The following is a 144179-nucleotide window of genomic DNA, read 5'->3' as shown; positions in this document are numbered from 1 at the left end:
TCAGAGGGGCATTATATGAACACATATGAGTATAGTATTTCGAATTATAACATATATTTTAACAATTCAATTCACAAGTTAGCTTGTTCTAACACTTAGATGGCGTTCAACACAGAAATAAAACTTTTATCATAAAATAGAGACAGCTTGTTATAATTTGAAAAGAAAGTGAATCATGTCTATTTAAATCAGGCTTGTTAACTCTGGTCACTGTTGAATTTTTATTAAAAAATAATGTTCTATGGCTGGTTAAAAATTAATTTTGTGGAGTGATTTAGTTGCTAATATGTGTGTGTGTGTGTATTATTGCTCATCTGGAAACCTAAAACTCTACCATATTTACTCATTAGCTAGTTGTTTAGTTACTGAATTTCGTAAAAATTTCTCTAGGATTGGTTGCCCCAACCATCTCTAACTTGATAGAATAGAAGGAAGACATCACTTACAGCAAGCTCTTGAGCTACTCTAATCGAATAATGGGTTGACCGTCACATTATAACGCCCCTACGACATAAAGCGCGAGAGTGTTAAGTGATAGGATTCGAATATCACTAAATATCAGAGTTAAAACTCAAACCTGAAACCGAAAAGGTCTAGTGGGTTTATTCATCAGAGTTAAAAATTCTAACCTGGAAAAAATGAATAGCTCTGATGGATTTACTCAGTAAATTAAAACTCCTACCTGGAACCGTAAATTTCTTACGGATTTACTTACTGCAGTGAACATGTGATTATTTTAATTACAGTTGTTTGATACCAGATGATCCACAAATGTGGTAGAATGAAATCTGATTTCATTCCTATGGTAAAATATTTTGGATTTTCTTTGCTTAACTGTTTTTTTTTTTTTACCATCATGTTAGCCAATAAACGTTAACAACTAACTACTTATCAACACATAACTCAATAAACAGATGATTTTTGCTGTAGTTAGAAATACATGATTGAAATTCCAAATTTAAAACTGGTAGGTGTGAAACACTCGTATACATCTTAGTATATTATTTTGTATTTTCTCAGTGATACACGTGAGAAGTTATCAAATGTTGTTTATACTAATGGTTTCTACTGATTCTCATATAAAACTGAACTAATTTTCTTATTGCAACAGAAACACGATTATACAGTGTAAGTACCTTATAAAGTGCTAGAAATGCATAGTAACTTGTAACTTCCGTCAGGTTAATAAGTGCCTGATAAAAAAGTAGTTTATATAATTTATGTCAGTTTTAATAAATATCCTGTAAAGCGCTTGGTAACACACGTGTTTGATATCAAATTTAATTTAATGTATTTTTTATGAACTTCACAGTAAATGTGATTCTCTTTCATTTCCAGGAGACCAGGTAGCCAAGTATTGGTACCAGGAAATTAAGATGTACGATTTTTATCAAAAACCATCATTGCTACATGTTAAATCCAGTACGTTTCTTTTCGTATTTTGATGAACTGTTATTGATAAAATAACCTCAATTTTAATCTTATGTCATTACTGTTGTACTTACGTATTTGTATGAAGTGGGTAAAAATTAAACATTTGTATTCTGTTATGCATGATTTAATTTTGGCTCTCGGACAGTTTGATGAAGCAATATTATATAAGGCTGCTATTTAGTGCAATTACAACTTTTATTTTACTTATGCAGGTCACTTCACACAAATGGTTTGGAGAAATACGCAGGAATTCGGAATTGGAAAGACAAGAACACGATTTGGAAAGATTGTAGTGGTCGCAAACTACAGACCCGCCGGCAATGTCATTGGTTATTTTCACCAAAATGTCTTTCCTCCGGTTAAAAACATGGAGGAAAGCTGAAATATAGTAATATTCCTAAAGTTCTGCAAAACAATATTTAAGACAAATCAGGTCACATTGAGTTCAAAAACCTTTTTTTTTTCCTGTATAGTGGAAATAGTAAATTTCTCAAGATGTCTTAAGATATTCTCTAAATGACAAATGTTTTGAGGAAGTAAAGAATGACTTCCTAGTAATCAAAATCCAGTTTATGAAGAAGTGAAAATGCTGTCTTTTTAAAGAACAGTTGTTCAACAGTGATTAAACGTGTTCTGGAATTCTGAGAAATCACAGGTTGCTCTGTACACTAAAAAAGAACTGGGGTTTCATGTAAACCCGATTTTCATTCAGAGCATATTCTGAAAAATTAAATATAGGGTTAAGCATAAGAAATTAATTAATAGCAAATAATTCCATTTTTTCAACATATTAAGGTTTTCTTCTACATTTAAAATTCCTAGAGTTTATAAAGACATATTTAGGAATATAATTTGCACAATACAACACTAGCACTGTAATTTAACTTTTCTCTTGGACCTTTATAGGTAAAGAGTTTCTTAAGATTTTGAATACATTTTCATATTTTCAAAGTACGCCACAGTTATAATATTAATAATATTCAAAAGATTGTACTCCTTTACTTGGCATATACAGGATGTCCGGAAATTATGTTTACAAAATTGTTTGCCTGTGTTTCAGAGGTATTAAACCTTGAACTTCGGCTAACAAAAGGCCCGGCATGGCCTAGCGCGTTAAGGCGTGCGCTTCGTAATCTGAGGGTCGCGGGTTCGCGCCCGAGTCGCGCCAAACATGCTCGCCCTTTCAGCCGTGGAGGCATTATAATGTGACGGTCAATCGCACTATTCGTTGGTAAAAGAGTAGCCCAAGAGATGGCGGTGAGTGGTGATGACTAGCTGCCTTCCCTCTAGTCTTACATTGCTAAATTAGGGACGGCTAACACAGATAGCACTCGAGTAGCTTTGTGCAAAAAACAAACGGCTAACAAAAAAGTTTTGCCGCTTCTAGGATTGCAAATTATGCAAAGTGTGCAATAACATTTTATGTGTTCAAAAATAAAATAAACTGTTGTAACTCTGTTAATATATTTTCCGGGCATCCTTTTTATTTCAGTAAGTCTGAGTGCGTAGTAGATAATTTTTACAGCACATATAATGACTAGCAAATAGATGTTTTTCACATTTTAAGATTAATGTAGAACAACAACCATTTTATTAAAGTGTGGTTAGTGATTTAACGACAAGATCTTTTTCTGTGAAGAATTTAACAATCATTTTTCTTAACTCAGTAACTTGGTAAAGGTGAGTCTATGTTTTTGTGTTGTTGTTGTTTAGGTTTATGAAATGAGGTTTTGACGAACGGAACGAATCCGTAAATCGTGCGACTTACAACGAAGTTAGTCTTAGTATGTAGGTATTCATTTGATGACCTTTCTTTTCGGGTGATATCTCTGTGATATAATTGATTACTTTAAACAACGTTTTGTTTACCTTGCTCACAAGAGTCTGTGATTTGTTTATACAACAGTTATACGTGAAACGAAAATATTATCTTAATAGGCATAATATTATACAATGTTTAGCGTTGAACATAAAATAGTATTATAAGATTCCACGTGCTCTTCATTTTTGTCATTACATAAAAGAAAACGTTGCCTCAACGTGAGTTAGCTTGACGTCAATATGATTTTATACTTACGATAATTTTTATCTGCTTTATGTGAATTAATTATCATCATAATGTATTTAAGAAAACGTAATTATTCATGTAACGTGTTTACGTTTTTGTCCAAAATTATTTGTTTAATCAATTACGGTGTTCGATAAAACTATTATGGGTACTTGTTGTTAAGCCTATATTTTGTAAGAAACTGGATTTCTAATTTCTCATTCTTTATCTAAGTCTCTCATTGGAGAACAAACACACTTGCTCCCCGCTAGTACAGCGGTATGTCTCCGGATTTATAACGCTAAAATCAGGGGTTCGATTCCTCTCGGTGGGCTCAGCAGATAGTCCCATGAGGCTTTGCTATAAGAAAACCCACACAAACACACTTTTAGTACGTCGTGCTCTTTTGTCCAGATTATCTTGTTAATACATGCTACTAAGTCGATACTTTAGTTTATCTTGTTTGTTATTCAAACTTACTGCGATTAAAAATTAAGAATATACAGAATTTTCCCAATATTTGATCCTATATTCGTTATAACTAAACTTTATGGACATTTATTTGAGTTATATTAGTGTAGATGACAACGAATAGCTGTTTCAGTGATATAGCGTTACAATTTACAAACGTGTGTTCTATCTTTCTCTAGATATGAAAAGACCGTTTGTTACATGAGTAATTTCCAAAGGGTTGAATTTCTTTGTTAAATATATATCAGTCGCGCTGAGGATGATTTATTAACCAAATGTCAGCATTTGCAATTATATTTAATAAACATCGTTATCACTTGTGTATGTCAACAGGTTTTGTTCTTACACACAGTATCTTGGGTAATTCGTTTTTTACACGCAAGAATCAGAAAATGTTGAACTGGCTTATTACAGGCTGTAGTGATGTACTGCTGGGATAAATCTAGTTTTACCAACATTGCTTGTTATTAATCTGTTAGAGAAATAATGTAAACTGGCTGTTTATAGCCTGCAGTGATATACTACTGGTATAAACATACTTTTACCAATATTGCTTGTTATTAATCTGTTAGAGAAATGATGTAAACTGGCTTATTACACGCTGTAGTGATTTACTGCTGGGATAAACCTTGTTTTATCAATATTGCTTGTTATTAATTTGTTAGATACATAACATAAACTGACTGATTATAGTTTGTAGTGATGTACTGCTGGGATAAACATACTTTTACCAACATTGTTATTAGTCTGTTAGAGAAATGTAAACTGGCTTATTATAGGCTGTAGTGATGTACTGCTGGGATAAACCTAGTTTTACCAACATTGCTTGTTATTGATCTGTTAGATACATAACATAAACTGACTGATCACGGGCCGTATTAATGGACTACTACGCTTTGAAAGCTAGTTTTCAACATTTCTTGTTATTAGTCGTTGATATGTATATTTCGTCAACGCATGTAATAGAAAGTTTTATGAAAATGTGTTAGTTTTAAAATATGTCTCTGTAAACTTTTCACTGTAAATTAATTGTTTATTCATCAGTGAGCCTCTAATGTAGTATATAGCTGTATCTGTATAAACTGTATGTACCTATAGTACTTAACATTTTCTAGTGAATAATGTATTTTATAAGTATAAAATATTCAGTACTACTGATAAACAGATGACTTTGGTCAGAGAAGTTTCAAATGGTAGAAAAAATAGCAGTGTAAACAGAAAATATATGTGTTAATTTAACCTGTCCAGCTGGACGTAAAGAAAATTATTAGCTATACAACAAACTCAGCTGGAACAAATCTGTTCTATTTAAATTTAATTTTTCACATTTCAAGACGTTTTCAATGCTGTCTTAGCTCTCAGTTTTCTAGTTTGATTACTCCATTCAACTTTATTCATGGTTATTCTAAACAGAAGCAATCATTCGTAGATGGAAGATTATGTTTTCCCATCTGTATCGTATTAAGTTATAGTTTTTACTTGTATTTTTATGATAAATTTATACCTTGTTTGTAAGCTAATGGTTCATTTTCCATTTTTCTTTGATTTTCACAGTTTGACAAAAATCTGAATCTTTGTGTGTGTAAATAATAATAATGAAAAACGAAAGTGAAGTATACAGATACACAAGAATGCTTTTATCGGTTTTATTAAATTATTTTGTTACTGATTCTCTTCTCTTTGAACTGGCAGTGCCTAACGAAAGTCGTCTTAGAAAAGAAAACATTTAATCAAGAGATGTGAATTGTCTGTTGTGAACAAAGTGCTAACTTTCAAGCTGCGGGCTGGTGTTTGCTCAACTTGAAAAACGACAAGTGAAACATTGCTCCGTTTTAATCAGGAAAACCATACAGTTTTAAGTAATAATTAATTAAATTAACTTCTTGATACGCACTTAGCTTGATGCGTGGCTTACCGAACTTCGTTTCAGTTTGACAATGATACGGACTTGGGAGGCAGTTTTAAAACGTGTTATTACAAATAAAACTGAATGTTATAAGGTATTATATTTCAATTAAATAAATCGTGAGAAATATTTTTCTTTACGATATCAAATTACATAAGTCTGCGATGGTTTTACTGTTTTGAAATGTTTACTTGCTCTACAATAATTCCTGTACACTGATTCCAAAAATGATATCCATATTTCTCGACCATGTACAAATAGTTTACAAAACGTCATATGTAATTTTACATAGGGGAGTCATTTAATTTTAAACGGATCACATTTTATTATTCTTAAAATGTTGACAACCACTGGTTATAGATTTCTTTAGACCAATCGCGACATGAAAGTCTTATCGATCGTTCTTGTATCCAAACGCCCCCCAGTGGCTCAGCGGTATGTTTGCGGACTTACAGCGCTAAAAACCGGGTTTCGATATCCATTGCGTACCTTTGTGCTTATTTCAAAAACAACAACAACTTGTATCCAAACATAAAACACAAAATAATAACAAAAATTCGTCGTGGTAAACGAAATAATAATATGTGTTCACGTAAGAATTGTTTCTTCTTCTTGCTTGCTTGTAAAAACATCATTAAATAATAGAATAAAGTGAGTTTTATTTTCCAAATCTGCGTAGGTGAATTATGGAAAATGTGTTATTAAAACCATAACAACTTTTATGAACTTTAGAATCGCAGGCCTGTGTTATGATTGTTATTCGCTGAAAACTCGTCACGTGACCTTGTTTTGATACGTTCCGTCCATATTGTTTTTTTCTCACCATCCTCATTTGTTTAAAACATTATCATTAAAAGCATAATCGAAGTCGTCATAAAGCATATAATTTACTTACGTAAGTTATCCTACAACGAAGTATTTGTGTATGATATGATAACAATAGTTTTCTTTTGACGTCATCAAGAATTAATATGCAGTTGTTCACAGTTTGTTTCGTTTTAATCAGATAAAAATCCTCGTCTCTGACTTCTATAAAGTATGAAATATCTTTATTATTATATCCTCCCTTAAACCTTATATTATTAACTATTGTTTCTTCTTGACCTTAATTCACTTTTTTAATAGTAATTTTCTATTATTATTATTTTTCAGACTACTTACTCAATGGTTATCGGTCATGGCCAACAACAGCGTTTAATGTATTAATTAAGTGGCCATCTTAAGTTTCCAAAGAAATATATTTTTCACTGATTTATTTTGTGCTGCTGAAAATGAACTCTTATTTAATAGTAATTTGCTGAGCTTATATAATATATACTTATTCAGTAGTACCCTTAGGTTGTATACATATTTAGTGATCACTTTGTGTTTTTAGAGCATATTTAACCACTTTTGTCTAACAGTTATACAAGTTATACTTATTCAGTAGTTATGTTACATTTTTAAGATGAATATCTATTTCCTATTTTTACATTAGTATTACCAAGAGAGGGCCTGGCTTGGCCAGGTGGTTAAAGCGCTTGACTCGTAGTTTGAGGGTCGCGAGTTCGAATCCTCATTGCACCACACATGCTCAACTTTTCAGCTGTGGGCGCGTCATAACTTGACGTTCAATCCCACTATTCGTTGGTAAAAGAGTAGCCCAAGAGTTGGCGGTGGGTGGTGATGACTATCTGCTTTCTTTCTAGTCTTACACTGATAAATTAGTGACGGCTAGCGCAGATAGACCTCGTGTAGTTTTGCGCGAAATTAAAAAGAAAACAAACGAATTATCAAAAATTAAGACTTGGTCAGTCATAAATGTGATTAGACTGTCGGAGGTTCTATCGTGTATAGAGAATATACTTCCTCAATATTTAATTTGTCGTAGAACTTTCTGAGAACGTAATTATCCACTGACGTTCCAATTTTCTTATTGGCGATAATATTAGCTGTTAATGCATATGGGGTTACTTTCTTGTTTTAGCTTAACTTATTTGTGTAACGTTATGGCTCATCATAACTCAGTTATTTTGAGGTAGCTCAGCGGCAAGGTTAGGTGTTTATAACGTTGGTCGGGGCTCAATCCCTGCGGCGAGTACAGTCCAGACTGCTCATTGTACAGCTTTGTAGTTAATAATAAACATACATTGATACTTTTCCTATTACACTGTCCAGGATTTATACCGCTAAGGGATCGCTACTGTTTGTGAGTAAACAAAGTATACACCCTAAAAATTCTTTAGTTTGTTTGCTTGATTTGCAGTTTATACTGTCAGTTGACAATCGGCTGTCTCAAGTCTGATCTATCTAATCTCAATTTCTCATGAATGTAGCTGGGGATAAATATGTTGTAGCTGCTGGTATGAGACTAGGGTTAAATGTCTATATTCATCTTACCCATTTCACTTAAAATTGTAAACTTATTTGTTCTTAATTTCACAATAAACTTTTCAGTTAAGTATTATCCACTTACCACAATATAATTAATGGTTACCGAAACATGAGCAACTTTGTATATCATTACGTTAGGTCTTGAAGATCTAACTTGTTACAAACATAACTACATTGTGACAGGTTCCTTGCCTCTAAAATAATTGTTATAAAAATAAGTGGAAGTGAAACTGCATTTTTTATAGAATATATTTATTTTATCTTAGGGTAAGAACGTAACCAAGAAAGGAGCTTTAATGGCTTGATAATTTGATGTTGTTTGTTGTTGTTACTATTATTTTGAATTAATCACAAAGCTACAAAATGGGCTACCTGTGCTCTACCCACCACGGGTATTGAAACCCGGTTTTTTAGCGTTGTAAGTCCGCAGATATACTGCAGATCCACTGGGAGGCCGATAATTTGAATAACTCATATATATATGGTAAAAAACCAACAAAATGTACATTATATTCTGAGAAATCAAATAAAGATATAACACCCAAAAAAACGCAGTATATTGATAGTAATGTGTGCAAAGTGATTACTTGTTTTAAGAGTGTAAGTTAGAAACATTCTCAATTGATTTCTTATTTTTATTGAAAATTAAAAAGTATTTCGAAACTGCGCATGCACATAATCAGCCTGTTAGTCATGAGCGGAAACAACTGGTACGAAGTAACGGCTAATGAAATAATTAAGCACTTGTTTAAAAACAAAATTTTTGAATTCATTAATATGTTGATAGCTATTTCAGAATAAAATATTTTTGTTGTTAAAAGTGCATGTATATATGTTATTAAATGTAATTAACAAACACAATTTACATATAGTAATCCATGATGAAGATCACTTACGAACCCTATATCGTAAACTTGTACTTTTTATATATTATAAGCCTTGAAGACTTAGGCTTAGAGTTTTCTGTCATTTGTTAAGGTAATAAGTAAAGTAAAATGATTAAGCAGTTCTTATTAACATGGTAATATTGCTGTTAATTAATATGCAAATGATACGATCATTGAACTCTTATATGACTTGGTAATGTATCTTGTAAATTAGTAGAACTTCTTTTAAAGTTTTAAATGACGTTTAGAAATGTTGTTTATAAACTGCCCCAGTAAGTAATTGGTAAGTTTAAAGACTTGCAGTACTGGGGTTCGATTCCTTAGGGTGGATGTTGCAGATGACCTGCAGCTGCTTTACTCTTACAAAACACCACAAGAAGGTTAAAGTCTGAGAGCAAGGTTTTTTTCTTCATATATGGAAATTGTGGTTGATGCTGAAAGGTTTACTCCTTAGTTGCGTGAGATGACAGTTAGACCTTATCCGATATATTGCTGGAACTTCATGATTTTGCCTACCATCACCAGATGGAGACATTCTCAATATTTTGTACTATTTACAAGTAAATTTTAATTCTCTTATTTATTATCTTACACGTTATTACACTTATGATAGCTATTGATTACTAATATGTTGGCCCGGCGTGGCCAGATGGTAAAGGCACTCAACTCGTAATCTGAGGATCGCGGGTTCCCATCCCTATCACATCAAACATGCTCGCCCTTTCAGCTGTGGGGGTATTATAATGTTACAGTCAACCCCAGTATTCGTTGGTAAAAGAGTAGCCCAAGAGTTGGCAGTGGGTGGTGATGACTAGCTCCCTTCCCTCTAGTCTTACACTGCTAAATTAGAGACAGCTAGCGTAGAAAGCCCTCCTGTAGCTTTGCGCAAAATTCAAAAAGAAAGAAACAAACTAATATGTTTAAAATATTTAATACCTTTGTATGTTGTGAATTATTCTGTAAATATATATTTAGTTATCAATTACTTGACTCATGTGATATGTCAATAATTTGTTTCTTTTCCACATTCTGAAACTACATTACACGACTCCACTCTTACACAGTTAGGGTTGAATAATTTGTGATTGTCATTAATTTTTTATAGTATTTCTGACCCAATATAAAGAAACATACTGAGAATGGAATTTGAAAACTACCTTTCACTTCTATGATTAAAACGACAAAACGAAACATTGTTTCCTATGTGAAACCATTTACAGATGTACATACAGATAGATTTTTATATGTTAACTGCAAGACATCTTGGAACAATGGCAAAAGATGGCTGTTAAAAATAGATATGTTTACAGCAGAATAGACTCGTCCTTCGGCGAACAGCAGTTCGAACTTCACAGCATCCAAAATCTTTTCACACACCATTAGAGCAAAATCATCACGTCGAACTCTGAGCTGTAAGCAACCAAGTGACTTTTCTCCACCGCCATTAGTGTTCATTTTGGTTGAATTAATATAAATGCGACTCGTCAAAGAAAACACAGGCCTACAAAACTCCTTAGGTGTGTATTTGTGTTGGATAGCACATTATGCCAGTACAGTAATAAATTAACAAAAACGATTTGTAAGTGTAGTGTTATTTTTGTAGAAAACATATGACTAATTTTCACCGCAACTTGGTCTGCTTTCTTCTAGTATGAACAAAATTAATAATACAAGATTCATTTACAAAGGCAACGACGTGTGGGAATAAAATTAATATATCAAAGGAATGTTGTCGCGTGAAAACGTTGAAATTTGAAAAGCGAGGATTTATGACCTAATAAAATAGTCAGAGCTGATCAAACATGAAACAGTTAGTAAGAGAATAAACTTCGTTTAAGCTTCTTAGTGTTATGAAACCATTGTCACTAATTAGGGCTGAGTAGCCTAGTTTTCTAGTTTTAATAATTTATATACAATCGCAGCATTCCTCTTAGGGGAAAAGGAGAAAAATTTCATCCCAAAGCATCCTATGACCAGATATGAATTAATGGCATGTTAAGCAGGTATCTCAGAACGTCTAATATGGGTATTAACACTTTTATTGATAAGGAAAGAACAGCGTTTCGAGCTTCCTAGGCCATCTTCTTAACCTGAAGATTATCGAGGGGGTTCGAAACGTTTTTCTCTCCTTATCAATAAAAGTGTTCATATTCATATCAGCCGTTCTAAGATACATTTTTATTTCAATGGGTTTCTCTTCATTAAGAATGTAAGCAGGTATTTTCGCTTCTCTTTTAGGCGTGTGACCCTAGTATTTTTCACATCTGATTGCTAGAGAACGAAAAGTTTCTCTAATATACTTCTTACCACACTTGCATGGGTTACCGCATATACTGTTTTTTGTTCTATCTGTCGTATTTGTTTTATGTTATGTAATAACTGTACAGTTTTAAGCATCATTCTTATATCAACTTTAAGTTATCAAGTCAATGGATTTTAAATATTCTAAATCTATATGTAAATAGTTTTTACGCATATATTCTCTTTTTGATTACAAAAATATTTAGCTTGTTTTGGAATTTCGCACAAAGCTACTCGAGGGCTATCTGTGCTAGCCGTCCCTAATTTAGTAGTGTAAGACTAGAGAGAGGGAAGGCAGCTAGTCATCACCACTCACCGCCAACTCTTGGGCTACTCTTTTACCAACGCATAGTGGGATTGACCGTCACACTATAACGCCCCCACGGCTGGGAGGGCGAGCATGTTTGGCGCGACTCGGGCGCGAACCCCAGATTACGAAGCGCACGCCTTAACGCGCTAGGCCATGCGAGGCCGAATATTTAGCTCAAGTTTTTGGTTTATTAAGGTAAACAAGGGAGAAGTTTTTCGTGACATCGTGATCTGATGTCCTGTGAAGTGGGAAGGAACAGCATAGAGCTTTTTGTGTCCTCTTTTTATGTCTTTTGTAAAACGGAAAAACAGTTTTAAAATGTTTACTTTATAACAGTTTAATAAATTTTCGTAAACTATTACTTTTATTTCGCCACGTGCTAAAATTATCATCAACGTGTTCTAACATTTCGTTTTTATTACACATTACTTTTGCTTTATAAAAGTTTTTTCTTCAAAATGAGGAGATCACTAAATAGAGGGAAGAGGGGGATCCTATAGTTAAGCCACTGTTTTATATATAATACTGACCATCATAGATAAAATAGGTAAGACTAATTGGTATTAATACTGGTTTGCTCTAATTTAGTTTTAAACAGACTAGAGCTTGTTCAGTGGGTATTGAAGTAAATAGATTCTATATAGAAATATGCTAAAATATCTCCTTGTCTTAAGTGTCTTATAATTGTTGTTTTCACAAAATCCAGAGAGTTTTAAGAGAAAGTGGGTTATCCTTTAATAATGAATTTAATCTCTTAACTAAGAATTAAGCAGCAGATTATATGACAGTAGGTAGCGGATATGTCAGGGACAAAAACTTAAAGGACACTAGGTGCAGCAGTGCAGGAATGAGAACCAGTCTAGTATCTGACGATCATATAACGGACAATGTGCATCTGTATGTGTCCTGATTGATGGCACATTGCGAAAGTTTCTCATAGCAAGAATTAAAGTGGACACTCCATACTACGTGCGAGACTCTGAAATAATATGTATGAAGGCACCTATTTACGACTTGATTATTGGCATTTTACCAGGAGGTAGAAGTTTGGTTGAACCAGAGAGTGAAAACTGATTAGATATACGCAGTTACCATAAGACCTCAAAAGAAGAAAAACAAACAAAAAATCAAGCCCCTGTCTTGAAAGGTGACATCCCGAATGTAGGTCTATGGGAACTGAAGAAAAAAAGGAAGAAAGACCTTCCAATACAGTTACTTTTGGTCAGTACCCGTGAAAAAGTCAAGTACAAGACAAAAGGAAATGGGATTTACAGAGAAGAGGATTGGCAGGGAATGCTGTATCGGATCTATTAAGACAGTTCTAGGACTAACAGAATATACCAGACTCAAGTGGTGAAGTTGTTTCATGAGTTGATTGTGAAGGACATCTAGTAGTGAATAAGACAGCGGATAGGATCACCAACAACTTCCATGTTGTGGATCCTCGGATATGTGATCAGATTCTGCAAGTAATGCAGCATCTGCCAAAGGGCAGTACCTAAAGAGAATTAGTCAAATTGCCGCTGGGTGAGATGCCTCTCATTTAGTAGAGTTGATGTGGACTTGATTTGATTAGACCACTAGCATCTGTATCTAACAAGGGCAATTGATATGTGCTGACAGTAGACTATGTGACATGTTATCCAGAAACCATAGAATTAATGAAGATGTAGACAGAATGAGCAGCAGAAGCCCTCTTAGAAGTATTATGCAGAGTAGAAGCTTTCCAAAAAAGTGTTGATTTACAGAAGGACTCAGTTTACCTCAGAGCTAATACAAGAGGTGTGCAGACTCTTTAGCACTAGGCAGCTGTTTACCGACCTGTACAGCCCCAGATGTAATGAACTTTGTAAGAGAATCAATAGAGTATTATAGAGCATACTGAAGAGAATGTACCACAAGAAACCATATGATTAGAACAGGTACCTGCAGAGTGTATTACTTACAAGTGATTACAAAATGTTCACCTTTTGATTTAATGTACAGAAGAACACTACTAGACCTGACGCAAAAATTGAAAGAACTGTGGACAGTAGAATAAAAGTCAGAAGTGAGGAATACGAACAGTATGTGTCAGATCTCACAAACTAACTGGAAGAAACCTGTCAACACGCTCAAAATGTTTGTATGCAGCTCAAGAGAATTAGAAACAGTTTTATGACAAGAAGCCCAAAGATCGACGTTTCATGATCGAACTAAAACTTTCTCTGAAGTGAAAAGGACCTTTTGAAGTACAAGAGGTCAACAAAATAGACTTTAAGGTGAAAGTAAACAGAAGGACTAAGATCTACCACGCTAATCTGTTTAAGAGAATGAGATGGACGAAGATATAAATGGTGCAGCTATTGAGACACAGATGGATATTTTAGGTGTAGCTGCCATAGACAAAGAACCAGAAGATGGTGACTTTCTCATATAAAATGAAGACCTGTTAGACCTAAGATCACTTGTAAAAAGACGTACAAAGAACTGGTTGGGAAACAAATGAAAGAGCTGTAAAATCTACTGGGCTAGCATGCAAGTGTTTTCACAGGTAGACCATGTAAGACAGACCTTGTGCAACACAAGATTAAGAATATAACCAGAGATCCAGTCGATGTGAAGATCTACAAGATGTTCTTTGTTATGGAAGCAAAAAATCGAGCCAATGTTAAAAGCCGGAATCGTTTAGCCTTCGAATTCGACCTATGTTTACCAGTGGCAATCGTGAAGAAGAACGATGGCGCAAACATTAACTGCTTCTGTAGAGATTCCTGGAAGATGAACCCATGATGAAGTTTGACTCTGAGTCTATGGAAAACCCAAAGACTATCAAGGCGAAACTAGACCAAGATCAACTTTAGTAAAGGTTATTGTTAAATCTCAATGGAGAAAGAATCTAAACAGAAGACTGTACTTGTGACATCAGACGGATGCTACGAGTTCTAGAGAATGTCGTTTGAGTTAGTCATTTGAGCAGTGACATTAAACTACATAACGAGAAAGAGGTTTGAGAAAAACACCAGCATGGCCAAGCGCGTTAAGGCGTGCGACTCGTAATCTGAGGGTCGCGGGTTCGCATCTCCGTCGCGCCAAACATGCTTGCCCTTTCAGCCGTGGGGGCGTTATAACGTGACGGTCAATCCCACTATTCGTTGGTAAAAGAGTAGCCCAAGAGTTGGCGGTTGGTGGTGATGACTAGCTGCCTTCCCTCTAGTCTTACATTGCTAAATTAAGGGACTGCTAGCACAGATAGCCCTCGAGTAGCTTTGTGCGAAATTCGAAAACAAACAAACAAACAAAACCACCAACATCAAGCATTATTTGGAATTGAAAAACATTCTGACCAACACAGTCAGATTAAGAGAGATGTTTGGGCGAGTGAAGACAGGTCTGACTATCAGATAATCTAAGTGCTATATCAGTTATTCCATGCTGGACTTTGTTGAACACAAAGGTGAGCGAGCAACAGGGAGCCATGGAAGAGGAGAATTTATGCCACATATAACATGTAACAGCTCTGATGACCTATCCATGGTTAGTAGGATATTATAATAAGTTCATCCCAAACTACGCTGTTTCTACATCACTGAATGACCTGAACAAAGAAAGGCCAAACTAACAAAATGAAGTAAGAACAGCCGCAGAAAATGGAATTCCGCAAGTTTAAGAACATATTAGGAAATTCGCCAGTCCTTAGAATGCCAGATTTCAACAAATCATTCACCATACAGAACATTAGACATTGGAATTGGAGTAGTACTTCTGTAAGAACATGAAGATAGAGTGTTTGTATTTATGTACATCAGTAAAAGGTTATTCGTTTGTTAGATTAGACATTGGAATTGGAGTAGTACTTCTGCAAGAACATGAAGATAGAGTGTTTGTATTGATGTACATCAGTAAAAGGTTATTCGTTTGTGAGAAGAATTACTTTGCAATTAGGAAAGACTGTCTAGCCATCATATTTTATATTCAGAAGTTCCAGAGCTGCTTCTACATGAAAGAATTCATCATACAGACTGACCATCAGTCCCTGCATACATCCAGAGGTACAAAATCAACAAAATCAATATTTTTCTTGAAGAAGGGCTTATTGTTAGATATACACGACTGTTTTAGTCTAAGTATAACGTGAGTGTTAAATTTAGTTACTTTTAGAAGCGATAATGTATTGTAGATTTGTTTACGTAACCTTGTACGAATCATATGTTGTGCAGTTCAGTTGTGAATTGGATCTTGTTATATTATTGCGTCATGTTACTAGAACCTCCTAAGTTTTCTAGTTGTTTTGGTTGTGTCATTATATCATAATATTCTATATCGTGCAGAACATTCTAGGCCTTGATCGGAATGCAGTTTGACTTAAATAGATATATAGGTAGACTTAGATTGCATGATTGTGAGTATAACCATAAATAGCATATAGAGATTTCTAAAATGAAATTATCACAGATTATATTGTAATAACAGAGATGAGAAGGATGAGTTATCTTGTCAATTATCTTCAAATGTAATAGAACCAGACTGTGTGGACTATGATGAAAAAAAAAAGAGACTTTTTATTTAAAACTCTGGATACAACTGTGAAAACCAACAGTGTAACAAACATTTGTATATACGTTTTACTTGTTTTAATATACTTGAAAGAAGTAGTCTGTGTGCTATTCGTTTATTGCTGAAATGTATCGTCAACAAGTCACAGACATCTACCGTAAAGATTCCTGCCTGTATATTACGAGTCTTACATGGGTGCACCACACGGCTTGCACACCATAGCTTTAATCAATTGCTTTAAAATTAGGGACAGCTAATTTAAGCAATAGTTGTGTTGCTACAGCCCACCGACCTTCTAAAGCTTCAATAAAATCTACTATAAATTGCTCGAGGGATAGAACTTTAGGATAAAATATCTAAATTTGTAGAATATATAAAGAAAGTTCTCTTAATTTTTATACCATTAACATGCTAAAGTTAATATTCTGTAGAACACCGTGTAATACATAATAAAGGGCATTTTCATCCATATCTTATAAACCATTTATGATATAATATATATATATACATACATATACTTACAACAGGAATATTCTCTAATTTTGTTATGTATTCTTAAACGTTTACCAATACTAAAGATGTATATTTTAAACGTGTAAAAATCTAAAACAAATCAATATACATGTGTATAATTCGTGACTGCTGCAAACAGAAGTTTTTCAACAGCTTAACGACTCGAAATTCAAAACACAAATTAAGTTTACATGATAACCATCATGCAAGGAGCTGAGCTGCATGACTCTGATCACTCAATACTCGAAAGTTGCGAGCTTAAAACCAGAAGTCGATGTAAGTTTATACGATTTATCTAAAGGTGTGGAAGCTATTTCATACTAGATAGAAAAGTTGAGTAACACTTCAGCCACTCTGTTCTTGTTTGTTGTTGTTTTTTGAATTTCGCACAAAGCTACTCGAGGGCTATCTGTGCTAGCCGTCCCTAATTTAGCAGTGTATGACTAGAGGGAAGGCAGCTAGTCATCACCACCCACAGCCAACTCTTGGGCTACTCTTTTACCAACGAATAGTGGGATTGACCGTCACATTATATCGACCCACGGCTGAAAGGGCGAGCATGTTTGGCGCGACAGGGATGCGAACCCGCAACCCTCAGATTACGAGTCGAACACCTTAATGCGCTTGGCTATGTCGGGCCTCAGCCACTCTGTACACAGAACCAAACTTTTAAACAAAGATGACTTGGATTTCGCGCATAGCCACACGAGGGCTAACTGCGCTAGCCGTGCCTAATTTAGCAGTTTCAGAAAGGCGAGCATGTTTAGTGTGACGGAGATTCAAACCACTAACCCTTGGATTACGAGTCGGGTGCCTTAACCACATGGCTATGCTTGGGCAAACAAAGCTGGAATGCTAAATTTATTTATGTTTCTGAATAGAATTTAATAATTTTACATAATAATAAAACATATCTATTTTGAATTAATAGAAATGAGCAACCAAAAATGGAAATCGAGATAGTGGTATTATGGTCTAAGACTTTACACCTGTATTGCTAGATTCCATTAAAACCGAGGTTCGAATAAATCTTCTAGTGGGATATCAATTTCACAGTAGTATTACGATGATACAATGTTTATGTCGTAAACAGATTAGGAGTGGGCAAATGACATCTTCCGGTTTCACACTCAAAATACTTAATTGGACTAACTTTACGACTTTAAATTTTTAATAGAGGCAAAAATGAAACTAAGTTAGTTTAGAAAATAATTTTAACACATATTTGGCACAACAATTTCTATGAAACTTATTTAATATTTTAACGTAGAAAACAATTTTGCTAATATGGCCCTGATGTGGACAAACGCCATTAGTTTCCATGCACAAATTATTTATATGTATACAGTAATAACTTCAGACAAGTTACTAGATGAAAGGTTGGGGTAACACTACTGTTGCTCCACACCCGTAAACAGACTTCATCACTAGGAGCACTGATCTCACTCTAAACAATATGTCTGTAAGAGCAGAATAGTCAGTTTAATAGCTACTTTAAAGTAGAAAAACTTCCTCGTCTAAAGAAAACTCCAGCGACTAATCGAGTTTATATAGAAACTATAAAACAGTGTAATGATAGAGTATATTGTCTCTTCTGTTTGTTTTTATAGATATACATAATAATTTTAGTAATATAAAACATAAAGTTTAGGAGGCACAAAGGCCTAAAAAAGCGAGGTGCGTTGAACCTTGTAGTAACTAAAACTTTAGAATATTTGTTTTTAACGTTGAAGTTCATAAATCTAGATTAAGCCAGCTTATAAGCTTATAAAGTAACAAAAAAGGTCCAAAAATAATACATCTAATTTGCTTTAGACGTGAACCTCTCACGTCAGTTTCCTAGTGATTATGGCCTGTAGATGGCCCCACTGGAGAACGGGTTGTACGTTTGTTAATTCTCAGTTAAAAATCAAGTTACTAAATGTTAACAAGAATAAAGCAATCAGTCCTTTTTATTAAAGGAAATGGAATAAGAAACAACATTAATATAATTTTTTTTCCAATCTTTCTTTTTAATTTACAGAGCGCGGAGAGTTTGGGAGAGAAAACCAAACTTCAAACTTATTTAATTCTTAACAGTAAGCTACTGAATCGTTATATTTGAAGGTAAAATTTAAAACGAGTAACAAATATAATTACTTTAAAAAAACTAGTAGTAATAAAACAATATAAAATGCTTATGAAATGTTTCGATATATATCGAGTACAAGACTAAAACAAAAATACTAAAATCAGGGGTTCGACTCCCCTCGATGGACTCAGTAGATAGCTTGATGTGGCTTTGCTATAAGAAAAACACACACAAAACAAAAATAACGTGTTTTTTTATAAAGACATTACAATGTTAGCTGACGGTAAAGAATGTCTTGTAACATATTTCATGTGATTGTTCATATTTTTATGGTGTAAGTGTTATTGTTCATATTTATATGGTGTAAGTGTTATCATTGTTCATATTTATATGGTGTAAGTGTTATCATTGTTCATATTTATATGGTGTAAGTGTTATCATTGTTCATATTTTTATGGTGTAAGTGTTATCATTGTTGTGAATTAAAGTAAACAAATTTATTGCATGGAAATACTGACACAGAAACTTCTAAACCCAAGGGCCTGAATCTTCTGCTTCATAAAAACTTTCTGTACACAAAATATCAATTCTATTTTCATATTGCGTTTTATAAATTTGACGTGTCTCTGGTGACGCATTATAGTGTTTCAAGATTAAGTGTCATGATTGTACTCAACTGATGTTCAGCATTGCATAAAACTTTTTATGAAGACGGGATGTGTGTTTATTTACACCCTAACTCCTCTGACCCTATTGATATGTAAACACTATTAACTACGAGAATGTCTTAAGGGGTTCAAAATTCAGTATAATCCCATTTCTCTTTTGTAAAGTGTGTTGGTTAATTACTCCAAATCTATTGAGCAGATTGATGCTTTAAACAATGTTAAATATTTTAAAAGGACTCCAGGTCAAAGTATGAAAGTTGCTGGATTATTCCTTAAACAGCCATGGTTTTATCATGGTCGATGAGATGTAGGATGTTCAACGGAAGGATCACAAAAAATCTTTATTTCTTGGTAGATGGAAAGCCAACTACAAAAGTTTCTTGTGAAAATGCTTTGTTATAGTTATAAGAATGCTCTAAACCTACATTGTCTTAATTGCGTTTAAACATTCCACATCAGTTGACAGGTATTTCAGCTTGTAACTGATAAATACACTTCCATCAACAAAATCCAATCAAAGTCATTAATCACATAAATATCCTCCATACACACACACACATATTTCTATACAAGCAAAAGTACTTGATTTCATTTAATGGGAATATTTTGAGTTAATCTATCAGTTTCTGGACTTTTAAAATGATTCACCAAGATCCTTTACTTACACGGCACTGTTAACGTTACTCCCATCCAAATTATACTTATAATTCAAATTATTACAACCCATATGCAATATCTTGCAGTTGTCATAATTAAAACCCATTTGCCATTTGCCTAAGTCACTAAATGATTTAAACCCTTTTCTAAAGCAGCAGCATTCTCTTCACAGCCAGTAACACCCACGATCTTGATGTCATCAGCAAATGTAAGTAACTTATTGGTCATTCCTTTATCTACGTCATTAATGTAAATCAAAAAACCAATGATCCTCAGACTGAGTCTTGAGGTACACCACTTACAACATTAATCCAGTTTGACTGAACTCCATTTATAATACTTCTTATGTTTTCTTCCATCAAACTACTTTTCTATCCAATTAGTTAACTTATTCCCCACACCTATAGCGATAAGTTTCTTTTCAAGCATTTTATGAGCGTTTTATCAAATGCTTTCTGAAAATCCAGACACACCAAATCCACCCCTTCACTCTCATCTACATATGCAGTACAATATTCAAAGAATGTCAAAAGATTTGTAAGGCAAGACTTTCCCTTAGTGAAACCAAGTTGACTATCTGATAAAATTTTAAACTTTGTTAAATGGCTTTTCAAAGTATCTTTTATCAACTTTCTAAAACTTTTCTTACAACCGATGTAAGACTGATAGGCCTATAATTACTCGGACAGCTTCTATTATCTCCCTATAAGACAGAAGGGACATTAGCTAATTTAAATTTGTTTGTTTGTTTTGGAATTTTGCGCAAAGCTACACGAGGGCTATCTGCGCTGGCCATCCCTAATTCAGCAGTGTAAAACTAGAGGGAAGACAGTTAGTCATCATCACCCTCCGCCAACTCTTGGGCTACTCTTTCACTAACGAATAGTGGGATTGACAGTCACATTATAACGCCCCCGCGACCCTCAGATCATGCCTGGTCGTAGCGAATTTACAATGTGCTGGTATTTGTCCATTGTTCAAAGACTTACATATAATTGTGCTTCACACATCCAATCCTTAACCTCCTTTAAAATTATCGGGGAAATACTATCTAGTTCAGGAGCCTTATCATTCTTTAGATTTTCTAATTTTATTTTAAGAAGATCAGAATATATACAATTGTCTTGTTCAACTTTGTTTTTGTCTATCACTTGCTCAAGATCGAGTATACTGTTGAAGTCGTCATTAGATAACCCTGAAAAAAAAAAACAGAATCTAATAATCTAATCAGTTTATAATTATCAGATAGGATTAAATCAGTTAGGCTTAAACATTAACACTAATGCTGATTTTATTTTTATATAATAAGTTCAAGACTTTAAAAAAAAAACATTTTATTAGCAGCATTTACGCTTCAATTTATATCACACGTTACCACTAGAATTAGTATTACATAAATCACAAGTAAAAGTAACCGCCCCCAGTGACGGGAAAAGTTTACGTTAATCTATCAAATTATATCATTTCATGGACTTTAAAAAAGTTAATTGTGTTACACTCTTGGTTTCACTCAAAGCCAAATCTCTGAAATACTTATACCACCCATCACAAAAGTAATTGTTGAACACTTCAGTCATGCTAAGAGCCGTTTTCAACAATAACAAAGGTAAATTCTTTAAGTTATGTAACAATGTGAATTGTGAAGGATAGTGTGGCTAATTCCTAATAACCTAAGGTAGAATATTATTCTTGCGATATAAAATGAATGTTGAGATTAGCCTGAGTGTGCGGTTTTCAAACGCAGCGCGGGAAGCTGCCGTCGTAGACGAGAGACAGAAGAACGTATGGACAGACACCATGGTTCACAGAAAATGATATAAATACGATTGTATTACAGTTAAAGGCCTGGCATGGCCAAGCGCGTAAGGCGTGCGACTCGTAATCCGAGGGTCGCGGGTTCGCGCCCGCGTCGCGCTAAACATGCTCGCCCTCCCAGCCGTGGGGGTGTATAATGTGACGGTCAATCCCACTATTCGTTGGTAAAAGAGTAGCCCAAGAGTTGGCGGTGGGTGGTGATGACTAGCTGCCTTCCTTCCAGTCTTACACTACTAAATTAGGGACGGCTAGCACAGATAGCCCTCGAGTAGCTTTGTGCGAAATTCCAAAACAAACAGTATTACAGTTAAATATATGTACAGTTCGGCTTGCTTCTTGGTCGTTGTATTTCGAGCAAAGCTACACGAGGGTTATCTCTGCTAGTCGTCCATAATTTTGAAATGTTTGTCTGCTTTCGGACTACTATAACACCAAATAATAGTTTAACTAATCCCAGTATCATAAAGTCCTTATGTCGAGAAGAGTGACCATGCTCAGTGGCGCGATTCAAATCCATGACCAGCAGTTTGCGAGTCGAGTGATGTATTTGGGTTGAATTAATTTATTTGTAAAATCACCACTAAATGCTCAAAATGCATAATGAAATATTTAATATTGTGATTCGTTTAATGACATTTGAAATAATGCATACGAAATAATTTTTGATGACGAAAAACTCACTTGAAATAAAATATATCTCCGAACAGCTGGTATGGGTATTAACACTTTTATAAAGCAGAGAACAACGTTTCGAACTGCCGTGGAAGGTCCAAACTTTTTCTCTGCTTTATAAGTAAATGTGTCAATACCCATACCAGTCGTTCTGGGATATGTCAATGCATACTAAAGTATTATATTTTAACATACTACTCTTTGCAATACAGGTGATAACTTTCAAATGTGGGGAAAGAAGTGGCTATAAACGTAAAATTAAAAAATAATGGAACATGCACTTTATACAGTACCAAACGGTCGACATTTCTTCACAAGTTTGCCTCGCTATCCATTTCAGCTAGCTGCAATTTCATAGTTAGAAAATATTTGTTTGTTTCTTTTTGGAATTTCGCCCAAAGCTACACGCAGGTTATCTGCGCTAGCTGTTTCTAATTTAGCAGTGCAAGACTAGAAGGAAAGCAGCTACTCATCACTATCCCCCAACAACTCTTGGGCTACTCTTTTCTGACGACTAGTGGGATTGACCGTATCATTACAACGCCTCTACAGCTTAAAGGGCGAGCATGTTTGGTGTAAGTGGGATTCGAACCCACGACTCTTAGATTACGAGTCGAGCTCCTTAACCCCCTGCCCATGCCGGGCCGCAGTCAGAAAATGAATTTTGAAATATTTTGTGTATAAAGAAGTAATTTGGTTGCCATATTTAATTAGAAAAGCTCAAATTCGGGTTCCAAACCCTTATTAAACAGTGTAGCCGTTATTACATATTAAGAGTACACTTTTACTTGTAGGCTTCCATGAAGCGGGAAGTATGGAATAAGAACATACTCTTGGGCCAGAAACAATGCAATAGAATACCAAATACGTATCGTATCGTTCAGAAAGATTAGTGAAAAATCTATGTATTAAAACCATTGTATCAGTTAATTCAAAATATGCACTTAAACCTAGATACATTTTACATAAAAACAATCTGCAAATGTCCATTACATTTATATGTTACCGAGTCTTTACGAATTCGGACCCGGCATGGCCAGGTAGATAAAGCACTTGAATCCCCTTCACACCAAACATGCTCGCCCTTTCAGCTATGGGGGTGTTATAATGTTACCGTTAATCCAACTATTCGTTGGTAAAAGAGTACCCCAAGAATTGGCGGTGGGTGGTGATCACTAGCTGCCTTTCCTCTAGTCTTACACTGCTAAATTAGTTATGGCTAGCGCAGATAGCCCTCGTGTGGCTTTGAGCGAAATTCAAAAGAAACAGACCAAACTTAATGAATTATTTTAATGGAACTTCTAGAGTATAATACAGTATGTTTAGCCTAATGGTGACAATTAATTAGATTATCACATATACTAGGATAGGCCCAAGTCCTGTTTTACTACCCAGGTCGATCTAATGCATCTAGGAGCGTTTGATAAGATTTTAAGTATTATAATTTGATAATTAATTATTCATTTTCATTATTTTTAACAATACCCATTTGCACTCCAGTAATAACTTATCGGCTGAATGACCTAATACAATATAAACTCGAAATTCTACAGAAAATTGGAACTCATGCGTGCCTCTATCTCTTTTGTAGGGTATTGTTCCTTCGCACGGATTTCACGATTCTCGATCGTTGCCATGGTAGCCGCCGTTCTGACAGACTATACTTAGATTTCTCAGTTTGCGTGCAACACAAATTGCGTTAGTGGCGATGCTGGATGCGTGGCTATGATTTCGTCAACCTGTACCTTTAGGTTTTGTTTTTGTTTTATGATTAATACTATTTTTTTTAAATCTGTGGACATTATTATAGTGTATATTCTAACAATTTCATTGTGTTAACCTGACAGAGTTATGGAAACTTTACTTTTATTATACACGTTAGCTCTTACTGTCGTGATATGTTCAGTTCTATTCTACAGTAGAAGAAAAAAAACAAAACATAAAACAAAGTTGGATGAAAATAGAATAATTTTAAGCAATTATGACATCTGAACAATGGTACATATAACCCTCAAAAGTCAAACGAAAAGAGAATATATATATGTTGCACAAAACATTGTTTCATCTCAAATGATCACACATGTACAAGGGACAGTTCATGTTCACCAGACATTTAGGGCAACTGTATAATTTAAGGTAATTGTAGTTAGATTAAGAAGTTTACGCCGAAAAAAAAGAAAAAGTTTAATAGCAAAATGCTTAATTAATATGTTTAAATCATCACTTATTCTTCAGAAGTCGTGTTGTTGTTAAGGGGCTCGGGTCGCTGTTGAATAGCTGTCTTTCTTATGGGCAGTAGTTTGAAATTAGGGTTAGCGACAGATAGTTCTAATAACATCGCCAGGAATACACATTGGTTGGTTTGAACAGACATGGTGGGTGTTTAAGACTTAGTTAACTCATAGTGTTTGAAAATCAAACAATTTCTTCTTATTCTGTTCTCCGTGTGGGTACTAATAGTATTGCTAATGGAACATTTCATGAACATGGATGTTCCCTGGTAGATCAGCGATACGTATTCGGACTTACAGCGTTACAACTTAGCAACTACTTCTCCGCTGTGGATAAAGTGCAGATAAATAACTGTTTATCTTTCGCTGCAAAAGCAACAGTATCATAAACATAGGATAAGAACAAAATAAAAAACATTCCAGTTGGAAAAAAAAAACTTTAATAAATGTTAGTGCTTATGCGCAGCAATTCAAGGTTTATATAAGAGTCTAAAATATTTCAGAAAGGATCCACTTCCAGTTTATTTCAGCAGACCCCCTACAGATAGAGAATAATTTTGAAAGTTATTGTTTTTTTGTTTTTTGTTTTTGAATTTTGTGCAAAGCTGCATAAGGGCTATCTGCGCTAGCCGTCCATAATTTAGCATTGTAAGACTAGAGGGAAGGCAGCTAGTCAACATCACCCACCGCCAACTCTTGGGCAACTCTTTAACCAACAAATAGTGGGATTGACCGTCATATTATAACGCCCCCCACGGAAACGTTTGGATAAAGCCAATAGTGGCTTAATGCTCAGCGTACCGTGCTACACACCGTAGGGTCCTTGGCTCGAGACGCATGGTGTTGCTGTTCACACTTCTCATAAACTTTCGGTTGTAGATGGATTGTAATAGTTGTCATATAAACAACGTTATTCGGTTCTTTGCTCAGTTTCATGTACTTGTGCCGTAAGCTGAGGAAACTGAAGTGAGCTTCCACATGGAGTCCTCCAGCCCCGAGGACTGATTTTTCCTCTTTTTCTTTTTTTTTATGGCGTTGCTTTGTACTATTTTAAATAAGTGTTTTTACGTAATTACGAGAAACGTTATCATGTTTTTGTTTGTTTTGTTTTACTTTTAATTATTTCCTAAGTAGGCATGTTTTGTTGAGATGATATTGGATTTATATTTTTGTATCTTATGGTAAAACAACTTAAGCTATCCGCCGCTGTCCCTACGTTTTGAACTACTGATCAAGGAAAAGACAGCGTCCTACCATCTACTCTCCACATTAAGGAGTTGACTGTCACTCTTATAACACACCGACAACTTAAAATACGGAAATCTTTCGTGGACTCGTATATATAAGAATTCAGCTCGTTAGCTTCGAAAGACAAAGCCTTACCAGCCAGGCCTCGCCCTGCATGTTGTTGAAAGATGTAGCTTTTCAAATTAAGTTAATTATAATGACCATGGATATAAACTGAAACAAAGAGTAAAATCAACAGCTAATCGCATTCAAAATATTGATCATGATAGCGGTGGTTATATGTTAATTTTAAATGGTTGTCAATATTTTTTATTACTTTTCACAACAATTTTATTTGAAATTTAAAACATTGTAGAAAGTTGCACAAAAATATTTCAGTTAGCTAGAAAACGTGCAGGCTTAGTTCAAAGAATTTGTTTCTATCGTTCCGAACACGAAGGCTCAACAACAAAGATTGATATAATTAAAATATTACCTTAGGGAGTGTAATAAAGGTTTTAATTTAGCTACGCCTGGAAAGAAAATTAAAATTAATATCAAATACAAAAGAAGAACAAATTATTTCTTTCATGATAACCCGTTACCCTCGAGTTGAAATTAATATCCGTAATATTAAAAAGGAAATGGAAAGAATTTCAGATAAAATTCTAAAGAGCTAAATTTGAAAATAATCAAATCATATTATGACGAAGACAACCTAAAGATATATACTATTTTAAATCAGAGAAATAAAGTAAAAAAAAACAAAAACTGATGAGGGTATTTTTCCCTGCAATAAACCAAATTGTTATGTTTCTAGGAAAGTTTGTCTTCTAAACACTAAATACATTAGAGGCCCTGCAGGTGAGAAAATGTTTTTTATGAACTACAGATTTAGTTGTAATTCACATAATTAATTATTCATTTGTTGGAAACGAATATTTGTTAGAGAAACAGAAAACTTAGGTTTGAGAAGAAATTTACGTAAATCTCTGGTCCAAAATGCTAACTATGGCCAATTTTCGTGTTACAAAACACATTAATAAGACTATTATTATGGAAAACTATCACACTTTACAAGAATCTTTTTTCCAAACATTTCCATTTTGGTATTCTTGTGGAAATAATAAAAGAGTATTTTATGAAAATTATATTGTTCGTAGATTTAAAGCAACATTAAACTTTACACAATCCAATAAACAGTTTAAAACACATGTAAAGTTTTACCTTGTTAAGTAGATCTTACTAAGGCCCGGCATGGCCAAGCGTGTTTAGCCGTTCGACTCGTAATCCGAGGGGCGCGGGTTTGAATCTCGGTTGCACCAAACAGACTCGCCCTCCCAGCCGTGGGGGCGTTATAATGTGACGGTCAATCCCACTATTCGTTAGTAAAAGAGCGGCCCAAGAGTTGGCGGTGGGTGGTGATGACTAGTTGCCTTCCCTCTAGTCTTACACTGCTAAAGTAGGGACGGCTAGTGCAGATAGCCCTCGAGTAGCTTTGTGCGAAATTCAAAAACAAACAAACAAAGATGTTACTAGATAGAGCATTATTCTAGAAACTGAAGATACGAAACCGATACTTATGCTTTTATATATGTGTGTGTTTTTATTTATTTTAACTTAACAGTAATAAATAGTTTTTAAAAGATATTTTTGAAGTTTTATTGTTACTAATCACTTCCCCGAGAAAAATATATTTGAAACCTTGTATATATATTGTGTTGCTTAGAGGGACGTTTTGGTACATTCAGAGTTATAAACCATTGTAGAAATAAAATTTTACTGTTTTGTCTTCAGAAACTATTTAAAACTTACTATTTTTCGTAACACTCCACCGGGTAAGAGAATTGCATCAATTCAGTTCCATTTCAGTTTATTGTTATGGAGATGACAAACGTCTAAAGACAGCCTTATTTGGCTTATACTGGGATGAGTGAATTACCAACCTGACGTTTTTATTCTCGAGCCACGTGGAGGTTCAGTTTAAACCAGTTTGTTTCCATTTTCCATGTTGTGTGTTTGTGTTATTCAATGTGTTTTTAAATATGTTGGGTAGAAACATACATAGTATTATTTTAGAGCCTTGATTTAATAGCCACACCTTAAATAGAAATACAATTTATTTAAATTAATTTTATAATGGTAATTTTTTTAATTTTTTTAAGTTCGTGGTTTATGAAATCTTTAGATTATAAAGTTTATTTCTTGAATTGTTCGTATGACTGTTTATAATACAATAGTATACTATGTTTTAACAAAAACTTATTCTCACAATAGAAAGATTTCCATTCCAAAATTTCTCTTTGCGCCGGTTTTCAGATTTTTCTTAACTTCCATGTTAGCAGTTCTGTTTAAAGCTAACTGTTATACACCTCTTTGGAATAACTTCACCAAAGACGGTCCCAAGCCCATTTGAGTAAGGAGAAGACCTGGAAGTGGGGTCAGCACCTCATCCCGTAAAATCCTACATTGCTAGAGAAACGATTAGAGAATTTCATATTCAAATATTCAAACTAACGTTACCTGGTGGATAGAGGACAGCAAATAGCGTAGAGTCTCAACGACGGTGTCAGGTAAAAGCTGAAAAGACGTTGATAAGCACGATTCTCACCTTCCGAAACAATCGCTAAAGTCGACACTTGGAACCTCCAAACACTATTTCAGTGTGATAACTTGGAAAAGGCGATCAGAGAAGTAGCCACTTATCAGTTAGAAATATTAGAAGTCAGTTAGACGAGGTGGCTAGAAGAGGATAAGTTTTAGAAGTATACGCACCTAAACGAATGTATATTTACTAGAGTATAGACCACAAAATGACGGGTGGTATGGAAACTTCATAAAGGTTGTTATAAGTTAACTAACAATTTACCTTGTAACTGTGAATCAATAATTTTTACCTTCATTTGGACTTGTGTATGGAAAGGCCACGTAAAGTTGAATAAGCCGTCTTTTCTCTTGTCATGTTTCTTCTATTTGAATGTTCATTAATTAACATTTCTTCACAACTTAAATTTTTTAAACAAATTTTCGACCTTCAAAGGGGTGTATAGTTTAATGTTATTAATGCTTTGTATGCATAGAAATAAATAACTTTCTATTTAATTTGCGTGCTACAGTTAATCGTATTTTCGTTAATATAATCAGTTTTTTTTAAGTGTGTGTTTAAAATATAATTTAACTTACTTAGAGCATCTATTTCAAACATACATGTAACTTAATTATTTTACAATAATCAAAATTAATTTATAATTTACGAACTAATTTCAACAAAGCAATGAATTTTAAACTAACTTACTGATTACGGTTTTGAATGTTTAATGAAAATCACAGGAAGAAGGAACCGTACACTATAATTCAGAACTTAATAATAACGGATCGCTTTCAGTAAAGAGAAACGGAACGATTTCGTGATTTAACTAGAACGATAATATGAAACGAAAAATGTAAGTAACTTTACTTAATAAACTTTCCATTGTTAACAGTTTTAAATATATTTCAAAATAATAATTTGCTTTGAATTATGATAAATATTATTCTTATTACCTCTGATTAGTTAACTATTCCTTTTAGTTTTTGAGCTCGCCACAAAGGCATTGATGACAGCGTGACACGAAAACAGAAACAGCTTATTGTTTAGATAAATTACAAATACATAACATTGTCTTAAATATATTTATATAGAAGTAAACATTTCCTTTTCATCTTTGTCTGACAAGGCGTGATTATTAGGCCACTCTGCTCGCAAATTGCGTGTATTAGTTCAAACCTTGTTTCCAAACATGCTCTTTCTTTTCAGCCTTGGGGACGTTATAGCGTAACAATCACCCCCACTAGCCGTTGGTAACTAGTACCCCAAAAACTAGCGGTGGTAAGTGTTGACTGGCTTTAGTCTATAACACCAAAATTAGTGACTGTTAGTGCAATTAGCCCTCGAGTAGCTTTGTGCAAAATTCCATAACCAAACACACGTTTTTATCTTAGCAAGACTAGATATATAATTACTCTTCTTATAAGTCTGCTTAATATTTAAGATATTAGTTAGGTACAGACGCCAAATCAAGAAACTCATAATACTTATCGTGAGAAAATTCACAGATGTTCGTATAATGTGATCGTGCATCGTAATACAGAAATATTGGTAACAATAGGCTTAGTAATATAAAAGATGGAATTAAAAGCTCACTTCATAATGTATTATACTCGGATATTTAAAGGGCTGCAGTCAGAAAAAATATATCTACGTAACTAAAACCATTTGACTTCAAGAACTGTAGACGTTATGTTCCATAAAATATACAACTTCGTCATTTCACATATCATTTCAGTAGCCAAAAAGCGACCAATAAAATATGGTTATAGCTTTGTAGAAGAACATAAAAAAGTGGAAAGGGAAGTTTCATTTCTCCACCACTCTTATCTTTGCCAACATATTCCTATTTTAATTTATTAATCTTTGGTTTATGATCTAACAAAAAAAGCACTAGAAAGATGAATCCTGTTATATCATTTTTCAATTCGTTGTCTATTACAAAAATTAATTGCAACCAATCAGTAACATAGTTATATCCCCTTCGCACCAAACATGCTCGCCCTTTCAATCGTGGGGGCATTATAATGTTACGGTCAATTCCATTATTAATAGGTAAAATAGTAGCCAAAGAGTTGGCGGTGAGTGATGATTACTAGCTGCCTTCTCTCTAGTTTTACACTGCTAAATTAGGGACGGCTAGCGCAGATAGCCCTCGTGTAGCTTTGCGCGAAATTCAAAATAAACCAAAACATAGTTATAAAATTACCGTATTCTGAACACTGTTTGACTTGTGTTGCTTTGCGTGAAAGAACCTGAATGGTGCTTTGTTTGAGTCCCCCGCTGGAACAGCGGTAAGTCTACGAATTTACAACGTTAAAGTCAGGAGCTCAATTCCCCTTGGGGGACACAGCAAAGATTCCGGTGTAATTTGCTATGAGAAAAATATACAGACGCTTTCCTTGAAAAGATGTTTTCTTTGGAAACTTTGCAAAAGGAATGTTTTTCCTCAGAAAGGGTTAGGAAAACATTTTTTGATCCTACGTATAGCATGGTGGTATTTCAGTCTAATGGTCGAGAATTTATTGTGAAACAAATAAATACATGCTAAACACATCGTCCGTGTTGTCACAGTTCGCATTCATAGCGACACCTCACAGAATTTTGAACTTGTTATTATAAAAATAATTCCTACATATTACTGTACTGGTTTTAATGAAAATAAAAACATACTACGTTAAGATTAGTGAGAAAGCCATCAACCCAAATGCTTTATTTTTAATAGCATAACACTAATAAAAAAAAACGTATTTACGGTTTTGTTTGGTTTAATTTGTTTTGAATTTCGAGCAAAACTACACAAGGGCTATCTGCGCTAGCTGACCCTAATTTAGCAGTGTAAGACTAGAGGGAAGGCAGTTAGTCATCACCACTCACCGCCAACTCTTGGGCTAATTTTTTACCAACAAATAGTAGGATTGACCAACACATTATAACGCTCCCACAGCTGAAATTATGAGCATGCTTGGTGTGACGGAAATTTGAATCCACGACTCTCGGATTACGAGTCGAGTGCCTTAACCACCTAGCCATGCCGGGCCCGTATTTATAGTAATTGTGCTTTGTTACCTTGATACTTCTACAGTGAGGCCCGCCAAGCGTGTTAAGGCATGCGATTCGTAATCTGTGTGTCGCGGGTTCGCATCCCCGTCGCGCCAAACATGCTCGCCCTTTCAGCCGTGGGGGCGTTATAACGTTACGGTCAATTCCACTATTCGTTGGTAAAAGAGTAGTCCAAGAGTTGGCGGTGGGTGGTTATGATTAGCTGCCTTTCCTCTAGTCTTACACTGCTAAATTAGGGACGGCTAGTTTCACGTTGTTACCAACGAGTTTAATGAATAGAGAAAAAATGGGGAAAATAGATTTACGATTAATTTAATGCATAGAGTAGTAGATCAATGAAATTTTTTTAAAATTTTGAACAGTAAAATGAAACAGTTTTTAGTCTTATATGTCATTATTCTTCAAGTGACCAGAAAAACGGCGTTTAAAGTTCTAATCAGTTTTATAGTTGAAAACGATTGATAAACTTGAATTAATGGTCTCGGCCATATACTACGTCCTTCTATTTGGTTGGCCCTGCGGGTCGCGGGTTCCAATCCTCGTCACACCAAACATGTTTGCCCTTTCAGTCGTGTGGGCGTTGTAATATGACGGTCAATCCCACTATTCGTAGGTGATGACTAGTTGCCTTCCCTTTATTCTTTCAATGCTAAATTACGAACAGCTAGCGCAGATAGCTCTCGTGTAGATTTGCGCGAAACCCAAACTTAAACAAACAGCTTTATTTGGTTAGAAATAAATCTAACAACATATCTAAATGTTGCTCTTACAGTCTGTCAACAGAAATATAGAAACACTTAACAGGGGAGTAGCTAGCATTATAGGATAGAAGGTGGTCTTTTTAAGACAAAATCTAAACTGTTTTCTTTCATACAAAGATTATTTGTTTTGTTTTTAATTTCGTGTAAAACTACACGAGGGCTATCTGCGCTAGCCTACCCTAATTTAGTAGTGTAAGACAAAAGGAAAGTTAGCTAGTCATCACCACCCACCGAAAACTCTTGGACTACTCTTTTACCAACGAATAGTGGGATTGGCCATAACATTATAACGCCCGCACGGCTGAAAGGGCGAGTATGTTTGGTGCGACGGGGATTCGAACTTGTGAGGGGTCGCAGCTTAGAAGTCGAACGCCTTAACCACTTAGCCATGGCGGACTTTATATAAAGAACTGAAGTGACTTACATTAAAGTCAAATATTTGTTTTAAAAATTCCTAATTTAATTGACCTTTCAGATCTTGTGGTATAACGTAGTGGTAGCTTGCCCATCTCGGTCCCCCCCACCCCTTAGCTATTCCTCTGCGTTACGAATTGTAAAATTAAGCACATGCGAGGGAAAGATTACTGTTAAGTCAATATTTTTATGAAAATTATGAAAAAGTAAAATTTTATTCAAAAACCTTTTTTTTCCACACCTTGTAAATGTAATATATTAAAGACAGAACCTTGAGACCTGGATAACAGCGAGAACTTAGTTTGATTAAAGAATGTAATGTTATTCTAATATACATTAGGTTTGTTTATTTTGTTTCAGAGCGAACCTCTCAGTTAGCTGTTGCCGAACTGTACATAACAGAAACAAGTAAGCACAACATAAAACGTCAATACTGATTTATTTTTGTGCTATATGCGTGACTTCTATTCCAAAGAGATTCACCAGCAACAAAACAATACTGACAGCTGCGTATAGAAGAGCTTTATCACGACTTGAAGAGAATACAGAAGAATTGAAATAACTTTAAAAAGTTAAAGCAGATAATTCGAGTCATTTTAGTGACGGTGTAAGTTTTTCTTTTCATAACTGAAAAAAAAAAAGAACAAAGAGACAAAACTGGTAATAATATTCAATTAATTGTTTGATCACGTAAAAGCGACGTTAAATAATGTGTTTATCTTACTTAGAAATGATAAGGCATTACGAACCAATTAGATTTTAGCTCGTCTTTTAAGAATTTCACGATGTTTGTTACCCTTTAGGGAAAAATAACATTTAACTAATAAACATTAGGGATATTAATTGTTTCCATGTATGCTTTCAGCAGTTATTTCTGGTTTTCAGGAATAAAACATCTTCTCTCAAACATATTAATTTAACTTTTAATAATACATTGTTTTATATAAATATTAAACAGTCATAATATACACATCATGGGCTTCATTTATCATAACTTAAGTTGGGTAAAAGTAGTTAGTTGGGTGTTCTAGGTTTGAGAAGTGTATTAGTTGATACTTATATATTTAATATATCTATTTTCATTGATTATTAACACTGAGTTTTACTTACGGATAAATATTTACGTCCGAATTCCTTTTTACACAAAAGTTATTTGGCGTTATACCTCATATTTTATCCACATTGCTGTTAAAATCATTTTTCCATCAGGGACTTTCTAAGCCTCCATATCACTAATTTTATCTTTACTATCGTTTAAGTTCTTTTACTCAGAATTCTTCTGTGCCTTTATAACAACCCACTTTCTTTACAGATACTCCCAAGTCTAATTTGAAAAGTTTTATAGGTTATATTTCTGCATTTGGAACTTTTAGTATTTCTATGTCCGCTTATTAGAGCAGTAGTATTGCTAGTGATTCAGTAACTGGAACTTTCGTCCATTTCTTTAAAACTACAGTATCATGTAAAACAAGACAACAACTAGTCGCTGTTGAGTTTTATACACATAAAAAGTTGGAATTTGTAATATTTCAGTAACTACAAGAGAAAAATAGGATTGTAAAATAGTGTTAGTCTCTCTCTACATACAGTCAAACATCTGATGACCGATCTGAAATGCAAATGATTAGACATTCTTACAATCAAACATCTGATTACGAATCTGAAATGCAAATTATTGGACATTCTGTTTGTGCTACGTAATTCTAAAATAACCATTGGACATGACTAGCTACCATCAAAAGATCAGTTTAAAGTATATCATCACATGCACTCAACCAACTAACTGAAAATGTCTAGATTTCATCCTATAATTCTTAGCCAATGAAATGAAAAAATCCAAGTACCATGATAACTCGCGACCGACAAAAAAAAACAAAAAAACATAAAAATATCTTGATTAATTTAATTTTCGATATAAAGTCTTAACGTAACACCTACTGATCTATAAAACAAATATATATATAAACTACTATATACTATGTAAACATTGAATTTAGTTTAGAATATGTCGTGTTGGGGGCTTTCCTACTCATTGTGTTGTATTGTCTTGCTGATTTAAACTTCTAATGGTTACGTGTTGTGCTGTGGACGATGGATCCAGTATTGACACTGTTGGTCACGTTTCGTACTAATTAGGCTGTTGCGGTGTTTATACTCATAATTAAGCACGTTATTCCATTCAAAGCCCTTGTATCAACGGGTGCTGCTGAGTGGCTGCTTTTCCTGACGTCAGCACCACCAAAGAGCTGTTATACCTGAGTGTCAAAAGTCTCTGTATTATTACCTAGTGAGAACTGATCTATAAGAGATAAAACGGATTACTATATAAATATCCCCTATATTACTCTGTGTTATTACTTCGTAAGGGCTTATCTATTAAAGATGAAATAAATTACTATATAATAAAATCCTAGATGTAGTGTTTTAAGAGTGAATATGCACCTATGCTAAATGCATGCTGTTTCTTTTTTAGAGTAATACTTGAACAAGGAGTATTGCAGTACAATGATATTCAACGTAAGATTTTCTCTACCTTTATGTTGTGGAAAATGAAGATAAAAACAATTATTCTCGTATTATTTGAATACACTTATTGTAATGTACAACATAAATTGTGTATTATAATTTCATAGTTGCTCAATATTTATAATAGTCCACATTAGCCACGAACATTTTCTGATAATTAATCATTGTACTAGAACACATTGAATCTAAAATAGTAGTAATGTCCGTTGTTTAAATGGTTAATAATTTACAATCTGTACTGAAACTGTATATTTTCCCAAAACTTTATAGATGTCGCCCCATAAATAAAACCACTGACAGCGTTCTCAATTCGCTAACGACGCTAATAACTGGTGAAATAAATTTTGTTGTTTTTTTTAATTTCGCGCAAAGCTACTCGAGGGCTATCTGCGCTAGCCGTCCCTAATTTAGCAGTGTAAGACTAGAGGGAAGGTAACTAGTAATCACCACCCACCGCCAACTCTTGATCTACTCTTTTACCAACGAATAGTGGGATTGGCCGTAACATTATATCGATCCACGGCTGAAAGGGCGAGCATGTTTGGTATGACGGGGATTCTAACCCACGACTCTCGGATTACGAGCCGAGCGCCTTAACCACCTCGCCATGTCAGGCCTCTTTTGTTGTTTGCGTCCGACTACAAAGTTAGTCCATAGACAACGCAATGCGCTCTACCAACCACGTGTATCGATCAAACACTGATATTTATTGTTAGTAACCCTGAAGTTTGCTACTAAACAACAGCATGAGAATGCACATGTTCATCTAACAAACATTGTTTTGTTATTTGTTTTCGACAAACTTTCTTTGTTTTATTAGAAAGGAGAAATATTATTTCATTATAAGCGACTTTAGAAATCGTCAGGTAATTTGTTGCTTTTGTTTAGCACAAAGCTACACAAAGAGTTCTTTGTGCTCTGCCCACCATGGGCATCGAAGCCCAGTTTCTAACAGTATAAATCCGCAGACATACCGATGTGCCACTGGGGTGCCAGACGGTTTATACAAAATAATTTAGTACGTAGCTGCATACATAAACAATTGCATTTATCATTTCATTTGTGAAAAGATATCTACACAAAGGCCCGGCATGGCCAGATGGATAAGGTACTCGACTACTAATCTAAGGATCGCGGGTTCGAATCCTATTCACACCAAACATGCTCGCCCTTTCAGTTGTGGAAGCATTATAATGTGACGGTCAATCCCACTATTCATTGGCAAAAGAATGGCCCAAGAGTTGGCGGTGGGTGGTGGTGACTATTTGCTTTCCCTCTAGTCATACACTGCAAAATTGGGGACGGCTAGTGCAGATAGCCCTAGTGTAGCTTTGCGCGAAATTCAAAACAAACCAATCTACACGAAACGTTACTTAATTCAACGATAACTTAAAGCGACAATAATTTCAATTCTTAATTGGTTTATTTTTGCTATTAACCTCTGAGATAAACACAGTTGACTTTCATAAAATATTAACATTTGCAATATCATTTTACTTGTTACGTGCAGTGACAATATCGCTTGTGTTTACGAATATGGTATAAAAGAAAGGTTTTCATCTGTAGAAGTACTTTAAAACTTGCAAAACTATTTGTCAAAGAGCACTACGTAAATGTAATTAAATGTAAAGTCTGAATTGTTATTAGCGATTAGGAAGACGCTGGAGCTAATAAAATGTCACAAAAATGAACAGGTTGTGTGATGAAATTTAATTAGTCGTATTTACATACCAAATTTTCTACCAAATGACAGTTGACGCTGTTCCCCCAACTTACAAAATTATGAGCTGCGGAGAACACAGTGGATAGCCCTATGTGGCTTTGCTCTAAAAACAAAAAAAAATCTAAAACTAATTATCAGCCGACTGCTACACTGTTTAGAATATGCATAGAAATATACGAAATTAATAACACTTATTTTCATTTCGATTTTATTAGCCTACTATTTGCAAAATATTATACACCGTTTTGGCCCGGAATGGCCAGATGGTTAAGGTGCTCGACTCGCAATCTGAGGGTCACGGGTTCGAATTCCTGTCACACCAAACATGCTCGCCCTTTCAGCCGTGAGGGCGTTATAATGTGACGGTCAATCACACTATTCGTTTGTAAAAAGAGTAGCCCCAGAGTTGGCGGTGAATTGTGATGAATAGCTACCTTCCCTCCTGCCTTACATCGCTAAATTAGGGACGGCTAGCGCAGGTAGCCCTCGCGTAGCTTTGCGCGAAATTAAAAAAAACAACAAATAAACCGTTTTCGCGTTCATATACGGAAGCAAATCAGTTTACAACGCACAATGTGATATCCACTTGAACGACTGTATTTCCACTGTAAAGAATATTGTTTATCAGTTTCGTAGAAAATTAGCAATTTCATTTTTTTGTCAGTTTCTTACACTGAGTGTTATAGCAGGCAGAAACCTATATTTCATTATGATACAACACGTGGACCCAAACTCTAGAAACCAGTATTGAAACGTGTCGGTTGCAACGTACGCGGGAAAATGAAAAAAAAATGTAAGAATAAATTTGAAATTAAAATAAATAATTCTGTTGAGAAGGGATTTCTACTACTTTGTACAGTGTTTGGGATACATAAAAACATATTTTGTATGATTAACAAACTCTGATAAAGGTAAGTAACTCAAGTACAAAAAATAAAAACCAAACATTATTTTATGGGTTTGGTCAGGTCCTGTCAACATGAATGTAAATTATTTTGATTTGGGTTACTAATACAATGTCTCCGCCAGAGTATCATCAATGTTTGTTTGTTTGCTTTTTTGGTTTCGCGCAAAGCTACACGAGGGCTATCTGCGCTAGCTGTCCCTAATTTAGAAATGTAAGACTACAGGAAGGCAGTTAGTCATCACCAACCACGGTCAACTCTTTGGCGACTCTTTTACCAACAAATACTGGGATTGACCGTCACATTATAATGACTCCTCGGCTGAAAGGCATATTTGTTGTGACGGGGATTCTCACCCTCGACCTTAAGATTCCAAGCTGAACGCTCCTAACCAACTTACCATGGTATGTACTAACATGTGTCCACCACGTGTCTATTATTCCGAATGATAACAAGAGCGACGACGGTGCAGTTCGGTTCTGATAATGAATTGTTTGTTTGATTGTTCATGACAGAGCTACTGAAGCCACTTGCTGCTGTCACAGAGCTACTGAAGCTACTTGCTGCTGTCACAAAGCTACTTGCTGCTGTTACAGAGCTACTGAAGCTACTTTCTGCTGTCACTAATTATTTTAAGTTCCGTGCCGAATCACTTTTGAGCTACTGTTTTAACACATAGTGGAATTTACCATTACTTCAAAACATCCCCACAGCTGAAAGGGCGAGCATGTTTGTTTGTTTTTCTTATAGCAAAGCCACACCGGGCTATCTGCTTAGACCACTGAGAGGGAATCGAACCCCTGATTTTAGCGTTGTACATCCGAAGACATACCGCTATGCTAGCGGGGGACACGCGAGCATGTTTTTTTACCGATGTGTTTCGATTCCGCTGCCCTCAAATTGTCAATCTAACGTCCTAATTACCAAGTCATGATGAATTAACAAGGGGTATACATGTTGTTTTTTTTTTTGTTTTTTTGTTATAAAAACTAATTACACTTTATCACATGGTAATATTAATAATTAACTTTAAACCTAGAAAATTACTCGCCGAAGTCGTTTTGGTTTAAGAGAAACATTGTTGTCTAACTACTTATATGTGAAATTTCATGTGGGTTCATGACTTTGTTCGTTTCAAAAGAATAGTGCAAAAGCACTCTCAGTATTGCAATTTATTCCAATAAGTAGCCCCTCCCTCTTCAAGTAGATCAGCGGAAAGTCTTGGGACTTTTGATGCTAAAAATAGCAATGAGCAGAGCATTCGAACTATGTGTAACCTATCTTCTAGTAATCCGATGGTCGCGGGTTCGAATCCCCGTCATACCAAACATGCTCGCCCTTTCAGCCATGGGGGCGTTTTAATGTTACGACCAATCCCACTTTTCGTTGGTAAAATAGTAGCCCAAGAGTTGGCGATGGGTGGTGATGATTAGCTACTTTCCCTCTAGTCTTATACTGCTAAATTAGGAACGGCTAGCGCAGATAGCCCTCATGTAGCTTTGCGCGAAATACCAAATAAACCAAACCTATCTTCTCTCTCTTTGAATATCGTACGTTTTGTAACCTAGCAACACAGTAACAAAATTCCAAAACTAAAAGTTTTTGTATCAACCGTTAAACCAATCAACTTTATTACGACGTACAATAGAAAACATAAAATCAGAAACATTCTAAGTAAATAAATAAATAAAGCTTTCAAAGAATGTCGAGGAAGCAAACTTATCGGTTCAGATCTGAATAATTGAAACATTAAGGAAAAGCTACTAAGTCATAGATTAGACCGAATACTCAAAGATTAATACCGAGTAAGTAGCTTATACGACATTACAACTGAAATACTGCACTGTGTCGTGAAAGCAACTGCTGCGCTGTGCGATAACTCTTTTTACGTCTTATAGCTTTGTATGGAAACAGACCCTTTTATTCACCTTTAACCATAATGATAAGTAATATAACTGTGGTTTATTAATCTAAGATGAGACATATTACTTATTTATGGAAAGAATCGTCTTTTTTTTTTTTTCAAATTGGACACGGTCCGTCATATTTAGTTATCTTTTTACCACCCATAACTGTGGCAAACTGTATGCTGAAATTTAAGTGTGAAATTAAACAACATTAATGTTTGTAAATCCATAGTTATACACGTCACTCTTAAAAATGTAAAATAAAATGTAAAAAGTGTGTTGATAATTATTATAAATGTCCAACCCCAGTAGAAATTGTTTGGCTTTAAACAGCATTGATTTAAAAGGTCAGTGGATTTTAATGTCTAATTCCTTTGTGTATAGAAATTAATATCAGACGCATAAAATTACGAACTGGCATGGCCAGGTGGTTAAGGCACTCGACTCGTAATCTGAGGATCGCACGTTATAATATGACAGTCAATTCCACTATTCGTTGGTAAAAGAGTAGCCCAAAAATTGTCGATGAGTGGTGGTAACTAATTGCCTTTCCTCTAGTCCTACGCTACTAAATAAGGGCTCTAGTCCTACATTACTAAATAAGGGCTCTAGTCCTACACTACTAAATAAGGGACGGCTAGCGCAGATAATCCTCCTGTAGCTTTGCGCGAAATTTATAAAAGAAAATGGCCGTAGAAGAATATTCACACATCCAGTATCAAAGAGTAGATAAAACAAACTAGTAATAATGCAAGTCCTCATATGAATATATTAATACGAGTAACTGGTTTAGTTATAGCAAGTAGTCATTGAAATTCTACTCACTAAAGTAGTGTGTTAGTTGGATTATCAGCAAATGATGAGTTTGTTGAATAAAAATTGTTAGCTGGGTTAGTTAACTAGTATTAGGCCTACTTGTTAGCCTAATTTGTTTGTTGTGTTATTCTAAAGGAATAGTTTTACTCGCTTATCTAGCTGAGAAAATGGGTTATTTAAAACTAATTGTTTTATTTTCAAGCAACTTAGTTTGTTATTTGTTTTAGCTAGGGACGCGAGTTCGAATCCCCGTCACACCAAGCGTACTCGCCCTTTCAACCGTGGGGGCGTTATAATGTGACGGTCAATCCCACTAGTCGTTGGTAAAAAAGTAGTCCAAGAGTTTTCGGTGGGTGGTGATGACTAGCTAACTTTCCTTTTGTCTTACACTGCAAAATCAGGGATGGCTAATGGAGATAGCCCTGGGGTAGCTTTGCGCGAAATTAAAAACAAAACGAACAAACCTTAGTGGTTACTCTCTTGCTAGTCCCGTCACACCAAACATGCTCGTCCTTTCAGCCGTAGGGGCGTTATAATGTCACTATCAATCCCACTATTCTTTGGTAAAAAAAAGTAACACAAGAGTTGGCGATGGGTGGTGATGATTAGCTGCCTTCCTTCCACTCTTAAAACCTGTGTAACCGCAATTATGCCACCTAATTTAAAGCATTTAATTTGTCCATATTTTAATCAGGAACATCATATTCCAAAGTTCTTGGGAAAGGGTTAGAAAAGGTTATCCTCGCATTGTCCCTCCAATTCACTTGAGAAAATGATTTGTTTATATTTGTTAATCCGGCGTAAGTAGGAATTTCTCACAGACAGTCAGACAGTGCTCTATAGTTCCCACCTCTCTCCTCCCCGAAATTACGCTTGTGATTTAAATTGGACAAGTAAGTTTGGATAATACGTAATCCACTCACATTTGCTTGATAATAACCTTTACCAGTTTTATTATTAAATTTTATCGAACCATACCATTCTTATTTATTTGTTTTCTAGTACACTAGTCTGTGAAATTAAGTTTGGATGTGGTTCATAAGTGGTGTTAATATTTTTTTAATAATTAAAATTACTTATGTTTTTATTACTAAGTCTGTCGATAGATGGCACAAGGAGGTCGTGTAAATAGATATTTTCAGGAAATACCGGACGGACGTAAGAAATTATCATAGATTTTTCAAGTGTTCCATACAGGTGTCTAACATAAAATCTAATGTCAAACATAGCTAACTTCTGTTTATGCGATTTGTTTGACTCACATATCAGGCTCGTACACGTAATGTTTGAAAGGGAGTTTCCCATTTGCGAGATTAAGAGCCAACGCAAGTATTGTGCGAAGCACAGTCAGCATGTAAATCATATTAACGTTAGTAGAGTATGAAGATATGACCCCAAGAAATGTAAACAATAGGTGCAGTGAGGTTAAACTTGGAAATAATTTTACAACAGTTAAAGACAAAATGATTTATGTTCTAACTTTTAAATGCTGTTATTTCATAACCTTCTCTACTTTTTATTTGCCCACCCCCGCCGTATGGCGGCAAGTCTACGGATTTACAATGCTAAAATCAGGGGTTCGATTCTTCGCGATGAGTTCAGCAGATAGCCCGATGTAGCTTTGCTATAAGAAAAAACACATTGTTGCAACAAAGTATTTGAGCCTCTGAGTGTGGATTCCTGGTTTAGGACATGTATGATTGGAATACTTAGGCTCCTTAGTCCTTTCAGAAAGCAGAAGGAATCCCACAACTTACCTCAGTATCATTTCAGGTCAAGAGCATCCAATAGAGCTTCATGTACACCATGATAGAAATGGCTACTTCCAAGATGACAATGTTTTCATCCACCGTGCTTACATTTAGCGAGTACGGTTTGAAAAATATAATAGGTACTTCAGGCACTTCCCATGGCCAACAAAATTCCAAATTCTTAGTCCAATTCAGCATTTATGTGATAAATTTAAAAAACACATTTGAAATGTCTTCCCTCAACCTATCTCGTTTCTTGAATAATAGGGTACAATATTAGTGTCAGTATGGCATATGCCCCCAGGACACTTTCCAACACATTTTGGATACTATACACGTCGTGTCTTGCTGTTTCTTGAGCAAACCATGATTCAGTTCATTATTAGTAATATAAATTGGCCAGACACTGTATACATTATGCCTATAAATGTTACAAATACATCTGAAATGACATTCAATACTCCTCAATATTAGAGCAACATAATTCTTAAAACCCGAAAATCCGTGACATTTTGGAATTAATACACTGTAACTTAATATTAAACTCCATATTTATTCAACTGTGGATTTGTAAACACATGATGCTACTTTAAACAAATTTGAGGTACGTGGTTTTCTATGCTATCATTCAATTACATGAGCCGTTCTCGTACGTTCCCGTATTTAAAAACATATATAGTGAATTAATAAGCTTGAATTCACAGACAAAAAATGTATAGCCATAGAATCACCTGAATTCTTGCTTCTAACAATAATCAAATAGAATAAACCATCTTTGATGATCCATACATCCTTAAAGACCAACTTTGTCTTTGACGCTGCTACAGCGCTAGAGATAAATAGTGGTGATAATTTGAAATACTTTTTGTTTTTGGATAGTTATGTGTACACATTCCGTTTCATCGATTTTAAAAATCCTTCGAATCTAGAGAAAGTAGATTCAATTAACGAAAGTTTTACTGGTTTGGATCCACAAACGGATCGAGTTGAAGCAGTAAGAGTCATCACTTAGGACACGTTAGCTGTCACAATCTACAACAGTAAGTAGTGGTTTATTATATTTTCAATACAGAGAAAAAACACTATAATCCTTCAACATAGAGCACTGGGGATTGTTCTATTTCAGTACCTGTAAGAAAACCAGGTGCTAATAATAAATGTGCTAATGGTAACTACTACGTTTCTAAGATTGATACTCTCGGTATTGGTAATATTAGTCATACCGATTCGTATCAAAGATAACATTCAAACACGCTACAAAAATTAACTGTTGTTTTCTCAGATTAAAACACGTTTCATTATGGCATCTCTCACTGATGAAACACATGATGGTAAATCTGTTTGCGTCAACAGTCACATCACCTAATATCGGAAATACTGAAATGACACCAGCTCAAAAAGAAACAAAAGTCACTCATTTAAATTTCGCATATGTGAAATTGTAACATTTACACTTCAACATACTCTCAGTTAAATAGTTATGTTATCATTTAGCCATCTTTGGGTCAGAGGTAAGTTATTGTACTTACAACACTAAAATTCAATGTTCCATTCCCTACGGTATCTTTGCAGTGAAATGACAACAATACTTCAGTTAAAATGTTAAGATTTCTAAACGTTCACCTTGCGCCTGGCATGGCCATGTGGTTATGGTACTCTACTCGTAATCTGAGGTTTGAAGCTACATCACATCAAACATGTTCTCCCTTTCAGCCGTGGGAACATTGGGATGTCTATTCATTGGTAAAAGAGTAGCCCAAGAATTAACGATGGGTGTGTTGATTAGCTGTCTTCCTTCTTGTCTGTCACTGCTACGTTAGGAACGGTTAGCGAAGATACGAGTAGCTTTGCGCGAAATTCAAACGAAATCAAATATTCTTTGTTACTGTGTGTAAACGTTGCTCTAAACAACGCTCACTTGATCCCAGGTAATATCGTCCACATAAAGAATAAATATATATATATATTAACAACGTTAGAGCGTTGAACATTGTTTATTCTTGCCTTTGTCAAGTTTCGACAGTAAGTTTAAGAATATACAAACTGAAAATTGTAGATAGTTTGATTTCAAGATACATTTGATTTTCTCACCGCGTAACTGTCTTTACCCGTAAAAAAAGAGACAAAGATAAAACGGAAAATAGATCACATCGAAGCTCACTTTACGAAGAACGTACACTACACTCCAAAATGGTTTTCAAACGTAATAATGCAATGAAATTCGAAAACTATGTTTAGCAAGGCATTTTACACTCTATAGACATGTTACATTTTTTATTGTTTATAAATTGGCCGTCTCTAATTTGGCAGTGTAAGACTAGAGGGAAGGCAGCTAGCAGCTGGTCACTATCACCCACTGCCAACTCTTTGGCTACTATTTTACCAACGGATTGATCGACACATTATAACGCCTCCACTGCTGAAAGGGCGAGAATGTTTGGTGTGACAGGGATTCGAACCCGTGACCCTCAGATTACGAATCGAGTGCCTCAACCACTTGGCCATGCGGGGCCTCAAGCGAAAAGTGAAGTATTCATCAAATTTATCTTGCTTTTTCTTGGGCTTACTTTGGTAGGTGATTGGACCCATCGAATACATGCTGCATATATTTACCCACCTACTAAACACAATAACCCAATTGCCACATATTTTGAATATTTCTTAAAACATTTGATGGAAGTTATAATTTCTAAAACACGAGACTTTTTTTCACTTCTCTTTAGTAACAATCTAAATAAGGTGTATAATTTCTTATTCTTTTGTCCCGAAATCATTTACAACCATTAACTGATTGTTTGTTTGTACCCCTCAGTGGTATAGCGGTATGTCTAGGGAAACACAATACTAGAAACCGGGTTTCGATACTCGTGGTGGGCTTGTTGTTCAGCACAGAACTGCACTATAAGATATGTAATGCTTCCACCACTAGTATTGAAATTTCGCTTTTAGCGATATGCTTTCAGTCTTACCCCTGAACAAAGAAATATAAATAATTAAGTGGTCCGATACATGTTAACAACCTGCTGGTGGCTTAACGTTTAGTCTAAGGATTCACAACTTTAAAAATTGGGTTTTCAAAAGCCAGAGGTTTTCAGTGCACAGATAATCCATCTGTAAGACTAGAGTCATCACCACCCATCGCCAACTCTTGGGCTACTCTTTTACCAACGAATAGTGGGATTGATCGTAACATTATAATGTCCCCACGGCTTAAAGGCTGAACATCTTTGGTGTGACGGGGATTCGAACCCGCGACACCTATATTACGAGTTGAGCGTCCTAACCACTTGTTCATGCTAGACGTTCGAGAAAACAAAAGTATAAAAAACTACACTCAGGTGATGGTAGTACTTTTCAAGTTACGATTTCTTCAGATATTAATCAACAGCAGGAAAACAGTAAAAATTAAAACATATTACCATATTTTTTTTACAAATTGTTAATGGACCAACTATCTAATGTTACGCACGCAGTTATCCATTACAGTAGATTAAATCATTTAAATAGCACATCATATATAAACATAGTTCAATAACATTGTAACCTAGATCGCTCGATTTTTTTTAAATAGGAAGAGTCATAAAAGCCAAAATGCATTTATTCAGATGGAATAACTCGATTACTGTCTGCCCATTACGATTTTAGTGATGAGGTTGCAAGGAAACCGTGAAGGAATGTATGCCGTGAAACCTTATAAGTGCAGTGAGTGACGGAAAAATAAGTCTAAAGAGTCAAGTGCGTAAAATGTATTATGAAAATTAAAATATCGATTCATTTTTTAAATTTAAATTGTTTCTGAATTAAACTCATTTCTGTTATATCACCAACGTTTTTAATAACAAAATCAAACATCTTTAGTCTCAACAGAGACTAAATTAAAAAATCAACATTTTTTTTTCCAATCTTATTTTTGTCCATACGTTTCATTTTATACTTTCAGTACACAAACTAACAACAATATTAGGTTGCACTTTTGTTACTAAGCAACATGACATAAAAACTATTGCTGAAAGGTAGTGTTACCAAAATGCTTTGGCTTTCCAGTATATTAGAATTGTTAATTTAACTTATTTTTACCAATAATTATTCTACGAATGCGCCACGAATTCATTTCATGAAAGATCTTAATTGTGATTGGCTCACAAAGGAATTTATTGACGTATGACTGTCTCACTGCACTTTCTGCTCCTTTGTTGGTCAAGCTTCATTTGTAAAAAAAATTATTTATTTCAGTTAGCTATATAGAAATATGAGGGTAGAGCATACTATGGGGTGGGGTGGTAGTATGATTCACGTTAATTTTGACGGGCTGCATGCCGTCATTCAGTTTTTTTAAGAGCGGCGAGTGCATTCCAGCTTCAAAGTAATTATTAAAACTTCTCGCATGTTTGGTTCCCCAATTACCTGTCCACAACAGAAACGAGAACTGAGAAACACCATATTAACTAGTTTGTTCTGTGTTCAAAACGATTATTTCACATCTATGGAGTTATTTGTTTGTTTATTGAATTTCGCGCAAAGCTACACGAGGACTATCTGCGCTGGCCGTCCCTAATTTATTAGTGTAAGACTAGAGGGAAGGCAGCTAGTCAGTCATAACCACCCACCGCTAATTCTTGGGCTACTCTTTTTTCTTCACCAACGAATAGTGGGATTGGCCATCACTTATAACGCCCATACGGCTGAAAGGGCGAGCATGTTTGGTGCGACGGGGATTCGAACCCGTGTCCCTCAGATTACGAGTCAAACGCCTTAACCCACCTGGCCATGCCAGGCCTATGGAGTTATTATGGGAACATATACTGTGTGCATTTTATATATATATATATATATATATATATTTGGTTCACTAATAAGATGTTCCTTGGGTTGGTCATGGATAAGGTTTCGGACTTACAGTGCTGAAATTTAGGATTCGATCCCAACCGTATATAGTATGCATATAGCTACTGTGTATATTTATATTAAAACAAGCAAGAACGGGTGAGATAATCCTTAAATTACGTTTTCGTCTGCTGTCCGTAGATGGTGGATTAGTGTGATCTCAAACTGTTTTTCTAACCTTATTTCATTATTTTTACACATCCCCAGTGGTACAGTGGTATGTTTCGATACCTCTGATGAAAAAAGCAAAAATAGGCCTTTGTGCATCTTAATACAAACACACATAGATTTTATAAATAAAGCGACAAACATCACTAAATTTTATCTATATAATTTTACGTAAAATGAAGTAGTCCTGGAAAAATAATTATTTTTTAACTCCTTGTTATCCTTTTTTCGTGTAAATATAACATAGTTTTTCAGGATGTAGATACGTCTCTAACAAAAAATATTTGAAACTTGGATCCATTCAGACTAAACCAACTTGACAAATCGAAACTGTTTCACTTTCAGAACATTTACTTTTTTTCCAAGAGTCAAATTGTATAAACTATTATCTCTTCTGACTTTTTCTTTGCAAATGTATATAAAGTTTCATTATCGAATTATTAAAAAAAAATCTGTAATCTCATCATGCGACAGTTAGTTCGTTATATATTATCAAAGAATAGATTAAACACAACGCCGTAATATTATTCACAATGTACATAGTTATACGGTGAAGTAAAAAGGACTGAAAATACCTCATAAATATTGTATGAAGTTTTGTTTATAATTTGCATGCCACGAGAGAACATTTTAAATACGTCCCTTTTTACAAAAATCATACGCACGGCATTTTTATTACATTTCTTCTGAACAGTTAAATTACTAAACATGTGTAAGTAATGAAGACTACACGAACTATGTACTTATATATATATATTCAAAGATTCATATACCATTAAAATAATTATTTTAGAAATAAATGCCTGACGTTTTCAATGTCAATGGAAAACGATTTCATGTTTTTTTACTTGGTATTGTATAAAGCTTGAAAGCTTAAATTGTTACTATAATTTTCCATATATATATATATATATACATACGAGCAATTAACGTAACCATCTTGTAGGACATCGTAACAATAGTCTTTGATCTAGTTCTCATTAGTGGTATTACATTGACTGGAAAGCTTTAAAAAAAGGAAAGTATATAATAAAGCGTAGGGAAAGTAACAATGGCTTGGCAGTAATTCTATGCTTTTATAACACGATATTCTTGAGTTTCACTTTGTTATTAAGTCTATTCACGATACCTTGGTTGTCCTTTCTTGAATATAATACAACAATATCTTTCGTCGTTTTGTGTTCTGCATTTATTTTCGCTGCTAGCTTCAAATCCAATACTACGTTTGAATGAATAGGTATATTCAAAGATTTGTTATGTTTCTTTATAGTTGGTTTGAATACTGTCATAAGTACATCATGGATCAATAAACTTATTGGTCACTGGAGTTATACGTCATGTGTGCTTTGGCGTCGATAATTAAGACCAGGTAAATTTTCTCCAAAGTAGTAAGTGGTTCACATGTTTGTATGTACACAAATATAGGGAACAATTTGCTTTAGTAATACGCTTGTTTATATTTTATTGAAGCAAACATTTCTCTAATGTAGTGTAATTATCCATATTTGAATGAATATAATGCTTCGCTAAAGTAGAACATTCGTTTTTATGGCAAAGAATGAAAGATTTCTGTAGTAGTATGCTTGTTTATAAGTAAATGAGGGTAACATTTCTCTCAAGAAGTACGCTTTTTCCTGTGTGGAAAAAAAGAACATTTGTCTACAGAAGTATGCTTTTTCGTGTGTGGAAAAGGAGAACATTTGTCTAAAGTAGTACACTTGTTTTATGTGAATAAGGAGAACATTTCTCTAAAGTAGTACACTTGTTTTATGTGAATAAGGAGAACATTTCTCTAAAGTAGTGCACTTGTTTTATGTGAATAAGGAGAACATTTCTCTAAAGTAGTGCACTTTTTCAATGTGAATAAAGAGAACATTTCTCTAAAGTAGTGCACTTTTTCAATGTGAATAAAGAGAACATTTCTCTAAAGTAGTGCACTTGTTTTATGTGAATAAGGAGAACATTTGTCTAAAGTAGTGCACTTTTCAATGTGAATAAAGAGAACATTTCTCTAAAGTAGTGCACTTTTTCAGTGTGAATAAAGAGAACATTTCTCTAAAGTAGTGCACTTTTTCAATGTGAATAAAGAGAACATTTCTCTAAAGTAGTGCACTTGTTTCTGTATGTGAATAAGGAGAGCATTTGTTTAAAGTAATGTTTGCTTGTCTCTATGTGAAGAAGGAGAACATTTGTCTAAATTAGTGTACTTGTCTCTATGTGAAGAAGGAGAACATTTGTCTAAATTAGTGTACTTGTCTCTATGTGAAGAAGGAGAACGTTTGTCTAAATTAGTGTACTTGTCTCTATGTGAAGAAGGAGAACATTTGTCTAAATTAGTGTACTTGTCTCTATGTGAAGAAGGAGAACATTTGTCTAAATTAGTGTACTTGTCTCTATGTGAAGAAGGAGAACATTTGTCTAAATTAGTGTACTTGTCTCTATGTGAAGAAGGAGAACATTTGTCTAAATTAGTGTACTTGTCTCTATGTGAAGAAGGAGAACATTTGTCTAAATTAGTGTACTTGTCTCTATGTGAAGAAGGAGAACATTTGTTTAAATTGGTGTACTTGTCTCTATGTGAATAAGGAGAACATTTGTCTAAATTAGTGTACTTGTCTCTATGTGAAGAAGGAGAACATTTGTCTAAATTAGTGTACTTGTCTCTATGTGAAGAAGGAGAACATTTGTCTAAATTAGTGTACTTGTCTCTATGTGAAGAAGGAGAACATTTGTCTAAATTAGTGTACTTGTCTCTATGTGAATAAGGAGAATATTTGTCTAAAGTAGTGCACTAGTTTTTATAATAACTATGCTTGTTCCTGTGTAAATCAAGGGAAGACTTGGAAGACGTGGTAATAATTTTTACTGTTTTTCCACATATAAAGCAAAATGTTTTACTTAAAGCACTTCAGGTGGTCTAGTAAAAACTAGTTCATTATAAATTATTTCAGGAAGAGCACTCATGTTTCAAAAATACATGATTTAAAAACATGAAACATTACAAACATTGTATAAAATAGTGTATACAATAAAATACTTCTGAGAGATAATATTCTATCTATACATATATACACAAACTGACTGGTGTTTGCACACGTTTTTATGTATTTACTTTTGTTTTTGTGATGTTTTAATCGTCTTTCTGTACAGTGAACGACTAGCCGAGAGCTAACCGAAACGTTTCCAGAATACGAATGTTGAAAAGTGAAACTTTAGATATCGCAGCGATTATCAGAAACATTGAATATGGTAAAGCAACTAGCGGCGAAACGTCGAATCAATGTACGGTTGTAACTAACGTTTGTTACAGTGCAACGACTTCGGATACGATAAAACAATTGGAGTCGAAACGTTGAATAACAAAAGGCGGGCAACAGAAACCTAGAACATTGCAGTGAATACTCGAAACATTTGTTGGGGTAAAAACAACTAAAATCGAAACGTCGGACGAGATAGACAACTGGCCTAAATTTTTATTGTGGTGACGACTAGCCAACTTTGTTTGTTTTTGAAATTAAAAAAAATGTGTGATCAACACGCTTTTTAACACAGATCTTTGTACAGAAATATACACATATTAAAATAACCACAGAAACTATACATATATATATAATAATAATATATAATATTAATATATATGATAACAATATATAATAATAATATATAATATTAATATATATGATAACAATATATAATAATAATATATAATATTAATATATATGATAACAATATATAATAATAATATATAATATTAATATATATGATAACAATATATAATAATAATATATAATATTAATATATATGATAATAATATATAATATATTATTGGCAGTTTTTAAACATTCTTTCTGTCTACTTTCCTCTATTTAACTGGCTGAAATTTTATATTTTTCTTCCATATTGTTGACGGTTTCTTTGTTCTTCGAATTTCGCGCAAAGCTACAAGACGACGATCTGCGTTAACCGTCCCTAATTTAACAGCGTAAGACTAGAGTGAAGGCCGCTAGTCATCACCACCAACCTCCAACTCTTAGACTACTCTTTTAAAACGAATAATGGATTGATCGTAACATTATAACGCCCCCACAGCTGAAAGGGCGAGCATATTTGGTGTAACGGGGTTTCGAACCCGTGATACTCAGATTACGAGTCGAGCGCCCTAACCATCTGGCCATGCATGAAAATACAAGATGACACATTTCGAGTATGAACTAACAGTTCTGTTATTTTTCAACTTTCAATACGAAACGTTAGATACCTGTGTTCAAAATATTTTTCTTAAACAAACTGATCGATCACTATTTTGGCCGAGCATGTCCAGAAGCTCAGTGTTATTTCGAGGGTTAATGGTTCGCAGCCAGTTGCTGTAAAAACGTACACCTGTTTATGAGGCTCTTAACGCGCAATAAGAGTGATAGTCAAAACCACTATTCAATCAGAAAATAGTTGCCCGAGGGTTGGCTGCAGATGTAGTTCATCAGCTGTTTTCTTTCTACTCTATACTTTCAAAATAACGGACCGAAAGGTTTTTCTCTGCTTTATTAATGAAGTAAGAATACCCATACCAGCCGTCATAGAAAATAAGCTCCCTCTTTCAGCTGTACTATTACGATATGGGTTTATATGACCCAAACACGTTGAAATGCCCGAATAATGTAGCGTCCCGGCATGGCCAGGTAGTTAAGGCGCTCGATTCGTAATCCGAAGGTCGCGGGTTCGAGTCCCCGTCACACCAAACATGCTCGCTCTTTCACCCGTGGGGGCGTTATAATGCGACGGTCAATCCCACTTGGTAAAAGAGTAGCCCAAGAGTTGGAGGTGGGTGGTGATGACTAGCTGCCTTCCCTCTAGTCTTACACTGCTAAATTAGAGACGGCTAGCATAGATAGCCCTCGAGTAGCTTTGCGCGAAATTTAAAAAAAACAACAAAAAAAACAAACACTTTAAATACTAATGTATATGAGTATCGAAATATATAAACCAAAACAATATAAGTTATATTACTTTAAACTAAGGGTACCGTTAACCTCGATGATTTGATGCCAAAGGACAAGTCAGGAAAAGGTATCCGGATCATATGTTTTGTAGAACTGGCTAAAGTGTTCACAGAATATTCTTATATTACACCAGTTAGGTTATTCCACAAGTATTTTTGTTTGTTTCCTTCGGTGCAAAAACTGCACAATGAGCTCTCTGCGCTTTGCTCATTGCGAGGAATCGAACAGCGAATTTTAATGTTGAAAATTCGTAAACGTACTACTGACCCACTGGTGGACTGTCTCATATGTGGCTAGCGTTATATATTTTTATTATATTGTGGTCTATGCATTCTTTTCATTTTGTTCTGTTGTTTAGACATGGAACTTTGTCGTCACGTGATGGGCGTTACTTAGTTATCAAAGCAGTTTTCAGAGTTTCAGGCACATTTGACCAGTATTAAGGTACGAATTACACAACATTTTCGATAGAATCGCCACCAATCAACTACTACGAGCCGGGAGAACCAGACTGCGGTATGCCCGCTTTTATCTGATGAGTTGGCCAAACACATCGTCTCCGAAGGAACCGAAGCTGTCACCAAGTGCACCAGTCACAAGTAACATTTTCCTCTTCTACTCTCAATTCAAATGATCATTTTCAGAGACACCAATTAAGAAAAATAGGTAGAGAGAAATAACAAATCTCTGACCACCCAGAATTATCTTTCAGGCCTCGAATATTTTTTTAAGTTTTGAAAGATTTAAAACAACAATAATTGTCGATATTTGTTGTTAGAAGATAATTGCTAATTATTCAGTTAACGTTTGTAAGTTACTTTGTCGGTTACTGTTAGCTAGTTATTTAAATTTTGCGAGTGTTTATTAAGTGTTTCAACAAGAAAACAAATATACGAGAATAATTAAGTACCACCGAAAATTAGCAAGTATGTAAAATTGTTGTGTTGGTTTATAGTGTGAATTTAAGCTTAGCAGTGAGCGTTAGTTAAGTTAATCGAAGAAGTTGTAGTTGGAGAAATAAAATGTTTTGTTATTATTATGTGGAATGTACTTGGCATTATTTTTTTTACTGAATAAACCAAAAGAAAATAATATCACGCACAATATTACATCGAAATTTTACTGCAAATGATGAAATAGTGAAAAGACGATAAAAAATATAGGTACAGAAAATTAAAAAATTACAAATTAATAAATTAATTATAAATAAAAATATTACAGAAGTACTGCTAACAGTTAATAAATGTAAAACAACCATACCTCACAACAGTCAGCTTAGAATAATTTTTTCAACGTTTACGAGATTTCATAATACAAAGAATGATAAAAGCCTAATCTATAACAAGAAATCTAGTTTTGATTTGAATATTCTCATGTTGTATTTACAAAAGTAAAATATATTTTGAAACAGTGTCATAATAATACCTAAAAATCAGCACATTTAATTTGTATGAGATATGTATTCTAGAGTTAATTAGTGTTATTACATTAATGTAGTGTTGAAAATTTTCTGTCCCTCCTAAAGTTTTTGTAAAAAATGAATGATATAATTTTTTTTCGATAATGTTTTACATCTTATGTCCTGAAAAGGACACTTTTTTAGCATATAAGCTTTCTAACCACATATAACACGTTTCAGTTAATTTAATTTTAACATCTATTTAATAAACTCTGTGTTGAGTCATTTTGTTACATAACAAATGTGTTTAATCACTATTATTTAAAAGAAACATTTACCATTTTTTTAAAAATCTTTAAGGACAGGTGCAACTGAACTTTCTTCTACAGAAAGATATAACGGGCATCACTTATGTGTTCAAAAAGACTGTGTCAAGTAAGAAATCAAATGTTGAATGTATGTGTGTTTTTTTTAATTGACGTCATTATTACTGAGCATAAACGATAACCAAATGACACTTCATCTTCATTGACCTATAACTAATGGTATGTCGACCTTTTAGTAAGATGAAAGGGGGTCAACAAAATTTGGTCATTAACATTCTTGATATTTAGTCTTACGATCTTATGGCAGAAAAGGTTTGTGAAAATCAATTACTGTAATTATTTAATACTTAAAATAAAAGCTTAAAATTCTACATAAAGTTAATGTTTACAACACAAAAAAATAGTTAAGTGAAATAATACATATTCCTAAAATATTTAAAATAATCACTTGATTTGCAAATAAAGGCCATTTTATTCATTTATAGTTTAAGTGTAAGAAAGCAGAAATTAAGTTTTTCGTTTGTAGAAACAAAAGTGTTACTTGGTTTACGTGAATATTAGTGTTAGAAAAGAAATGTTGTAGCAACATTATGTTAAATTAATGATATACAGTTTTACATGTAATTAAATCTAGACAGTGTTGACACGTTGAAACAATGAGTTCATTATCACATATATATATAAACACTACACTTAGTAACTAGTTATATAAATATCATAAAGACAAACTAGTAAAACAGTAATTTTTATGTTAAATTGTTTAAATAGTCATTCTTTTCAGGATGATAAGTTATTAAAATGTTTTTGATTTTTTTTAAAGTATGGTTAAATGTAGAACTAATGAATTAGTGTTTTATCATAAACTGACTGTAGTCATTGATTGCGTATTGAGACATATAATGATCTTATCATGATTGTTATCTTCTGTAATGATATCAATGTCATCCTCACATGGCTTGAGGTCGGCACGTGTGTGCAATAACCCCGATAACAACTGACGTATCTAATTATATTATCTAATTTCTACATGTCCTCTGCTGGGACAGCGTTAAGTCTATGGATTTACAATACAAAAATCAGGAGTTCGATTCCCCTCAGTGGACACAGTAGATAGCCCGATGCAGCTTTGCTATAAGAAAAACACACACACAATCTCTATATAAGAAATGACTGATTCGTTGACACACGATGAATTCGTAGTTGTCGTAGTGGATATTCGAAGTAGGCTAATTCAAAGTAAATGTGCATCTTTCAGTTGTCCTGAAACTAGAATTAACTGATACGAGGTTATCTGAGAAAGTATTAACGTCTCTGACACAAGTTTAAACGACTAAAGGATTAATTAGACAACTCTCTTCTCAGAATAGAAGAAGTAAACACAGACAGAAGGTGATTCACTTACAAAGTGAAAGAATGTATTGTCAGGAACCAAAAACAAAAGCTTTAAGGAAATGGAACCTGTTCACACGGGCTGAAAAGAAAACGAAATTGTCGTAAATGTAGAAAACAGAGATAAGATCCGAGGTAAATCATTAAACAAAAATAAACCAAGGGATGACATTATGAGGATGGAATAATTCCGTTGCACAGTTTGACAAAAGAAGTGAATTGTTTAGATAATAATGACATTAGATAGACTTGTGACAAACCTTGCCTTATGTTCAAGATTCACTCTGTCGTCAGTTGTGAAAGGTTAATTTTCCTTTTTATTATGAGATTGTTAGATGGACTTCAAAACTTAGGCAGGGGGCGGTGTTCTAGAGAATATGCTTTTAGGCGGGACGTTTATATTATTATTTAGCTAGGGCAAGTTTCCACGACTCGTGATACGCCCGCTTTAATGATCAGAGCTTTTTTAAAAGTTTAGGAAAAGCTAGAGATTGTGACTGAATTAAACTTTAATTAATCATTTAGTTTAGTTTTTCTAGTTACGATGGCCCGGCATGGCCTAGCGTGTGAAGGCGTGCGACTCGTAATCTAAGGGTTGCGGGTTCGAATTTCCGTCGCACCTAACATGCTCGCCCTTTCAGTCGTGGGGGCGTTATAATGCTTCAGTCAATCCCGCTATTCATTGGTAAAAGAGTAGCTCAAGAGTTGGCGGTGGATGGTGATTACCAGCTGCCTTTCCTCTAGTCTTACACTGTTAAGTTGGGGACGGCTAGCGCAGATAGCCTTCGTGTAGCTTTACGCGAAATTCAAAACAAAACAAACCACTCCCCTCCATCAAGAACAGAAATCATTACTACAGTGTTAAAGAAGTTGTACTTCAATTCACTGAAAATTGATTAGATAATATAAATATAGTGTAATCTTGCCTTTATATACAGAGACCCCTAGAAGCACAGCGCAATGTATACGGACTTACAACGCTAGAAACCGGGTTTCGATACCCAGGGTGGGAAGAACACAGATAGCCCATTGTATAGCTTTGTGCTTCCTTGCAGACAAACCAAATCACATTCACAGAAGTGATTGACTTGGTCAAAACCAGGCACTGATTGTGACAGGACGAGCACGTTCGTTCTCACTATCTGTTGGTAACCCAAGAACTGGTTCAGTTGACCGGCTACTTTTCCTCTAGATTATCACTTCAAAATTATGAAATTTAGTACAGATAATCCTAGTTAAGTTTGAATGAAATTTAATAAACTGGTTGATTTAAGGTTTACTTCCAGCTGTTACAACATTTTGTACATTCATAAAACACATAAAAATGTTTGATTATTTTTAGAAGAAAACTACAGTAAGATAGCTGCTGTTGTGTTCACTGCCTGGATTTGAAACCCGAACATTAGTGTTGTAAGTGCGCCATCTTTCCTCTCTTCCACTGGACAAATTCATATTTAACTTAAGTTTGTCAGAAAGTAAAATGCTGTAGCAGTTACTTGCTTCAGTTTTAGAGAACTACTGATGTTTTAGTGCGTATTTTCACTTTAGCTACGCCTAGCATAGATTGAACAAACAAGCGTTTTAAAGACTAGTAAGTTTTGTCTTTTTTTATTTACATTTGCATGCTATTCCCACCTAGAAAGTAAACAACTCAACAACGTGAACTTTAATGCTCAAAATAGATAATGCGTTTAGCAAGTACGCATGACAACGTCACGCAAAAACAGAAACAATACCAAACTCTTTTATTTGTGAGAATTTTCACCGTCTATTAGTTGTTTATTAAAAACCACACCGTAGAAAAATATTGAAAGTTAAAATACACGTCTATAACAAAATCTTATTTTATTCGCTACAATTCGGGCGTAGGTCCTTCATCACTCCCCCTAGTGGTACAAGGGTATGTCTGCGGACTTACACCGCAAAAAACCAGGTTTCGATACTCGTAGTGAGCAGAGCACAATGGATATCTATGTAAATATAATAGTACTGTCTATTGTATGTCCATATAAGTACTTCGCAGGGTGTAGATGAAGCTTCACCGAATTTGGTATGGAAGTTCAATGGGTCTATGGTATGGTGCATAAAAAAATTCTGTTTTGCTTTTTTTCATAATTACGTAAAAGGAATTCAATCTTTATGTCCCTATATAACCTTTCATTAGTCATGAATTTACATAACTTCTGTCCAGAGGACGAGTCCTCCACCTAGCGAGAAAAAATATAGTGTGGCTGGAATGTTATTTTCATACACACTTCTCATTCTTGAATATCCCTAAGAGACTGGATTAAGAATACAGTGTTTAAAAATATAATAGGCCTAATACTAATGTCTTATGTCAAGTATAATTGTAATTTTTCTGTATATTGTTACTTTCAACACCTAAGATTAACCAAGAACGCGACCAGAAATATCAAACGTTTTTGTTATCAATGTAGGTTTCACTTTTTTCAATAGTTCTTTCAACTGTTTATTAGAGCTGAAAGAAATTTTGATAATTATAGAAAGTGACATAATGTATATCTTGACTATAAAGTTCGAAAAAACTACATGTACACTTTAGTTACCAATAAAGATCTTTTTATTTCAGCCAACGTTTCATCAGATCTAGTAGCACAAGAACTGTTTGCTATAAAAATATGTTGAATTTTGTATGTTACAACATAATAGTTTACTCAATATAATAATGCTAAGATCGTAGCAAAGGTGCAAATATTGTCTTATTAGACAGGATTGTGTATCACTCTGTTTTATCTTCTTGTCACTTTCCACTCAACCATTGTTCCGGAAACTAAAATCTAAGGGCCCGGCATGGCCATGTGTGTTAAAGCGTTCGACTCGTAATCTGAGGATCGTGGGTTCGAATCCCCGTCGCGTCAAACATGCTCGCCCTTTCAGCTGTGGGGGCGTTATAATGTTACGGTCAATCCCGCTATTCGTTGGTAGAAGAGTAGCCCAAGAGTTGGTGGTGGATATTAATGACTAGCTACCTTCCCTCTAGTCTTACACTGCTAAATTATGGACGTCTAGCGCAAATAGCCCTCGTGTAGCTTTGCACGAAATTCAAAAAACAAGCAAACAAACTAAAATCTAATCTGGTTTTAAGTGTATATACCTTTCGTTAACGAAACAATTTTCGCGTGACAATAAAATTATTAAATACAAGTTTATCACAATTTACTGTTGTAACGTTAAAGGCGTAACCATAGCTACACTTGAGTGCAAGTCAATTACCGTAAAGTAGTTAGTATTTCATATAAACTTTCAGTTGAACTGGCACTAAGCTCGTTTGTTTTTTAACATTCAAGGCGTGTTTTGCTAAAAGCTTATTTTCGTATTGTAAGTTCTCTCTATTATCACACACAATACAAGTAGTTATCAGATAAAAATAACTCTATTAACGTAAGAGCTGACTTTAAATGAATAAGTACATTTTCAGGTAAAATTAGTTATTAGAAATTGTAACGTTCCGTAGAAATAAAAAATTAGATCGGGAGAAATTCGAACTCACATTCATTCTTACCTGAAATATATTTTAACCAATTAAGACCTGAAACAAATTTTATAATTCTCAATTTTCCTTTTGTTGGTTGTTAAGGAAAGTCTTTGACTGAACTTGAAGCATAAGATTTGTTTGTTTGTTTGTTTTGAATTTCGCACAAAGCTACTAGAGGGCTATCTGTGCTAGCCGTCCCTAATTTAGCAGTGTGAGACTAGAGGGAAGGCAGCTAGTCATCACAACCACCGCCAACTCTTGGGCTACTCTTTTACCAACGAATAATGGGATTGGCCGTCACATTATAACGCCCCCACGGACGTTATAATGAATGAAGCATAAGAGCTTGTAACTCTAGCGCAAATGGCTCATATTCTTAGAAATATAGTTTTTGTTCCAGTGATTATTATTGGTATATAATACATTTCTTACATCAATCAACTCCTGAAACCCAGGATCCAAATACTGAATTGTTTAGTGTTGATGAATGTGCCAATTTATGTGGTTTTACTGCGTTAATTTTAAAATTAGCCCATGAACTTAAGCTCTTAGATTTTCTGGATAAATGAAAATGAAACCAGTCATGATTCGAGTCATTAAGCAAAGACTTGAATTTAAATCCGACCTTGTATCTCTTTACTAAATCATTTCCTCACTATACAAGTTGTGAGTTCAACTTCTACTCGATATCAGTTTATTGTGAACCAGCAAGGTTAAGATAGAGTTTACAATAACTGGAAGACTCAAGGATTTAATCCAATATTATGTAGTTTCTCTTTAATGACGTGTGAGAGACAGAGGGAGATTGAATTTCTGTGACCTTTTAGAGTACATAATTTATAAAATTCAGCACACGAAAAAGATACATTTTAGAAGACTTAAGTAAATAACAAAACAAATCAATATTGAAGGATAAAGTTGATTAAGTTTTAGAGAATAAAGACCAGACTCACAAGTTACATTTCGTTTCCCCAAAAACGTAGATTACCTGTAATAACTACCCTTTCTCTGCTCTGAGATTTGAGATTGGACTCTCTCAGATGTTCTAGAAGTTCTGATCTTAACGTACTGAATGACCTCGATAGTGTTTGTTTTTTGAATTTCGCGCAAAGCTACACAAGGGCTATTTGCGCTCGTCGACCCTAATTTAGCACTGTAGGACTAGAGGGAAAGCACCTGGTCATCACCACCACTGTCAACTCTTGGGCTACTCTTTTACCAACAAATAATATGATTGACCGTCAGATTATAACGCCCCCACGACTGAGAGGGCGAAACGTTTTATGTAATAAAATATATTATCTAAAAAAGAAAAACAAAAACTTCATATAGTTTGAAAATAGATGAGTTAATCAAAGTTTCTTGCACTCTCATAAACGAAATCATAGATTCAAATCCTTCCCCATTTTCACTTTTCAGAAGCCTAAAAAAGTCGAATTTTATAATCGTTTACTTCCTTCGAGAAAATTAAAAAGTCCTTAAGTTAATCATAAAAAATTACTTAAAGACTGAATGAAATATAAAAATGTTCAGTAAAAAAGTCCACACGTGTGATTAATAACTAAAAGATGTAACATTAACTGATTTGATAGTAATACAACAGGGAATTCTCTGCATCTGCGGCACTTCAAATTGATCTATGACACTTTTGTTTCCCTTTTTATTGGTTATATTTTTGTGCGTCAGTCAAAAGTGGGGCACGTGTTACATGATTCGGTTTTATTATTCATCAGGATCCTTGTCATCCAAACCGACAACTGAAATCCTTTCAGGCAGGATTACAGTAAATTCAACTACGAGACCTTGGGAGCAGTCAGATAGATCAATGGAAAAGATTTGACCAACTGAGTCAAAAACGCTAATTATATCTCAAATTGGTCAAGAGATAATGGAGCTACGAGCTAAGAGTTTGTACTCGAAAGAAGTTCTATTAGCCACACATCCGCGGCTAAAAATACAATTTTTAAAAAAGTATCCCATTACATTTCGAATATAGTATCATAATATAAAGTACTATTATATATTTGGAGGTGCCTCGATGGCTCAGCGGTAAGCATAAGGACTTGTTGCTTTAACACAGATGGCTCGTATTCTTGGAAATATAGATTTTGTTCCAGTGATTATTATTAGTACAGTAATACCTCGGTTCTCGAACGACTCCCTTCTCGAACAATTCGGTTTTTGAACATATTGTTTGAGAAAAAAATGTCTCAGTTGTCGAACATAAACTCGGTTCCCGAACCAAGTTGTCATGGCCCGAACCCTCGAAGTAACCTGACTGATGACCCGAACGACCCTTCGACCATTTTCGGCCCACGCCAAGCTTGCCCAAAACATTTTACCCGCACCTGTCACTCAGTCCACGCTCCAACTAAAATCTGCTGTGAACGTTCTCGTTTTTTTTATCTAAATATTCTGATTAATTGAGCCACCATGGGGTCAAAGAAGGATAATGAAAGCAGCTAACCAAAAAGAAAAGTTGTTAGAGCCACAATATAGGTGAAAAAAGATCTCATAGCAAAGTATGAGAGTGATGTTTGTGTGTCTGACCTTGTTACACAGTTTGGTATGGCGAAGTCTACAGTCTGCACCATACTGAAAAATAAAGAGGTCATCAAAGAGCTGATGTTGCAAAAGTGCTTATGAAACAAAGATTACAAACAATGGAAGAGGTAGAAAAATTGCTGTTGATTTGGGTCAACAAAAAACAGCTAACTGGTGATAGCATTTCTGAGACCATCATTTGTGGGAAAACAAAGCAGTTGCATGCTGACCCCCTGAAAAACACCCTTGGTACGAGTGCTGACACAAGTGATGCCCTTAAGGCTAGTAGGGGGTGGTTTGAAAAAGTTAGGAAGAGAAGTGGCATATATAGTGTGATGAGACATGGGGAGGGTGCCAGTTCTAACAAAGACGATGCTGGTAAATGTGTTAGAGAATTTAAGGACTAAATAGAAGCTGAGGGTTTTGTTCCCCAACAAGTGTTTAACTGTGATGAGACATGGGGAGGGTGCCAGTTCTAACAAAGACGATGCTGGTAAATGTGTTAGAGAATTTAAGGACTAAATAGAAGCTGAGGGTTTTATTCCCCAACAAGTGTTTAACTGTGATGAGACATGGGGAGGGTGCCAGTTCTAACAAAGACGATGCTGGTAAATGTGTTAGAGAATTTAAGGACTAAATAGAAGCTGAGGGTTTTGTTCCCCAACAAGTGTTTAACTGTGATGAGACATGGGAGGTGCCAGTTCTAACAAAGACGATGCTGGTAAATGTGTTAGAGAATTTAAGGACTAAATAGAAGCTGAGGGTTTTATTCCCCAACAAGTGTTTAACTGTGATGAGACAGGCCTCTTTTGGAAGAAAATGCCAAAGAGAACCTACATCACCAAAGAGGAGAAGTCACTGCTAGGACACAAGCCAATGAAGGACAGGCTAACTCTATTGTTATGCAGTAATGCACATGGGGACTTAAGCCTTTGCTTGTGTAGCATTCTGAGAACCCGAGGGTTTCTAAGAAAAATTATGTCCTGAAAAGTAAACTAAATGTCATGTGGAGGGCTAAGAGTAAAGCATGGTTAACCAGGCAATTTTTTATGGAGTGGATCCATGAAGTGTTTGCCCAAGTGTAAAGAATTACCTCACGGAAAAACAATTGCCACTCAAGGTCCTTCTTGTGATGGACAATGCACCTGCTCACCCACCAGGCTTGGAGAACGGGTTGGTAGAGAAGTACAGTTTCATTACGGTGAAGCTCTTGCCCCCTAGCACGACTCCTCTCATTCAGCCCATGAACCAGCAGGTCATATCGAACTTTAAGAAACTCTACATAAAAGCACTGTTTCAAAGGTGTTTTGAAGTGACCTCTGACACAGAGTTAATCCTCAGAGAGTTCTGGAAAAATCACTTAATATCCTTCATTGCTTGAGGATCATAGACAAAGCCTGGAGGGATGTGTCTTTGAGGACCATAAACTCAGCCTGGAAGAAATTGTAGCTAGACTCAGTAGCAGATAGAGACTTTGAAGGCCTTGAGGCTGAGCCTGTTGTCGAAGATATTGTCTGACTAGGCACGTGTATGGGCTTGAATGTGAGTGGTGATGATGTGGAGGAGGTGGTGGAAGACCACAACACTGAGCTCACCATGGAAGAACTCCAAGACCTTCAGAAGGAGAAGCAACAGAAGGCAACTGAGAAAGTGTCTTCAGATGAGAAGGAAGGAAGGGAGGATGTTCCTAGTTCACTAATCAAGAAAATGTGTAGAAAATGAGGAGAGTTACAAAGTTTTGTGGAAAAATTTCACCCTGACAAAGCTGTAGCAAACCGCAACATAAACCTTTTCAATGACAATGCCATGTCTTACTTCAGAATCATTTTAAAATGCAGGCAGAAACAAACCTCATAAGACAAGTTTTAGTGAGAAATAGGTCCAGTGAGTCTCGAGCAGGTTGTAGCGGTGCAAAAAGATAGAAAAGAGAACGAACCCCAGAAGGAGAGCTTCCTGACGTTTTTATGGGAGGTGACTCCCCTTCCAAACAATAATAACCCTCCTAGTCTCCACGTTCCTCACCACCTTTTACTTACGCCATCAGCTCTCCTCAGCACAGGTAAAGTGCAGTTAAATTTCCATTTATTGTTTTTCATTGTATTTATAGTTTTGTGGTTGACTTTATGCATGTAATTATTATTATACAGGTATAAATAAGCAATATTTTTACTTAAAATGCTTCATAATGCGTAATTTTTGGAGGTCTGTAACGGATTAATTTAATTCACAGTATTTCTTAAGGGAAAAATTCATTCGGTTTTCGAACAGCCTTCTGGAACGTATTGAGTTCGAGAACCGAGGTACCACTGTATATAATAATTCTTGGAAATATAGTTTTTGTTCCAGTGATTATTATTGGTATATAATACAGTTCTTACTGTCATTTGGCATCTTATATACAAAGGTAATGCTGCCGGGGTTGTAAGAATCCTGCACCAGGGATTTCACATGAGTGCTACTGATTGCTTTCCTTCTAGGGAAAGCTAGAGCTGATCCTCAGTGGTCACTCTTCTTGCTGTTTATCCAACCGTGCATAATGTATCGTTTGTGTTTAAAATTCAAATTCAATTCCTACTGAAAACCAGTAGGTTGTCATAATTTGAACTGTACGTATAATTTGGATGGAATAACCCATGAAAGAAAAGGATGTTGATGCAATAATCGATCAATCTCTAAAGCTATCTAACCAATGTGCTGTTACTAGTTGTAGAGAAAATAGTATTCATGTTGTATCTACAGAAATATTGAATATAAGTCTAAAGAGGTTATAATTTCATTGTACAGGTCACTGCTTAGACCACATTTAAAATATTGTGTTCAACTTTGAGGTCCTTACCTTATGAAAGACATTGAGTTATTGGACGATGTTCAGAGGATGGCTAGCATGACGATACTTTGGATGGATATTTTATCATACGAAGAGAGGTTAAGATCTCTGAGCTTATTTTATCTCGAAGAAAGAAAAGTTAAAGGGATCTGTTTGAGGTGTTTAAGATTACTAAGGAAATTTATGGTATTGATACATCATCTTTTATCGTGTTTAATGGTGAGAATGATAGTACTAGAGATACAAACGTATATTTTGCCACGAAGGAAGCCATCTGCAGCTAAGGTTACTTTATTCTTACAACATGGCGGTTGACCTGTGGAATAAGCTGTCTCTGGATGTCGTGGATACAATTAATATAAGTGTCTTTAAGGGAAAGTTTAATAAATATTTGAATGATAGAGGCTGGTTTGGGTGGGTTTATATTAAGATTCGATTTAATTTAATGGATAGGATAGTCTTGATAGAGCAAAAGGTCCTTTGATGTCTACTATGCTATGATATATTATTTACCAACTTTGTTTATCTCAGTTAACTTTATAAATTAGTTTTACGTAGGGTAACTAATATATTGAACAGACTACAGTAGCTTCAATAATGAAAGCTTTATGTTGTATTTTCATACCAGTAAAATGAAATACAATTAGAAACTGAAATTATTATAGTATTGAATTTTACAGTCATTGATATGTCTAGGTTTGATTGTGAAACGTTCTATTCGTTTCTTATTTAAGGTTTTTCACACCGAGATGGAACCTATGGTAATCAGGCAACAGCTCGTTCTCACTGACCCTTCTTTAACTCTTTATCATTATCTTCGATGTGAATGGCTAAAAGAACATAAATTTCAACAAATACGGTTGTCACTAAAGCATAGTCTGCATCTCACTAATATAATTATAAACAGATGAAACGTTGGCAATTCGTTTAAAAATTTCAATTTTTAGAAATATGTGCATTTGTACAATAATGTATTATAAAGATATTGATAAATACACAATAATGTATTATAAAGATATTGATAAATACACAATAATGTATTATAAAGATATTGATAAATACACAATAATGCATTATAAAGGTATTGATAAATACACAGTAATGTATTATAAAGCTATTGATAAATACACAATAATGCATTATAAAGGTATTGATAAATACACAGTAATGTATTATAAAGCTATTGATAAATACACAATAATGCATTATAAAGGTATTGATAAATACACAATAATGCATTATAAAGGTATTGATTATTATAAAGATAAATACACAATAATGTATTATATTGATAAATACACAGTAATGTATTATAAAGGTATTGATAAATACACAGTAATGTATTATAAAGCTATTGATAAATACACAATAATGCATTATAAAGGTATTGATAAATACACAGTAATGTATTATAAAGGTATTGATAAATACACAATAATGATAAATACACAGTAATGTATTATAAAGGTATTGATAAAGGTATTATATAGCATTATTCTATAAAAGCTTGATAAAGGTATTATATAGCATTATTCTATAAAAGCTTGATAAAGGTACTATGCAGATTTACTTTCCAAAAGTTATCGATAAAGGTGCTTATTGGTTAAAAGTTCGGTAAATTTTTTTTACGTATAGGTGCCAGTAAAATTCGAAAGCGTATTATATAAGTTTGCATAACATTTGAAAATGTTACTACATAGACTTCCCTACAAACTTGAAAAATGTATCATATTAAATTTTAAATGTAATTTCTATCACACAGTGAGTCTAGAGAATGTTTTTTATAATCTATATAAATATAATAATACTGTCTGTAGTATGTTTATGTAACCTCTTCACAAAGTATAAATGGATCATTATTGAGTCCATGCGGGAAGTACGTACAAATTTTCAGTTTTACATTTTTCCTTCGGCAGTTTTTATAAGCACTTTTTACAATTACATACAACTGAAACAACTGTTCATGACCTAAGATAATCTTTGATTAATTATGAATTTACATAACTTCCGTCCAGGAGACGGGTGCTCCAGCTTGTATATAATACGTGAGTTTACATAACTTATGTTGAAAGGACGGCTGCTCTGGCTGGAATCTAATACAAGAATTTACATAACTTCCGTCCAATGAAGGGGTGCTCTAGCTAGTATCGAATAAAGTCTAAATTGAGAACTTCCTCTAAGTTAGCGATTAACGATGAACGTATTGCCGATTTCCTGCTAATTATCACTGTCTGTTACACAGATATTATATGTTTCCCATATGAAGAAACGTGATTGAAATTCCAGAGGTTTAGATTATATTTGTAGTCACAGTTATTAACTACATGATATGTATTCAATGGTTTATGGATGTTGTCTCTTACCTATATCACATATATTAAAACAAACACATTCCGTTTTATTTTTCTGTCTCAATGTAAAACATTGGTGATACGTTTCTTGACTCGTGCAGTTTCGTCAAATTCAATTCTGAACAAATCGCTTCCGAAACACTCTTCTTTAATCTAGGTAAATTAAGAAATTACGATTTAGTATCCTTGATCTACACAACTGTAAATAACATTTACACTGTTTACGTGTAAAGCAGGTTCCTGTTACACACCTATGGTTACATACATTATAATTCTCCAGAAGCAACTCAGATTAAATTAATAATTCAATTCGTGTTCTTGTTTATTGGTTGTGTTTGAAGCAGCTTATTTCTATTGAGTCATCATTATTTTCACAAAGTACAGATCTAATTACCTTCATCAATATTGGTTATGTTTGTCTCCCTTTCATTAACTCTTGCTTTAATATTTATTAAATAAATCTACAACGTTCTCAAAAGTTAATCATGTGGAGTAATTCAAATGGTATCATTAACAATCAAAACGCCTGTTTCTGTACACGATTTTTGTCTAAGATGTACTGATAAAGCCATTACTAATGTTTTTATACTTCGTCCCTTTGGTTATTCCATTTACATTCTTGATGAGTTATTATAGACTTTACTGACATTTCAGAAACTGTAAGGGTTGACTGCTCTGTTTTTATTTTCTCAAACATCACTGATTCAGAGCGTTTCTGTTTTATTACAGGTTTTCAACACTAAACTCAAGAGTAATGTATTAGCGGTTATTGACGATATAAAGCCAGATAAGTATGACGAAAGCACTCGTAGTAATTACAGCGTTATTTGGTATTAAAAACATCGTTCACTCAGCTATAGTTGGTGAGTATGTTTATCCGATATTTATAGACGTAAATACACCTTTAAGCAAAACTGTTATAAACTTAAATTATTCTATTATTGTCGTTCAATCTAACCTCTTGAAATAGTATTTATGAAAACTGATTTTCCGTGACAAACACTCCAACAAAATACATTTACCAAAATACTTCTTTTATATGAAAAACGTCTCTAAACGTTAGTTTTGAATTTCGCACAAAGCTACACGAGGGCTATCTGCGCTAACCGTCCCTAATTTAGCGGTGTAAGACTAGAGAAAAGGCAGCTAGTCATCACCACCCACCGCCAACTCTTGAGATACTCTTTTACCAACGAATAGTAAGTCTGTCCGTCACATTATAACGCCCCTATGTTTGGTGCGACCGGGATTCGAATCCGCGACCCTCAGATTGCGAGTCGAACGCCTTAACCCCTCTAGCCATGCCGGTCGTGTCTAAACCTATCACTTCTACAATAAAAATCTATAAATAAATATACACTGACTAATTCCTTTGTCACAGGCTTATGAATAAATGTGGTATAGCATACAGATATATAAACGAGATATATAAAGAAAAGTAATACAAAATGCTTCTATAACATGTTGATTTAAACGAATGTTACACCATCTCAATAAAAATGGTGCTTGTGGTGCTTGTAAACGAGTATAGCACAAGAAACACTGATTTTTATTAATGTTAATTTTCAAGAGATTTAATGTAATTTACAACGCTAAACTCAGGGATTCGATTCCCCTCAGTGGGCTCAGCAGATAGCCCGATGTGACTTTGCTATAAGAAAATACACACACATTTAACCTAAGACGTTTATGTAATAAGTTTCTTTTGAACACGTGTAGCCCAAGAAACACCTTTGTAACAGAAGCTTGAGAACAGTGATGGAGGTGTATATGGAGATTCTATTCTTCAAATGTTACGTTGTAGACACCAGAAGTCAACAGAATATTGTGAAGTGTTTGTTTTTTAAATTTTGTTCAAAGACACACGAGAGCTATTTGCGCTAGCCGTCCTCTTTAATCACGAATAGTGGGATTGGTTGTCACATATAACACTCCCACGGTTGAAAGGGGAGCATGTTTTGGTGTAATGGAGACCTTTAAATTCTGAGTATCTCAGAAAGCACTTGCTATCCTTACACCCCCCGTTAAAAATAAACCTCAATATCTAATCTTAAAGAATTATAATACAATAATGTTTTGCGTCTCTTTTTAATTTGTTTCAAAGTAGGTTAAAGAACTGAAACCAAGTTTACAAAATAATCGACTAATTACACTCCAAAAACACGAATTTACCTGAGCACTCGGCCCGACATGGCCAGGTGGGTCTCGGGTTCGAATCTCCGTCACACTAAACATGCTCGACCTTTCAGCCGTGAGGGCGTTATAATGTGACGGGTCAGTCCCACTATTCGTTGATAAAGAGTAGCCCAATACTTGGCGATGGGTGGTTATAACTAGTTGCCTTTTCTCTAGTTTTACACTGCTAAATTAGGGACGGCTAGTGCAGATAGCCCATTCAGTAGCTTTGCGCGAAATTCAAAACAAACAAACCCGAATTCGACCTACTGGCTTCCGCCCTACAAAATAGTTACCGCTTCCAGTACTAATAACCAAAAGGAATACATAAAACAATTATAAACCTTTTGTCGATGAACCCCTGACTGAGAGTTTACGCAAAGCTACCAAAAAATCTAGGTTAAGTATCCGTTTTTATTTTTTCAAATTCCGGACAGTACACTATGAAAATTACTTATTCATTCGACTGTCAACAAAACAAAGTATTCAAGAGCAAAATATTAGTTTGCTAGTATTATTTGTGTAATAATATGTGGAATGACATACACCCTGTGTAATAACATATGGACCGACATGTATCCTGTGTGATAATAAATACATTTGAGAAAGCACATGAACGCTTTAAGGAACACCTTCGTGTCACTATGAATCTTGATTATTAGAAGTAAATGGTTGAACATGTTTTTGTTAAAACGTGGTTCAGTAGATATAACACCATTAAACTTTTCACAAAATGTGATAGTTTTTTGATATTATATTCAAAACGTTTCTTCTGATTTAATCTTATAGCCCTGGAACGAACAGACGTAATTCTTGGCCACTATAATTAACTATTGTTTTTCTTTCTTTTTACATTTATTCAACAGCTTCTGAGTTTGTATTGTTTAGTCTTTCAAATTATTTATAAAGTGTGTAAGATATCACGTGACATTTCCATTATTAAATCAATTTGTGATTGTTACATGAGTTCTTTTCGGTTATCAGTTTGTAATTTTATTTGAGGAAAGCCTTAACCGAAACATCGGATTTGAATAAAAATATATATATACTTCCTTTTATTAAGTTGTTGAAGACAGGATAGTAAAAGCTATTTATAAAAATAAAAAAAAACTATACAGGGAAAAAGTTACATGTTACTTCAAAACTAGCTTCGATTATCCACTGTTAAAAGCAACAGCAATGTATTTAATATAGTGTGTATACTTGAGTGTTTACGTGCTAAAAACTAGGGACTCGATAGCAGTAATGGACACAGTGCAGATAAACTATTCTATTGCTATGCATTTAAACACAAAACTAAGTGGATTTAAGAAGAGAGGTTAGTGAGCAGTTTGCGAAAATACTAATTATTTTGGTTTAATAGATAATAAAATTTCAAGTAAAGATCGTGGTTAATAATAGGTAGACTTAATTTTATAAATCCACGTTCTCTATGTTACACATCCTGTCTTTGGTGAAACTGAAATAATATTTGTGTATTTGACAAAATCATGTTGCTGTCGACTGAATTTGTAAGTTTTTGTGAAGTTTCTTGACATATAAGTTCTGTAAAACAAAACTATTTTAATTCCCTTCTTTTATGGCATTACCTAATGGAACTAAAGTATCAAAATTTAAGATTATCGAAGATAAATTAGATTTTACCAATGTAAAGATTGGTGTGAATAAACTTTAAATTAATACGAGGGGATATAAAATTATTAATGTTTAAAAAATCGATTAAAACTAAGGTTTACAAAACATAAAGTTTCATCAAAGTTGAAAAGGCGGCTTGTAGAAGCTTCATCTGACGAAACGAACTTACTAAAGTTTCAAAGTAGATTTGTATAATAAAGGTTTTAGTGGTTACTGTTTTTTTTTAAACTGCACTATTTAAAACTTAGTACCAAGATAATTATTCATTGAAGAGTCAGCTATCAATTAAAGGATAAGAAACCCAAGACAGTACTTGTTAACATGATATACGTAAAAAGTTTTATGTTTCAAGTTTCTTCAGAGTGAGAAGCAACTTGTAATATCCCACACCAGCTGCTCGTGTTATAAGTACATTATTTACATGAAGGTAGAATATAGCAGTGAGAACAGACAAAATAAAAAAAGGTAAGGTGAACTGGAGTATCATGCATAGGGTAGTACTTTGCAAAACAGTAATATTTTCCGAATAATTCAAAGTATAGTGTTCGCAGTGAGAACAGTTCCTACCACATTATATAGTGTCTATTGATGATCACGGGCTTTCTCTTGTTTTAGTTTTAAAGAGTATTGTTATTTTGTTAGTGTGGGTAGCGTTTCAGCCATTATGTATGCGCATAGGGGTAGCTGACTTGATTTAAAACAAAGATAAAGGAGTTGGTGTGAGGATTTTATTTTGGAAAGCAACATGAATATTGATACAATATCACGAAACATTACTTGTAAATCGAAATCCTACGTTTCATTGATAAGATTTATTTCGTCGTAAGAAAACAAAGAATCATATTTTTTTTCTAAAATGTTTACACCTACACGTTGAGATAATACTTCCAAAAAGTTTTTTTTTATATATTATTTTTTGAACTTCATGTAAATCTATATGAGGGTACCTGCACTAGCCATCTTTAATTTTGAGACGATAGACTGGAAGGAAGGCAGTTAGTAAACACCACTTATTTCCAGCTCTTCGTCTATTCTCGTACTAACGAATAATGGAAGTTGTTGTTGTAACAAATGGTTCATATAACTACTGTTTCGAATCCTACTATGTTTGTCATATCCCAACTGGCCTGATGAGCTCTGGTTCAAACGAAACGCGGCGTCGGTAATGGATATGGCAAACAATATGTGGCTCAAATACTATTACACACTTTTATTGTTCCTGAAAATTCTTAAGGAACTACATAAAGAAAGCAGTGGTAATACATAATAGGACTAACATCATTGCTTGTGACAATATAATAAATTACATTTTAGGTTATAAAAAACATTTGTTTACCGCTTCAAATGTTAAAGAAATTAAATAGATTATGAAAAATATTATGTTTCAGAATTATTTTTTTACAGAAACTTCTACAATGATGTCAGATGGATGTACAAAACAAGAAGATATTCCACCTCAAGCAAGGATGGTTGTCAGTTTAGCTCACCATTTTCGTCTCAATCACGTGACCTTTATTGTTTCAAAACAGTTCAGTGAGTTTTGGCTATAATCTATTTTGTGTGTGTGTGTGTGGAATATCATTTATTGAAGAGTAAAACAGTATTTATTTACTTTGAATTTCTGTTAAACGTAGAAAACCTTTTTGTACTGTTAAAGAAAAGCTCATCAGACAGGTGGCAGTACACTTTATGTAGAGAATGTAATAGAATACATTGTTTGAGTGTGAAACACTGGTATTCAGCCATTTTTACTCAGTTTTGCTTTGGATCAAGATCTCAAGTTAAGTCAATGACCAAAATTAAACTAACATAACGAAACACCTTTAAACCTATATTAATTAAAAACCTAACATCCACCTGCAACTCCCTCTACAATCCCGTATCCGTTTATACTCTCGTTCCTAAGACATGTGTCCCTCAATGGTCACATTCAAACTCTATCTTTCTTAACCTGAAGATGACCTAGGAAGGTTGAAACGTTGTTCTCCCCTTATCAGTAAAAGTGTTAATACCCATACCAGTGGTTCTGAGATACATTTTTATTTCAAGTGGGTTTTTCGTCATCAAGAATTTAATTGACTTATTTTAATTTTCTCTCTCTTCTGTTTCATTTAAAATACCTGTCCTTCCACAACTTGATTCAAAGTTTCAACGACAGTTTAGATATATCACTTTGAGTGTTATCACTGATATTCACTCGTCGTTTTATTGAGTTATATACTCGTTTCTTGTCTAATGTTTCAAACATGACGACCACAGGTCACCACCACTGTATGATCAATACTTCTTTTTCTTTCCACCAGAGTGTACTATATACTCCTCATATCTTCCTTTGTGCATTAGTTTTATTTACTTGTCATTTATTTTGGTCCTTATTTTAATGTGTTTGTCTTTACTGTACAACGTTTATTTTGTTTTCTTCCTTAAGTCCAGTCTGTTATGGCTTATGTTGGCCGAGTCCGTCGTGTATTTTTGTATCTATATAACGTGTATCGTATGAAATAACTAGCATATATTTCCCATTCGCAACACTAGAAACGTATAGTTAATTCTATGTTTCACATTTTACTTTTATTGCAAATTATGTCTATCAAATTTTATTAATTCATTCAGCTCTCTCTATAGGTCTGTACGTGTGTGTGTACATGGTGAATGTATGTCTAGACTTGTCTACTATATTGCTTCCTGGTGACTCACTGGTGAACTTGAGGGCTTATAACGCCAAGTTAAGGGTCGTTACGGAATTGCAATAACTTATTGTATGATCTTGAGATTAAAAACAAATAAACAAATAATGCTGGTGAAAGTTTGTTTGTTACTTTTAATAAGTGTCTCTCATCAATAATTAGTAGATATGTTGGAAGTAACAGTACAAAACACATCAACTACAGATGACAACGGCTGCACCATCTCTAGTCTTCACAAAACTGGTATCACTACCACGGTTTATTCCATCGGAGCTGTAAGTGGCCTTGACGAAAACAGTTTAAAGGAGAAACTCTTGACGTATGGAGTATTAAAAAATCACGTTTCGCCCACATACCCTGTATTTGTTATCTCTGAAACGGAAGATCTCGAATCGTTTCTTCAGGTTTGAGTAATTTATATTATGTCATATTATTCATTTGTTACTCCATGTTAAAGTCATGTTAGATAATCATTTACCTAAAATGAACATTTTAAATATGACAGCTTGAACTTGAAACGTATACTATTGAAAGTATGAACACACACACATACATATATTACCAAAATTATAATAACTGTAGTAGTTGCAGAACTGTTTTTTGAATTTTACACAAAGCTACACGAGGGTTATATGCGTTAACCGTCCCTAATTTAGCAGTGTAGGACTAGAAGGAAGGCAGCTAGTCATCACCACCCACCGCCAACTCTTGGGCTACTATTTTACCAACGAATAGTGGGATTGACCGTCACATTATAACGCCCCCACGGCTGAAAGGGCGAGCATGTTTGGTGCGACGGAGATTCGAACCCGCGACCCTCAGATTACGAGTCGAACACCTTAACCCACTTGGCCATGTCGTGCCAGTGATATCTTAAAATAAGAACTGTTTCGAAAATCAGAACAAAAGAGAGAGCTTAATTTTGAAATATCAGCACTTAGTAATTTAAGGTAGGATTTATTCAACCGTGTAAACAGAATTACGTGAGTTAAGTGTGACCGAATGGTTTGTGTGCTAAAACTGTGAATACAAGGATTAATGTTTGACGACCCGCTCCTACATATACGTATTCCACATTTGATAGTCATGGACGCAGTATAAAACTGATTCTCAAATCCTGTTAGGTAGATAAGAATAGTCTACATCTTGACGGTTGATGCTATTCACTGTTTAGTTTATCGCCTCAAACTATGGGCTGTTATGTGCAGATAGCTCTAGTGTAGCGAAAATTTTAAACACAAATATAGTCAGTAAATATGTAGAAGATACCCCACGTGATCAAAAGAGATAAAATATTATTTAAGGTCTATGCGGGTAAAAGTCTGAATATTTTGATAGCAAAGCCACAGTGGGCTATCTACTGAGTACACCGAGGAGAATCGAACCCGTGATTTTAACATTGCAACTCCGTATACTTACCGCTATACTAACGGGGACAAGGTGAAAGTCATCACACAAGCTTTTCTTTAAAAAGATTAAGGACAAAACTCGACTGATAATTTTATTGCTATTTATTTAAATGTCTACTAAACTTGTAAAATGTCAAACTATACAAAAAATATAAAATAATAAATCCAGTATAATTTTTTACAATGATAAATTTTTAAAGTAAACAATATCGTGAATCTTTAGATGTTGAAATCTGCGACCGCTAATGTTACGGGAAAATGAATTATATTTTTCATCATAAGTGGAACATATAATGGCAATCAGCTTATTCATAGTAAAATGTTTTAATTGTATTTAAAGACTACAAAAACAGTCAGTTAAATGTAAACAGTGAAGTTTTTTTTCAGTCTGGTTTCAAAACGGTATTTATTTACTAAAACAAATGCTTAGCAGAAAAATGTGTCAAATATTATCATTGGTGTTTTATCTTAAGCAGAAAACTACATAATATGCTCTGTTTCAAGATTCGTAAATCCACAGACATGCCGCTGTGCCACTAGGGGGCGTTATCATTATTACAAAATAATTTATATTTTCCTTTTCCGATCTCATGAAAACTATTGGTCTGTATACGTAGTCTATTGTTGATTTACGTTACACATTTTTAATATTTCACGATATTCGTCATTACAGATGAAACAGTAACATTACAAATTGGAAGTAAAAAAGTTACCACGTTTCGAATTGAATACACAAAGCTATAAAAATCATGATAATATTTACCTTCAGACCACGTGCACTTCTATGAAATATTATGATAAACCTTACATGAAGTCTGGAAAGATAAAATATCTGAAATAAAGTCTATTGCTTTCCTAAACGTTTTGAGTATAGGAGATATTTTTTTATTACAGATCTTGTCATAACTATTATATTAAAGCATTTTTAAATGTTGGTAACTTTTACGTAATCAGATTATGACTTTGTTTATTATGCTTTCTTACTTCTCAGTCATTCTTAAAGAACAAATGCCTACGAAATGTGCACTGGATCCTGTTTTTGTCCTTCAGCAAGAACATCGAAACAGATATTCCTAAAAAACTGGATGTTTCGTGTCTTTGTTCAATAACTATTGTTCAAAAAAACATAAATACACCAAAGGTATGGAAAGAGATATTTATATAATATTTATATTATTTCTTATAGCTTTCACTTTTTAATTAAACACAATCAAAGTCTTGAGAAAAATTAACTCAAACTTTAATTAATTCCAGCTAATAGCGTTCTGTTTATGTCAGAATAAACACAAGTTAATAAACAATGCTAACAATAAATAATATTATTCAACGTTCGTCCGGTTTAGTATTTATTGCCATTATACATCTTGACTGTTTTATTTTTTAAGTTTAGATTGTTTAAAGCTATTATTTTCATTTGTTTAAATGCAGTAATTTCAACATATGATTTTCTGTGTCATACAGCGAACAGGGCGCGTGAAATCAAAATTGTTTTAAATACGCAAATCAGTATGTCATGCGAAAACCATAATCTGTATAAAGTCGCGGTGAACCAGTATTTAACATAAGAGAAAAAAAAAGTATTTTTATAAGAGTATGAAACAGATCTTTCCAACACAAAATATCCATTATTCATATCTTAAACGTGTATTTAGATCGGGAATTGAGAATTTCTAAACAGAGATGCATTTGGTGCTTAATGGTAACAGATACTAAAGGAATATTAATCAACTTGGAACACCTTGACCGTTCAAAAAGAAACCTGCAAGAAGTCGTACTCCAGTCTTGATAAACACGGCTTCTTATAACAGTTAAGAATTCACAAATACTAAGTTTGATGGCGAACGATATCCACATATTTCAGTAAACAGTGTACTACTATATAATTAAGAACGAAATTTAGAAAATCGACATAAGTCACGTATACACAAACTGTTTCCACGATATATCTTTTCAACCGTCATATACATCAGACCACTGAAGAATGGATAGGGGTTTCGTTTTATTTCACACGAATACACACCTATCAAGCCGTACGTGGATTTCTGTGCTATCAGACCGTTGAAGCACGCGCTGAGAAACCTTCCTCTTGCATTAGATGGAGTAAGAAAGCAGCAAGGATGTGGAGCACACTTTAAACATAACTCTTACGACGGAGCTCTTTGAAATTAAAACTACTGTACCAGATAGAAAATCACTGTATTTAGCATCATGGAATACAACGACACAGTGATTTCCCAAAGTAATTTTATTACAGCGTATTGAATCTCTGTATGTTATATCTTACATTATTTTTTGCAATTCTTTCGTTTCCAGCTTAGAATTAAATGTTTATGATATTATAATCTTAGCAAAACACTACATTGGGTAGGATAAATAACTTTTTGCTTTCTACCGTAATATTGATAAAGAAACTGACTAATATTAGGATTTATTTAAGCCTGTGCAAATATGAAAACACAAGAAATTAACATATTCGTATAAAATATCGAAGTTCATTTGAGATTAGAATTAAAATTTATGTTTTCATATAAATAATGCAATAAACAGATGCTGAATGGATATGTACTTCTAAGACTAAATTTAAAAATGGTTGAAAGCAAGGCTTCAGGTAAAACAAATGATCTATTTTTCGTTCTTTTTTAATAAACGTCTCAGAATATTGTTAAGCTATGACAATAACAAATCCTAAAGACAAAAAATATATTTACCACATTAACATATAATGCACAAACTGCAGCTAACAATATTTTTAGCTTCAAGTCAAATGCAGTAAATAGGAAACGAAAAAATATACAAACAACATTTATAATTACTATAAATAATTTCAAATTGTGATCTTTCTCAAGTATAAAGGTTTAGTATTTATATCAACATCCAACAATCTCAAATAGTTGATATTTCAGATTTTCATAATTTATAATTTCTAGTTACGTATCACAAATATCACTCAAATAAATTTTGCATTTAGCAACTGTATTTAAATTCTCCCTGCAAAGACAGACCCTGAATACCATGATCCATGCTCAAGTTTAGCGTTATTTGTGACCTTGGTGCAAAAGAACGTGGACATTAACATATATTTCGATTTCAGACAAACAACAGCAACCACGTTATTTGTGGTGTTGATTAAGACGAGCGGACATCTTACATCGAGCTGTGTCATTTAAGGCCAACCACATGTTATAAAAGAAAATCAGTGAAATTAAACTGTGTTTAATTTGTTTTATGACGTATTCTGCTCTATATAATTCTTCATTGCCTAAAATCAGTAAAATGTAATTCCCTGAGATATCTAACTTATAACTATAAAAATTAAAAGTAGATCTGCTTCAGTCATCTACGTTCGCGTCCATCCACAAGTGTATTTATGCACAGGGTCACGTGTACAATTATCACAAATACAACATGAAAGGAAACCGTCTTATTTCTCTTTTCCTAACTAGCTTCATAAAAGTGTAGCTAATAGGATCACAAGTTTAAAAAAAATGTAATTCCCAGCGTCATGCGATTTAGAAAAATTGGTGTTATACAGATCACTGATTTCAGGATAAGATAAACAAAAAAATACTCTTAAGTAAAGAGTTCCTGAAGGACAGATTCCAGTTAATGAATGATGCTAAAACCACAGTTTTGAAGAGAATGAATAAGTCTCTACTTAAGGAAAGAGGTTCGAAGTGAAGCTTTCTTTATTTCGCATGTAACAAGATTCCAGTGAATCTAGCTCAAGCCCTTTTAAAACAAAAATACGTTTTACTTAGATGTGCAGTATACGTTTACCTTTAATAATGAGTAAGTAATGTGCAGTATACGTTTACCTTTAATAATGAGTAACGTGTTTACCTTTAATAATGAGTAAGTAACGTGTAGTATACGTTTACCTTTAATAATGAGTGAGTAACGTGTAGTATACGTTTACCTTTAATAATGAGTAAGTAACGTGTAGTATACGTTTACCTTTAATAATGAGTAAGTAACGTGTAGTATACGTTTACCTTTAATAATGAGTAAGTAACGTGTAGTATACGTTTACCTTTAATAATATTTTCCTCCCTTCCCTTTTTTCTTTTCTAACAAAATCTATTATCATTGATGGGATTAGTTATTCCAAAAATGTACTAATTTTTTTCCATTTCTATTGCTCTTATTAGTCGTTTCGTATTTATAACACTATGTAACAAAATTTTTACTTTTTCTTGTTCCTGAGCAGAAAGTGTTATTTCCCAATTGCTTATACCTAAAGTAAATGAAAAAGACCGATTTTTCTCTTCAAACATTGCTTTGTGACCAGGGAGCGTAAAACGAAAACATGATGGGAGACTGTATTTGGGTGCTGATACGTAAAAGTGATTTACATTACAGTCGCAAATCTCGAAAAACTATTCACTTCTAAACATTTTTGTATGACTTTAGTATAATTACATGTAAATCTTGATTCATATGTTGTTTTATTCAGACCTTATGTAAATGAAAATATGTTAATTTGTTCGTTTTTACATAGAAAATAAGTTAATTTCTAAATTTCATTATCCAGGTCAAAAATGCAAAGTTTGAAGGGAATAATGGCCATTTTCTGTACTTTTACAACATAAGCAATTAAGAAATAATATATACTATCCAGGAATATAATTTGTGTTAAGTAGTGTAATTATTTTACTGATAAGAGCGTGTTTCAATATTTATATGAAGTAAAATAATACTTTTTATTCTACAGTTAACCTACAACATCTTCGGGGTTTCCAAAGACGATTATTATTGTAAAAAGTTCAATCTCATAGGGAAGTGGGAACCAGATGGGGGGATTTCCCCAGGAACATCTATTTTTCTTCAGAAACGGAGTTTAATGAATGTCAAAAGAAGATTATTAACAGTTACAACCTTTAATGTAAGTTTTTTTATTAAGTGATTATTACAGGATCTTGGATGAAATTATTCTTTACAAACGTTATAGACCTTTGATATGTTGAAACTGTCTACCGGTTAGTCAATATTTTGAATTAGGAATTAGAATAATTAATACATTAATAAGAAATCAGGCGTCAAAAATCAATTGTTAAATTTATCATAACATTTAACCACTGTTAGACCAAATCGATTATATAAATTGATTTAGCTGAGGGTAACCTTGAAGTTAACGTGTCAGACTATGGATCTAAGGATCTGTGGCTCGCGTGGATTATCTGCAAAATCACATGTTGGATTTTGGCGCTGTGGATTCGTTATAAGAGTGAAGGTTATACACAGAGTATTCGATTAAAGTAGCTCCATGTTTGGCGATCGGTGTTGTTTACCAAATGCTCCCCTTTACTTGAATATCCAAAACAAACGTAGGTTAATAAGAAACAACTGAATTAATTAAAATATGTCTAACCTAAGATTGCCAAGAACAGACACCAGGGTGTGTTAATAAAACACGTAACGTTTGTAGAAGTCCTGAGCAGATAAGTTACAATATCTAATAAGAAATAGCTTGCTATATCAGGTAGAAGTAACATGAAACAGCAGCTCATTGCCAGTGAACCAGTTTAGGTGAATGGCATAATTAGATATCTTGTCAGCTTATTTTAGTTTATGAAAATTAAAGGAGTCGAAAAAATTTAGATTTAGCTCCATTTGGCTCATAAGAGGTTTGACAGTTCCCTATTAGTTACAATTTATAAATATTATTTCGTTTGCTTATTTGAAGTAAAAGTTTTAAGGTATATAGATATAGACATTTAACGGCGTCCCCAGTGGCACAGCTGTATGGCTGTAGCCTTACAACGTTAGAAATCGAGTTTTGATACACATGGTGGGTAGAGCACAGATAGCTCATTGTGCAGCTTTGTGCTTCACTACAAGTAATACATCTTATGGCTAATTCCTATATAATCAAAGGTACAGTTTAAAGTTAGTAGATGATGAAGAAATAATAAGTAAATGCGAGATTTGATTTCATATCTAAATGATGTGAAATTGATTGAAAGTAATTTCTTACAAAGTTTCCGGTGAAAATACTTACTTTGATTTGTATAGTGTCATGTGTGTAACTCCTCCCTTAAAAATAGCTATAAATGAGAAGCAGAACTATTTTTCAACAAATAAAAATAAATTAACGAAAACTCGAAATTATCAATTGATATTGTCTGTTTGTTTTTTGAATTTCGCGCAAAGCTACACGAGGGCTATCTGCGCTAGCCATCCCTAATTTACCAGTGTAAGCTTAGAGGAAAGGCAGCTATCATCACCACCCACCGCTAACTCTTGGGCTATTCTTTTACCAACGAATAGTGGGATTGAGAGTCACATTACAACGCCCGCACAGCTGAAAGGCGAGCATGTTTGGTGTGATTCGAATCCGCGACCCTCGGATTACGAGTCGAGTGCCTTAACTACCTGGCCATGTTGGGCCAATTGATGTTGTCAGCTTGAATACTGCTTTTGACCACACAATATACACATTCTGCGAACGAATCAGTTTATATCACTTTACAAACCAGAGAAAGCAAAGCCACGTTGGGCTATCTGCGGAGCTCACCGAGGGAATCGAACCCTTGATTTTAATGTTGTAAATCCCTAGACATACCGCTGCATCAGCAGGGGACTTTTTCACGTCTAATCAAACAAGGGTTAAGTCACGCATTGGCCATCTTGCAAAATAAATACAAAATCAGATTCTGATCACACCCTAAACACATGTTGATCCCCTCATAAACACACTTTGTGAATAAATTATGTTTTTATCACAGAATAAGCTATAACTAGCCACACATGACCACTTCATGCGCTATTCATATTTTTATCGCTTTATAGGCTACTCTACGGACCAATCAAATATTAGTACATTTGTTGTTGTTTTTCTTACAATTTTGATATAAAGTAACAGAATCGAAGAAAGAATCGTGAAGCTCAATCTATTGAATTCATTGAGTATGTTAGTTTCAAGTTAGTTTATTCCCCTATCAGCAAAGTTTGATACTTCTGTGGTACAGTTATGCTTTAAAATCTATATACAAGCGAAATATTAATGGACCTGTGAACCATCCATACTAAAGTCACCTTATCAATCAGTCACAACAGGCAATACATGGATCTATTATAAAATAAGTATCCTATACATTGTAACCTAGTCACACATGGTTAAGTCATTATGTAAATGCCCTATAGAATATTAAAGACAAGTAAAATAGCCAAGATGCAATCACTATAAAGCTCATAAACTTCTCACAAAGACTATCCATACTGAAAAAAAAAAAAAACACTAACAGACATGCGCATTGATCTGATTGAGTTTTTTTGGAATTAACTAAAAAACTATTACAAAACTAGCCATAAAATATATTGCGTGTAGTGACACACAAAGCTGCACAATGGGCTATTTATTTGTGCTCTGCTCATCACGGGTATCGAAACCAGGTTTCTAACGGTGTAAGTCCGCAGACATACGGCTGCGCGACTTGGGAGCTACATTGTTATGAAACAATTCATACAGTTGTTCACTATTGGCTATTTTACACAATTAACACATTATTAAACCCTCAGTGCCACTAATGATCCTATACATAAGATAGACATCATGATTTATTATGGACCATGCTCTTAATTTATGAGAAATGTCTGAAGTTTTTGAAGGTAAAAAATATATTGGAAAACAGATTAATTATCACATGCCTTAAAAAGTGAACTTTAAGTATAGAATACAATGGAAATAGTAAAAACATGGTAATAGTGTCTAACTTGTGAAATCTTTCTTTCAATAATTATGCAGTATTTTTGCTATAAAAAAGATATAGTTTTCAAATATATATTTAATAAAGTGTGAAAAGGCAGCTTTAAAGCTCTCCTTCTAGCAGCTTACGAATTAAAATCATCTACGTTACAGTAGTTACTTGCTTGTTTGTTTGTTTTGGAATTTCGCACAAAGCTACTCGAGGGCTATCTGTGCTAGCCGTCTCTAATTTAGCAGTGTAAGACTAGAGGGAAGGCAGCTATTCATCACCACTCACCGCCAACTCTTGGGATACTCTTTTACCAACGAATAGTGGGATTGACCGTTACATTATAACGCCTCCACGGCTGAAAGGGCGAGCATGTTTGGCGCGACTGGGATGCGAACCCGCGACCCTCGGATTACAGTAGTTGCTCAGTAGTGCAAAGTTGCTCAGTAAGCTAACTGAATTCTATCTACTATGTGGAATTAAACATTGAATTTTAACGTTTAAACTCTGTAAGCCTTCCATTGGCCTACAAAGAGATATGCTATAATATATTTTAACCACTAAGTTTCACAGTAATCTCAAATTCTCTCGAAATCAGGTGGATTAGGCAAAACTGGTTTCTTTTCAACATTTATCAAATACACGTTAACTTTAAAAAAAAAATGTCAAAGTTGAACTGAAAATGGTATTGTCATAACTGTTTCAGAGCTTTCCTTTTTTCTTATTGGACGAAACTCCGAACGGAACAGTAATACCAAAATCTGGAATGGATTTACAACTATTGAACGTTATCGCCGAAAGTCTGAATTTTCGGTAACTATACTTTTTCATAATTCTCTATCAACTTTTTCTAAATCTCATAAACTATCTCATATCTAAAAACCAATATTAGGAAGTTCATGAAATCCCAGTGTTCTTGAATACCTTGAATTAATTTTATTGATAAGAAACATAAAATACATTTGGCGAAGTACGAAATTTTCCAAAACAGCTGACCTGGGTTCTATAAGTCGTAGAACCTCACACTATGAACTTTGCTAATAATGCACATCCGACTGTTTCTAGCAAGCTTAATAAATCTTTGTAAAGCTACGACGATGACAAAAAATCCCATACATGCGATGAAAAGTAGATGCTGACATTTCACTGTTATTGTCATGTTTTTCATTGTAATAGGTAAGGACTAGATGTTTATGTTTTACTGTTATTGTCATGTTTTTCATTGTAATCAGTAATGACTAGATGTTGATGTCTCACTGTTATTGTCATGTTTTTATTGTAATCAGTAAGGACTAGATGTTGATGTTTCACTGTTATTTTCATGTTTTTATTGTAATCAGTAAGGACTAGATGTTGATGTCTCACTCTTATTGTCATATTTGTATTGTAATCCGTAAGGACTAGATGTTGATGTTTCACTGTTATTGTCATGTTTTTATTGTAATCAGTAAGGACTAGATGTTGATGTTTCACTGTTATTGTCATGTTTTTTATTGTAATCAGTAAGGACTAGATGTTGATGTTTCACTGTTATTGTCATGTTTTTATTGTAATCAGTAAGGACTAGATGTTGATGTTTCACTGTTATTGTCATGTTTTTGTTGTAATCGGTAAGGACTAAATGTTGATGTTTCACTGTTATTGTCATATTTTTATTGTCATCAGTAAGGACTAGATGTTGATGTATCACTGTTATTGTCATGTTTTTTATTGTAATCAGTAAGGACTAGATGTTGATGTTTCACTGTTATTGTCATGTTTTTATTGTAATCAGTAAGGACTAGATGTTGATGTTTCACTGTTATTGTCATATTTTTATTGTCATCAGTAAGGACTAGATGTTGATGTCTCGCTGTTATTGTCATGTTTTTTATTGTAATCAGTAAGAACTAGATGTTGATGTTTCACTGTTATTGTCATGTTTTTATTGTAATCAGTAAGGACTAGATGTTGATGTTTCACTGTTATTGTCATGTTTTTATTGTAATCAGTAAGAACTAGATGTTGATGTTTTACTGTTATTATCATGTTTTTATTGTAATCAGTAAGGACTAGATGTTGATGTCTCACTGTTATTGTCATGTTTGTATTGTAATCCGTAAGGACTAGATGTTGATGTTTCACTGTTATTGTCATGTTTTTATTGTAATCAGTAAGGACTAGATGTTGATGTTTCACTGTTATTGTCATGTTTTTATTGTAATCAGTAAGGACTAGATGTTGATGTCTCACTGTTATTGTCATGTTTTTTATTGTAATCAGTAAGGACTAGATGTTGATGTTTCACTGTTATTGTCATGTTTTTATTGTAATCAGTAAGGACTAGATGTTGATGTCTCACTGTTATTGTCATGTTTGTATTGTAATCCGTAAGGACTAGATGTTGATGTTTCACTGTTATTGTCATGTTTTTATTGTAATCAGTAAGGACTAGATGTTGATGTTTCACTGTTATTGTCATGTTTTTGTTGTAATCGGTAAGGACTAGATGTTGATGTTTCACTGTTATTGTCATGTTTTTGTTGTAATCGGTAAGGACTAGATGTTGATGTTTCACTGTTATTGTCATATTTTTATTGTCATCAGTAAGGACTAGATGTTGATGTCTCATTGTTATTGTCATGTTTTTTATTGTAATCAGTAAGGACTAGATGTTGATGTTTCACTGTTATTGTCATGTTTTTATTGTAATCAGTAAGGACTAGATGTTGATGTTTCACTGTTGTTGTCATATTTTTATTGTCATCAGTAAGGACTAGATGTTGATGTCTCGCTGTTATTGTCATGTTTTTTATTGTTATCAGTAAGGACTAGATGTTGATGTTTCACTGTTATTGTCATGTTTTTATTGTAATCAGTAAGGACTAGATGTTGATGTTTCACTGTTATTGTCATGTTTTTATTGTAATCAGTAAGGACTAGATGTTGATGTTTTACTGTTATTATCATGTTTTTATTGTAATCAGTAAGGACTAGATGTTGATGTCTCACTGTTATTGTCATGTTTGTATTGTAATCCGTAAGGACTAGATGTTGATGTTTCACTGTTATTCAGTGATGTCGAGAAACCCACTTGTTGAGAAATTTATATGCAAAAACGACTCGTTTGGGTTGAGAAAATATTCTATGTAAAATATTTTCTCAACCCAAACGAGCCGTTTTTGCATATAAATTTCACTGTTATTGTCATGTTTTTATTGTAATCAGTAAGGACTAGATGTTGATGTCTCACTGTTATTGTCATGTTTTTTATTGTAATCAGTAAGGATTAGATGTTGATGTTTCACTGTTATTGTCATGTTTTTATTGTAATCCGTAAGGACTAGATGTTGATGTTTCACTGTTATTGTCATGTTTTTTATTGTAATCAGTAAGGACTAGATGTTGATGTCTCACTGTTATTGTCATGTTTTTTATTGTAATCAGTAAGGACTAGATGTTGATGTCTCACTGTTATTGTCATGTTTTTATTGTAATCAGTAAGGATTAGATGTTGATGTTTCACTGTTATTGTCATGTTTTTATTGTAATCAGTAAGGACTAGATGTTGATGTCTCACTGTTATTGTCATGTTTGTATTGTAATCCGTAAGGACTAGATGTTGATGTTTCACTGTTATTGTCATGTTTTTATTGTAATCAGTAAGGACTAGATGTTGATGTCTCACTGTTATTGTCATGTTTTTTATTGTAATCAGTAAGGATTAGATGTTGATGTTTCACTGTTATTTTCATGTTTTTATTGTAATCAGTAAGGAGTAGATGTTGATGTTTCACTGTTATTGTCATGTTTTTATTGTAATCAGTGAGGACTAGATGTTGATGTCTCACTGTTATTGTCATGTTTTTTATTGTAATCAGTAAGGATTAGATGTTGATGTTTCACTGTTATTGTCATGTTTTTATTGTAATCCGTAAGGATTAGATGTTGATGTTTCACTGTTATTGTCATGTTTTTATTGTAATCAGTAAGGACTAGATGTTGATGTCTCACTGTTATTGTCATGTTTTTTATTGTAATCAGTAAGGATTAGATGTTGATGTTTCACTGTTATTGTCATGTTTTTATTGTAATCAGTAAGGACTAGATGTTGATGTCTCACTGTTATTGTCATGTTTGTATTGTAATCCGTAAGGACTAGATGTTGATGTCTCACTGTTATTGTCATGTTTTTTATTGTAATCAGTAAGGATTAGATGTTGATGTTTCACTGTTATTTTCATGTTTTTATTGTAATCAGTAAGGAGTAGATGTTGATGTTTCACTGTTATTGTCATGTTTTTATTGTAATCAGTAAGGACTATATGTTGATGTTTTACTATTATTGTCATATTTTTTATTGTAATCAGTAAGGACTAGATGTTGATGTCTCAAATTTTTATTCTAGTCGATAATGACTGGACACTGATGTTTCACTCTTTTGTTACGTTTTTTATTTTAATCAACAAAACTCCAGTTTCAACGCACAGAAGGTCTACACAGAAATATCAATTGAACTAGTTTCTGTAATGTATGTTGTTTTTGTCGCTTTTGAAGTAAAACATTTTATGATCCGGTTAGTCCGTATAGTTGCAGATCTTTTCCAGAACCATTTATTCTGTTTTCACTTGATACAGCGGACGTAATTACTTTAAGCTAAATGAAAACCTTTTAAAAAGAGAATAAAGTAACTTAACATTCTTTCATTATAATTGCTCACGACAGCCACGTTCTTTCATATGTTTTTGTATTGATCTTATCATTAGTTATGTGATCAAGCTTCCATCAGAAAGAGAGTGGGGAATTAAACTACCAAATGGATCCTGGAGTGGTTTGATAGGTATGCTTCACAGAGAGGTATGTCTAAATCCAACACCATAGCTAATAAAGTATTCAGAAAAATGGAAGGGTGAAATGATGGCCTACGGTCTGAAACCAGTACCACAAAAGTATAATATGAAAAATCAGTACATATATATATATATACGCAACGTTTTAATCTTGAACTAGAAAATAATGAATATCGAATAAGTTCTCCACCTTACTCTGAAAGCAAAAAATGAAGTTAGAAGAAACAGAATTAACCCTGTTTAGGATTATTTTAATAAAAAAGGGTGTTAGTAAATCCATATCTTAACATGTAATTACAGTGAATAATTAACTTAAATTCATCACCAATTAGAGTAAAAACTTGACTTGGTAATATTTTTTACATAAAAATATAAAAAACAAGCCTCAAAGCACATATAATATATTACAATAAATACTAATCACTAGACTAAAAACTATGTATTCCTCCTATAGTTTACTTATGTTTCACTGTTCAAACTTTATGAAAACAAAGGATATGAAAGAGTTGGTTCAACTGTTCAATAGAATCATTAACAAAAAATGTATTTTACTAACTTCCCTTTACTTTTAACCAAACTTACAGTTCCATGTTTGCCGTTAAGAGCACTGATATCTATCCACGAGACTAGTCCCAGAATGTCTTCTTAATAATCACTAGAGAAGTGATCTTTGTTTGTAATGACTATAAAAGTCAAGATGTGAAACTATACTTGAAAATATATAGTGCACATACTTCCCAGAAGAAATTTCGTCTGTGTGGGAAAGTATAACCAATATTGTTTTCTGAATGGAAAAGATTTAAAGTAGAACGACTCACAGTTTTTCTAAGTGGGTCTCCATTACACGAAAATAAAACTGCATTTTCTTGTAACAAAAAACATTGTAGCAAAATCAGTTTCTAAACTACTGTACTACTCACTTTCAGTTCAGAAATAATGGTTTATTGGTAGCTGATAGATCCCTTTCTTACCACAATTCCCAAAGTATTCTTAAGTTTGGATCAATGAGGCTGCAGTATACACTTCTTAGGACAAACATTGCTTGAAGATACATCAAAGGTTTCCTTAGATCTCTCATTTCATAAGATCTACACATTAAACCAAGAATAGAGATAAAACAATAACAAAGCCTGCACTTTTAGATGTGGACATTGTTGTGTATATACTACGACAACAAAAGTAGAAAAAAGTAGTACCAGTCACTGGTATCTTTATCCACTTTGTCACTGTTATCTTTATCCACTTTATTGCTATCTGAAAAAAAATCATTTTCTATTAGTTTTAGTAATATTTCTCTGATTCATTCAAAAGGCATATTAACTCGTTTGTTTTCTCTTAAAACCCGAGACAAAAAAACAGTTTGATTCAATAGTCACGATTAATATAACATAAATTCTACTTCTGTATATTTCTTAGGATATGGGCAATATATTCCTGATCAGAATTTATTCGAGTGACAAAAATTCCATCAGGACATGATCTACACAACCATCAGTAGCAAAATCAAAACAAGATATAATATATTCTGCCGAAATGTTCACTGACACTATAAGGCTAAACATAAACAGACAGTCAGAAGTCACTTCATACAGAATGGAAAATACAAATATTTCTAAAAACAATCCCTTTTAGTTCAATACAAATGATTGTGGATGCGAGATGCTATAAGATAAAGATATATATCAAAGGCAGTATTATATCGTTGTGTATATGAGACGTTATCGAATGAAACTATACAGCAAAGGCAGTATTAACTTATTGTGAATGTGAAACAAAGGCAGTAATACGTTGTTGTTGTTTTCTGTGAATGTGAGATGTTATCAGATGAAACTATATCTTGAAGAAAGTGTTAAACAATTGTGGAGGTGAGATCCTGTTAGATGAAAGTACATGCAGTGTTAAATTATTCTGAATGTGATTTGCTCTCAAATGAAACTATATATCGAAGGCAGTATTAAGTTATTATAGATACGAGATGCTATCAGATTAAACTATATATTAAAAATAACCTAGAACATATGGATGTGATAATAACCATAAATACAGATTAAATCTCAGAATAACTTGAAATACACTTATACCGATAAAGCGTAAGATATTTATCTTTATTCTTTGAGGATTAGGGAATCAGATTCATAGAAAATAAACACCGAAATTCATGATAATTTTATGACTATTATTACTGTTATTACTACTATTTTATAATTTAAGCAGATTGGAATAAATTTAACGAAACTACACCGCCGATCGTCTTATATTAATAGACGTTTCACGAATAAAATAACATATATATAAATATATAAAACAATAATATATACTATACTAATATTAATTAAGCTAATTTTTTTATTAAAATTGTTCTTATTTTATTTCAAAATATATATAACATAAATAAGCATATAATATATATCACATTTATCACTTTAATTAAAATATATATTAAAATTTAAAATCCGACAAATTTATTTTACTTTAATTGTAATAACAACTTATTTGTCCATAAGGATATAAGTTTATCGGGGAGTTATATTTATTAACTCTTCTAAATATTGTTCCAGTTTTAATTTATTTTAACAAAAAAGAATTCATGTTTTATTTTGAAATATTCTTGAGTGGGATATTTCAACCTTCGATCTAAAGTTGGAATTAAAAAATTTTTGATGCAGAACTTTTATAGGTGTATTTAAAAGATAATTTGTAGCCAAACGTAGAACATCGTTCTGCAATTTTTGTAAAATTTTAAAATCATGTAAGTTGTAATTATGAAAGAATATGAAACTTGTTTGCCAGGAGGATATTTTAATCCACTAGAAATAAATATATCGAACAAAAGGCGAAACGAAAATACACCTAATCCACCTCTGTTGTTTGTTTGTTTTGAACCAGAAACTGTTTACATGTCTAAACTTCACACTTCACTGGGATATATTCACTTCCCAAATCATTCTTAATCTCAATGATGTATTTTGATGTAATAGTTTTTAAACCATGTAGCATTGAGTCATAATAACGTTTCGCTTGTAACTTTAACATTCAACCATAAATAAAAATTATTAAACGTAATTACAATTTTCATCCTCTCTCCTGTTTAGAATAAAGTAATATTTATTTAGGAGGCCGACATTGCTCTTAATCAACTAACTGTCTCCAAGGAGAGAAGAGAAGTTGTTGACTTCACCATTTATTACGGTATTGATAGAGAAATCTTTGCTACTAGAGCTCCAAGAACTAAACATCACTCGTTAGCTCTCATCGAACCTTTCACATGGCAGGTAAGAGTTGTACCTCTCTACTCATGATGTAACTTGGCAGGTAAGAGCTGTATCTGTGTACGATACGATATGACTTGGCAGGTAAAAGTTGTATCTGTGTACGATACGATGTAACTTGGCAGGTTAAAATTGTATCCGTGTACGATACAATGTAACATGGTAGGTAAGAGTTGTATTTCTGTTGAGATAATGTAACTTATTAAGAATCACATCTATATATTGTACAATGTTACATGGTAAGTAAGAAGTATATGCGGTAAAATTGTTTAGAATATTCCTAGGTTGAGATTACCATTTCCGGTTCACGGCCGATTGTGGATATCGTAGTAAAACTGTAAAACTAATTATATTGTTTATTTTTAAGTACTACGCAATACGCTAGTTATGCTGTGGCCACCAAAAGTGCGGATAAACGATTTTTTAGTGTGGTTATAAGTCTTCAAACGTGTACTGAGACTTGCTACCTCTGTATAACTCTCTTGTACAATTTGGGCCCGGCATGGCCAAGCGTGTTCAGGCGTGCGACTCGTAATCTGAGGGTCGCGGGTTCGCATCCCCGTCGCGCCAAACATGCTCGCCCTTTCAGCCGTGGGGGCATTATAAGTGACGGTCAATCCCACTATTCGTTGGTAAAAGAGTAGCTCAAGAGTTGGCGGTGGGTGGTGATGACTAGCTGCCTTCTCTCTAGTCTTACACTACTAAATTAGGGACGGCTAGCACAGATAGCCTTCGAGTAGCTTTGTGCGAAATTCAAAAAAATAAACCAATTCGGGAACAACAGGCGAACCAAATAATATACTAGACTTTCACGTGCTCTGTTTTTTATCCCTAGAAAGTTCATAGTTTTTGTTGTGACAAAAGAAAATTTAGTTTTCGCTCATTCAAATCCAGTTTAACTTCTACATTTCTGGAATTTTAAAACATTTTAATTTGATAATGACTTAATATAATCAACAGTATCACATCAGTATAATTCCTATACATTTTTAAGCAGCATTAGACTGGTGATTGCATTCCTGGGTTCCAAAACAGAATATTAATAAATAGAAAACAAACTTTAGGACGGTGGAAGTTACTACATTTAACAGACGAGAACGAAATTTCGTGTTTTGTTTGAACAGGATGTATGAATCTAGTTGTAATATAGATGGTCTAGATAAATAGCTCAAACTCGAAGTGATGTGAAGTAGCCCAGAGTATATTTTTTTATACGACACATGACAATCCAGTACAGATCTCGCCATTAGTCTAATTGTAAATATAAATGTGAATTTTATATCCGAAAGGGTATGACACATCTACATATTGCAGCTTTAATGAATATGTAGCTGCTTTAAAACTACTGCTTAGGAAAACTAGCCAGTTCAAAAGGGTATGACACATCTACATATTGCAGCTTTAATGAATATGTAGCTGCTTAAAAGCTACTGCTTAGGAAAACTAGCCAGTTCAAAAGGGTATGACACATCTACATATTGCAGCTTTAATGAATATGTATCTGCTTAAAAGCTACTGCTTAGGAAAACTAGCCAGTTCAAAAGGGTATGACACATCTACATGTTGCAGCTTTAATGGATATGTAGCTGCTTTAAAGCTACTGCTTAAGAAAACTAGCCAGATCAAAAGGGTATGAAACACATCTACATGTTGCAGCTTTAACTGATATGTAGCTGCTTAAAAGCTACGACTTAGGAAAACTATCTAGCTCAAAAGGGTATGAAACACATTTACATATTGCAGCTTTAATGGATATGTAACTGCTTAGGAAACCTATCCAGTTTAAAAGTACAAAATGTGCATCATACATCAAACAGTATGGTAAGCACAGCTGAAGGAAGGGAGCGAAACTAAAATGGCAGGTTGGGTTTGGTATATATATAATATATTGTTTTGTTTTATGTTCAATCATCGTATTGAAGGCTGGAATACCAACTTAGAAGACAATTTTGCTGTCTCAACCACTGATACACAGTACCCTAATTAATATTATTTTTATTAATTGCACCCCTCCAGTGACACAACGGTATGTTTACAGACTTACAACACTAGAAGCCGTAATGAGCAGAGCACATAAAGCCAATTGTGTAGCCTTGTGCTTATTTACAAACAAAACAAAATAAAACTTACTAATTGTGTTATTATTATCTTTCAAATTTCGAACTAAATGTAACAAGATTGCAAGCATCTGCCCACATGTGGGTGTAAACAAAGAGCAGTAGGAAAAATGGGATATTTTATTTATTTCAGCATCGATTTTCTGTTTTTCTCTCTCTCTTTTCTTTGTTTATTTTAAAGTTCGCACAAAACTCAACGAGGGCTAAGTGCACTAGCCATCCCTTATTTAGTAGTGTAATACTAGAGGGAAGACAGCTAGTCATCACCACCAGCTGGCAACTTTTGGGCTACTCTTTTACCAAAGAATAATGGGATTGACCATTACAATATTACGCCCCCACGGCTGAAAGGGCGAGCATATTTGGTGTAACAGGAATTCGAACCCGCTACCCTCAGATTACGAGTAAAGCACCCTAATCACCTGGCCCGTCGGACCTTTCTTTCTTTTATTCATTTTATGTTCTAAGCATGCACACCTGGCGAAATTGAAGTTTAACTGGGTGAAAGGGTGTACCTACACCCGACGGAACTTCAGTCTTATTCTGCTGGTACCTCATAAACCAGGACACAATACTTAATGACCCAACATATGGTTTTTTTTATCCTAGTGTTGACTGCTTGTTTTGTGGCTGCGTCTTCTTCCACCCGAAAATAAATCTAATAACGTTTCATGTAAGGTTTCGATGTGTTATTTTCTCGCCATCTTTAGTTTTAATGAATATCTCTTGTATTTATGTAGTTATGTAGTTTATTTAAATATAAACACTCACACACAAACACACAAATATATATATATATATATACATACATAGGAACATCATAATGTTTGTGTTAACTTCTCTAGTTTTAATAAAACAAATTCAAACCTTCATCGTATCAACTATTAGTACAAATAGACTGTGTATGTTTTCTTATAGCAAAGCCACATGAGGTTACCTGCTGAGTCCCCCGAAGGGAATGGAGCCCCCTGATTTTAACGTTGTAAATCTGTAGACTTACCTTTGTATCAGCGTGGAGCAAATGTAGAAGTTCTACAGCACAAAACGTAGACTGTCTAAAAGGAGACATTTACGCTTAATATTACTAACCAACACGTGCTTTGTATTATTAATTTACAAAAACAGTCTAAAAAAGAGTATTTCATGTGGTTAAGCCTTCTGTGAGAATATTATAATTAGAAATAACGGAGTGATCTGGTTTTTTTGTGTTAAGTAATGTAACAGCGAACAGTAACAGTTTTTTGGTGTTAGGTAATGTAACAGCGAACAGTAACAGTTTTTTGTGTTAGGTAATGTAACAGCGAACAGTAACAGTTTTTTGTGTTAGGTAATGTAACAGCGAACAGTAACAGTTTTTTGGTGTTAGGTAATGTAACAGCGAACAGTAACAGTTTTTTTTGTGTTAGGTAATGTAACAGCGAACAGCAACAGCCTTTGTGTTAGGTAACGTAACAGCGAACAGCAACAGCCTTTGGTGATAAGTAATGTAGCAGCGAACAGCAACAGTTTTTGTGTTAGGTAATGTAACAGCCGAACAGCAACAGTTTTTTTGTGTTAGGTAACGTAACAGCCGAACAGTAACAGCCTTTGGTGTTAGGTAACGCAACAGCAAACAGCAACAGCCTTTTATGTTAGGTAACGTAACAGCGAACAGCAACAGTTTTTGTGTTAGGTAACGTAACAGCAAACAGCAACAGTTTTTTTTATGTTAGGTAACGTAACAGCGAACAGCAACAGTTTTTTTGCGTTAGGTGACGTAACAGCGAACAGCAACAGCCTTTTTGTGTGTTAGGTAACGTAGCAGCGAACAGCAACAGTTTTGGTGTTAGGTAACGTAACAGCGAACAGTAACAGTTTTTTGGTGTTAGGTAACGTAACAGCGAACAGTAACAGTTTTTTTGTGTTAGGTAACGTAACAGCGAACAGCAACAGTTTTTTGGTGTTAGGTAACGTAACAGCGAACAGCAACAGTTTTTTTGTTAGGTAACGTAACAGTTAGGTAACGAACAGCAACAGTAACAGTTTTTTGTGTTAGGTAATGTAACAGCGAACAGCAACAGTTTTTTTGTGTTAGGTAACGTAACAGCGAACAGTAACAGTTTTTTGTGTTAGGTAACGTAACAGCGAACAGTAACAGTTTTTTGTGTTAGGTAACGTAACAGCCGAACAGCAACAGCCTTTTTTGGTGTTAGGTAACGTAACAGCGAACAGCAACAGTTAGGTAGGTAAGGTAATGTAACAGCGAACAGCAACAGTTTTTTGGTGTTAGGTAACGTAACAGCGAACAGCAACAGTTTTTGTGTTAGGTAACGTGTTAGGTAACAGCGAACAGCAACAGTTTTTGTGTTAGGTAACGTAACACGTAACAGCGAACAGCAGCCTTTTTTGGTGTTAGGTAACGTAACAGCGAACAGCAACAGTTTTTTGTGTTAGGTAATGTAACAGCGAACAGCAACAGTTTTGGTGTTTTGGTTTTTTGTGTTAGGTAATGTAACAGCGAACAGCAACAGTTTTTGGTGTTAGGTAATGTAACAGCGAACAGCAACAGTTTTTTGGTGTTAGGTAATGTAACAGCGAACAGTAACAGTTTTTGGTGTTAGGTAATGTAACAGCGAACAGTAACAGTTTTTTGGTGTTAGGTAATGTAACAGCGAACAGTAACAGTTTTTTGTGTTAGGTAATGTAACAGCGAACAGTAACAGTTTTTTGGTGTTAGGTAATGTAACAGCGAACAGTAACAGTTTTTTGTGTTAGGTAATGTAACAGCGAACAGTAACAGTTTTTTGGTGTTAGGTAATGTAATGATACTTTTGAGTAGATTGTCTCGGCATTAGAAGAATACAGTTCGACGGAATGATTACGGTGGCCAAGTTTTGAAACTAAGAATTCCCGGTTCGCAACCCGAGGCCGCAAAAATGCGCCTTCCGCTCTTTGTGATCGTTGGCGCAGTACAAGCCTGAAAATTAAATTTAAAAACTCGGTCAGACGAGTATAGGTTAGAGTTGTTGTTTTTCACTAGATACTTTCCATCAGGTCCAGCAGTTTAAATTATACGCAGGTAACAAATGTGTACTTCGAATAAAATTCTGACATCAACAAATAAATCTCAATTAGACACAGTAAATGTTCCAAGTGATGTGTTAATTTTGCTTGAAAGTTAACAGGGTTTCTTTGCTAGTTTTATCAAATGATATTTAGTATCCAAATCACATAATTATTGGTATTCTTTTGTATCATAAAGTTTTTTTATTAACAACAGTGTAAAGGACGACGTTTCGAAAGTCTTCCGTCCTCAGGTCAGTGAAGACGAAAAGCGGAAGACTTTCGAAACGTCGTCCTTTACACTGGTGTTTCTACAAGAGACAGTTGCCGTCCATTCTACAAAGTTTCTTCAAGAGGAATGCATTTTGTCAAAAAGATATTTTTTATTCATATACAGAAGTTAATTGATAATTTTGTTTGTATTTTAGGTTTGGCTGTGTATCTTTCTGGCAGGAGCTGTGGCGACAAGGTTTTTACATTCCACTTCCAAACTAACTTACAAAAGGAATACGTTTACTTCTTTGAGCGATACGATATGGTTTCTGTATGGATGTCTGGTTAGTCAAGGTTAGGCTTTTTAATCTTCATATCGAATTGATGTAAAATATAATAATAATAAAATTCTCTCCAATCAGACAGTGACCTGTTAAAACCTGAAAATGATAATTTATTCGCCACTTACAAGATCTTGTAATCTCTATATTTAATTAACTGAAGATTGAAATCTCAAAAATAAAACCAAGTTATCTAGGCTGAGATTTATAAGTTTACAGTACATATGATATCTCTTTATTGTGATAAAATATTTGTGGAAACTATTATCTAATTTGATTTGATACGACGAAGTAAATTTGTAAATAAATGTTTAATGGAGCGGAAGATTACGCAGTTCCATTGGTAACCTGTTTTATCTCGTTACGTGCACAGCTGTTTCAGTAAACTTACACGCGGTTCTCAGTCTGAAAAAAAGCAGACCACTTAAGTACAGATACAGTCATTTGTTGTTTAAATATTAACTTCCAGTTGTGTTTTTTTTCTTACAACGTTATCTAATAGTGTTGGGCAGATATATTTGAAGAAAATAGAGATAAGTGGCTCTTCATTCTGTTGTATCTAGTTCTTCAGTATATATCTTCTGGATACAATATTAGACAGTTGGTTTGCATCTAAGAAAGTCTGGACAAAGTCACTTAATGGCCCTATGTAACATAACCATCAGAAATTGCTAGTTGACCCCTCACAGACTTGATATGGACTTCCTGACCGTAGATGAAGTACTAACAGATAATAAACAAAATGAATTATTAAATCTTGTTGTAATAAAGATCTACTTCAGTTTACAGCACACATTGTTTGAGGTTTGATGTACTCACAATAATTGGTAGTAATACCAGTGGGCGTCAGTCCTCTTAGCAGATGAGTGGGGTCTTTAATTTTTAAACCAATGATCTGAAAAGACTACGGTGATTGGTTAACTTGATGCAACATTGTTAAAGTTGAAGGTTTTGGTAGAGGTTCGGTCATGGTGTGTTAATTCGTTGCGCTTCCAAGAGACGTATATTTTTTTCTTGGCACTATATTGAATTACTATGAAACCAAAGTGTTCCGTCTTTATTAACTGTGTTGAGGCCAAGTTTCTTTTCTGGTGCAGTGTCATAATGAGGTGAACAGCCAGTCACTGGCTATAAAACAATAATATTTGGTCAGTTTGTTTGTTTCGTTACTTTTGTGTAAAGCTATTCGAAGACTGTCTACGCTAGTTGTCTATAATTTTGAAGTGTTAGACTAGTTGAAAGACAGTTGGTCAATACCACCTACCACCAACTCTTCGGCTACACTTTAACCGACGAATAGTGGGATTGATCGTCATTTTATAACGATCCTTATGGCTGAAAGTAAGAGTATGTTCATTGTTCAATGAAGAGAAATTCTACCCCTCGACTCGCAGTTTGTGAGTCGAGCACCCCAATCATCAGACCATGCTAGTCCTTTATCAATTAAGTTGGGATTAACAATTAACAGTTTAGTAATTCTGGGAAGTCCATGGATGTTACGTGACTCAATATTTTAACCAAACACGTAACGTCAAATTACTTAGCGTTGTACTTAGATATAAAACAACGTTTTGCATATCGTCGCCCACACAGTAATCAGAAATATTATTCTCAGACTCCGATTTTGTCAATGTTTCGAGAAAGGGACAGATGACAGTAAGTGATTCCTTCTGCCAAATGTCACCTTAAGAAAAAAGTTGGCTCACTTATACCTTAGCTTAAAGAAGTTGGAATTTGATTTCTTTTGAATTTCGCGCAAAGCTACACGAGTGTTATCTGCGCTATCTGTCCTTAATTTAGCAGTGTAAGACTAGAAGGAAGGGAGCTAATCATCACCACCCACTGCCAACTCTTGGGCTACTCTTTTACCAACGAATAGTGTGACTGACCGTCACATTTTAACGCTCTTACGTCTAAAAGGGCAAGCATGTTTGGTGCGACAGGGATTCGAACCCACGACCCTCAGACTATGAGTTGAACGCCTTAACCTGGAATTTGAGGAATCTCGTGTTCTACAGGGTTCTGGTTAAAACTTCGTTTTCATTAAAACTGATTCATTAGCTTTACTAAGTGAATGAATATTATAGTGCAATTTCTAATTTTTTTTCATTTCATCGAAGAACAATTTAAGTTTAAGATATTGTTCCTTCATTTTTATATTTTTTTCATTTATGAAAAAGTAATTGTGAGTTTAATTACGTAGCTACTTTAAGTTTAAGTCAGGTAAACTATAAGAAATACTATTGAAATTAATGTTGACAAACTGTATGTCTAAAACTCAAAGAAATAAAACTTGTGTGATAAAAAAATAAACTCAAAAATAAAACACGTGTGATAAACATGTAAACTCAAAGAAATAAAACTTGTGTGATAAAAAATAAACTCAAAAAAATAAAACACGTGTGATAAACATGTAAACTCAAAGAAATAAAACTTGTGTGATAAAAAAATAAACTCAAAAAATAAAACACGTGTGATAAACATGTAAACTCAAAGAAATAAAACTTGTGTGATAAAAAAATAAACTCAAAAAATAAAACACGTGTGATAAACATGTAAACTCAAAGAAATAAAACTTGTGTGATAAAAAAATAAACTCAAAAAATAAAACACGTGTGATAAACATGTAAACTCAAAGAAATAAAACTTGTGTGATAAACATATGAACTCAAATAATGAAACATCTGTGAGAAACATTTAAATTCAAAAATAAAACTTGTGTAATAAACTTGTAAGCTCAAAGAAACAAAACTTGTATGATAAACTTATGAACTCAAAAATAAAACTTGTGTGATAAACATATTAAACTCAAGAAATAAAACTTGTGTGATAAACATATAAACTCAAAAAATAAAACACGTGTGATAAACATATAAACTCAAAAAATAAAACATCTGTGGTAAACATATAACTTCAAAAATAAAACTTGTGGTGTAAATATATAAACTGTAGAAATAAATCTCAGACTATTTTAGCTCAAACTAGCTTCGATGGTTAACACGTTTCTGATATAACGAAAGTAAATGATGCAGATTTGGCGTTTCTTCCTATCTTTGGGATTGAATTTTTCTAAAGATTTAGTCACATCTGAAATGTTTTAAAATGATATATTTTTCTGAATATATTTCAAAGCTTAAACTTAAGTACGGATTTTTTAAAGCTATAATGTAAAATAAAAAAACTGTTTATTTCAAGTTTTTTTCGTGCTACATTAATTCTCAGTAGAATTTCGTAACCATCTTACAGCTTCGTGATGACGAGAAAACACTTGAAGTAAAAATGTAACTCAAGACGGCTAATATGGGTATTAACACTTTTTGTTAACCTGAAGATGACCTAAGGAAATCGAAACGTTGCTCCCTATTTCATTTTAATAAAAGTTTTAATACCAATACCAACTGTCTTGAGACACACCTTTTAATGTATTTTGTATTGACGCTAAATATATGTCTTCAATTTATGCTTTCCTCAGGAAAAGAAATTCCCTTCATCAAACTATGTAGCGTGAGAATGTTCTTGGCCACTTGGTGGTTCTTTGCTGTAACACTTTATACAACATATGGTGGTACGCTGAAATCACACATGACCATATTGATGAGGGAACAATCGATCGATACGGTTGAAGCACTGAAGAGGGAGCTCTCTCTAGGGCGTTACGCATGTGGTTCCTTGAAAGGATCAGTGTTGGAAAGTAGATTTTTGGTAAGAATGTTTAGGTTTATCTTACTAAATTACTTTAGGTTTATTGTGCATTACTGTGTTTAAAATATAATTTAAATAGTATTAGATGGGATGAGTGAACTTGCAAAATTTACCTTTCAATAAATACCAGGCTTTATAGCAGAGTAACAATACTTAATATACAACAAAACTATTTTGTCAGCTAAAGAAAACTGATTGATATTTGTACTATTTCATCGGAAAGATAGAAATTTTGTTTACATGTGAAATTTGGTAAATTACTTTCAATTTGTATAGGCTGAGATTTGCTTGGTTTGAATTTCGTGCAAAGCTACATGAAGACTATCTGCATTAGTCATCTCTAATTTAATAGTGATAAACTAAATGGAAGGCAGCTAATCAACATCATGCGCCGTTAACTCTTGAGTGACTTATATACCAATGAATAGTATAATTGCCTGCCACATTATAACGCCCCCAAGAATGAAAGTGTGGCATGTTCAAATCTATGATACACAAATTGTAAGTCGAGTGCCCTAACCACCAGGCCATGTTAGGTTGATTTTTAACGAAATGATATAAATTAAAGTAACATTAGATCCACTGAGAATCACAAATTTTAAATTGTGGTTGTTGATGCATTACCTGACTTTATTAAGCTATTGTCGTGATAATAATCACTTGAATTTATGTTGTCATTCAATTTATATTGTCTGTTAATTGCGAATCAAAATTAACATAATGTATTTTAACACCTTAATTCACTGCAGAGTGATAACAGCAAAATAAGTGTGTGAAAAATCTCAACCGTGACTCTCTGACACGGTTTGAGCCTTTTGAGTAATTTGTTATTACAATAACTGGGTTATATACTGTAACAAACTTCAATTACGAATAGCTAATGGCTCAAAATCTTTACCACTAGCTAGAAAATACACAGTTCCTAGCTTTACGAAGGTCTCACTGGATGCCATTAATAGAATTAATTTTTCAATGTGCTTTGATGCTTAAATGGAAAGTTCTACACATCTTTGACATTTTATTACTTCAATGCTTTTACATTATCTGGTAAGTTTTCTAAGCACCTCTTAAATTTCTTTAAAGATATCTAAGCTCTTAGATTAAAAAAAAACAAACCCCCAGTGGCACATCAGAATGTCTGTGGACTTACAACGCTAGAAACCGGGTTTTGATACCCGTGTTGAGCAGAGCACAGATAGCCCATTGCGTAATTTTATGCTTAATTACAAACAAACAAGCACAATCTTGGATACTAAATGTACACGAACATTTTTATTAAATTATATAACACTGTTAATTGTTCTTATTGAATGTTTAGTTTAATTCTCATAAAAGAATGACAAAAAATGTTCATTAAATATGTTGCCAAATAAATTTTCTAATAAAGCTATAAACATTCACGCTGACTTTTTTATATTACTTTCATCGAATTTATAAAAATGTCTTTTGACTTAACATCCATGTCATATTTATATTTTAAATTCTATATCGCTGGATACTTGTGATACAGTTTTGGCGGTAGAAAATAAGTCATTGCTATCAATAGGAGCCTATACTTTTACTTAAGTATACTTACTAATAAGTTACTGTTTTTTACTGTTCAGCATAATTTTTAATTATTTTACATCCTTCATTCTGGCTGATAATCTCTTGTTGTTTCTGGAGAGGTTCTGGTACAAATGTAAAAACTTGTTTTGATCTTGGGTTTTTGGATTGGAAAAGCAAATTTACCATCAACTTTTTCATTCCATCTTATTTTAGACAAAACAGTTGTAAATGGTCCATTTTTCAACGTCTGTATACTGTAATATTAAGAATAATTTCTAAGGATACTATATTCCATTACGGTTGAGTGTATTGCAGTTTCTGTGAACTATTTGACTGTTAAAAAAGAAACGTGTTTAGGGAAAATGTAGGAAACATCTTTTCTGTTAGACGATTTAGATTCGAAACTCAGCTTTTGCCATCACATGTATTTCTTCTTAGAACTTTAGATCTTCTAGAAGAGGGAAGCAAACTAGAACCCAGATTCGAAACTCGGCTTCTACTGTCACATATTCTTCTTCCTGGATTCTAGGGCAATAAATTAGCAGCCGTAACATTGGATGCAAAGCAGTCAAAATGTAGTAACGCAAAGTAGCAACTAATCTGTAATTAAACTTAGGTGACTATGTAGGCTATTAGGTATGGCAGATATTATATTAAATTTTTTGAAAAGTAAAACGTAACACACGCATGTTACGCATAATGGTCTGAAAAAGCTTATGTGTATATATATATTTGTATATGAATTACTTAACAAATCTGCATGTGAACATAAAACATTTACGTATCCTTTTGTTTCTAAACAATTTACAGATGTCATAAAAGACATCTTAATATATATACCATATATTTTACAGTACAAAATACTCCAGTAAAGTCTCTCAATAACTGTGCCTTTTACAGAATCCAGATGACCCAGTTTATGGAGTTTTGGGTGAGGTAGTTAGAAAGGATCCTCAGAATCTAGTAAAAGATATCACGGGTGGTTTATTAAAGACGTTAAACAGTACTTTTGCTTACATCGATAGCTACGAATCAATACATTTCCATGCAGCAAAATTAGGAGAGAAAAAATTTTCCTTTTCTAAAGATTATTTCAGGAATATTGCTTTCGCCATTGCTCTTCAAAAAGGTTCTCCTTTGAAGGTTTCGTTTGATAAAGTGTAAGTACTTAAACTATACTCTTAGAATGTCTTTAAATCACCGAATATTTTGATTTGTAAGATGCACAGTCATATCAACTTTGGATTTATTATGAAATTACTGTTTTTGTATTTATTCAAAGAGTTGTATACTATGGATTTTGCTTTTTTCTACATATAACTTAAAAAGATTAGACGTGGCCCTCAGAGTAGAATTTTGCTTATTTATTCGTATATAGTAATATATATATGCGTGTCTGAATATTTAGTTAACGACAGAAAGAGGAAATAAAAACATGCATCTTTAATATTGTGTATCTTCATGAAATTAATAAAACACATCCAAACCTAAGTAGAAGTTCAGGCATTAACCCTATATTCACAATACGTATTAAAATATAGTGACCGGACCACAATGTCGTACGAAACCAATTAATATTAATTAGTCCTAACTTACCTCCTGTCCTCCTGTCTCAGGCAAGAAGCTAAAGTAAAAGTCTTCATCTCATTTTTAAGAGTGAGTAGACTTACTATAGCTACGGTTATTTTCCTAGTCATTCTTAACATTTAGTTTCTCATGAAGTTCTAATGACGTTTCTAGTGACTCACTTTAATGAATCGAGTTGTATTGACGTTCCTATTGATTTATTCTAGTGAATCGAGTTGTATTGACGTTCCTATTGCCTCATCCTATTGAATCAAGTTGTACTGAAGTTCCTATTGACTCACCTCAGTGATTCAATTTGTATTGGCGTTCCAATTGAATCAAATTGTATTGACGTTCCTATTGACTCACTCTATTGAATCAAGTTGTACTGAAGTTCCTATTGACTCACCTCAGTGATTCAATTTGTATTGGCGTTCCAATTGAATCAAATTGTATTGACGTTCCTATTGACTCACTCTATTGAATCAAGTTGTACTTATGGTCCTATTGACTCACACCAGTAAATCAATTTGTATTAACGTTTCTATTGATTCATTCTAGTGAATCAATTCGCATTTAAGTTCCTCTTGACTCATCCTAGTGAATCAAGTTATATTGACGTTCCTATTGTCTTATTCTAGTGAATGAATTTTATTGACGTTGCTATTGATTACTCTATGTGAATCAAATTGTATTGACGTTCCTATTGACCCACCCTAGTGAATCAATTGGTATTGACGTTTCTATTGACCCACCCTAGTGAATCAAGTTGTACTGAAGTTCCTATTGACTCACCTCCGTAAATCAATTTGTTTTGACGTTTCTATTGATTTATCCTAGTGAATGAATTTTATTGACGTTTCTATTGATCCATTCTAGTGAATCAAGTTGTATTGACGCTCCTATTGACTCATCCTAGTGAGATATAGAACACTGTAACGACTCCATACGAATGACAAAGAGCTCGTTTGTCCTTAAATAATAGAAGTACATTGGTTTTGTCTCATACTCTAAACGTTTCGCCGTAACAACATCATCACCTTCTTAGAGATGTATATTTTTTTAGTTTCAGTTTCATTTCAAAACTCATAATCATTGAATACATTAAGAAAAATATAAAACTTCTTCTTCCTGCAGATCTTAGTTTTGTGTTCTGAAAAAAGGGGAACTACAAGATATAATCCTATTATTGTATTTATGATATTAAACTAAGAAAATCATATTCCTATTTTTAAAACTTGGGGTTATGCTTGACAATAGAATTAACCAACGTACAAACACTTTCTGAGTCCTACACTATTCGCTTAACTGTTTCGCATATGATTAGCTCAAAATGACCTATTATGGGAACTAGAATGCTACAACATACGTGATGGGAATGACATTAAGTATCTCTAACTAGTTTATATATGTAATAAAAATAAAAAATTTGTGGGGACTTATGAAAATACTCTCAATGAGTTGTAAAAAACTAATGCAAGTTGGCATTACATTGGAACTGTTCGTAAGTACAAGAGTTTCTAATGACGAATTAAAGAGAACTGTATATATTCACCAAATATCACAAGAACTACTTACATTGACATTGTCCTGAAAGGGGTCAGAGTAAGTGAGGGTTACTCTAACCCTCATGTAATAGTTACTTTTATATCCTACTGTAACTGCCACCATTTCACTGGAACCATCACCATCCACAAGGAGGAAGAAAGGAATCGACGCGCCTGATCCTCTCAGATATTTAAGGCCTAAAACCCAACAAGGGAAGTGCAAATAGAATGCACTAATATATCTCTCCTATGTTCTTAATTATTTCAATGCTTGTACCAAGTACAATGTACTGACAAGTACGTCCTTTAATAAGTTCGATACTAACAATACAGTGTATTAAGTAATATCGTGCTTATATTGGAAATAACATACGTTCTTCGTGTAGTGATATGAACGTAATATAAAACACATTCGATATATTTGATAAGAGCTCAAGTTGCATGATTTGTCATCTCAAAAAATTAAAGGTTTCTTAACGAAAATAAAAAAAACACTGTCGTCAAAACTGGGATAATATAACATTTTCAAATAGTAAGAATAGCATAGTAATGTAATAAAAATAATGTTAAGGCACAATAATTATTTATTCTTAAGCTAGTTTACAGAATGTTTTTTAATCTTAAATACACAATAAGCCCTGAATATCGTGTTTTTTTGTTTAAACAAAATTGTTGTGTTTTGAATTAAGCACAAAGCTACACAATGGGCCATCTGTGTTCTGCCCACTGCGGGTATCGAAACCCGGTTTTTAGAGTTGTAAGTCCCCAGACATACCGCTGAGCTACTGGGGGGGGGGCTTAATATCCCTATTATTCAACCTTACACAGAGGTCTATCCTATAGTTCTGTTTTATTGTTTTTTTATAGTTATTTTTGATTAATCGATGTGATTAATAAACGTTTTTTTTCATTTGCTACAACTATTTATTTTTATTTTATACTAACAATCAATATTATTAGTTTATTTACTTTTTAATAATGGTAAACTTCATCTTCATTCTAGGAAACCATCAATCAACGTTTAAAATTGACTACAGCGTTTTTTTCTTTGTTGAGTAAAATCATATGAAAGTTGACATCAGTGACACGTTTTTGTTTATACTAAGTAATATGTATTTTGAGCGTGGCTGTATTCACGTATACTTTTAGCATCGGGACAGCTTAATCATCACATTTTACCATAAATCTAAAAAAATTGAGATTGTATACATCAACAGTCTGATGAATAAAAATAAATGTTTATATTTAAGTTTATTAATCACACCGGGTTTTGCGTTAGATGAGGTTCAAACGCAATGTAAATTCTTATGCTAGAATCAAAATAAAACAATATTTGTAATATGCTTACTTTGTAAAGGTAGGCTTTTTTCTTCGCAGACACCTTAAGAAGAAAGGCCTGTCTTTCGAAAGTGGTCAAGTTATAAGATTTCGTACTTTTGACTTTGATTGTTTTGGGTTACGTGTTTCCTTAATATCGTGAATGTTTGTAATATCCTTTTTTATTCTAATTTGGTGTACATTGAGCATTATTTTATATAGATTCATACCTACTTTAAATTATTTATTAAAACTTGCTAATTATTTTGATATTATTATTCTTCAATTTAGATTTTAAAAGTTTTCAGTAATTTAAAACGTCCAGCTTTCAATCATTCAAGATTAAATGAGGAAATCATAAATAGCAAAGTCGACAGAAGGAGACATAACTGTACAGCAATTAATGTAGAACAGGAAATCTGAGGGTCGTGGGTTAGAATCCCTGTTACACGAAACATGCTCGCCCTTTCAGCCGTTGGGGCTTTATAATGTTCTGGTCAGTATCACTATTCGTTGGTAAAAGAATAGCCCAAGAGATGGTGATGATGACTAGCTGCCTTCCCTCTGGTCTTACACTGCAAAATTAGGGACGGCTAGCGCAGATAGCCCTCGTGTAGCTTTGCGCGAAATTCAAAAAACAAAGAAACAAACAAATGGGTTACGACATGAATCATATTCCGATTTTGAGTGTTAGTGATTTTCAAAGTGATTTTCATGTGATGAATAAATGAACAAAACCATAACATATTACGTACGCACTAGCAAAGAGCTATAAAAATTTTTGTTTGTGAATTATTTACACAGAATAAAGAGAATAAGTGAATCTGGCCTGAGACAGAAATGGATTAGAGAAATAAAGGAAGAAACGCGAAGAAAAGCCCTTCCTACAAAACCTGAATCCTCTGTACGCCCTCTACAGGCAGAAGATCTCTCGACAGTATTTTATATTTTATTAATAGGATATTTTCTTTCTGTTTTCCTTCTTGTACTTGAGCTTTTTCTTTGCAAATATAAGCATATGAATATATAACGTTCTAGACAGAAAATAAATAAGCTATGTTGAAATTCAATCATTTCATGAGATTGATAGTAAAATACAAAATAAGTTTAATTTCAATTTTGATTCTCGTTATTCTTCAAATGTTAAATACTGTTTTCTCTAGTTGTATCAGTATGTAACCATGCACCTATAGATACAAACGACGCTGTGTTGAAATAAACATTAAGGATAATTTCGAACTCTTCCTTTAATTGAGACAACACAGAACGGCCATGTCGTTTTTGATTATAACGCATTGAGTGTGAGTGGTAGTGTGGAAGGTTAATCACACTTTATACGAACAGACTGTATATTCTATCACAGTTGTGTGCTGCCACAACTAACCGTTATGGCGCCAAGGACAACATGTTAAAAAAGTTAAACGTTTGTGAAAGCAAAGAGCTTCAAAACCCAACTTACGCCAGTCTGTAAAAATATTCTCATATATAAAGTGAAAGTTATGGTGACGAAAGAGAACCGTTCAACCAAAAGGACATTTGTGATCAAATTACTCACAATTCATGGTACGATGACACTGATCATACACTAGTCCAAAACATAATGAACAAATATCCCATAACATGGGAAGTCTTCTTTCACGTATATATAAATTACCTTTAGAAACTGTTTAGACCCTGAAAAGCTTCGACGACATAGATTATTGATAGATTTTACATATACATATTTTAATATTTTGTGTAACTTTTGAAGAACAAAATCTAGGATATTAATAATTCTTTTATTTATAATATGCATAAGAAGATTTTGATCAAGATATAAATACGTTTTTTAAAATTATTTTTGTTATTATTGAACAATTACAGCTGAATTTGAGAAATTCAGATTTAATCCAAATTGGAAAGTTTAAAGATTTACCTACATAGACATATATAAACATTTTTCTATAAAATATATTTTTCCCTTTAATTAAAGTTTGATTATTTAGGACGCTTCAGCGAGAAATTACATTACAGAGAAATTTAATTTTGAACTGGTGCTTTCGTTATCGTTGAGAAAATATTTCGTTCATTTCTCACCAATGACATGTGTCAGTACGAAAATTATCGTGAGATTCTTGAACATTTTTCTGTGTACGAGGGCTGTTAAAAAAAAATACGCGGACTGACGTCATAAAACAAAATGTACTTTATTTAGAAGTTACAGGTCTGGGACCCCTTCAAAGTACTCTCCTCCCCAACGCACACACTTATCCCAACGGTGTTTCCACTTGTTGAAACAGTCCTGGTATGCTTCTTTTGTAATGTCCTCCAGCTCCTTCGTCGCATTTGCCTTAATCTCGGGGAATCGTCTCAAATCTTCCTCCTTTCAAGGGTCTTTTGAGTTTGGGGAACAAGAAACAATCGCAAGGAGCAAGGTCAGGTGAGTAGGTGGATGGAGAAGAACAGTGATCGAGTGTTTGGCCAATAACTCACGAGTTCTGAGGCACAAATTTCGCAGCAACGCGGTGCATCTTTCTGTCAAAATCTCGTAACAAGATCCAACTGATATCCCACACTCTTCAGCAAGATCCCTGACAGTCAGACGTCGATTTGCCCGCACCAGGGTGTTGATTTTGTCGATGTGTGGGTCGTCAGTTGACGTGGAAGGACGTCCAGGACGCTCATCATCTTCAATGAACTGTCGACAATCCTTAAAACGTTCATGCCACTTTAAACATGCCGTACGCTTCATAGCAACATCACCGTAAGCCGTGTTAATCATAGTAAAAGTTTCAGTCGCAGATTTTCCAAGTTTAACACAAAATTTCACAGGAAGTCGTTGCTCCTTCAGGTCATTCATTCTGAAATCCGCCAAACGAAAAAAATCGCACTTCACTTAAAACCGCGTAGCTAATACACAAATTAAGATATCTGCAATCGGGAAATGGCGTCGTAAGTCGTAATTAGCTGATCTGTGCAAACCTAGCGACACCAAGCGGATTTCCCTGGAACCAACTGGAGCCGCGCAATTCAAATAGTCCGCGTATTTTTTGAACAGACCTCCTATTCTGTATGAATTCTAACATGTTTCACTTGACGTATTTCAAGATTAACTTATATGTTGTTTTTAGCATTGACTTCTCCACTTCTCATTGTTAACTGATTTATCATTAAATAACCTAATATTTTCTGCTTCCAAGCTCTGGGTACTTGTATAAAACTCAACTGAAATAAACATTATCTTGAGTTTTTTCTTGTTTCAGACCTCAACTAAGCATGTTGTATTTAAGTACTGATGACTAGCAAAAAAAATATCAAGTATCCGCAAAATCCGGAAACGTTATGCAAAGAATTACAATAAATTCAAATAGTGAACTGTGGAAGTAATGCAATCTTTATTGATATGATAAAATGGGAATTGTGTATGTTCCTTCTTGGCCAGCGTCTGATTTATAACTAAGTTCTGATTGACTGTTGGGGTAGAAAAAAGATAGTCTTCATATATGCATAGTACATAGATCTGATCAGGAAGATTGATTTAAATCTAGGTAACTACCCCACATTTGACTCATACTCGAATCCTTGTGTATCACTCCACAGTTCTTAGATTGCCTAAAGCATTCCAAATAATTGTATTAAGTTAGATAAACTTATAATACTTTGTACAAGTCTCTGTACCACCTGTTGAAAAACATGATATAAAAGCAGAACCTAACAAGTACAAGGTAGGGGATATTTGTAAATTTACTATTTTCTTATACGTGGTTTAAAAGGCCATCGTTAGCCATATAGATAAAATATATATAAAAATTTGTAAATATTTTCTAAGTATACTTTACTGAAGATATAATGTGCACTAGCTATGAAAGATAAAATATAACAATATTAACAATCACAACACCCAAATCCCTTATTTTAGGGTTTTGATTTTAAAGTAAACATTTAAAGGTCTAAATTAGAAAATTACTTAATAGGTTCCGAGTTTCATTAAATCACCACTCCATATTGAAAGCACGACACCATAACGGTTACGCTAATGAAACGGACGAGAAATATAAACGTTCCAACATTCAGTCAAATTAAAATAAAACTCGAAGTTGTAAAATTAAACAAACAAAATATTCAATATTAACAATCACAATTGTTATAACAATTATAAAATAAGGATAAGAATAAATCAGAAAAAACATCAGTAGAGAGCTTAAATAAAATCAAAATTAAAACAAATTACAAGCCAGCATCATAAAGTAAGGAGAATATAGGATTATTGATTACAAACATGTACAATCTGCTAAAAGGAACCAATCTTTTTTTACTTCGTGGTTACTCCTTAAGCACTATTTCAAGAATCAAACCCTGAGTTTGTGCATCACGTAACACCAACAGTTAAGCATACAGATGCTTGAACGTCTACGTTGATGAAAAATCTATAATTCATTATACTGATTTTCGAGTCTGCTAGGTGGTTCATAGGAGACATCTTGTGAGTTCAGTCGATTGTCAGGCAGTTCACATGCCTCATAGCTAGATCTGTAAAGCCAAGTTTGAAAATGTTGAAAGTGTATTTCGGTAATTGAGGTTAAGAATAGGACAAGGTTTGGTTTTTTTTGGAAATTCGCACAAAGCTACTCGAGGGCTATCTGTGCTAGCCGTCCCTAATTTAGCAGTGTAAGACTAGAGGGAAGGCAGCTAGTCATCACCACCCACCGCCAACTCTTGGGCTACTCTTTTACCAACGAATAGTGGGATTAACCGTCACATTATAACGCCCACACGGCTGGGAAAACGAGCATGTTTGGCGCGACTCGGGCGCGAACCCGCGACCCTCAGATTACGAAGCGCACGCCTTAACGCGCTAGGCCATGCCAGGCCCGAATAGGACAAGAAACAGAGTATAAGGATTAATATAAAATTAAATTCTAAGATACACAAAACTAAAAGCAAATACAAGAAACTGAGGTTTGTATGATTTGATTAAATTCTATCTCACCCTTGTATTTATTTACCTTTACATCGAATACACATTAAAGTACAGTCTTACCAAAATTCCATATTATGAATTTATCTGTTTAGTATTAGATTTTCAAATATATTCCTTCCAGGTTGTATGCTTATCCAGAATAAAGAAATTATATGAGTTTATCGTATTCCCTCATAACCTCAGTGTTTAACTAATATTTCATCACATTTCTGTCATTTTAATTTTGTTCACCTTAAATATTTTGTAGTTGCTTATGAATCGGCTCAATGTTTGAGCTGAAAGATATCACTTTATGACAAACCTCATCATACTTAAAAAGGCTTATGTAATCTTGTTAAGTATTATTCTTATTATCCCAGCTGTCTAGCATTATTCCTTTTTTATTAACTTTCTGAATCTTGGCAAAAACTAAATTTTAACACTTCAATGTGTAACTTCACTTTCTTTACCGTACTAAACTCTGAATCTTTAACACACGCAGAGAAACAACTACTATTATCTTATCTAGTTTCTAATACTTGCATAATAATCTGAGAATGTACTTAACACCTTTAACCTTATTTCATAAGATAAACTATTATTCTTATCTCTTTCAACGCCGTTAGTTTCATTCTAATATATATCAACAATTAGGCCTTCTTTTGTTTATCGTCTGCTCTGTCTTTGTTTGTTTGCTGTTTTCCATCCATCTCACACTATTTATATGTTTATTATTAAATCGTCTGCTCGCTATATATCCTCGACATCAATACATTTCACGCGATGTTCTATAATTTCGACATCAATGAGTTATAAACAACGTAGCTCTTACAGAGTTACGTAATTAAACTTTTTATAACATTTATTTTAAAATATCTGCTTCAAACTCTCTTGTTATGAACAAAATTAACCAGTTATAAAATTTCCACTTGCCAAACAAAAAGTTAGTAATATCTACATTAAATAGTCTTTCATATCATAATACTGGCAAACAGAGGTGAAGCAAAAACGCGTTATAAACTTTTCTCAAAGTACTGCAATACATGGTATTATGCGGTCAAATGACATCGATTCTAGGCAAAAGCAGCTAAATAATAAATCTTAAAAATGTTTCTTGTAGTTTTTCAAGAGTTATCTGCGATTTTGGTAAAGATGAAAGTAATAAAACACGCGTTGTAACAGCAACACAAAAACACCATAAATTATACATAATAAACAATAGATGGAGGCACCATCACATGAATCATAAAACCTAGAGTAACTTCAGCACTCGTTGATAAAAGTGAATACTACCCTATTATATCTGCATTTTGAAACTGAATTTTAACATTAAAACAATTCGACTAGTCGTAACTTCATAATAAACTAATAAGATATCTCTCGTGAAAAATAAAACGGCTCAGACTGTAACTTATAAGCAGATCTGGTATAATAATTTAAAAATATATCCTTAGTACTCAACAGTAAAACCCAGATCTGTAATGAACATTTTTAAGCCTTGTATGTGGCCTCTCTTTTATTTTATTTCAATTAAATCCTTCAACAAATTATTTTTGAGCTTTTTTCACGAACCTATTGCTGTTCTTATAAAACGAGGAAAATAAAATAACGTGGCTGAATATTTCAAACGCATTTCTGTTTTTATATAGTGAAATTTGGCTTATTGTGGCTCTTCAAAATAGTTGGTTAAATGTATCCTTCAAATAATATTTTCTCTTTGAAACATATATAAATTTAAACCTTCATATTATTAATTTCAAAGTATTTTAAACATCTTAATCAGCTACACTTTGAGTGCTTTAATAATACGTTTGTTTTTTTTTTTTTTGCTTTCGAGCACTTTAATATATGAAGTAATAGATGAAAAACATTAATCAAGACTTTCAAGTACCAACTTCTTATTCGAGATCAATAACCATCTCTCACGATGCAATTAATAATACTTAATAATAATATTTAGTAACAACCCAGCAAGTGTCTTTAAACTGTAAACATATATAGTGTTCATAGTTGTTAATTTTCTAATATGTGCAATATTTATTTTATTTCTGTCTCCATTAGGACATACCATCTCTGCAATGTGTTCTTCCTGTGGACTTTGCAAATGGTGATGTTAAATGATATCTTTAGTAGTATTTCTCCTATAAATTTTTGTTTGTTTGTTCTTTGAATTTCGCACAAAACCACATGAAAACTATATGCGCTAACCGTCCCTTATTTAGCAATGTAAGACTAGAGGGAAGGTCATCACCACTTACCGCCAATTCTTGGGCTACTTTTTTACCAACGAATAGTGGGATTGATTGTACCATTATAACTCCCCCACGGCTGAAAGAGCGAGCATGTTTGGTGTGATGGGGATTCGAAACCGGGATCCTCAGATTACGAGTCGAACGTCCTTGCCACCTGGCCATGTCGGGCCTACACACAAAGAACCATATTTCCCTAATCAGAGATGTCTCTAAAAAGATGCAGAAAATAAATAAGCAGGCGAAAGACAGAACACTTTGCAGAATAACAACATAATTCGCACCCACCAAACCACGTAAAGATTCAGTAGAGACGAAAACACCAATTACAACATTCCCTGTGAACGTGAAGCCAGCAAAAAAAAAAAACAAACAAACAGAAGGTAATACTGTTATATCTGCAATAGCTGATATACCAAAGAAGACCATATAATAAATTCCAGTAAAACAACAGGGTATGAATCACAGATGTGAAAAAGACAGATAACACAAGCCTTCTATATTCACGTGAAAATAAATCGGCGGAACGTGGATACCTTTCTTCATTCGAATTTTAACCGGAAGGAACCCATAACACAATAGACTCCCATTAAAAATCCTGACCACAGCTAACACAGAAAAATAATCATTTTCAGAACTTCCTTGTAGATATTAATTAGTATTTAGCTATATAAAAACATTAAGTTGGGTGATTGTTGAAGGTGCTAGCCATGGTAATGATTGATATCCGAAGAAAATAAGTATTTGTGTAATACATCTTCAGTTGAACTATTAATAATGTTGTTTACTAACACCTGAAACACTCTGAATAATCGAACACCTAACGCTTAAAAAAAGTTGCTATGAAAGTTTAGAGAAAACAGAAAAATTACAAACAATGTTGATCTGAAGTATATTTATTAAACATAAATCTTGTGTTGTTTGTAGAGCTATTAGAGAGACAACAATGCTGTTATTTCTTTAGGAAAAGTTGCTGTTATTGACAACTGAAATTAACAATAAAGGAAATGATAAAGTATTCTGGGTATTTTAAAGCAAACCCTAAAAGGGTTGTCTGCTGTTTCCACAGCTCGGAATCGAACCTCATATTTTAGTACATAATCTGACTACTGATCCCCTGGCGTACGAGGTGACGTAAATGTTAAACGTTTACCTAATAATTATGAAAAAAAATGATACTAAATATATATACATATCTCTATATGTAAAATAGTCTCTCGCTTATATGGATTTACAGCGCTACAATCAGGGGGTTCGATTCCTCTTGATGGACTTAGCAGATAGTTTGATGTGTCTTTGTTACAAGAAAACACACATACAAGTACGTAAATTAAAAATATTCAAAATGTAGTTGACTTTTCGTGTAAAAATATTTCTAAAAATACTAAAATATATGAAGCTTACTGTTTCCTAAGATCATATTAAATTAAATAACAAACAGTACCAAAACAACACTCTATACCTCCTTCGACGGTATCATATTAAATTCAATAACAGTAACAAAACAACACTCTATACCCCCTTCGACGGTATCATATTAAATTCAATAACAGTAACAAAACAACACTCTATACCCCCTTCGACGGTGTGTTACAATGTTTTATCTTTATTATACTGTTGAATTTTGTCTTCCATAACTAAAATTTAGATTTTTTTCTGTTGTTAAGTTTTAATTCTTTCTGAAAACTTTAACAGCGGGTATTTCACTCGAATTATTCAAATTTGCATGTTTGAAAGTCTGGTTCTCAGTGGTGTGAACAAATACCTGATACATAGACAGACTCTAATGCATATAATTACTTCAACGTATAGAAAATTATTATGTACCTGTCTGTAATTATAGATCATTAACTTCTATACTGATCATTCAACATGTCTGTTATGTTGTCATCACTTGCAACGATCGTACTCGTTTAATTCCACAAGAAGTAAAGAGCTTTGACTTTTTTCTCACAATAAACGAAAATTTGGATACTTTTCGTTATAAGACGAATCAAGCTGAAAGTATTTGGTTAATATATAATCAATGAAAACGATACCAACGCGACAATAAATACGTTCATAAGTTTCAGAATTGTCGTTATAATGAATAGTCCTTAGGTTCCACGTGTTGATCCTGAGTGTAAAACTTTTAATTAAAGAATCTTAGTTTGGTTATAAGTGACGTTCAACAGTAAAACATTACAGGTTAATATGTAACTATCGCAGTTTTCTAAATGTCATCAGTCTACTAAATTTATATGTAAACGATCACAAGTGTCCTGCAAAGTTTTTTCTGTGGGGCATGTGTACTGTGTGAACAATGATGCAATTAAATCAAAATACTCTTCAAACGGCATCTTTTTACAGCCACATCTGTCTGTCTACTATGTTAATCGTTTATTTTTTCTTTAAGGGCTTCTAGTTCTTTTACACATATTTTTTTTACAAAAAGGTAGCTTCAATTAAAGATATCGGCCCGGCATGGTCACGTGGGTTAAGGCATGGGACTCATAATCTGAGGATTGCGGGTTCGCATCCCCGTCGCACCAAACATGCTCGCCTTTTAAGCCGTGAGGGCGTTATAATGTGACGGTCAATCTCACTATTCGTTGGTAAAAGAGCAGCTCAAGAGTTGGCAGTGGGTGGTGATGACTAGCTGCCTTCCCTCTAGTCTTAAACTGCGCAGATAGCCCTCGAGTAGTTTTGCGCGAAATTCAAAAACAACATCAATCAAGGATAGGTCTATTCCTAGTATGGTCTGATAGGTAAACTCAAAATCTCCAAAATATCAACATGCCATTTAATCAAGAGATTGCTTTTTGTTCGTTTGTTTTAGAACAAAGCTACACTGAACTAATTGTTGTGTTCATTGCAGGCAATCTTACTCTGAATTTTAGCTTTGTAATTCCGTATATTATCCATTGTCCCATGGAGGAACAAGTAATTACCTTAAAATTTCAAAACGAATGTTTCGAAATAAAATGTATTTTTTAATAGGAAATGTGCTCATTTTGGTGAGAAAAAAAAAACGTAAAGCTGCTTACCACTTGGTTAGGTTGACTAAGAAGGTTCTACCTCTCATCCTTCTAGCTGCTCATTGGTGAGCTCGCGCACTTAAAACCAGGACTCAATAACTGTGGTTGATACAGCGCCATTATGTAGCTTGGTGCTTGGTTAAAAAACAAAGAAGCGAAATATCCCTATCTTTCACTGATTTGAAATAATTTGTACTCATGAGTCAATTAAAACATCTGAAGGTGTAGTTAATAATTCTGTAGACAACAGTAGCTCGGCTAAAAACTTGAGTACTTATAACAATAAATGTTATAAATGTTCGATCCCTGTAATGGACATAACATTACAAAGCTTTGTGGTTAATAATGAACAATCAAGTTCCTCTTAATGGAAAGAAAGAGTAATTTTATATATAACACAGAGTTTCTCACCAAAGGTAAAACTGAAAAGAGAATCCTTGACGTAGAAGCCTAATGTTTTCTTTGATTGACTGTACCCTCTGTTGTGGACTATATTTTCACCTATTCAAGGCTTATCATCATAATTTGGTCTAGCAAACCAACAAAATACAATTAAACCTCTTATAATGATGATTTGTATGGAGATTTTAAGCCTTTTCATACAATTAAATTACTTTTGGTTACTTTGTTCCTGTTCGAAAAGAGCCTAAAAACCTTGTAAGTATTTGAATTTGTTTAGATGCATTTTTCTTTGGTATTAAGTAGAAAAGTAATGGTTGTAGACAATGAGAGTAATAAATGTTTTTAATATTACTTCTCATAACAGAAAGTAATGTATGAAAAACATTTACTAACCATGAACTCGTATATTTGCACTCAGTGTTTTGATAAGCCTAGCATAGCCAAGCGGTTAGGGCGCTCGACTCATAACCTGAGGGTCGCGGGTTTGAATCCCTGATGATAGAACATGCTCGCCCTTTCAACCCCGTGGATCATTATAAGTGACGGTCAATCCCATTACTCGTTGGTAAAAGAGTAGTCCAAGAGTTAGCAGTAGGTGATGATGACTAGCTGCTTTCCCTCTAGTCTTACACTACTAAATTAGGGACGGTTAGTGCATATAGCTCTCCTGTAGATTTGCGCAAAATTAAACAACAATACAAAAACAAAGTGAGCCTGGAATTGTCAGTTTTTTGATACTCATAAATTTACGGATCTTTATTAAAAAATAAAATCTTGGAAAGTTTAATAATGCAAGTGAAACCGAAGTATTTGATTAAACGTGTTCAGAATAGAAACTTATGTTTTTATGATTAGACTTTCCAATAATATTTAAAAACAGTACCTTCAGAGCTGCCAGGAAATCGGAAGATAGAAATCGCTGATTTTTGTGAGATTTTAAGTGTTTCACAGATTTGTTTTTTGTTTTAGTAAACTCTTTGACAAGCGGAATTTTGTTGCTTTTGTTTCTTTGTTTGTTTTTTGAATTTTGCACAAAGCTACTCGAGGGCTATCTGTGCTAGCCGTCCCTAATTTAGTAGTGTAAGACTAGAGGGAAGGCAGCTAGTCATCACCACCCACCGCTAACTCTTGGGCTACTCTCTTACCAACGAATAGTGGAATTGACCGTCACATTATAACGCCCCCACGGCTGAAAGGGCGAGCATGTTTGGCGAGACGGGGATGCGAACCCTATTTTGTTGCTTAACGTTGCTTTCAAAAGGTAATCTTGCGAAATCATAAACATTATAATTACAGTGATTTAGTCACAAAACATAACTAGAACGAACAAAGATTTGTAAAGCAACATTCCATAAACTCCCGAAAATGTAGGTTAAACTTATATGTAGGTCTACAGAATAAAATAATTTTAAATCTAAGTGAAAAATGTTTAAGTCCAATGATCGAATGAAGAATTCATTGGTACAGGATCCATCATATTCTATTTTCCAGATATATGTAGATAATTAAAAATGGTTTAAATATAAGTAGTAAAAATAATATATTGCAGAGAGACATTAAAAAATTACTGCAGAAGTTTATAACTGATATATATATATATACTTCAAAATGTTTTATTTCTTTTTTTTACTAATTCCAGTTGAAATTAGCAAAATTAAAACAAAATGTCTGACACTATTGCGATTATATACTCAGTTCTCTCATAAATAATAAAATTTACCACCAAATTCTTCCTCGAAAATCGCACTTGGAAGTTTTGATATTTTCTTCTAAACAAAGATATGCTGTTGTAATATGTAAAGATGGCACCACAGAAGCACATTACTAAGTTCATATCGAAAAACAATTATTTTGATTTGTTAATACTCGTATTGGCTGAAGCAGTTACTTCTCATCAGCCAATCAACTGTTTTATCAGACGAGTTCCTGAAGCTCATTTTAGAGTTACTTTAGTTAAACTGTAACATTCGCTAAATTAATGGTTATTTGTTCTCTCGAGCAGCTCCGAAAACCTTCTTTTATTCCAACAAGATCATATTTGGCTTTTCCTGTATCCAGAATTATTAACATAATGAAAGAAGGGTATATCGTTTAAACATATTAATGTATATTTGAATCTAAACTGCTTTGTACTCAAGCATGAATTTATTTACGATCATAGGTACTCAGCACCTAATGAATCCTGAAGCTGTCGCTGTTCAAAATCCTAAAGGTATTCTAACCAGTAAAGAAAAAGAGGACGACTGCGTTCATGACGTCTTCAATTTTTTTATCCTGTCTCTAAGAGCTTCAGGCATTTACCACAGTTCTTCAGGGGCACTTAAAGACAAACAACCCAAAGTGGGCACCTCTGAGGGTAGAGAAAATTATCGAAACAGACTGCTCAGATGTTACGACTTCAATACTTTGATTAGCATTTTGTATGCCTTACACTGTATATTCGTTGTCGTTTTGGAGGCGTATGGGGGATCATTTACAAAAAGCATGTTTCGAATCCCTAGCGTTATTTATTTCTTTGCTGCAACAGTCACCAGAAAACGGCTGATCATGGAAAGTAATACTTTGAATAACTTCACTGATTTTGCAGCCTCTTTCGAAACTGCGCAAAGGGAAGCTCGGCGTCTGAAAAAGTGGATTGTTGCTTATCTCATTCTTAGCTGGTTTGCAGTGTTAGTTCACGTTGCTTTAAATATTTTCCAAGTTCTGGTGTGGTATACTAAGGATCCGTACGTTGCATATAAGATATATTTATATCCTGTTTCTGTTAACAGTACCATGTATGAGATAACGTACTTAATGATATATTTTGCGGATAATACTTACTCTATTCTCTGGACAGTGATACCTGTGTTTGTAGGTATTTGTTACTTGGGATTTTCTTGTCATTTAACTCAGAAGATAATGGATAAAGTTGGTAATGATGTAGAAGAGTTACGACAAAGAAACATCAAACCCACTAGGAACCATCTTAATAAGCTAAGAAAGAAGTTCAGTAAAATCTGTTTTTGGATTGATTCTTTGGATGAAGTTTTTGCCCCAGCCATAATTTGGTGGTATATAGTCTTTATGTGGACATTCTGTCTTTTAGTCTATAGTGTAACGTTCCGTGAAATAACTTCTACGAATATTGCTATAGGACTTTTCATATTATTTGAAAGTATCATAATATTTTCTTATTTTTTTGTCATGTCTGAGTCAGCCTCAAGATTGGCAATTCAGCTTGATACGTGGAGCATGCTCATTCGCAACTTCATCCAGACCTCCTCACCAGTTTCGACAGACACGTACTTGGAATATATGCTACTCCTACAACTTAGCGACTCCACAAAGGTTGGTATCACTGTTTGGAAGGCCCATATCATAACCAGGGGGTTCACTATCAGCGTCATCACAGGCATGTTTTCATTTGTTATTATCTTACTTCAAATTAACCCAACGTGGTTAGCGAAGCAATCCTAGGCCAGAAGAGATTATTCATCTGGAAGCATTAACACCTTTCTCTACATGCCTTCTGCTCAACATTACTTACTTAAACCTAAAGTTATCTCTCTTGGCTTAATACAATAAACAATATGAACTAATTATGCTATTCTAACTATATAGATGTATTTTGATGAACTGGAAGATTAAACAATTCAATTATAAATGTTAAACGAAGCTCAGCATTTGAAGTAATTTAAGTCTGATCTCATAAGTTTTAGCCAAGTTGTAAACAATCTGTGCATATCTTTCTATAAATCTGAATCAAGCGCCAATAGCTTATAATTAATTCCATACATAAATAGAAGTTTCTTGATTTGTTTGTATTTTGCAAAAAGCTAAAATAATTCGAAAGAAATCAATCGTAATAAACACGTTTTGTAATTTCATTGATTTTACGTTTTTCTTTCTAAATATTTCAGTCTTCGAAACAGCATCGTGAAAAGTCTAGAAATAAATTTCGTTTCTCAGTTAAATTTACAAACTCTATCTTCTTAATTGATTATTAGAGAATATATTAATATTGAACGACCTAACAAAACAGGCCTGTGTAACTAATTTAATGAAGTCCGATATGGCAATCTTTATATATGATTTGATTTATTGACTTTATCCATTTGTTGGTCTGGTTCATTAACTGATTATTCTTAGAGTGTAGTTCGCATCGATATTTCTTTGTTATATGTTCAGAGACTGTATAAACATATATGCATCTGGATGTGAGAGCACTAGGTTCACAGTGTTACATAGACCTTATATCAAAATCAGTGATAAATATGTTCTGGTTCTGTGTTCTTTCCTCTCTATATGTCTGATTCATGGCCTCTTCTCATCTAATGTTTTATCCTGATATGATTTCTAGTTTTAAAAGTCGTAAGTATAAGTCGTTAAAATTAGTCTTACAAGTGGCGCGAAGGTCTACAACTTACGTAAAACCTTGTTCTGTAAGGTGATGGATTTTATTGCATCTTTCGCGCCAGTAATAATACGTTGTTCAAGTTATTTGAAATCGTGTAACTTGTTTATTTTAACTGTATATTTTGGTGCATATACACACACATACACATATATATATATAAGCCCATAATTTATTACAAGACTAATTGTTTGTTTTGACCCAAAGCTGCACAGCGGGTAATATTTTGTGATTTCTAAGATTTTCAACCTAGGTGTAAGACTGCGTCCCCTTGTGGGTTTGTTTCTACGTTGTTTGAAATCGTATAAAATGTTTATTTGAACACTATATGTTAGTGCATATAATAGTATATGAGCCCATAAACTATTACAAGACAGTTTGTTTGATCCAAAGCATCACAATGGGTTGTATGCGCTTTGGTCAACGCAGAGAATTGAGCCCCAAATTTTAGTATTGTAATATTACAGACTTATCACATTCTGTTTTTGTTTGTTTCCTGTTGTGGTTTTGTGGTTAGCGACGAAAATGATTATGATATGAGACTGACTTTATAAAAAAAAGAATTGAAAGAACTTTGATTGTAACTTAAATAACTTATGGAAAATTAAAGTTTTTTAAATATGATTAATTATTTACAAGTTTTAATAATTTATGTATGCTATGTAATATATAAATGTTCTTCATTATCTAGTCGGTAGCTATGTGGTAAGTATGAGGGTTAAAAATCAGGTTTCGATACTGTGGTGGGCAAATAAAAAGGTTTTAATAATAGATTACAATATTATGTTCTCTGTAAACACATAAGAAGTGAGATTCCATATAAATTTGTAATATCTAAGAAGTAGAATAATGAAGAGCGTTATGCGATTAAAATGGTTCCACTTTGTTGTTATTTTGACCTTGTATCATCTTTAGTTAACGTGTGTAAATCTGGAATTAAAAATTAAAACATTAATACTTTCTCCCTGATGTTATGTTATGAAGTATTTCAAACCAAACATGCTCGTCCTTTCAGCCATGGGTGTGTTATAACACGACGATCAATTCCACCATTCATTGGAGAACGAGTAGCCGAAAAATTTGCGGTGCCAAATTAGAGACGGCTAGCGCAGATAGCTTTTTGTGTAGCTTTGCGCGAATTGTTTTGTTTTGGAATTTTGCACAAAGCTACTCGAGGGCTATCTGTGCTAGCCGTCCCTAATTTAGCAGTGTAAGACTAGAGGGAAGGCAGCTAGTCATCACCACCCACCGCCAACTCTTGGGCTACTCTTTTACCAACGAATAGTGGGATTGACCGTCACATTATAACGCCCCCACGGCTGGGAGGGCGAGCATGTTTGGAGCGACTCGGGCGCGAACCCGCGACCCTCAGATTACGAAGCGCACGCCTCAACGCGCTAGGCCATGCCAGGCCAGCTTTCCGCGAAATTCACAACAAAGTAAATATTTCAAACCAGAGGCTTAACTCAGGTACATTGTGTGTATCCTTCTTATGGAAAAAAAAAAAACATTATACTTTACTTCGTCTTGGAGAAAATCCCTGTCAAAAAAAAGGGCTTGGGTCCCTTTCGTTACGCTGCAATACAAGTGAATCTATTATGTTCTTAAAAAATCTTTACCTTATAATTATGACAGTGTTATTACGTATTGATAATACATAATAGATATGCCTTGAGATTCCGCTGATATGTTAGTTATGTTTGACCTCTGTCACAATAACTAAATTAAGCGTTTCCCGCAGATGCGGGAGCATCTGATCTTCTTACTTTTATTCAGTATAAAATTTGGCAAACAGATTCATGCGCGGAAAAAGTAGTTCATTATAAACTGGTGACGTTCTCAAAATTTACAACTTATGTGTAAAACTGTGTTCCTTTGTGGAGCTGTGGTAAGTCTACGGACTTACAACGCTGAAATCTAGGGTTTCATTCCTAGTGCTGAACACAACAGATAGCACATTATTAAATTAATATCCTACTTGGCATTGCAATTAGATTCAATAATATTTTGTTATACTATAACCAAGTAAAATATATGGAATTGGTAAAAAAAATTATCTCAATCTGATTTAATGTGATTAAATATGCACATCTATACATCATGTGACAACCATATCTCATATAAAGTTGCGATGGAACTATATATGTTCATGAGAACTATATTTTGACATTGTTTGACATTTATTAGATAGTTTGTGCATCACAAAAGTTCAGTATAAGAATCCTTTGTGGTTACGAAAGTAGTCTTTAAGACAGGGGTCGGCAACCTACGGCCCATGGGCCGGATCCGGGCCAGTCGAAATCATCCGGCCCTCGGTCCCCAAACAAAATACATCCACCCGGCCTGTGGTGGTACTAAAATAGAATTCAAGTTTGTAACTTAATGTGGCCTTCCATCCGCTCATAGAAATGGCTTCTGGCCCTTGTACGAAAAGAGGTTGCCGCCCCTGCTTTAAGAGATTACAACAGTGAATTGCTAGAGAAACATCGTAGGGAGCAACCACCTTTCCAAGTTCAGTGAACTTTGAAGTTACAAAAACTGTTTTGACTATGAGATGTGTCATTCCGATATAAGAAAAAAAGATATGGTCGACGTGGCTGTTGAAGAAAGAAATGGAAAAGACGGGTGGTCAACAGAAGACAGCAGGAAAGGGGAAGCGGAAAAATAAACTGAGAGATATTAAGTCTACGGACTTACAACGCTAACATTAGGGGTTTGATTCCCCTCGGTGGACACAGCAGATAGCCAGATGTGGTATTGCTATAATAAAATACACATGAGATAAACATAAAATGTTTTTTAAATTAGTGTGAGATAATTCGTGATCAAAATAAGTGCAACCTTAATACAATTGAAGGAAAACGAACGTGAGAGTGATCACTTTTGAGAATGGTATGTAATACCTCTTTCTGATGCAAAATATTCATATATTTAAATCGTAAAGATGCGTTCTTATCGTAGATTTATAATTTCCTAGGTAGTAATGTCCATTTTACTTAGTAAAATTGTAAAACAAAGAACCATTAATACAAAGGTCAGTGGCAAAACTGTCCATGAATCTCAAACAACAATCTTCAATATAGTCAAGAAAAATCACCATTTAGAAAAGTAATGTAAATCATATGTATATAAAGTGTTTCTGTGACATACCTGTTCAACCATCACATACTTCAAATAACTAGAGAATGGTAAAAGCTATTCATGCTATTTTTTCATATGAAGACATGTGAGTAATGCAATTGGATGCAGTACGTATGAATTTCTGTGTACTTGGACTGTTAAGGCAAGCATTGGGAAAATACCGTTATTTTACACTAGATGGCTTATGGAAAGCAGTAGGGAGTATGGATGCGCTTTGAGCATGACAACGTTATGAGAGAATTATTTGTAATGGAAATTACGCCACAGGATTACTATCAAAACGCATAACCATCAGACAAAGCATGACGAATCATAGCAACATAGGATGTAATAGCATAGCCAAGCTTCAAAATAATAATAATACAATGTAACCAAATTTTCTTTATTACAGTAAAACATTTTATTATTACAGTATGTAATACAAACTTTGTTCCTGGATAGTATGTTATTTCTTAATTGCTTATGTTGTAAAAGTACAGAAAATGGCCATTATTTCCTTCAAACTTTGCTTTTGTGACCTGGATAATGAGATTTAGAAATAGACCTATTTTCTATGTAAAACGTGCAAATTTGCACATTTTCATTTACATAAGGTCTGAATAAAACAACATATGAATAAAGATTTACATGTATGTATAGTAAAGTTATACAAAAATGTTTAGAAATCACTAATCCAATTTAAAATTTCCGGAATCTGCGTGACACTTTGACAAATTAAGTGGCGACTTGCCACGGGTTTGGTTTGTTTGGAGTTACATTACACGAGGGCTACTTGCGCTAGCCGTTCCTAATTTAGCAGAAAAAAAACTAGACGAAAGACATCATCACTACCCACGACCAACTCTTGGACTCCTCTTTTCCAACGAATAGTAGGATTGACCGTGACGTTATAACACACCCACGGCTGAAAAAGCGAGCATGTTTACTGGGACGAAGATTCAAACCCGCAACATACAAATCGCAAGCTGAGTACCCTAACGACGTAGCCGTGACAAAGGAAGGGAAATTACTATAATACCGCACTAAAAGAAATATTTGTGTTCGCATACAAGAACAAATATATTTCTATATAGTGTATCTAGATTAAATTACATTACAGCCGGTTTAACCAGATGAAAGCGTTGAAGGGCAGAGCATGATACATCAGTTTCATGGTATTAAGCCAAATTAAAAAATAAAGCAGTCATGGTTGACATCCTCCACACGCAGACATTTGCAGTTCATATGGCACTTGTGACAGGAATATAAACAAAACTTGGTTTGTTTCAGAATTTTTTGTTATTTATCCAAAGCTGTCCCTACTTTTATCTGATATACTAATACGCAGTACCCAAAGTCAAATTTTAAACTACTGTTATCTGATCAAATAATTGAACTTCTCTGACATTTTGTTATCTAACTTACGGCCTCAAAGTGTAGAGCGTTTTTTTTTTTTTAAGGTGGTAAAGGGAAGCGAACCACAAGCACTTGGATCTGGTGACTTTAATCACTAGGCTGCACATCCGAGCTAAATAACTCTGAATATTAATCTTTGTAGTGTCAGCTTAGTGCTTTGAGTGTGTGTTTGTTTATTTCAGTTAGTAGATAACAGTGACAATAAACTTTCTTTTTACAGTCTAAACATTTTCTTTCCTAAAATGAAACTTTGTTACAATCTAACTTTTATCATTCAGTGATGATTATGAATTACCAAAATAATCAGTAAGAAGATTTAATAAAGATGGGCTAAAACAGCACCAGTTATAAGTTGGAAACCAGTCCTGAAATCAACATTTATAAAACTGGGACCTGAATCACAGAACAGAATTAATGGGTTTACATCTAAATACAAAAAGAACAAACAATTGTAAAAGAAAAAAAAAGTATTGAGATTTATTATAAAAAACTACTGAGGATATCCACTACCATATCTAATTTTGAACTACTGACTAGAATGATTGGTTTGATTTGAATTTCGCGCAAATATACACAAAAGTTATCCCCGCTAGCCATCCATAATTTAGCACTGAAATATTAGGGAGAAAACAACTAGTCATCACCACGCACTGCCAACTCTTTGGCTACCGTTACATCAACAAATAGTGGGATTGATCGTAACAGTATAGCGCCACACAGCTAAAAGGGCGAGCATGTTTGGTGGGACGGGGATTTGAACCCTCTATCCCCATATTGCGAGTTAAGCGCCCTAACCTCCTGGCCATACTGGGCAACATACTACAACACGCTAAAAGATTGACTGTCACTGTTATAAAATACCCACAGCTTAAAAGTACGAACTCAGTTTACCAAGTTTTAAACGCTAAAGCTCTGTATCACAGGGCCAACCTGCACCCTGAATAAATGGTATAACAATAAATATTATCAAATATATACACAGACCAAGTCAATTCTACATACTTTCTGCAGAAGAAGACGATTAAAAGATATAATTTAAACAAAGAGTATACAGTTTTTTACATTCAATAATATATTATGTTTAATTGTAGAACTTCCCCTTACTTTACTTGAATGTAATACATAGATATTCCAGTACTGAATATTCAGAACTAATACTCAAACATTAAACAGGTTTATTCAGAACAGATTGTCCTAATCAGTTAAAATATTGAAACAGATATTATTCAAATAATTCTGTGAGAAAAAATGCGTGTTTGATATCTCCTCCGTCAATAAAAATCGATGAATTCTTAAAGAACTCACTAATATGCATATAAAGGTATTATTTCGCCTAAAATTTAGTTGGACTCTCATAATTGTTTTTAATGAATATGAATCCAGTTTATATGTTCTTCACTCAAACATACCAAGCAGCGGAGAAGCCACACTAATCATCACGTACTTGTAATTTACGAAGTAATCGAATATAATAGGTAATTTACCATAAACAGATATAACAGCTAGCTAATTTGTATAATTTCGGATTTTATATATATATATATTTATTTATTTTACTTTTGACGCCCTGTGATCCTGTATGATTCTCAGTACGTTCTTCTTGTGTTATAGCCAAACAGTCTATAAATACACTAGAACTCGTGGTAATGGATTAACTGACTTTAACGTTCTCTACAAATGTTTTAATCTTATCTCATATTCATAACTCTCAGAATAATGTGTGCATCCGAAAAACATACTAATTTCGACAAATAATAATATACTTGATAATTAATGAACAGCCTATCTTACAAGTACCTCTTTTTTTTTCTAATAAAGTTTACCAACATTATTTAGTTCCTAGTTAATTAGTAAAGCATGTGATATCAAATCACAACAAAATACTTTTATAAAATATATCCATAAGTTTAAAACCAGTACACGACATAAACACATTTAATAAAACATGTATTACAGTATGTAACAAAATTTTTACTTTTTCTTGTTCCTTGGCAGAAAGTGTTATTTCCCAATTACTTATGCCTAAAGTAAATGGAAAAGACCTATTTTTTCTCTTCAAACTTTGCTTTTGTGACCTGGGAGCGTATAACGAAAACATGATGGAAGACGATATTTGGGGGCTGATACGTGAAAGTGATTTACATTACAGTCGCAAATCTCGATGAAACTACTCACTTCTAAACGTTTTTGTATAACTTTAGTATAAATACATGTAAATCTTGATTCATATGTTGTTTTATTCAGACTTTTATGTAAATGCGCAAATTTGCCAATTTTTACATATAAAATAGGTTAATTTCTAAATTTCATTATCCAGGTCACTAGAGCAAAGTTTGAAGGGAATAATGGCCATTTTCTGTACTTTTACAACATAAGCAATTAAGAAATAACACATAATATCCAGGAACAAAATTTGTGTAACATAGTGTTATGATAAACAGAGAACTTTAAGGAAGTTAAACACTTCATCTTTCCGTTAATAAATCCAATTAATTCCTATTTGATTTTATCACAAACTATATATTTATTACAAAAACATGATTAAGATATACTGTCATTAAGAATGATTTACCAGTGTATAGAATTCTGTTAAGGTTTATTTTTATTAAATGCCAATACGTTATGAGCTCCACCAGAAGATGGCAGCATTGCTACGTCTGAGCTTGTTTCATTTGTTTTTTGCAAAACTGCACGAGGGCTATGTGCGATAGCCTTCCCTAATTTAGCACTATAAGACTAGATAGAAAGCAACTAGTAGTCATGACCCTCTGCCAACTCTTGGACTACACTTTTACCAACGAATAGTGGGATTGACCGTTACATTATAACGTCCCCACGGCTGAAAAGGCAAGCATATTTGATATGACGGGGATTCGAACCAGCAACCCTCAGATTACGAATTGAACGCCTTAACCACCTGGCCTTGACGGGCCTTGTTTGTTTGGAATTAAGCACAAAGCTACACAATGGGTTGTCTGTGCTATTAATAATGGCAAACGTGGGCTATTTTTCTAGCTGAATAGTGAAACTTGGCGATCAATCTTTCTCCACACCACGCCCCAAAATGTGGACCACGTTTTTAAGATAAGAGTCGCAAACCATGCATTCTTGGATTGATGATCCGTGCAGACTTAATTACTAGGCCCCACCTTTCAATTCAGAATCCGAAACCTTTTTTTTTTATTTATATATTTGACAATCTCAATTCTGTTTCACTTTTACATTTATATTGAAACTAAACTAGCTCACCATAAAATAAAAGTTTGAGGAATGTAAAACCGAAATATTTGTTTTATATTTAACAATTTTTTATGTTTATCACAAACTAGTGCATTAACATCAACATAATCTGTCTTTCATCATTGATGAAAATTTGGAAAGCAAAATTCCTGTATTGATGGAACGGAATATTTCTCTGTTTAATATCAATAAAATAAAATATAAATTTACAAAGACTAAAAAACACATGCAAAACGTCGAATTTCCCGATGTAATTGAATATCATGGTACTTGGTCTTTGTCTGACTTTCCTGTTGTTCAGGCGCTATCTTATCGTGTTTTGTGTTTTATTGCTTTTTTAACCATGGAAAAGAGTTTTACGTACGATGCCAAATTTAAAAGAAAAGTTATTTTGTGCGCCAAACAGATTGGGAATCGTGCAGCCCGTAAAAAGTATACAGTGAGTGTGGCAAATGTACATCGTTGGCGTGGTATAAAAAACAAGTTGTTTTCATCCAAGAAAAGTACAAAGTCATTTTCTAGCCCAAGAAAAGGAAGACATCTTGAAATTGATGCCTCCGTTTTAACGTACTTCAGAGAGTTACGAAATAAAGGACCGTCTGTAACGAGAGAAGTCTTAATGTTAAAAGCAAAAAAATGTTCAAGAAATAGTGGTATTTCATTCAAGGCTAGTCGTGGCTGGTGTGAGAAATTTATGAAAAGAGAAGGTTTATCATTACGGCGAAGGACAACAATTAGTCAAAAATTGCCGTCAGATTTTGAAGACGCGGAAGATGTGACGCAAGACGACATTGTTTGGTACAATGGTGAATCAAGCGATGAAGATGCTTCAAGTTCAGAATATAACAGTGAGTCAGAAGAAACATTGGAGTAGCATTCCGATTAAATAAAGAAAGCAGGAAGAAACATCACTGTAATGAAATTTTTAAATTTCCTATGTATTTATATATTTCTATTATATTTCGTTTTTGATTCATTAAAAATTCTTTTAAAACATATTTATCCCTTTCTAATTATCATCCTTTTTTATCTGAAAATCCATTTTTAAAAGTGGGGTGCGTCTGAAATTAGAATTAATACGGTGCACACATATATATATATAGCAATCCTATAACAAATGTATCGTTCGCAGGCACTGAAACCAGGCAGGAACTGGCCTAACGAGATACCAGAAAGAAATCCTGGTGGAAACCCTTGGATAAATACGTATCTTGTTAGTGTGTGTGTTGTTGTTTTTTATGACAACGTTGTAGGCCCCTTTAAGCTTTTTTTAGAGTCCACTCCGCTCCAGACTGAAAACTACAGCTATACTTCTGTATACATGAACTAAAAACTACTGTTGTTCTTCGTGCCAAATACAAGAACCGAAATCCTTAGACACATTATGATCCACGCGTCTTATGCGGTACATCAAATAATTTTATTTCATTCTCAAAGTATTTGAAACTTCCACCTTTTTTTTTCGTATGTCACGTTAATCATAAATGTCCATTCCGAATATATTTTATCTATATTTTCTTTATAATTCTGTATACGAATATGCGTATATATATATATTATTTTATTTTATATAAATAAAATTTAAGCAGTGTGTGTGAGATGTACACACATGAGAAAATCACGAGTGCTGAACTACGCGAACCTCGTGAAACTCTCAAAGTTTCAATACAGAATTTATAGAAAAGACGTTCCACTACTTATATACGTAAATCTTAAAATGAAAATACATTTTACGTCGTTAATAGTAATAGAATAAATGTGATACATGGGCACTGTATATTAAAAAAAACCAATGAAAATGTGGAGTTTCTGAGTTACTTTTTTATTATACCAACTTGGAAATTTATACACTGGAAACCTAAAAAAAAAAATTATAGAATAGGTTTCGCTGTTCTTAAACACAGACTACTAAAGATGTATTGCAGTATTTTTCAGATCACATTATCGACCACCTTAATTGTCATGAGTAGAAAATATTTTATAACTGTAATTTGCATTTTACCAAATTTCTACGAAAGACAATGAAGTTAGGCCTAGACTATGAAAGATTTTTTCCAAGTTCCCTGCTATGTATAACGCCAATGGCTTCCAAGGTCACATTTAAAAAAAGTAGCCGAGATTTGTATTTGGAATGTTGTTAAGCATGTTATGGAATCTTGTTGCTAGGATACTTGCTATTTTTTGTTGATTTTTTTTAATGGATGATTTCGAAGCGTGGCTGTAAGTTTGTGAATTTTCATCATCTTCGCGTCCTTGCTTACTAACTCTTTAAGTACACCAGAAGATATTTCTAGCTTCATCAAAATAAGTTTTATTAGATCAGATAAAATTTATCTTACATATTCGTAGTATTCATTTTGCATAATGACAGCGTTGCTATAGACTATTCTGGAATGTAGTTAAAGGTCATTTGTTCTTCCATACGTTTTTCTGTTTTAATTTTTCCTTCTTTCAAATGCTACTAATGATGCCCTTTGGTTCCACATTGTTGACATTGTCGTAAGCCACATATGTATGATATATGCTGACGATATTTCTATATCTGTCACTATGGCGACTCGCCACTGATTTGGCATATGCAAATCGTTTATGTAAAGTATAGTAAATCTTCTACAGACTTGTAATAAAAACAAACCAGAAAAATATCACTGACTTGCAACGTAGCCAACAGAGAAAGCTGGTTTATGGAAGTTGTTTCAACTAGATTTTAACGTTAATATGACTCCTCCAAATATGAAAACGTGTTAACCAGATAAAGTTCTCTAGGTCTAGAACTGATGAGTACATGTTAACATACAGAACTGATCGATTCTTAGAAGATGTAGCATCACAATAAACTTCCAGTATCACACCTAATACATTGTTTTTACTATTACCAGTACAACGTCAATGTTCTTGTAAATTTATATATTTTTTTGTTAATCTGCAACAACGCCCAGTGAAATAGCGGTAAACCTGAAAGCTATATAAGTTATATATATACATATATACATAATAGCTTTTACTGTTCAGATTGTTGATTTTTTGCTATGTGTTATTGTACTTTATTCCATATTTTAAAATATATAAATCTAAACCTGTATAAAAGTCGATGTGTATCACGTGATTTCTCCTGGTAGAACAGTTCGATCATTGTCTGCAAGGAGGAAATGAGGTGAAGTGTCGTAAAACGTTATAAGTGTAATGATGGTGATATAATAAGACTAAAGTTATGATATAGTGTTGGATCACCTAGCCTAGAGCCAAGTGTATATAATATATCATGAAAGTAAAAATATCGATTCAGTATTAAACGAAAATTGTTTTTCTGAGTTAAGTTGTATTCTATTATATCACAAAAGGTTCAAATGAAAAAGGACATCCTTAATCAACGAAAACTCTAAATATTTTATCTATACGTTTCATTCTACACTTTCAGTATAGTGGTGTGTGTGTTTTCATTTAGCAAAGCCACAGCGGGCTATCTGCTGAGACCGCCAAGGGGAATCGAACCCCTGATTCTACGGTTATAAATCCGTAGACTTACCGCTGTACTTCAAGACTGATCCTAACAACAATATTAGGTTACACTTTTGTTACAAAGCACCATAACATAAAAACCATTGCTGAAAGGTAGTGTTTCCAAAATACACTGGCTTCTCTACATTTAGATTTTGTTAATCTAACATATTTTATTCACTAATAATTATTCTACGAATAAGCTACAAATTTATTTCATGAATGATCTTAATTTTGATTGGTTCACAAAATAATTTACTGATGTTTGGCTTCCTCGACTGCACTTTTCTGCCTCTTTATTGGTCAAGATTGAATTCGTAAAATTAATTTGTTTCAGTTTGCTATGAAATGTGAGGTTAGAGCATACTATTGGTTGGTGGTACTTGTATCGTCAGTTTTGACGGCCTATACGCTAGTAATAAAATAAATCTTATTAGAATTATATTTTAGGGTGTGATAGATTTTAGATTTTGAATATTAATATTATTACTTAACGTAGGTATTTAAGCTATCTCGACATTTGTCTCTTTTTCATTTTGTTTCTCTGTTCTTTTTGACTAAAATATCTTACTATTACCAATCGTGTTCTCTTCACAATGGTGTATTTATACATTGATGTAGAACTATTCTTCCAAGACAATGGTACAGAAGTAATTAGTGAGGTACTCTGACTGACTGCCTCAGGGGGTGGGAGGGTAGAGTAGAATAATGTCTTGTTTGTTTTTTTTAATTTCGCACAAAGCTACACGAGGGATATATGTGCTAGCCGTCCCTAATTTAGCAGTGTAAGACTAGAGGGAAAGCAGCTAGTTATCACCACCCACCGCCAACTCTTGAGCTACTCTTTTACCAACGAATAGTGGGATTAACCGTCACATTATAACGCCCCCACGGCTGAAAGAGCGAGCATGTTTGGTACGATGAAAATTCGAACTCGCGACCATCAGATTACGAGTCGAACGCCTTGACCCACCTGGCCATGCCGGACCAGAATAATGTCATCAAGGATGAAGACGTCACAGTTTCAAAATTTGCGCGTCAGGGACACGTTGCTAAGCTACCATTACATTATGGTTAAACAAAGTTATGGAGGACTGAAATTATAGATCAATATGTGAAAGAAAATTACGGGTATTATAGTTTTCAGTTTATAGTTCAATAACAGACATATGCAAAAATGGATGATTATATAATAATACCACAAACAGAGAATGCGTTTCTAGGCAATCGTGACAGGTGGTTATGACTCATGCAACACATGTCTCATCATGTCGATAATTAATCATTATCGTAAAAGTGCAATTCTTTTTACATTCGTTTTTACTTTTCTACGTTTTCTCTTTGCGTGTATTTGTATGAAACTTTACGATTATCTATATATATGTTCATATATTATAAGTGAAAATGTAAGGTTTAGCAGTTCTTAGGGAAAAGGCAACAGTCTTTCTTCTGTAACAAAAAATGGTATGTAGCGACACCGTTCATGTTTTTACTTTTGTACGTTTTCTCTTTGCGTGTATTTGTATGAAACTTTACGATTAATCTATATATGTTCATATATTATAAGTGAAAATGTGAGGTTTAGACAAAGCAGTTCTTAGGGAAAAGGCAACAGTCTTTCTTCTGTAACAAAAAATGGTACGTAGCGACACCGTTCTTGTATTAAAAATACGAATTAAACAGGTGTAAGTTTAACTTAAGCCTAACTAAGACTTTGGAAAATCCTAATTTCAATGCAGAAAGTACTGTACAAGGTATCCATGACAGCGAATGCACCAAAACAGCTCGATAGTTTCTTCTCAAACTGGAGAACAAACTGATTTTAAACTGGGAAGAAAAAAACTGACTTTACTGGGGAAAAAAATAAATTCAAATTTAAAGAAACGACCTGAATGAAACTGGAGGAAACACCAGAATGAAACTGGGAAAAAAAAGTGAATTCAAACTCGATGAAGACAGTGAATACAAGCTAGGAAAACAAACTTATTTGAAACTAAATTAACTGAATCAAACTGGAAACGTATTTATAGATGTTGGTTCATCTACACGAGCACTGAATCCTAAATCATATAGAAACCAAATGTTTTAATACGGTTAACAAATACGATTTTTAATACAGGCAATTATAATAAACCTTAAACAAATGGGATAAATTATCACAACTAAGTTATTATTTACAACCATTTTAAGTTAATTACTTATAACTATTTTCAACCTATGTCATAGTAAACGAATTCTCTTTAGTGCTTTAGCGATAGCACGTTTTATCACTCGATGGTTTTCTTTGTCCTTAGCAAAAAGAAAAAGTTATCGTTCATTCCTCATTAAAGCAAATTATCTACGTAGATAAGAACAAACGATCAAGCAACTAATAAATGATTAGAAAGCACAGTTAACAGTATTTGTGGCCATAATTCTAATAATATCTCGTGACCTTCAGCCAACATGAGAGGTTTAAGCTCGTCATAAATTCGCATACTGAGCTAACATTGTAAAAAAAAAAAAAGGTAATATTGAAAATTCATTGTGAATATAAGAGTAACTGATGTTTGTTTGTAAGCACAAAGCTGCGCAATGGAATATCTGAGCTCTGTCCCCTACGGATATCAAATCTCGGATTTTAACGTTGTAAGTCCACAAACATACCGCTGTGGTACTCGGGACCTATAACAGATACATGGATAGATTCTTTAGACACAATTTTATCAGTACAACTAATGTGAAAGAAAGCATATTACTTGCTTAAGAAATATTTGACAGATTAACTCTCTATATCTTAACTGACTGAAAGTTTAATAAACTTCATTTAACTTTAGTATTCGTTTAAATTTAATTACACAACTTATTTGACATACGTAGCTGTTTATCAAATATTAATATTATAATATAAAGCAAATGTGCTCTTTGAACAACAGAAAATAAGTACTTGTTTTCTGTTCACTACATAGAAAGAATATACATAGAGATTATCCAATTAATAATTGGAGGGATTTAAAACGACCTGTTACTAATTTACTTGTGGAATTTTGATATTTATTTCTGTAATACGGATTTTTTTATTTATAGCTTAAGTTTTGAAATAAATGGAATATTTACCCTTACTTTATTTTCCTCAATGCAGAATAAAAACAAATCTTATGTACATTTCTCATACCTTTGATTAATAAAATGCTAGTAAGTGTTTAATTGGAGATGCTTTCTATTGAAACTGAGAATTTCATTATAAGATATCCAGCGCAATATGATTTGGAAGCCTTTGTTTTTATTGTAATTTTTTTGCAAAAGTCCTTAAATTTCTTCTCTATTTAAGGTGATGAGCATCGGAAATAGAAAATAATTTCTCACTAATTATAAATGTTATCCATGACATCTTCTAGCAAACAAAATTATGAATATCAATATCAATTTCAAATGTTTATAAATGTTAGGGAGTATTTAATAAGCATAATAACTGGCAGTAAATAATATATATATATATAGTTAAGATGTTTAATATTTCTGTGCAGACATATTATATGACAACTTTAGAAGTAACACGTAATTAACATCAAAATTTGATTTGCATTCACCGTCTTTTCGGTTAAAATCGGTAATTGCTAGTTTAAGCTATGTTAATGTATGTGTCATAAAATAACGGTTAATGTTGTTGTTCTGAATTAAGCACAAAGCTACACAAAGGACTATCATCTGTGCTCTGCCCACCACGGGTATCGAAACCCGGTTTTTAGCGTTGTAAGTCCGTAGACATACCGCTGTGCCACTTGGGAGCAATAACGGTTAGAAGAACGAAAATAGGCTGTACAATAGTCTAAGTCAGTTAAAAACAAACTAACACTGAAAGAAGGCTGTTAGTTCAGATTTTCGACACTTAAAGTTAATAGTTTTCCCACTGGTAAAAAGAAAATGATATAAATGGATTCTAATAATTTGTTTACATATTTTCAATGTTTCTTCAATTTAATTGAAACGTTTCTCCCAAATCAAATGATGGGATACGTGTTTATTGCAATTAATTTTATGGCTATTTTAGTGCAAAGCTACTTAATGTGGCATCTCTACTCTGCCCATTATGGGCACTTGAGCCCCGGATGTTATCGTTGGTAAATCCTTAAAGCTATCATTAACCCGGCAATTGTGTTGTGAATATCAGAACTTAAACCAGTGAAAAAGGAATGTTAGATACACCAACATTATGTTTTTCATTTAGAGTGATAAATTATTTTGCTACAGACGATGTTTTCGGTAACAGATGTCTTGAATACTTCAAGCATGTGTTGTTTTCATTTTAAATATCATTCAGTTGTTTATTCTTTGCGACTGAAATTTTATTCTATAAATCTAACTACAACGAGAAATAATAACAATAGTTCTTGCTTCAGCCAAATTTTTCGTTTTTGTTTTCCTTTGAAAGACATTTCCGTGTTTTCTAAAGGTGTAATTAAATGTTATGTGTCTTGTTTTAGCTGTTTTTTTATCGTATTTCTAGTTATTAGCTAAACATTTAAGTACACTTTTCTGGGATATTATTCTGTGTTTTTTGTTCACTATTGTTTTCTTTGATAACCTTGAACACTCTTGTAAAGTTTTTTTTATCTTTTCATTTAACCAAGAAACTTGAGATATTCAAGACATCTGTTACCGAAAATACCGTCCATAACAAAATAATTTATCACGTAACTATTTTTATGCCTGAGGACACGTATTAGATCTATATTATCATATTTCTTAAGTTTAAAAAAAATTAGAAGAAACTTTAACGACTATACTTATTGTACTTGTGATAGATTTACTATCATATATCTATTTTAATATCGATGTGTGTGTGTGTGTTTTTTTTTCTTATAACAAAGTCACATCGGGCTCTCTACTGAGCCCACTGCGCGTAATCGAACCCGTGATTTGAGCGTTGTAAATCCGTAGATGTACGCTGACTAATCCGGAAGTTCAGATATTTAACCTGGAACGTTTATACATTTCGAGCATTACAAACCATTTGATTTCAGCGGATTCACACTGGACATTAGTATTTTCACATAGGCCCGGCATGGCCAAGCGTGTTAAGGCGTGCGACTCGTAATCTGAGGGTCGCTGGTTTGCATCCCGGTCGCGCTAAACATGCTCACCCTCCCAGCCGTGGGGTCGTTATAATGTGACAGTCAATCCCACTATTCGTTGGTAAAAGAGTAGCCCAAGAGTTGGCGTGGGTGGTGATGACTAGCTGCCTTCCTTCTAGTCTTACACTGCTAAATTAGGGACGGCTAGTACAGATAGCCCTCGAGTAGCTTTGTGCGAAATTCAAAAACAAACAAACAAACAGTATTTTCACAAAGACATTACATAACTTCAACGGTGAAAAACTCGACGTGTGATCATCGAAGAAAGCAGAACTAGCTAGTTTCCTATTAAGTGAATTACATCTACATCAACTAACACGTAAAACATCTTGAAAACAAATTCTTATATCTTTAACCGTGATCTGTCTAAGAAATTATCACGAGTGCGCAGTGGTGCAATTTCAGCAAAATCTTATAGGGGGAGCAAACGTTAATCGTATTTTTTGCAATAGCCTATTAACCAGACATTTTACATTTCTAAAAAAAAAAGAATAAGATCACGTTTGGCGCCACTGGGAACACGAGAAAGTGACCACGCGCACCAAACTTCGTTTTCTTTTTGAAGGTTAGGCCTTCCACGAGCGGCTAGATCCTCGGTTGATTTCACGTGCACGTCATTAGACAGATTTACAATGAAACCCTGATAAAAATAAAGTGTTACCTAACAGCAAAATATGTTTACGTCAACAGCTTTCTGTGAGATGTACGCAAACTGGGTGACAGCACGTGACTGTTTAAAATATCCACAGCTAGGCTATTAGAATAATTTGAATTTAAATGCCCAGATAAAAACACGAGAAATTATGGTTACTCCTTGATATTACAATTATACCAGAATTTTAAACTTGACACAAGTTAGTACAGTTCAAAGTTTCCTCTTGATATTTTATGTAGTAAATTAAACATATACATCTCTGTCAGTGGGTAACCTCTAGAGGCATAACAGTATGTCTGAGGACTTAGAATGCCCGTATTCCTTGTGTCGCATTGTGCTTAACTACAAACAGATAAGATGTCTGTCAGTGAGCAAATATAATTGGTTTTTTTTTTTACTGAGGCACTTAACTACATGTGAAAAACTCTCGAATTGTTGAACACAGTTTAGCATGAGGAAAGAAAAATGTATGAACATTACTTCACGAATTCGTGATCTCTTCGGAGGTTTCTATCAATAAACTCCAGTTTCATCATCTTTGATATTAAACTCATGATACATCACGATGCTTTGATATGAAACTCATGATACATCACGATGCTTTGATATGAAACTCATGATACATCACGATGCTTTGATATGAAACTCATGATACATCACGATGCTTTGACATTAAACTCATGATACATCACGATGCTTTGACATTAAACTCATGATACATCACGATGCTTTGATATGAAACTCATGATACATCACGATGCTCTGATATGAAACTCATGATACATCACGATGCTTTGATATTAAACTCATGATACATCACGATGCTTTGACATTAAACTCATGATACATCACGATGCTTTGATATGAAACTCATGATACATCACGATGCTTTGATATGAAACTCATGATACATCACGATGCTTTGATATGAAACTCATGATACATCACGATGCTTTGACATTAAACTCATGATACATCACGATGCTTTGACATTAAACTCATGATACATCACGATGCTTTGATATGAAACTCATGATACATCACGATGCTTTGATATGAAACTCATGATACATCACGATGCTTTGACATTAAACTCATGATACATCACGATGCTTTGACATTAAACTCATGATACATCACGATGCTTTGATATGAAACTCATGATACATCACGATGCTCTGATATGAAACTCATGATACATCACGATGCTTTGATATTAAACTCATGATACATCACGATGCTTTGACATTAAACTCATGATACATCACGATGCTTTGATATGAAACTCATGATACATCACGATGCTCTGATATGAAACTCATGATACATCACGATGCTTTGATATTAAACTCATGATACATCACGATGCTTTGACATTAAACTCATGATACATCACGATGCTTTGATATGAAACTCATGATACATCACGATGCTTTGATATGAAACTCATGATACATCACGATGCTTTGATGTTAAACTCATGATACATCACGATGCTTTTATGTTAAACTCATGATACATCACGATGCTTTGACATTAAACTCATGATACATCACGATGCTTTGATATTAAACTCATGATAGATCACGATGCTTTGATATGAAACTCATGATACATCACGATGCTTTGACATTAAACTCATGATACATCACGATGCTTTGATATGAAACTCATGATACATCACGATGCTTTGATATGAAACTCATGATACATCACGATGCTTTGATATGAAACTCATGATACATCACGATGCTTTGATATGAAACTCATGATACATCACGATGCTTTACTTATCAATATTCAGATGTGTTTGCTCATTTTAAAGGAACATCTTGTGAATTTCGACTTGTTTTCCAAAATGTTTGTTTTTTTGTGCGTTTGATGTAAGTACAAAACTACACAATATACTATATGTACTTTGCTAACCACCAATATCGAAACCCGGGTTTTAGCGTTTGAAGTATTCAGACTTACCACTGAGCCACTGGAAAGGAGGTTTGTCTGAAAACAAGACGGTTGTCTAGAGGCATATGTTGTCTACACAGCTTTCGTATTTCTTTTACCATTGTTATTAGTCGTATGTGATTGCCGGTACTGCATGTGTAGCTTTCCTTTGGGTGTGTGTTGGGTTTCACGGCTGCTGTGAGACACTCTGAGATTGTTTGGCAGGATACGTCGATTTCACGTATATTCGAGGCATTATTAGATATTTCTTTCGGTTAAATTTAACTAGGATTATTCTGAATTCATTCCAGTTATTTAATTAATTTTTCGATAATTTAGTCTTTCGGTTGGTATTGATTTATTTATGTGGGTGTGAGATTGAAGACATACCTAGCAGGAAAATGATCACTATGTTCGTTTTGTTTGGTTCAAATCAAATGAACACAAAAATCCAGTATGACACTAGTATCGTATGAGTACGGCGTATGTGTTTAGGTGGTATCATTTAATAGTACATTATGTATATTATCCATTAACTCTAGCAAACATCTGCTGTTTGCATTTGTTTTCTTATAACTAAGTAGTCTGTGTTTGCTAATAAGGTCGCGTATGAAAACTGAGTTTGGGCTGTATGAATGTATGTTGTTTAGTAGGTTGACATCTACACTACGTGGCCAAAAGAATGTGGACACCCGACCATCACACCCATATGTGTTTATTGAATATCTCATTCCAAAACCATGGACATCAATATGGAGTTGGGCCCCCTTTGCTGGTATAAACTTTTCAGTAGATTTTGGAACATGGCTGCGGGGATCACTCCTATTCAGCCATAAGAGCATTAGTGAGGTCGAGCACTGATGTTGGGCGAGAAGGCCTGGCTCGTAGTCGGCGTTCCAATTCATCCCAAAGGTGTTGGATGGGGTTGAGGTCAGGGCTATGTGCAGGTCAGTCAGGTTCTTCCACACCAACCTTGGCAAACCATATCTTTATGGACCTCGATTTGTGCACGGGAGAAATGTCATGCTGAAACAAAAAAGGGCCTTCTCCAAACTGTTGCCGCAAAGTTGGAAGCACGCAATTATCTAGAATGTCATTGTACGCTGTGGCATTAAGATTTCTCTTCACTGGAACTAAAGGCCTAGCCCAAACCATGATAAGTAGCCCCAAACCATTATTTCTCCTCCATAAAACTTTACAGTCGGCACTATGCATTCAGGCAGGTAGCCTTTTCCTGGCATCCGCCAACTCCAGATTAATCCATCAGACTGCTAGATAGTAAAGCGTCATTCGTATCTCCAGAGAACGCGTTTCCACTGCTCCAGAGTCCAATGGCGGTTTGCTTTATACCACTCCAGCAGATGCTTGGCATTACGCATGGTGATCTTAGGCTTGTGTGCAGCTTTTGTAGTGTTGCAACTGTAGACAGACAATTTTTACACGCTACGCCCTTCAGCACTCGGCGGTCCCGTTCTTTGAGCTTGTGTGGCCTACCGCTTCGTGGCTGAGCTATTGTTGCTCCTAGGCGTTTTCACTTCACAATAACATCATTTACAGTTGACCGGGGTAGCTCTAGCAGGGCAGAAATTTGATGAACTGACTTGTTGGAAAGGTAACATCCTATGGCAGTGCCACATTGAAAGTTACTGAGCTCTTCAGTACGTAATTTTTTTTTACTGACAGACCAGATTTGTAAAACGCCAGTATTCTTCTGTTTTGGTCATTTCTATTTCTCTTTTTTAATAACAGGATAATTCTATTATTTTTATAGAAGCAAGTCTAACTTCTAACTAATACATCAGGTTTCACTTGTTTGGTGATATCTTGAACCTGACAACTTACAGTTTGAATACAGTCCAAATTAACCCTAGATATCATGCAACATCCGAACTTTTGCAAACAAAATTAATTTCTTAGCGACGATTTCTCCAAAACAGGTGTAAACTGTTGTCTAGAATTGTAATTGCACTATTATTTTGTTAACAGTTTTACCGTACATACAGTGCACACTTTGTGAAAGGTATCAGAATAAATTTATTAAACAATATTTGCATAAATTTTTGTCATTAAATACCTGTAAAAGTACCACACTATTTATTATTGAAACTACTGATATTTGATAACGGTCTCATGTTACTTCTAAAGAAATTAACAAGTAATGTATGTAATTACAATGACATAACTTCTGTCGTTAAATTAGATTCGAACACGCGACCTTCAGATTACGAATCGAGTACCTTAATCACCTTAAATTCATTTTTGTTAATACTTTTCACAATAAATTATAAATAGATTTAAATAATCTGACAAGAACTTCTGGAAGTACGGGTTGTAGTTGCCCCTGACAATGAACACTGAAGTTAATGACAATAAATTCCATTTCTTAATTTAATATAAAAGAAAGAGGTTCAAAAGATGAACTAGTTTTAAACTATCTTAAGATGTACGTTTTAAACGGTCTTATGCCATTTTATACAAAGATGAATTTTCTGCATGACATTTACCTCAATTTTCATTATAAAGTATGATTTAAATAAAACACTAAATACTAATCTATATTAGAATTCAAACCATAAGATATAAACAATGTGTTTTTGTACGAAGCAAACTAAAGAAGTGAATCATTCAGCATTTAATAAGTGTTAAAGAATTCCTAAAAATATATATATATATATAGGGCCCGGCGTGGCCAAGCGTGTTAAGGCGTGCGACTTGTAATCTGAGGGTCGCGGGTTCGCATCCCCGTCGCGCCAAACATGCTCGCCCTTTCAGCCGTGGGGGCGTTATTATGTGACGGTCAATCCCACTATTTGTTGGTAAAAGAGTACCCCAAGAGTTGGCGGTGGGTGGTGATGACTAGCTGCCTTCCCTCTAGTCTTACACTGCTAAATTAGGAACGGCTAGCACAGATAGCCCTCGAGTAGCTTTGTGCGAAATTCCAAAACAAACAAACAAAAAATATATAAAATTACGATGTGTTAAAAAGAGTAATTTATTGGCAAGAGCACTGTTTTAAGCCTCGTGTGGCTAAGTAACATAAACAGGTTTTTCCAAATACCTTTTCACGTTCGAAACATTTGAAATTTAAAGATTTAAGGATCTCATAGTTGGCACGGTTAAAGATATTGTAGGTAAGATATGGAGGTTTGCCCTTATAATATAAAACTGGCTCTATGTCACGTAGAATTTTTTACTTTGATGAAACTCATTCTGAAAAACAAGGCCACTTATTCAGTCTATTAATAATGAACAGAAAAGGTCATCCCATTATTAATTCTAAATTCTCTCCGTGTAAACACCTTGATTTGTTTTGTATGGAAGCCTTCTTTAATAGACAGGAACATAAAGCACCCACTGTATGATAAACAAGATATTCGCAAAATAAATAGTCGGGCATAGCTAGGTGGTTAGGGCGCTCGTCTCTTAATTTGAGGGTCGCTGGTTCGAAGCCCCATAACAGCAAACATGCTCGCCCTTTCAGCCGTGATGGATTTATAATGTGACGGTCAATCTCATTATTCGATGAAAAAAAGAGTAACACAAGAATTGGCGTTGGGTAGGGATGACTAGCTGCCTTCCCTGTAATCTTACACTGCTGAATTAAGGACGACTAGCGTAGGTAGCCCTCGTATAGCCTTTCGCGAAATTCAAAACACACGCATAATAAACAAAACATTGACGCCACACAGAATGATTTATCTTAATATAAAAACTCCCCGCCAGTGCAGCGGTAAGTCTACGGATTTGCAACGCTAAAATCAGCGGCTTTATTCCCCTCGGTGGGCTCAGCAGATAGCCCGATGTGGCTTTTCGATAACAAAACACACATACACATAAAAAACAATGCAAAAATTAGTTATGGCTTTACACACCAGATGGCAAAGCCTAATAGATAGCACTATTCCCTCGTCAATCATTTTTAATGAAAGGTTGATAACCTGCCAGTACAGTCTGAGTAAACATAGACAGAACGCAGAAGCATTAGTGAGAGCACCGTAGTGTTTGAAAATACATTCTCATGAAATTATGAAAGCACAAAATGAATTTCGAGAAGTGAAATGAGATAGGTTTGGCGTTCGAATTTGACCCCCTCTTTCACATCCTGGGATTTCTATGTACCCAACATATTAATCCATTGATCTCCA

At 34.0% G+C, this 144179-nt stretch overlaps 2 protein-coding genes across 4 annotated transcripts in view; both read left to right on the top strand.

Moving 5' to 3' along the window:
- The window catches only part of LOC143233306 (uncharacterized), an 8370-nt gene extending 6155 nt beyond the window's left edge, over window positions 1-2215 (top strand). Inside the window, exons 4-5 of the mRNA XM_076469438.1 lie at window positions 1339-1422; window positions 1647-2215. Of these exons, the coding sequence (XP_076325553.1) occupies window positions 1339-1422; window positions 1647-1816 (254 nt within the window). The 3' untranslated portion in view covers window positions 1817-2215. The remainder of the gene's footprint in view (window positions 1-1338; window positions 1423-1646) is intronic.
- A 50676-nt stretch (window positions 2216-52891) lies between these two features.
- LOC143227453 (putative glutamate receptor) lies at window positions 52892-107272 on the top strand. 3 transcript variants are annotated; one of them, XM_076458901.1, is made up of 13 exons: window positions 52892-53220; window positions 67683-67816; window positions 72168-72296; window positions 73655-73854; window positions 75851-76000; window positions 79571-79741; window positions 83260-83366; window positions 87299-87389; window positions 90496-90654; window positions 96239-96377; window positions 99837-100066; window positions 102515-102774; window positions 106849-107272. In XM_076458901.1, the coding sequence occupies exons 2-13, from the start codon at window positions 67747-67749 to the stop codon at window positions 107072-107074; spliced, it is 1932 nt and encodes a 643-aa protein (XP_076315016.1). In that variant the 5' UTR covers window positions 52892-53220; window positions 67683-67746; the 3' UTR covers window positions 107075-107272. The 3 variants fall into 3 exon arrangements, with proteins under 3 accessions (XP_076315016.1, XP_076315025.1, XP_076315020.1); XM_076458910.1 differs by lacking the exon at window positions 102515-102774 and having other exon boundaries at window positions 106849-107018; XM_076458905.1 differs by lacking the exons at window positions 52892-53220; window positions 67683-67816 and having other exon boundaries at window positions 72184-72296; window positions 73389-73854.
- Window positions 107273-144179: the final 36907 nt, after the last annotated feature.

The sequence above is a fragment of the Tachypleus tridentatus genome, chromosome 1 (genome assembly GCF_004210375.1).
Source record: "Tachypleus tridentatus isolate NWPU-2018 chromosome 1, ASM421037v1, whole genome shotgun sequence".
In the NCBI taxonomy this organism is placed as follows: domain Eukaryota; kingdom Metazoa; phylum Arthropoda; class Merostomata; order Xiphosura; family Limulidae; genus Tachypleus; species Tachypleus tridentatus.
The sequence above is the reverse complement of the archived record's forward strand: the minus strand, read 5'-3'. Positions and strand labels throughout refer to the sequence as shown.

Excerpts from the sequence above, each read along its gene's own strand:
- LOC143227453 (XM_076458901.1), top strand. The coding sequence starts at position 67,747 with ATGACGAAAGCACTCGTAGTAATTACAGCGTTATTTGGTATTAAAAAC. Across the intron at positions 87,390-90,495 it reads TAGGTATGCTTCACAGAGAG|GAGGCCGACATTGCTCTTAA; the intron begins GTATGTCTAAAT and ends ATATTTATTTAG. Across the intron at positions 102,775-106,848 it reads AAGGTTTCGTTTGATAAAGT|AATAAAGAGAATAAGTGAAT; the intron begins GTAAGTACTTAA and ends TTATTTACACAG.